Source organism: Schistocerca gregaria, chromosome 7, assembly GCF_023897955.1.
Source record: "Schistocerca gregaria isolate iqSchGreg1 chromosome 7, iqSchGreg1.2, whole genome shotgun sequence".
NCBI classification, from domain to species: domain Eukaryota; kingdom Metazoa; phylum Arthropoda; class Insecta; order Orthoptera; family Acrididae; genus Schistocerca; species Schistocerca gregaria.
In genome coordinates, this window is record NC_064926.1 from 348,933,903 (window position 1) to 349,078,081 (window position 144,179).

At 39.3% G+C, this 144,179-nt stretch overlaps 1 protein-coding gene across 2 annotated transcripts; it reads left to right on the forward strand.

Annotated features, from left to right (window-relative positions):
- Positions 1–36,269: 36,269 nt before the first annotated feature.
- On the forward strand, positions 36,270–101,552 carry LOC126281205 (ubiquitin-like protein 7). Of its 2 annotated transcripts, none has more exons than XM_049979943.1 (8): positions 36,270–36,930; positions 43,721–43,822; positions 58,512–58,615; positions 65,748–65,881; positions 71,961–72,129; positions 76,379–76,478; positions 86,687–86,787; positions 101,080–101,552. In XM_049979943.1, the coding sequence occupies exons 1-8, from the start codon at positions 36,789–36,791 to the stop codon at positions 101,284–101,286; spliced, it is 1,059 nt and encodes a 352-aa protein (XP_049835900.1). In that variant the 5' UTR covers positions 36,270–36,788; the 3' UTR covers positions 101,287–101,552. The 2 variants fall into 2 exon arrangements, with proteins under 2 accessions (XP_049835900.1, XP_049835899.1); XM_049979942.1 differs by having other exon boundaries at positions 36,597–36,930; positions 71,961–72,435.
- The last annotated feature ends 42,627 nt before the right edge of the window (positions 101,553–144,179 follow it).

Sequence of the window (144,179 nt, forward strand, 5' to 3'; positions counted from 1 at the left end):
GAGATCGCTCCCCACACCATGATGCCGGGTGTTGGCCCTGTGTGCCTTGGTCGTATGCAGTCCTGATTGTGGCGCTCACCTGCACGGCGCCAAACACGCATACGACCATCATGGCACCAAGGCAGAAGCGACTTTCATCGCTGAAGACGACACGTCTCCATTCGTCCCTCCATTCACGCCTGTCGCGACACCACTGGAGGCGGGCTGCACGATGTTGGGGCGTGAGCGGAAGACGGCCTAACGGTGTGCGGGACCGTAGCCCAGCTTCATGGAGACAGTTGCGAATGGTCCTCGCCGATACCCCAGGAGCAACAGTGTCCCTAATTTGCTGGGAAGTGGCTGTGCGGTCCCCTACGGCACTGCGTAGGATCCTACGGTCTTGGCGTGCATCCATGCGTCGCTGCGGTCCGGTCCCAGGTCGACGGGCACGTGCACCTTCCGCCGACCACTGGCGACAACATCGATGTACTGTGGAGACCTCACGCCCCACGTGTTGAGCAATTCGGTGGTACGTCCACCCGGCCTCCCGCATGCCCACTATACGCCCTCGCTCAAAGTCCGTCAACTGCACATACGGTTCACGTCCACGCAGCCGCGGCATGCTACCAGTGTTAATGACTGCGATGGAGCTCCGTATGCCACGGCAAACTGGCTGACACTGACGGCGGCGGTGCACAAATGCTGCGCAGCTAGCGCCATTCGACGGCCAACACAGCGGTTCCTGATGTGTCCGCTGTGCCGTGCGTGTGATCATTGCTTGTACAGCACTCTCGCAGTGTCTGGAGCAAGTATGGTGGGTCTGACACACCGGTGTCAATGTGTTCTTTTTTCCATTTCCAGGAGCTATAGCATGCCATTTAAAAAAAGAAAGTTGACCCTCACATTTCCTGAGCGATACCACCTAACAACAAAAAACCAACGTTATATTATGGCCCCTGTTGTCCCATGCAACTTTTGTCCCACAAACGTTTCAGCTCCTATCATACTTTTGGAGTTATTCTTGGTGAAAATAGTTAGTGACACCCTGTAGTTTACAAGCTTATCAGGAATGTTGATTTAACGCCTGGCTCTTTGAGAATAAACAATAAAGCTGTGAAGGGAACTGCCCAAACCCCTCTCCACTCTAATCCTTGTATTTTTGTTTCTTGCAGAATGTCACTCAGTATTGATGGCAATGGAACTTTTTCTCGTTGTAATGGCTGGATTACTGTGGCTGTGGTGAGATGTATTTCTGCTGCCTTAGCTGGACATGAGATTTTAATGAGAGAGGTACAGCTGCATCTACACATCACTGGTATAACATGATTTACCAAAGTCCTTATTAGCAATCGCCGACTTATGAAGTGTTTTATACATTGTAACATGTCTGTCATTAAAAGTCTCAAGTTCAGCTAAGGTAGCAGAAATATCTCTGTTACATAGCAATCCATAGCAATGATTTTGATTTTTTAAACTGTTAAAAGACCTCAAAATTTTTAAGTTGCATCACAAAACAAGATGGTTATATGGAGACAAACGTTAAATGGTTGGTGTTTGAATGTCTTTTATCAGTTCCCTCCACTTGCTGAGAGGTTATTTGTGATTGACTATACTTCTTCATTACAGACTATACCAGATGATTCACAAAGATGTTCAAATATTTTAATGTTATTCCCCAAGTAAAAAAGTTCATATAAACATATGTTTAGTTATGGAGTTATGGCTAATAAAACATTTTGCCTGAAATTTAGCAACTTCGCTAATATGAAGAAATTGGAAAACTGTACAAGGTTAAAGTAAAGCACGATTTCCATCTAATTTGTTATATTTTTCTGGTGAATCTAATAAAACAAATCCCAGACGTATAACTGCAGTAATTTTTTCAGAGCATCCAGACAAGCAAAGACGTAATTTCGTAACATTTTCAATTGATTAACTACTTGTCTCAATTTGATTTTTAAATCCCAGACAATTGTGCTAAGTTCTCATCAGAGGTAGTAGAGAATTTAATTTTGGGAAAATGATGTTAATAACGTTAACTGAAACTATATGAATGTGTCAAATAATCTGCTTCTATTAATACCATAGCACACGTGAATTAGTGTTAAACCAAAGCTCAGTGTTAATAAAGTTGTACATTGTACATACGATTTCACAATACATTCACAATAAATGTTGAAAACTGTCTCCACCGAGTTCAATGCATTTAGCTGCATGTGTTGGAAGAGATTTTGTTGCTCATTTCAGTTTTGCAGGATTTTTTTAAATTTCGTCTACTGCATTCATAATGTGAGCAAGTAATTCCTCATGTGTATTGACTTTGCCCTCATAAACTACATCTGGGACATGTTTTATTAGATTCACCAGACCAAAAACAAAAAATAAGTCGAACTCATGCTTTACTTTAACTTCGTACAATTTTGCGATGTTTTCATATTAGCAAAGTTGCATTATGTGAAGCATTATGTGGTGTAAGATTGCACTGTAAACTGATTAAAGGTCGATAAACAAGAATCCAGTGACCTCCTTTTCAAACCTATTCTCTATTATGTTAAATGAGTTATTTATGCTATACGGCTTATTTTTCGACTAAAATTGGTTTGTTCAGGTGTAAGTAATCCATCAATCTTTCCTGACAGATATTTCAAAATCATCATTTCAATTATATAATAACTGGATAGATTGTTAGCTCTGAGTGTTGGAAGCCTCATTTCCTGGTTTCTCGATAGCAATTATCTTGGTTTTGTTGTATATTTTTTAAATATTGTTCTGTTTTAAATAGTTATTGCAGAATTCCACAAGTAATTTTAGTACAATTTTCTATATAAACGAAAATAATGACAATATTAAATTAAATTTATATGGTGACTCAGTAAAATATGTAACTAACATATAGTTTAGGGATGGATGTAGATAACCAACTGAAGTGGAGAGAATATCTGAAAATGCAGGAAAAAAGAATTTCATCTATATGCTGTTCTCTAAGGGTCTGCTTGTAACATTAATTGTATGAAAGAAACTTACTATGCATATGATCACTCAGTCACTAGATGCAGTATATTTTGCTGGGGTCCGTAGACAGAAGATGAGAAGAAATTCAAATTTCAAAAGAGGACTCTAAGAATAATAAAAAAAAGAACAAATTGGCTCACTGCATGGATTTATTTAAAGAGCTAGGAATCTTGACTATTCCCTGTGAATATCTTTTCCAAACATTATAGTATGTTAGGAAAAAAGCACATCACAAATGCCATATGCTGCTGCATAAACAAACACAACACAAAAACTAATGAATTCCTGCACCTGAAAGGAAAACAAAAAGCAAGAACTCGAAACAGTACACCAGGGGTTAAAATTATATAATAAACTACTTCAATACATTACAGAAAAATCTTAATTAAACAGTTTCAAAGTAATCTATTAAAGTAGCCCCTCAAAAAAATTTACAATCTTAAAGATTATTTGAATGAAATGTAACTAAGCTAGTAATTAATAAAATTTGCAAGATTAATAAGTGACAACTTTTTAGCTAACTAACTTTTTTAATTAACTAAATGTAATATAGGTAATACATTGTTTCACATATATTTATTCCCTCGATTTCCCTACCTTGTTATTAATATTGTTGATTGTGTTATATATTTATACACATGTTGCTATATTAACTGATTAAAACCACATCATACACATGATCAGTGGTTGATAATAAATATGAATAATATGAAAATATGAAACGCTGTACACAAAATATGATATGTATTAACATTGTACATAAGATGATGATTGTAACTGTCTTTATTTGAAGACTAAACAAAAAGCTGTAAAAAGGGCTTATGTAGTGACCCTTTACAAAACCATGTAGCTTTGACTCACTTGGTCCCAAGGAATCTGATTAATTACAGTCAAAACACTGCACTGGAGACAACTAGCTATAATCTCATAATTCCCTTCTTCATACACTAGTCTACAACACTGCTAATAGTTGAAAATATTTGCTGGTGGTCAAATATAGATTAAAGCAGCTTCAAAGCATTTGGAATTTATACGTTCAACCTCTATCTTTTAGCATTAAGAATGCAGTCTATCTCTACATCTATATAACTATTCTGCAATTCCTCAATTCACATTTAAGTGCCTGGTAGAGGTTCATCAAACCATTTTCACACTGTCTTTCTACTGTTCCCTCTCAAACATTGTGATTTGAAAACAAACACTTTGACCTTTCTGTGCAAGCTCTAATTTCTCTTATTTTAGTTCAATGATGGTTTCTCCCTATGTAGGTGTGTGTCAAAAAAATATTTTTACAAATATAATAGAAAGAGACTAAAATTATGTGAAATGATTTCACTGCAACGAGGGATGCCATTGTTTTAATGATCACCAACCCAAGTCACATATCACATGACACTTTCTCCCCTATTTCAGATAATACAAAATGAGCAGCCCTTCTTTGAACTTTTTTGATATCTTCTCTCCATCTTATCTGGCAAGGATCCTGTAGCCCAAAGCAGTATTCTAGCAGAGAACAGACAGGTGTAGCGTAGCAGTCTCTTTAATAGACCTATTGTATCCTCTACGTGTTCTGATAATAAAATACAGTCTTTGGTTCACTTTCCCCCACTACATCATCTATCTAATCGTCACAATTTACGTTGTTCATAATTGTTATCCCTAGGTATGTTTTTGGCTTGACAGCTTTTAGAATGTATGATTTATCAAGTGATAGAAACTTTTAGATGAGTCTTACTTCTCATTCCTTAGAGTCAATTACCACTTTTTGCACCATACAAATATCTTGTCTAAATCATTCTGCAGTTGGTTTTGATCCTCTGATGATTTTACTAGATAGTAAATGACAGCAACAAATGCAAATAATCTATGATAACTGCTCAGATTATCTCTTAAATCTTTTAAATAGATTAGGAACAGACGAGGGCCTACAACACTTCCCTGGTGAACGCCAGATATCACATCTATTTTGACTGATAACTTCCCATCGATCACTATGAACTGTGCCAAAGTGACAGGACATTATGAATCCAGTCACACAACTGAGGTGGTATTACACAGGCAGGCAATTTGATTAGAAGCTGCTTATAAGGATCGGTTCAAAGTATGGAATCAGTTTGAGATCCCCAGTCGATAGCACTCATAACTTCATGTGAATAGAAAGCTAATTGAGTCGCACAAGAGTGATATATTTTGAATCTGTGCTGACTATCGCACTCATTACTTCATGAGACTAAACAGCTAATTGTGTTGCTCAAGAGTGATATACACAACTGGCTATTAAAATTGCTACACCGCGAAGATGATGTGCTACAGACGCGAAATTTAACCGGCAGGAAGAAGATGCTGTGATATGCAAATCATTAGATTTTCAGACCATCCACATAAGTTTGGCGCCGGTGGCGACACCTACAGCGTGCTGACATGAGGAAAGTTTCCAACCGATTTCTCATACACAAATAGAAGTTGACCGGCGTTGCCTGGTGAAACGTTGTTGTGATACCTCGTCTAAGTAGGAGAAATGCATACCATTACGTTTCCGACTTTGATAAAGATCGGATTGTAGCCTATCGCGATTGCGGTTTATCGCATCGCGACATTGCTGCTCGCGTTGGTCGAGCTCCAATGACTTTTAGCAGAATATGGAATCGGTGGGTTCAGGAGGGTAATACGGAACGCCGTGCTGGATACCAATGGCCTCGTATCACTAGCAGTCGAGATTACAGGCTTCTTATCTGCATGGCTGTAACGGATCGTGCAGCCACGTCTCGATCCCTGAGTCAACAGATGGGGTCGTTTGCAAGACAACAACCATCTGCACGAACAGTTCGATTACGTTTGCAGCAGGGTGGACTATCAGCTCGGAGACCTTGGCTGCAGTTACCCTTGATGCTGCATCACAGACAGGAGCACCTGAGATGGTGTACTCAACGACGAACTTGGGTGCACGAATGGCAAAACGTAATTTTTTTGGATGAATGCAGGTTCTGTATATAGCATTATGATAGTCGCATCCCTGTTTGGCGACATAGCGGTGAACGCACATTTGAAGCGTGTATTTGTCATCGCCATACTGGTGTATCACCTGGCGTGATGGTATGATGCGCCATTGGTTACACATCTTGGTCACCTCTTGTTCGCATTGACGGCACTTTGAACAGTGGACGTTACATTTCAGATGTGTTACGACCCATGGCTCTACCCTTCATTCGATCCCCACAAAACCCTACATTTCAGCAGGATAGTGCATGACCGCATGTTGTAGGTCTTGTACAGGCCTTACTGGATACAGAAAATGTTGGACTGCTGCCCTGGCCAACACATTCTCCAGACCTCTCAGCAATTGAAAACGTCTGGTCAATGGTGGCCGAGCAACTGGCTCATCTCAATACGCCAGTCACTACTCTTCATGAACTGTGGTATTGTGTTGAAGCTGCATGAGCAGCTGTACCTGTACACGCCATCCAAGCTTTGTTTGACTTAATTCCCAGGCGTATCACGGCCGTTATTACGGCCAGAGGTGGTTGTTCTGGGTACTGATTTCTCAGGATCTATGCACCCAAATTGCGTGAAAATGTAATCACAAGTCAGTTCTAGTATAATATATTTGTCCAATGGATACCCGTTTATCGTCTGCATTTCTTCTTGGTGTAGCAATTTTAATGGCCAGTTGTGTATGTTGAATCCATGGTGACTATGTTTCAAAAGATCGTTTTCTTCAAGGTAATTCATAATGTTTGAAGACAGTACAAGTTCCAAAATCCTGCTGCAAATCCACATCCATGATATGGATCTGTAGTTCAATATATTACTCCTATTTCCGTTCTTGAGCATTGATGTGACCTGTGCAACCTCCCAGTCTTTAGGTACAGATCTTTTATCAAGTGACCAGTTGCATATGACTGCTAAGTATAGAGATATTTTATCTGCATACTTTGATGGGATTCTATTTGATACACAATCTGAACTGGAAGGCTTTCTTTTATTAAGTTATTTGAGTTGCATTACTATGCTGGGGATATCTGCTCCTAAGTTACTCATTTTGGCAGCATTTCTTGATTCGAATTTTGGAATATGTACGTTGTCTTCTTTGGTGAAGGAATTTCAGAAACTAAATTTAGTAATTCCAATTCAGTGACACTGTTGTCAATAACATTATCATTGCTACTATGCAGTGAAGGTATTGATTGTGCCTTGCTGTTGGTATACTTTACATATGACCAGAATCTCTTTGGGTTTTCTGGCAGATTTTGGGACAGAATTTCGTTGTGGAAATTATTAAGAGCATCTAGAACAGAATTCCACATTAAATGTCAAGCTTTAGTTAAACTTTGCTAGGCTTGGAAATTTTGCATTCTTTTAAAAATTACAGCTCATTTTTCGTTGCAGTGTCGTGACCTGCCTTCTAGGCCATAGGGATCAGTATCCTCCTTTATTAATCTATTCGGTACAAAGCTCTCAATGTAGTTGATACTATTTCTTTGCATTCAAGCCACACATGATCTACGCTTAGATAATTGGTTTGAAAGGAACAGACTGTCTATTAGGAAGACGTCAAGCGAATTTCTATCTGCTTTTTTAAATATATATATTTTTTTATTTTTGGTTGTTAGACCTTTGCTAGGTTACAGTCTGCAGCTGTTAGATAATTTGAAAAAAGAAACTTATTTGTGCAATCAGCAGTACAATCCTATGTTTATTCTCTACTTGTTTCGACAATTACAAACATCTTCACAAGCGAAAAACAGTGTACATATTGATAATCACAAAGTTTGCAGTACTGTAATATTGCCAAAGCACAGCGCATTTATATGGTCTATGTTATGACAGAGTATGACAATTATACAGGGTGAACACTGATAAAACCGACAAATTGCAGGGATTCCTTACTGGAAATGGAGGAAAAAAGATCCTCTGACTATGTGTCCACAAATGCATCATTGCATGGTAGATGATGCTGACGAATGAAAGTTCCTCAATGTGCCATGTATTCCTCGTGTGTTGCAGGCTTTGTGATTGAAGCAGCCTACTTTAACCAGCAGAATTGGTGTAGCATTCATGTTAGGTTCTTAGGTTCGACAATATCCTGTAGAGGGTGGTCCTCCAAATATGGTGTAAGCATAGTCCGCTGCCTCCCTACATATTTTTTCTGTTTGAAAGAACCCACGATCACACAATCGTTCATAATGGCGTGAAATGTTGTATGATGTGATTGGTGTCTCTGATGGTAATTGTTTTTGTATAGCCATGTTGCCTCTTGACTGTTTTAATCGTGGACATACATAAACACCATATCGGCTTGTTCCTGACATGCATCCTGGACGAGTCTACTGCTTACAGCAGGTTGCTTCAATCATACAACCTGCAACGCTCAAGGAACACACGGCATATGGTCAGAGGAACTCTCAGTCGTCAGCGACATTCATCATGGCAATGATACATTTCTGGAAACATATTCATAGGACCCCTTTTCCTCCATTTCCAGTCAGGAATCCATCCCTGCAGTTCGTCTGTTTCATTAATGTTCAATTTGTATATGTTCTACGTTTTATTGGCTTATATATGACCAAAGTGTATCTTTGATCGATTGATATATTCTGTTTTTCTCCTGTGAAGATGATCCTATTAATCGAAACCGATAGAGAATAAACATACAGTTGTACAGTTGATTACCCAAATACGCTTTTTCAAAACATTTTTGGTTGGTTTGGATTTCATTGTATTTATTCTGGCTACAACGATCTTGCTGTCACTAATTCCTGTATCTGTCATGATGCTCCCCTTTTAGCTTGGACTTATTTGTTGCAATGAGGTCAAGTATACTTTTGCAACCATTTACACTTCAAGAGGCCCTTGAACTAATTATTCAAAGTAGCTTTAGGGGAAGGAATAATTTCAAGCAACATCTTATGCCTACCACAGGCTTTGAATATGTATTTTCGCCAACATATTGAGTGTAGATTGAAGTCACGACCAACTTTAACTCTGTGGATAGGGTACTTATTTGAAACGTTACTGATGTTTACTTTGGACATTTCAGCATCTCTACCATCTGTGTCAGAGTGTCGGTAAAAGGAACCAATAAGTAATTATCTTCTAGTTGTCAAGTATAACCTGTATCCATCATAATTCACAGGAACTATCTACTTCAATTTCGCTACAAGATGAACTACTTCTAATAGTAACAAAAATGCCACTAACAAATTATTTAATTTATCTTTTCTGAACACTAATAGGTCGTTTATAAAAATTTCATATGAACTTATCTCCACCTTTAGCCAGCTTCTGGTGTCTGTAATGATTTTAGCATCAGTGCTTCCTATTAGCGCTTAAAGTTATGGTTCTTTTCCAATGTACTATGGTTCCTAGTTCTACCCTCATCCTGAGTTTGAACAGCACCCTTTGAGACTGAATCCCTTTTTGTTTTTTCCCAAGACCGTTAACTTAAAAAACCGCCCAGTCCACTCCACACAGCCCCCACTACCCATGCAGCTACATCCTGGCCAATTAAGCAGAACCCGATATCCCATCAACCAATGTTGCAAGTCAATGAGTCTGCAGGATACCCAGTCGCAAGACCGTCTGAGCCTCTAATTCAGACCCTCCACTCAGCTCTGTACCGAAGGTCAGCAGTCGTTCCTGTCAATAATGCTACAGATGGCAAGCCTCCATCTCTCAAGCAAGACTGGTAGTCTTTACCACCTCAGTTAGTCACCTGAAGCCAGACAGAGTCTCTTCTGGTCCAAAACGACACACATCGCTAGTACAGACATGATCCGCCACCTGCAGTGGGATGCGTCCTCTTCTCGAACGACCTGTTCCACATCTACATCTACATCTACACTACGCAAGCCACCCAACGGTGTGTGGCGGAGGGCACTTTACATGCCACTGTCATTGCCTCCCTTTCCTGTTCCAGTCGCGTATGGTTCGCAGGAAGAACGACTGCCGAAAAGCCTCCGTGTGCGCTCGAATCTCTGTAATTTTACATTCGTGATCTCCTCGGGATGTAAAAGTAGGGGGAAGCAATATGTTCGATACCTCATCCAAAAACGCAACCTCTCGGAACCTAGACAGCAAGCTACACTGCGATTCAGAGCGCCTCTCTTGCAGAGTCTGCCACTTGAGCTTGTTAAACATCTCCATAACGCTATCACGCTTACCAATTAACCTGTGACGAAACGCACCGCTCTTCTTTGGATCTTCTCTATCTCCTCTGTCAACCCGACCAGGTACAGATCCCACATTGATGAGCAATACTCAAGTATAGGTCGAATGAGTGTTTTGTAAGCCACCTCCTTTGTTGATGGACTACATTTTCTAAGCACTCTCCCAATGAATCTCAATCTGGCATCCGCCTTACCAACAATTAATTTTATATGATCATTCCACTTCAAATCGTTCCATACGCATACTCCCAGATATTTTACAAATGTAACTGCTACCAGTGTTTGTTCCGCTATAGTGTAATCATACAATAAAGGATCCTTCTTTCTATGTATTGGCAGTACATTACATTTATCTATGTTAAGGGTCAGTTGCCACTCCCTGCACCAAGTGCCTATCCACTGCAGATCTTCCTGCATTTCCCAGCAATTTTCTAATGCTGCAACTTCTCTGTATACTACAGTATCATCCGCGAAAAGCCACATGGAACTTCCGACACTATCTACTAGGTCATCTATATATATTGTGAAGAGCAATGGTCCCATAACAATCCCCTGTGGCACGCCAGAGGTTACTTTAACGTCCGTAGACGTCTCTTCATTGAGAACAACATCTCAGATGACTCCTTCAGTATCACACAGAGTGCACACTGCTCTTCTTCTCCTTTTTCTGGGACCATATCACAAAGGCACCTAATATTGGAGCTCCCAATTACTAGTAATCCTACCCTCTGTGAATGCCCGTATCTTGTAGGCTGAAAGGCTTCCCAAGAAACATGAAAAGCAAGTGCATCTGGCTCAGAAGCTATATTAGCCACAGACAGCATCTGAAGCCTGTTTGTCAGACAAACCGGTTAGGCCTTTTGATCGACCCCCTAGAAAGCCTTGTGTTGCCTGCCATACCTTGAAACGAGCTCCCAATCGACCAAGGGTGAAGGGTGAACCTTTTTGTGGGCAGTAACTGGAGCAGCCACAGTAGTGGCCCTATCCATACTGAAGACAGCAGAACTCCACACAGCTACTAAGATGTGAGACTGTGTCTAGTAGGTACATAAACACACAATAAATTGAAGAATTAGTCTACTAACCATGTAGGTAAATGAAAATAATTTTCTTCTAGTTAGAAGTTTGAAAAACAGTTCACAAATAGAAGCCAACTCTCTTGTTGTGATGGTGGAGCAGGAACTGCCGTCTTATTGAGCTGTCTGACCAACACTGACAGTTCAAGCAAGGTACATTACTCTCAAACACATACATCATGTAAACAGGCGACAGAAGGCCAAATAATACTGACAGGCCACTGTGTCATCCTCAGCTGATAGGCGTCATTGGATGTGTATATGGAGAGGCATGTTTTCAGCAAACAACTTTCCCAGACATTATCAGTTTTCATTATTTGAACCACTACTTCTCCGTCAATTAATTCCTCTGGTGACCTCACAAGGGCTGAGTGCATCCTACTTGTCAACAGGGGACAGACCCGGACAGTCGCCCATCCAAATACCAGTCAAGCCTGAATGTGCTTAACTTCAGTGATAGATAGGGAGCGATGTTACTATTGCAACAAGGCCATTGGCAAATATGCACTACACAGCTATTAAAACGTGAGCCTGTGCCTAGTAAGCACATAAACATGTAAGAAATTTAAACATTAAAGCTACTAAGCACAAAAGTAGTACAAAATAAATCGCTTCTAGTTAGAAGCTCGTAAAATAATTCACAAAATAACGCTGATTGGCAACATTGTTTCCTCCAGTGTTCCGCCTATGTTTCTAACTTTGTCTTAGTTTTTGTCCACATTAGCAGCAAACGTTTCTCAACTTAAACTCCTGGAAATTGAAATAAGAACACCGTGAATTCATTGTCCCAGGAAGGGGAAACTTTATTGACACATTCCTGGGGTCAGATACATCACATGATCACACTGACAGAACCACAGGCACATAGGCACAGGCAACAGAGCATGCACATTGTCGGCACTAGTACAGTGTATATCCACCTTTCGCAGCAATGCAGGCTGCTATTCTTCCATGGAGACGATCGTAGAGATGCTGGATGTAGTCCTGTGGAACGGCTTGCATTGCCATTTCCACCTGGCGCCTCAGTTGGACCAGCGTTCGTGCTGGCCGTGCAGACCGCGTGAGACGACGCTTCATCCAGTCCCAAACATTCTCAATGGGGGACAGATCCGGAGATCTTGCTGGCCAGGGTAGTTGACTTACACCTTCTAGAGCACGTTGGGTGACACGGGATACATGCGGACGTGCATTCTCCTGTTGGAACAGCAAGTTCCCTTGCCGGTCTAGGAATGGTAGCACGATGGGTTCGATGACGGTTTGGATGTACCGTGCCCTATTCAGTGTCCCCTCGACGATCACCAGAGGTGTACGGCCAGTGTAGGAGAACGCTCCCCACACCATGATGCCAGGTGTTGGCCCTGTGTGCCTCGGTCGTATGCAGTCCTGATTGAGGCGCTCACCTGCACGGCGCCAAACACGCATACGACCATCATTGGCACCAAGGCAGAAGCGACTTTCATCGCTGAAGACGACACGTCTCCATTCGTCCTTCCATTCACGCCTGTCGCGACACCACTGGAGGCGGGCTGCACGATGTTGGGGCGTGAGCGGAAGACAGCCTAACGGTGTGCGGGACCGTAGCCCAGCTTCATGGAGACGATTGCGAATGGTCCTCGCTGATACCCCAGGAGCAACAGTGTCCCTAATTTGCTGGGAAGTGGCGGTGCGGTCCCCTACGGCACTGCGTAGGATCCTACGGTCTTGGCGTGCACCCGTGCGTCGCTGCGGTCCGGTCCCAGGTCGTAGGGCACGTGCACCTTCCGCCGACCACTGGCGACAACATCGATGTACTGTGGAGACCTCACGCCCCACGTGTTGAGCAATTCGGCGGTACGTCCACCCGGCCTCCCGCATGCCCACTATACGCCCTCGCTCAAAGTCCGTCAACTGCACATACGGTTCACGTCCACGCTGTCGCGGCATGCTACCAGTGTTAAAGACTGCGATGGAGCTCCGTATGCCACGGCAAACTGGCTGACACTGACGGCGGCGGTGCACAAATGCTGCACAGCTAGCGCCATTCGACGGCCAACACTGCGGTTCCTGGTGTGTCCGCTGTGCCGTGCGTGTGGTCATTGCTTGTACAGCCCTCTCGCAGTGTCCGGAGCAAGTATGGTGGGTCTGACACACTGGTGTCAATGTGTTCTTTTTTCCATTTCCTGGAGTGTATTTACATCGCCTACAACACTATTTTTTGTAATTTTTGGGAACATGCCTGTTGGAGACCACCGGTTTTTTTATTACTTAAGAATGAACATGAACAGTCACAACCGCAAAAAACTCATTTTTTATGAGGTTATCGGTTTTGGTCTGTTTTAGATCCTCTTCAGACCTACCACCATGATGTACAGTGGCGGTGAAACGAGCAGGCGCTATGCCTCCACTAACACTAACTGCTCTAGCGTTTGTGGAGACATAGCGCCTGATCCTTTCACCGCCAACATCTACCATCATGGTGGTAGGTCTGAAGATGGTCTAAAACAAACCGAAACAGGTAACCTCATAAAAGAAGAAGTTTCTCGCATTTGTGACTGTTCATGTTCATTCTTAAGCTACTTGTTGCATTGTTTTCTTATTGTATGCTATCTGTAATATGCACTGCAGCATTATTAATACTTGACGGTTCATGCAAACACAATGAAAAGCTCATCGTCGACGTTTTTTCTTTTCTTATTTATCGTGACTTTTGGCCTGAAGGCCATACAGTTACCACTCAGTGCTTTAGAGTTTTACAGAAGAAGGCTTTCTTCACTTGTTTTGAAACTACTGTATTATTTTGATGAAGTAGAGTTTGTATAGCAGTCGGTAATGGTTGATAAAATTGATTAGCTGTTTTGTGACTGATCTGCTGGTTTCCATACAGTCGTCGTCGTTGGTGAACGAAAACACTATAGAAGCACTGGTGTGAGTAACTTGCTATGAGAACTGAACTTGGAAGACAGCTCTAGTTTCTATAATTTCACTTGGATATCATGTAATGATACTGAGCTTCTAGCGAATACGAAACACCATTTACTAAAAAAAACAGAAATTTCTCTAAAGCAATTACAGTCAGTCATGTTATTAGACTTAGCTTTTTGGTAAAGGGAGATTCGTTCCAGAACCTTGACTATTTATTTCACGTTTCGAAGCAACCTACGACAAAAGACCTTAGTTTCTTTTCTATGCAGTCTTTGTCAGTATCCTACCAAATGCAGCCCCAGTTCACCGCAGAGCGTTTTGTTTTATTGCTATTCTTTTACTGTTTGCTTCAGATATTCCTCAAGCAGCCCTCTGGCTTGTGCAACCATAGCAACTCAACACTCTGCTTCCTCGACCACTGCATTTTTTCGGAAAAAAATGATATAGCAAGGGAAAACAAAATCCCTTATTCTACACAACAGATGACACAATGCGACATCTAAAACTACACCAGCGCCATGCATCAGTAACATGTGGTAGCTAGCCTGAAATATTGTTTCCTTTTATATGTACTAACACTTCTACCAACAGATGAATTGTGATTTATTCATCTCATAACATACAAATGCTAATCATTTGATCATAGTAGAGGATATAAATCAAAATATGGTTAATACAGTTTCACTATATAAAACTACACCACAATTAATAATGTGGAGCTGTATTAAAAAGTTAATGTAACTTTTTTATGAAACAATACCTTTACATATTTATATAACAAGACTTTTGAACAACTACATCCTGCTCAAATATTCAGTTCATCATTCATGAAATGTTCAATAGAGTAGTAGCATCGTTGAAGCAGAGTATCATTTAGGTTTATTTTCAGTGAATCTGCTTTCATACTCTGTATGTTCTTGGCTTTTAGTTTATTGTAAATTTTCATCCCCATAAACTGGGGAGTCTGAGCATTCAACTTTAAATGATGACAGTGATCGTAATTTTTTATTTTTTGTGTTATAACTGTGATCAAAGTGTTCTCCTTGCATTATTCTAAATTGCTACGCAAAAAATATCAAAGACATATAGGGAAGCTCCTGTTAATAATTTCAAGTTTTTCAATAACGAGCGATATAACATACTTTGATGCACAGCACACATCTTTCTAATAATTCTTTTACATAATTTCAGTATGCACATTAAGGTCCTCGAAATTTCCCAAAATGTAACTTGTAACTAATTTCAAGTAGCTATTTACGAATATTACCAATATTTGTAATGCAAACGAAAAGCTGTATAGTTTTTTGCTAGATATTCCACATATTTCCAGAATGAGATTTTCACTCTGCAGCAGAGTGTGCGCTGATATGAAACTTCCTGGCAGATTAAAACTGTGTGCCCGACCGAGACTCGAACTCGGGACCTTTGCCTTTCGCGGGCAAGTGCTCTACCAACTGAGCTACCGAAGCACGACTCACGTCCGGTACTCACAGCTTTACTTCTGCCAGTATCCGTCTCCTACCTTTCAAACTTTACAGAAGCTCTTCTGCGAACCTTGCAGAACTAGCACTCCTGAAAGAAAGGATACTACAGAGACATGGCTTAGCCACAGCCTGAGGGATGTTTCCAGAATGAGATTTTCACTCTGCAGCAGAGTGTGCGCTGATATGAAACTTCCTGGCAGATTAAAACTGTGTGCCCGACCGAGACTCGAACTCGGGACCTTTGCCTTTCGCAGGCAAGTGCTCTACCAACTGAGCTACCGAAGCACGACTCACGTTCGGTACTCACAGCTTTACTTCTGCCAGTATCCGTCTCCTACCTTTCAAACTTTACAGAAGCTCTTCTGCGAACCTTGCAGAACTAGCACTCCTGAAAGAAAGGATACTGCGGAGACATGGCTTAGCCACAGCCTGAGGGATGTTTCCAGAATGAGATTTTCACTCTGCAGCGTAGTGTGCGCTGATATGAAACTTCCTGGCCGATTAAAACTGTGTGCCCGACCGAGACTCGAACTCGGGACCTCTGCCTTTCGCGGGCAAGTGCTCTACCATCTGAGTTCGAGTCTCGGTCGGGCACACAGTTTTAATCTGCCAGGAAGTTTCATATCAGCGCACACTCCGCTGCAGAGTGAAAATCTCATTCTGGAAACATCCCTCAGGCTGTGGCTAAGCCATGTCTCCGCAGTATCCTTTCTTTCAGGAGTGCTAGTTCTGCAAGGTTCGCAGAAGAGCTTCTGTAAAGTTTGGAAGGTAGGAGACGGATACTGGCAGAAGTAAAGCTGTGAGTACTGGACGTGAGTCGTGCTTCGGCAGCTCAGTTGGTAGAGCACTTGCCCGCGAAAGGCAAAGGTCCCAAGTTCAAGTCTCGGTCAGGCACACAGTTTTAATCTGCCAGGAAGTTTCATTCCACATATTTATTCAAAAATAAATTCTTGTCTGGGTTTAATCCTAAAAATTTCATAGAATCTGCTCCTCTAGATTTTGATTTTTTGATTTACTTTAATTTCTTGGCATGTGGACTATTCTGTTCTCAACTGGATGACATGGTTTTTTTGGTACATTCAGGGGTAATCTATTGAGATGAAACTATGTTCCTAAATGATCTATTGTATTGATGATGCAAACAGGGATAGTTTCTGGCTCATGCTAAAAAATTAAAAGAGATATCTCATCTGTAAATGAAACAGATGGGACGTTTATGTTGATTGATAGGTCTTTAATGTAGAACAGAAACAAATAATGTCCTAGGATAGAAACTTGAGGGGCACCTTTTGTTATTGTCTTCCACCTGGAAGAATAATTTGCTGCATTTATAGAGACAACCACTCTTTATTTCCTATTGAACAGGTATGAAGTAAGTCAATGTAGAACATTAACCTTTAATTCCATATCTGTCAAGTTAGGATTTTGTGAGATCACAAAAGATCCCTGCAATTTTATTTTTATTGTCTAATGATGCACTAATCTTGTCAACAAACTTATTAATTAGATCTGTAGTACTTTTTCCACACTGGAAGCAAAAGTGATTTTTCAACATAATCTCATATTTTTCAATGAAATTTCGAATCTGGATGGCAGTGGCTTTTTCGGATACTTTAGAAAGGACTAGAAAAAGAAATGTCTTCTCTTGACCATGTTTTGAATAGCGGTTTTACTTTTACATACTTTAAAGCTCTAAGAAACATCCATGTTCAAAAGATTGGTTTGTTATTGTGGATAATGAGTGTCCTATTATTTTACCCACAAATTTGAGAACTTTCATGTGCATCCCATCCCAACCTACAGAAGTTTTGCTTTTCAGTGTAAATATAATATTTTATACTTCTGTTGCTGACACTATTTGAAATTTTGTGAGGTATTCAGGCATTTTATCTAGTCTGGAGGGACATACTTTGTTGTCATAATCTACAACACTGATATCTGACTATGCTACATTAATCAAGAATTCCTGGAAGTGCTCTGAAATTTGGGCTGGTTTAACAATAAATGTGTCTTCAAGCTGATTAACAAATTTCATGATTAGAGGCTTTATTACCTTATTCAGATTTCACAAATGACCACACCGCCTTTCATTTCTTCTCATGTCTTAAAATTAAACTATTATATACCATTTACTTTGCTGATTGACAATTTATTAAACGTAATTTTTTATTGTCTAAGATGTTCGACTAAGTCAGCATTTTTATTATTTCTTATTTGATTATGTAGCTATCTTCTCTTTGAGCTAGAGATTTTTATATCTTTAATGGCCCATTTCAGTTTTTTGTCATATTATTCAAATCAGTTTTAGGTGTGAAACGTTTCACTGACAACATTTTAAAAACTACTTAAGAATGCTCCAAAATTTACACTGCTTGAAATATTTTGGTCAAAGTGCTATTCAGCTTCATTCTTCTTATCATGCAATAAAATCATGTCTTCCTGACTGAAGTTCATTTTCATGTAGACATTTTTACAAAAGACTTTCTTACTTAATCTCAGATCAATAAATAATGCTGCATTATCAGGAACTCCTAAATCAAAATCAAATTTATGTGCATCATAAAAAATATAATTAGTTAAAATACTGTCAGTACATGCAGATGACTAATTATTTTCTCTCATTGATTCAGAAAAATTTAAATTGAAACCATATTTTTTCACTATCTGCACGAATTTTGATGCTTCACCCTTTTCTTTGAACACATTAATGTTGAAATCAAGGGGACTGATGACCTCAGAAGTCCCATAGTGCTCAGAGCCATTTGAACCATTTTGTTGAAATCAACAGCAATTACATTTTTCCTTTTTCTCTTCACTGAGGTGTTCTAGCAAAAATTGAAATTTATGTAGGTTATACTCAGTTGTGACCTTCCCTCGGATTCTATAAATTGACATTAAACCAGTATTTAGGTTCCTTAATTTCGCACAGCAACCCTTCAAAATACACTCTTCATTTAAACGATCAGTAGCTTCTTACATGGCAACTCTGGCGTTAGGGACTTGCTTATTCTGTATAAAATATAGTCGTAAATAATAATAGTGATGCAGTCACTGTTGGTTGGTAATATTTACTGGCAAAATGCAACCTAACCCTAGATTGCGTACTTACTACTACCCTGTGTGGCCGTTTTTCAGTACGACTTGAAAAGAGAGAGAGATTATTAATTGATCACCGATGCATCAGTTCTCGATTGTCCTCAGGAGGGGTACAGACTGATTAGACGAAGGCGTTTTCTTAAATAACCTTTTGACCCACATTTCCTTCACTGTAACAAAGCTCTTAGAAATTTGAAGATCTTTGTGGTTAGTAAAAGAAAAAAATAGGAAGAAAGTTATTGCATCCTAAAATATTAACATATTTTTAACAAACTGGCTTGAAACTTCTAGACATTGACAAATACATAATAAATATATGACTTACATCTGATATTTCTTTTGTACATGGCGCAGTCCAATAATCGCTGCTCTGTCAGTCCATTCCTTCTTAAAATTAAATGTCCTTGCGTGCACCCGAGTTACCGAAGCATTTGTTCACATAGTTTTACACAAAATAAAAATACAACTTGTAGCAATGCTACGTAGTACGTCTTTACACATCGGCGATCAAAAGTACAAGGGACAATGAAGTCTCTAGAATATTTCTTAACAAAAGATAGATTGTTCTTTCTTCTGTTTCGCAGCTTCTTGCTATCAAGCACTGCGGCAATGATTTTAAATATCTGAGCCCAGCAGATCATTGTGTTTATTTAAAGTATTTGAACGCTGGATGCACGTCTTGGTATAGGCTCACACACACACAAAAAAAAAAAACATTTCACCTCTTTACTCTCGAGCTGTGATGCTTAGCATCTTTACGAACTACAGCTCATTGGTTGTCCTTTCCTTTTATGGCAAATACCTCATATGCAAAGTATCTGAAATCCAGTAATATTACATTGCTTTCCGCATGAGGAGCACTGACTTCATCAGGATCATCGGGACTCACTCATAGTCGTAATATTACTGCTTTCGTGAATAAAGTTGGTGTTACTTGCTAAAATTCTTTACAATAGATATTCGTACAATTGAAATTGATGACATCTTGTTCATAGAGTAATTACATGACAATTGAGCCGTACTCTTTCTAATGTATTACACAAGGATAACAAATCTTCATTTCTCTGTAAGAGACATGACATAATAAATATTAAAAAATAATAAAGAAATATATTGATTCACAGGAAGTCCTGGTGCATTGTGCACACGTGGAAAAATATATTACAAAGAATGGACATTTTTGTTCTACAGTGACATTTACAGTAACATTTTTTCATGGTCTTGACGAAGATTTCTTGCGATAAACATGTAGCACTTAACCGATTTATAGCTTTCATGACCTACTAAAAAAAATGTATCACTATACATGCATAGGTATGACTTGCACTGAGAGTGGTGAAACTTTGGTTATAAATGATAGCACTGCACATGAGAGGGGAAATTGACTGCACTTTCACAAGTGGAGGAAAGTAAGGCATCACTTTCACTGTGAAAGTTGAAGTGGTTGTCTAGATGTGATGGCCCGTTGGAAACACGTCATGGATCAGGAAATGGAAGACTGGTTGTGTGACATGTTGAGCCATTTGGTGGCGGTCTCTGTCTCACTTGACACATGTTCGAGCTTCCATCCATGTTCTTATACATAAAAAATACAGAGAAAATCTGTATTAGAATGTACTTACTTACTAATAACTTAGTCTAAAAGAAAATTGGATTAGGTAAGGCTAACAGTTGTTTATGTACATAAGGTGTCATTCTCTTAGGAATGCTTAGTTCTGGTATTTATTTATTTTTCTGGTTTTATATGGGTCTACATGTTTTCGTCATTACTTGACCTGGTCTATAAATTTGGTAGCAATTCTCAAAGTCGAGTTTAAGAGTTTTCAGATTAGTGCCTTGGTGATTTTATAAGGTACATGGTTTTCTCAGATTTTATATTGAAAGTATTTCAAATACATTTTTCGCCTGCACTCGTTATGCAAAGGAAGCTAGATTGTTGAGCACACAGCATACTTTGTGTTACGTCCGTTTGTCATAGACAAGTGATAGTAACTTGACGGCTTCACAACGCTAGCAGCAGTGTTCTACGAGAGGCAGAACGTTTTGTGTCTACTAGCTGTGTTGTGAGTTTTTACAGTTTTTCATCGACTTGGAATTACGGAAGCAGCCAGACGCGGCGACTTCTGCAGCTGTGTCAAAGAATGTGTCCATGGAAAGGCGTACAGTATGGGTTGCGGTAAGTACAACAGTTATTCACTTGCACAGTTCGGCTTTATACAGCGTGGTTTCGTGGTACAAATACTTATAACATTAGTTCACACGTGGAATTTCGCACCTATCCATGGAGTTATCATGTCTTCAGTTCATATGTTATTATGATTTTGTGTCCACATATATTTGGTCGTCATGTTAAAGTTCACAAACAGCACTTTTATATGTGTCCATTTATTGCTTGTCTATAGTTGGTTCACATGTAGCAGCATATACGTGTCCATAAATTGATGACTGCATTATTACTACAAAGTACAGTTAACATTTCGTATATATATTGCGTCTCAAAATTGTTTACAAAGAAAAATTAGTCTCTGTGACTACAAGGCCTGACGAAAAATTGTGTCCCTTATTCATAGTTTGTGCTTCCAATGCACTTCAGATTTACACCTTGTTCAAAGTCTTGTTATTCTTTTCTTTTGACAATAATCACTCTTTTCTCAAGTTCAGCTCTTTTATCTTCTCTCTGTTAGTTATGTCATTAGTTTGAAGACATAGTCAATGTGGCTTCGTTTACTTGATGAACAGTTAATGTTAAAGTTTCCATTAGGGGAATTGGGAAGCTTGGCGTTCTCTGTCATGCAATTGCACATAACAAACGTTAATTGAATTCGCGGTTCGTGGATAATACGCATAGCCTGTCAACAACCAATGTGTCACGACCGTCCATATGCACAGTCTGTAGGTTTCAAACATGCAATCAGTCTGTAAAATTCACTTCTCTACTGGGTAAGGTAGGAAGGTAAGCATACTGATTAGAGGAAAACACAATACACTTTTATGGAGTGAAGAAATCTGAAGACACAATGTTAATGACATATGAAATGATGAGCCTAACATAAATTGTGCATTATTACCCTAGTTTTTCATGACAAGTAGTTAGCGTAATTAAATCGATACAGTAGTCTCAGTATTGTCTGATCCAGCTCTCCAAGCATTTCTCTATGCATATCTAAAATTACTTATACCATGCATTAGCAGTGAAGAGAGTCTGTTAGCTATCTTCTGTTCTGGGTATCGTAAAATTTGTTTTCTCAAAAAAAAAAAAAGAAAAGAAACAGTCATTGTATCTCGACGACCTGTAATAGATACTTCTGGTACTAAATTAGTTTACTTATAAATGATCTTTGTAAGTATTTCAGCTGCACTGTGCCATAGAATTCTTATGAACGCATACGGTTTTCTCCATGTTGTAATAAAAATAAATGAGTTTCACACATCTTTCCTGGTACCTGGATCATTATTGATTTACTTGATTCTTATGTGCTAAGCTGCTCCCTTTGTTTGCTGCTTTTCACAGGTGGTCTCATAAAAATTATTGTCAAACACTCCTTATACGTAACATTTACCTCACAATAGTAAGTGACCTTAATCAACTTTTATTTATGAGCAATCATTCTGGTCCAAATGATCATTTTAATTTAATTCATTCAAGAGGAGAGAGCTTTGCCATACTTGGTAGCAGGTGGCACTTAGCAAGCCCCTGATACATTATTTATTTCTCAGCTCTTTGGCTGTGGTCATTCATGGCTCAATTAACTTAAAACTAGCTTACATCTAAAGCAAATCTTGCTCTCCTATAATAAATGTACACTCCTGGAAATTGAAATAAGAACACCGTGAATTCATTGTCCCAGGAAGGGGAAACTTTATTGACACATTCCTGGGGTCAGATACATCACATGATCACACTGACAGAACCACAGTGACATAGACACAGGCAACAGAGCATGCACAATGTCGGCACTAGTACAGTGTATATCCACCTTTCGCAGCAATGCTGGCTGCTATTCTCCCATGGAGACGATCATAGAGAAGCTGGATGTAGTCCTGTGGAACGGCTTGCAATGCCATTTCCTCCTGGCGCCTCAGTTGGACCAGCGTTCGTGCTGGACGTGCAGACAGCGTGAGACGACGCTTCATCCAGTCCCAAACATGCTCAATGGGGGACAGATCCGGAGATCTTGCTGGCCAGGGTAGTTGACTTACACCTTCTAGAGCACGTTGGGTGGCACGGAATACATGCGGACGTGCATTGTCCTGTTGGAACAGCAAGTTCCCTTGCCGGTCTAGGAATGGTAGAACGATGGATTCGATGACGGTTTGGATGTACCATGCACTATTCAGTGTCCCCTCGACGATCACCAGAGGTGTACGGCCAGTGTAGGAGATCGCTCCCCACACCATGATGCCGGGTGTTGGCCCTGTGTGCCTCGGTCGTATGCAGTCCTGATTGTGGAGCTCACCTGCACAGCGCTAAACACGCATACGACCATCATTGGCACCAAGGCAGAAGCGGCTCTCATCGCTGAAGACGACACGTCTCCATTCGTCCCTCCATTCACGCCTGTCGCGACACCACTGGAGGCGGGCTGCACGATGTTGGGGCGTGAGCGGAAGACGGCCTAACGGTGTGCGGGACCGTAGCCCAGCTTCATGGAGACGGTTGCGAATGGTCCTCGCCGATACCCCAGGAGTAACAGTGTCCCTAATTTGCTGGAAGTGGCGGTGCGGTCCCCTACGGCACTGCGTAGGATCCTACGGTCTTGGCGTGCATCCGTGCGTCGCTGCGGTCCAGTCCCAGGTCGTAGGGCACGTGCACCTTCCGCCGACCACTGACGACAACATCGATGTACTGTGGAGACCTCACGCCCCACGTGTTGAGCAATTCGGCGGTACGTCCACCCGGCCTCCCGCATGCCCACTATACGCCCTCGCTCAAAGTCCGTCAACTGCACATACGGTTCACGTCCACGCTGTCGCGGCATGCTACCAGTGTTAAAGACTGCGATGGAGCTCCGTATGCCACGGCAAACTGGCTGACACTGACGGCGGCGGTGCACAAATGCTGCGCAGCTAGCGGCATTCGACGGCCAACACCGCGGTTCCTGGTGTGTCTGCTGTGCCGTGCGTGTGATCATTGCTTGTACAGCCCTCTCGCAGTGTCCGGAGCAAGTATGGTGGGTCTGACACACCGGTGTCAATGTGTTCTTTTTTCCATTTACAGGAGTGTATTTTATTTCAGTTGCTCACATAAATTACTTCTCTTGTTGAGGCAGGTCGACAGGGTGTTAGTCCTATGTACGCTTGTACATCACACATAGTATGACAACTTTATATATATATATATATATTAGCAGATATCTTCAATGGTTAACTCGGTATTTTGCTAATGTGTTTGTCATGTGTCTTTTTTCTTAGGTTGTCATGAATGGTTAAAGAAATGAGAGCTTGTCTTAATTTGTCGTTTAATGTTACTTCAGAGTGTTGTAATTTTGTTCTGCACTTTCCCTGTGGAGGTATAAAGAAGCTGCTAATGGTTTTCCGACTTGAGTGGAGTTGAAATGTCAGTTATTTTTACTTGATTAGAATTTTTTATCATACCAGGCTGAAAACTTGTGTTCGTATCCCATAAGAACTGTGCCTCACTTAACTGTGTGTTATTTGACACTGCATTTGACATGTAGTTTGCCTGTGTGTAAAAAATGTTTGGGTTTCCTTGGCTATTATGACTGGCAGTGTTAAGAAAACCATGCAACGTTTTATCCTGATTATTATTCCTGAACTGTTGGTTGAGTTGGTGAGAAAATGTCGAATTTTAAGGCTGTAAAGAATTCATTTGGTGTGAGGGAGTGAAGTGACTTGGCTGACTGTACTCTTGTGGCCCATTGTAATTGTTCCATTTCTTTCCCTTGTGACGATTTCCATTATATTTCCTGTTATTCGGATACTGGTAATTACTGTTGTGATTTATTGGTGAGTTTCCAATTATCGCTGTGTTTTGATAAATCAGGTTGTATCTATTCTGGCTTGGACATTTACCATATGGTTTTCCATTGTGGTTTTTGAAATAATTATGATTTCTGTAAGGTTGAGCATTTTGTTGTTCCATGTTATGTTGGTACGACATTCCGTTGACACAGTTTGCTATCTGCTGTTGCAAAGCAGGTCCTCCATTATTGTAATTACTCCGCGCACTCGCATGCACGTCCTCATAGATTATATCCAAATTGTCAAGAATGGAAAGAAAGGCTTCTTGGTCCTCTTCACACACATTAACTAATTTTTGTCTTACTGTCACAGGAAGGTTTGACTTTAAGATCATGATGGCAACTTTGGTTGAAATGGGCGTGTCCCAATTCTGAATTTTACGGAGATATTTTTCGAAATAACACCTCAAACCTCCTCCTTTGGTGTTGAGAGGTTCGACGTTGTAGACCTCCTTTCAGAGTCTTCCTTGTATACCAGAACTTCAGAATTTAGTCAAAAAATTCCTTTCGAAATCTGCATAGGTGTGACATTTGTATATTATTTATGTACCTCAAATAGATCTTTCACCGTGTACATATCCTAATATGAACTGCATTCGCTGCCTGTCGTTCCATGATACTGGAAAAGCACCTGTGAATGATTTTAGAAATACTGTGGGATGTATATTTCGTTTTTCAGGCATAAGAGGCTGGAAAACTCTGTGTTTCAACAGACTCTGATCGTGCATTATTTCAACGACTGTCAGTTGATCGGTATGACTACGTGACGTTGAGGCTTTGTCTCACGTTTTATTTACAGTTGATAAGAATTGTATGTGATACTCAGGAGATTGGTGAGTATCTTGTTCTGGCGGGTAGCGAATAATCGCTTTGATTGTCACCTTGCAATTCTATAACTTGCCTTTTCAGCTGTTCTATGTCATTGGTCAGCCATTGCTTCCATTCCGGAAGATCGTGGCTGAAGGCTCGTCTAATTTCGCCTAATTCACTGGTTAAAGTGTCACCCGAAGTAATGGGATCAGTTATAATTTCTACTGTGGCGGATTTAAGTGCACCTTTTAGATCACAGTTTAACTTACTCTCAATGTACTGTCCCTTAGATTGTATCCACTCTTCCCTGTTAAGCGTAGTGCTTATTCCTGCGGTGACATCTTCGATCCTTTTGTCAATATTGACATCGGATATTCACTGAGCAAGATTTTCTGCTCGCTCACCAATGTGGCTGACACCTTCTGTCAATTGGCCTACTCTTTTTGAAACATCATTGTAATGTTTCCAAGAGTCACTCACTGTTGATTTACACACATCGACTTGGGTCTGCAAATCTGTGAACTTCCTACCAATGTTGGCATTGGCGGATTCCACCATGGAAAGAACACTGCCTATTCTTGTATGTACGCTTGTAGTTAGCTCGTTTGCATAAGCAGTGGTAATAGCTTCAATTTTTTCCTCCATGGTGTCGTTCGAACTTCTGATTTGTGTTTGGATGTCGGTAATAACAGAATTTATATTGGTCATTCGCACTTGAGTGTCCTCTAGCCTCAGTTCTAAACTGTTGAACCTGCTGTGCTCAGCTTTGTTCTGTTATTATAATCTGGCATCAACATCATGTAATCTGGCATCAACATCCGCTATTTGGCTTCTAAGATTATCCATGTGAACTTCGATGTTGTCACTTTTGTTTGCTAACTGTCTCATGTGTGCTTCAAAACTGGTTTTCATATCAGCAAAAAATTGTAGTACATCTGACATCGAGCATTCACGCGGTTGCGACGCTGACTGCGGCGCCGACACCTTGCGTGTAGCTTCGTCGTCTGTTGTTCCTTCACTACGAGATTCAAGTTTGTTTACACCTGCGCACGGTCTACGTTGTCTGGGTTGCTCATCTGTCATCTTAAAATTAGCTTAGTTACACCAAATGAGTCAGAAAAGATAATTTATAATTCTGATTTTCACTTGTCAGGCGCGCCAATGATTTCGCGTCCTGATTTCTCAGATATTGCTTGCGCATTATGAACAATTGAAAATCTAGCTCACGAAGATGCCAATATGGCAACTGGAGAGATAAAATAAATGAAAAATACTTATACAGCATTGAAACTGGTGCAGATAGCGGTCATTTCGACTAATTAAAATTTACAAAAATGGAAAATTTGGCTAATTATTTATACTATTTTAAGCCAAATGATGAAAAAAGGCCGATCTAATAACACAAGGAAGCAGAAATTTGGAAATTAAATAGCGTGAGGAAAAGAAAGGAGCGTAGAGAGGAAAAGGAATGAAGCATATAGAGTGAATGTTCACTAGCCGATTGAATGCTAGGTGTGCGAAGCTCAAACGTAATGAAAAGTTGTATTCACTTTAGTTGTGTTGTCTGCTGCTACCTACTGTTGTTGTGGATTTGTACTGTGGTTTTCTGCACATACGTCCTTTTTTACTGATTCTTTTGCTGTGTGCTTCCAAATTTCTTCCAGATGGTAGCAGGAAAAATAAAAAGAACAGATTAGTTTTTAGTTCGGGCGCCACATCTGGCTTTAGGAACTTGCTTATTCTGTATAAGAAATAATAGTACATAATAATAGTGATGCTCTTACTGTTGGTTGGTAATATTTACTGGAAAAGTACAACCTAACACTAGATTCCATACTTACGGCTATCCTGTGTGGCTGTTTTTCAGTAGAGAGAGATTATTAATTGATCACCAAAGCATCAGTTCTCGATTGTGTTCAGAAGACATACGGATTGATTATATCTTCACCTGAGTTATCGAAACGTTTGTATGTCGTTTCAAACAATTTTTACACAAAGTAAAAAATACAAATTGTGGCAAAGCTATGTAATACGTCTTAACATGTCGGCGACCGAAAGTACAAGGGATAATAAAATCTCTTGCATATTTCTTAACAAATAATAGATTGTTCTTTCTACTGTTTCACAGCTTCTCGCTATCAAGCGCTGCGGCAATGATTTTAAACATCTGCGCCCAGCATGTTATAGTGTTTATTTAGAGTATTTAAAAGCTGCACGCGCGTCTTGAAATAGGCGCACTTTTAAAAAAAAAACTACGTCTCTTTACTCTCACTTTGTCATGCTTGGCATCTTTACGAACTACAGCTCGTTGGCTGTCCTTTTCTTTTCTGACAAATACCTCATATGCAAAGTATCTGAAATCCAATAATATTACACAACCTAAATCTGAAAGAATAAGTATGCATGAACCTCCTCAAGACTTGCATTTGCTACAGAACCTGGTAGCAAACTTAAAGAACCAATTTCGTTGAAGATATTTATTGTACCTTCACCAAGTCAACGTTCATGTAAACAAATTGCTTTTATATATTTAAAATCAGACAAGAAAGTTGAAGCTCGTCTCTTTTAGAGCTTTTGTCACATGAGTATTCAGCATTTAATCCATTTACATTCCAGTGTATGACATTCGTACTTTCAGTTTTATTTATAATTTTTTATGTACTATTAGGAATCATTTAGATTCTTTAACATCCCCTTAAGCACTTACGTGTTTCCCTCATTTCTTATGTATAACAAGTATCAGTGAATATTTTACTAAGTGTTTTGGAACCCAATCTATTAAAATATAAACCATCTTACTCCAGACATTTATCGTTTAAGACTTTATTAAGAACAATAAATACACCTAAGTTGTTGCAGTGCTGCTCGATAATAGATTTTATTCTCGTTTGTACATTTAGCTCACTGATCTTCCATGTATTATGCCTCGTATTACAATCCTAGAAGCTTTTTAGAGGTGTCTTGACATTCGAATTATGTTTCTTGTCTCACTGACGATTTCTTCCTTGCTGCTACTCTGAAGAGAATTTGTCCCCATCTCTAAGAATACAGCTTTGTAGTTCCTGCTGGATTCGTCTCTTGAAGTTTCTTTCGACCATAATACCTTATTGAGATGTTTACTCATTTGTCGAGAGTTGATTCCTGGGCATACATCTATTTTTACATTTGGTACTTCGATTTTTTCATTATACTGTAGCCAACAAAGAGGAAGTTGTCTTTGACAATATAATTTTACTACTGTGCTGCTTATTTACTCTTTTGTCACATGTAACTTTTGTCCAATTACATTTATTCGCGGATTTACAATCTTCAGTTGATTCCAAAACTGTTACACATTCTTCTGAGGAACGAAAAATTGTATCACTCCAGTGTTTTTCGCGTATTTACCCGATATTAATGTTTTTCTCATTTTCATGTTTATTGTCCTTAACAGCTGGTGTTTTCACACAACTACAGTTCTCTTGACGCTTCAGATCTTCATTTTCTTCCATCAATAATCATATCTCTGTTTTCAAAACGTCTTTATCACTTAACAGCTCTTCTATAATTTCGTCTTTCGACTTCACTGCTGATGCTAAACGAGCGTTTTCTTGTTAGAAACAGTCAGAACATGACCATTGTAACACACAGAGCGATGTGACGCTGCACTCTAAATCCAGCGCCATCTTGGAAAGGAATTCTATGTTTCGAAAACTATTTCCAAATGGCGTCCACATCAAGTACCTGCAAATATGTTTCGAAAACATGTTTCAAGCTCAGTGTGCGCCAGGCCCTATGAAGTTGCTGGAGCTGGAGGCGCCGTCATTCAGCTGTCTTATTGACACTGGCTGTTGAAACCAAATAACTGTTAAAAGGGAAAATATTATTAAAAGGGAAACAGGGCAAGTGAGAGAATAGGAAGAGTGTGTTTCTATCAGACTCAAGGAAAAGCTTGTTAACAAAAACTCAGAAGTAGGAAATATTTTTAATAATCATTTTTAAGTGTTGTAGGAAAATAGGAACCAGGTGTTCGTTAGAAAATACAAGGTTGTATATGGAATTGGCAAAAACTATGCAATTTGATAAAACTGAAGTTCAGCCCACATCTCCTACTGAAATTAGGAAAATAATAAATTCACTAACAAGTAAAATCTCACATGGAATTGTCAGTGTTTCCAACACATTACTGAAACCTTGTTCCCAATGGAAAAGTAAGATTCTCAGTCTCAAATGTAGTAGCTCACTGAAACAGTGCATTTTCTCAGATAGACTGAAATATGCCATTGTTAAACGACTGCATAAAAAAGGGGATAGGTCTAATGCTAACAACTACTGCCCAGTCTCAATTCTAACAGCTTTATCCAAAATTCTTGAAAAAGTAATACATTCAAGAATAGCGTCACATATTTGTAAAAAATTAAGCACTATCGAAATGTCAGTTAGGTATTCGGAGAGGCTTTTCAACAGAAAATGCTGTATATATTTTTACTAATCTAATGTTAAATGCTCTAAACAAGTGAACATCACCCATTGAGATATTTTGTGGTCTCTCAATGGCTTTTGACTGTGTGAGTCATGAAATTCTTCTAGATAAACTGAAGTATTTAGGTATGAGTGGGACAGTTCACGAATGGTTTAATTCATATTTAACTGAAAGAATGCATAAAGTTGAAATTAACAGTACAGATAGTCTGCAATAATCAGTGGAGTCCTCTGACTGGGGTGGTATGAAGAATTATGTCCCATAGGGTTCAGTCTTGGTTACTTATTCTTCTTAATATTAATGGCTTGCACTTTGTGACCATAAAGAAGCAAAGCTGATGATACAAGTGTAGTAACCACATCCAATAAACAAGAATAATCTGAGGAAATTGTAACTAATGCCTTTCAGGAATTTACTAAGTGGTTCTCTGCAAATGAACTCTCACTAAATTGTGAAAAAAAACACAGTATTTCTGTTCTGTATAGTAAATGGCATAACACCATAGACAAATATAGACTTCGAACAGAAGTCTGTTGTCAAGGCAGAATATCCAAAACTGCTGTGTGTGTGCTTTGATGAGAAATTGAATTGGAAGAAATGCACTGATGATCTGCTGAAATGGTTAGGTTTAGCTACTTATGCTATGAGGATTATTGCAAATTTTGATGATAAATATGTCAGTAAATTAGCCTACTCCGCCTATTTTCATTCACTGCTTTCATATGACATCACATTTTGGGGTAATTGATCATTCATAGAAAAAGTATTCATTGCACAAAAGCATGTAATCAGAATAATAACTGGAGCCCACCAAGGATCACTTTGCAGACATATATTTAAGATATTCGGGATATTCACAGTACCTTTACAATAAAAATATTTATTTATGAAATCTGTTATTAATAACCCATCCCAATTCAAATATAATAGCAAAGTGCATCGCTACAGCACTAGAAGAAATGATGATCCTCACTATTCCTGGTTAAATCTGACTTTGCCACAAAAAAGGGTGAATTATGTTCCTACAAGAATCTTTTGTCATTTGCCAATTAGCATTGCTAACTAACATTTTTAAAAATCTAAAAGAATTTCTGAACGACAGTTTATTCTACTCAGTAGATGAATTTTTAGGGATGAAGTAGTAACTGTAAAAAAAAGAAGAAATCACATAATTACCGACTCTTGTATTCTTGATGCATGGAATAAGTATTAATGTAATGTGTTTTTTTCTGTTTTTAGTAGGCACTGGTGTTTCCTCTTATCCGGTCATATGGTGGTCGCACTACAGCTCTATTTACGAACCATACGCATAGTTCTTGTGTTTCTAATATTTTCATTCGGACTTACCATTTTGTTTGCACGTTTTGTTTTGATGTATTCTCTGTCTTCGGCCACTAGTATGGACATCAAGTAGTTATGTCTATATTAGTGATATATCTGTACTTGTGGCAGAAGACTGAGAATGCATCAAAACAACAAGTGCAAACAATAAGTAAGAAGAAAAATGTTTGTAACACAAAAAACATGCTTTTGTTTCATAAACAAAGCGGTATTATGATGTCCACGTGAGCAACGATAGGAGACACCAATATCAACTGAAAACAGGATGAACTGTAAGTTATCACTAGATTAGAATAACTTTCATTCCAATTGATCCATAGTGAGGAGGACCTCCAGGATGTAGAACATGTCAGAAAAACAATAATACATCACAAATATTTACAACTGAAACAAATAAGCTAATGTACCTTCCACAGGTCCCAAGTGGAATGATCGTCATTGTTTTAACGAACACTATATGAAAGAATCATTTTACAAACACTAATGCAATGAATTTAAAATTAAAAAAGTTTTATTTATTTATAAGGTAATAAAATGCAATAGAACTACTATAATACTTATTTACAATGAACACATTACTGCACTGAAATGGTGCGGAAGTTAGATTGTACTTAAACACACACACACACACACACACACTTATTTACAATGAACACATTACTGTACTGAAATTGTGCAGAAGGTATATATATATATATATATATATATATATATATATATATATATATATATATATAGGGTGAGTCACCTAACATTACCGCTGGATATATTTCGTAAACCACATCAAATACTGACGAACCGATTACACAGACCGAACGTGAGGAGAGGGGCTAGTGTAATTGTTTAATACAAACCATACAAAAATGCACGGAAGTATGTTTTTTAACACAAACCTACTTTTTTAAAATGGAACCCTGTTAGTTTTGTTAGCACATCTGAACATATAAACAAATATGTAACCAGTACCGTTTGTTGCATTGTAAAATGTTAATTACATCCGGAAATATTGTAACCTAAATTTGACCCTTGAGACCTCCGACGTTCAGTTGCGTGTTGTAACAAACACGGGCCACGGTCTGCGAGCAGCATCTGCAGGGACATGTTTACGACGACGACCGTTTTTACAAGTGTGGCTGTAGTGCACTGTTGCGGTTTGGTCTAGATGTAGCAGTGTTCGCATGTAGCGCTTGTTACTATTGTTATTCTGCATTTGTCTCCGCACGCAGACTAACTGTAGTACACCATGTTACCAGACGTCTGTGATAGTGTAGTGTTGTAGGAACTGTGACCATGGTGTATTCGATCTCTGAAAAGGCGGAGATGATACTCATATATGGCGAGTGTCGACGAAATGCAGCTGAAGCCAGCAGGTTGTATGCAGAACGGTTTCCGGACAGAGAGCAACCAACGTGCTGCACATTGCAAAACATCTACCGCCAACTGTATGCAACAGGTATGGTCGTAGAACGTAAACGGGTCCGTAACAGGCCCGTCACAGGAGAAGCGGGTGCAGTTGGTGTGTTAGCTGCTGTTGCCATGAACCCGCACATGAGTACACGTGACACTGCTAGAGCACCGAGCGAGGTAGCGCAGTGGTTAGACACTGGACTCGCATTCGGGAGGACGACGGTTCAATCCCGCGTCCGGCCATCCTGGTTTAGGTTTTCTGTGATTTCCCTAAATCGCTCAAGGCAAATGCCGGGATGGTTCCTCTGAAAGGGCACGGCCGACTTCCTTCCCCATCCTTCCCTAATCCGATGAGACCGATGACCTCGCTGTCTGGTCTCCTTCCCCAAAAAAACAACAACAACATTGCGAGAGCCAGTGGACTGAGTCAAAGTAGTGTCATGCGCATACTGCATCGTCACCGCTTTCACCCGTTTCATGTGTCGCTACATCAGCAATTATATGGTGTGACTTTAATCATCGAGTGCAATTCTGTCAATGGGCATTAACAGAGAATGTGTTGCAGTTCTACCTGTTTCCGATGAAGCGGGTGTCACAAATCACAGGGCAGTGAATCTACGGAACATGCATTACTGGTCCGTGGACAATCCTTGCTGGCTCAGACAGGTAAAGCAACAGCGACCGTGGACTGTAAATGTATGGTGCGGAGTCATTGGCGACCACCTCATTGGTCCTCACTTCACTGCAGGGGCCCAACAGCTGCAACATACATCGCGTTTCTACAGAATGATTTGCCAACGTTGCTCGAAAATGTCCCACTGGAAACTCGTCGACGTATGTGGTATCAGCATGATGGTGCACCTGCACATTCCTCAATTAACACTAGGCTGACCCTTGACAGGATGTTCGACGGGCGTTTCATAGGACGTGGAGGACGCATAAATTTGCCAGTATGTTCTCCTGATCTTACACCTCTGGACTTCTTTCTGTGGGGTATGTTAAATGAGAATGTGTAGCGTGATGTGCCTACAACCCAGAGGATATGAAACAAAATATTGTGACAGCCGGCGGCGACATTACACCAGATGTACTGCGGCGTGTACGACATTCATTACGCCAGAGATTGCAGTTGTGTGCAGCAAATGATGGCCACCACATTGAACATCTATTGGCCTGACATGTCAGGACACACTCTATTCCACTCCGTAATTGAAAACGGAAACCACGAGTGCACAAGTACCTCACCCCTCATGGTAATGTACATGTGCGTCAGTGAAAAAGACCAATAAAAAGGTGTTAGCATGTGGACGTAATGTGCTGTTCCAGTCTCTTCTGTACCTAAGCCCCATCACCGTTCCCTTTGGATCCCTACGTAATTCGGTGCCCTCCAATATGCACGATCGAACAGCGGAGGAATGGTACTCAAGTGTCAACTTTAGGTTACAATACCTCCGGATGTAATTAACATTTTACAATGCAACAAACGGCACTGATTACGTATTTGTTTACATGTTCAGATATGCTAACAAAACTAACGGGGTTCCATTTTTAAAAAAAAACTAGGTTTGTGTTAAAAAAACATACTTCCGTGCATTTTTTTATGGTTTGTATTAACCAGTTACACTAGCCCCTCTCCTCAGGTTCGGTCTGTGGAATCGATTCGTCAGTATTTGATGTTGTTTACGAAATATATCCAGCGGTAATGTTAGGTGACTCACCCTGTAAATACGTTGGTTTTACTGAGAAATTCATCAATGGAGTGAAAGGAGTTGGCCACCAATAAATCCTTTAGGCTGCTCTTAACCTGAATTTCATTGGTTGTTAAGCTTTTTATGGCTGCTGGCAAGTTATTGAAAATGTGTGTTCCTGAATAACGCACACCTTTTTGTACAAGAGTAAGTAACTTTAAATCCTTGTGAAGATTATTCTTATTTCTAGTATTGATTCCATGAACTGAGCAGATGGTTTGAAAAAGTTAAATATTTTTAGGACAAATTTCATTAAGGAATAAATATATTGGGAAGCAGTAGTTAGTATCCCTACTTCCATAAACAGGTTTCTGCAGGATTTTCTTGAGTTCACACAACATATAACTCGTACTGCACGTTTTTGTGCCCAGAAAACTTTTGCTTGGCTAGATGAATCCCATGTGACATGTGACATTATGGAATAAAAGTAAGTATAGTATGCCAGCTTTTTCATTTTTATATCCCCTATGTCTGACCAATTCGCATTGCAAATAGAAATTTGTTAAGATGCTTCAGCAGTTCTGTAGTGTGCTCATCCCAGTAGAATTTATTATCAAGCTGTAATCCCAAGAATTTAACACTGTCCACTTCTTCTATCTGCTTGTCATTATATGTTAGGCATATACGCGTGGGACACCCCTTGCAAGTTCTGAACTGCATGTAGTGTGTTTTTTCAAAATTTAGTGACAAAGAATTGTCTAGGAAGCAGTGATTAATGTCCACAAATATTTTATTAGCCGATCTTTCTAAGATTACACTTGATTTGCTATTTATTGCAATGTTTGTATCATAGCCAAACAAAACGAACTTGGCATCTGGTAATGTTACTGATGAAAGATTGTTGATGTACAGAAGAAAAAGTTTATGCCCTAAAATGGAACCTTGTGGGACCCCATATGTAATTAGTTCCCAGTTGGATGAGGCCTGATAGCTTAATACACGTCTCTTTCCTAATAACGCCATTTGTTTCCTGCCAGAGATATAAGATTTGAATCATTTTGCAGCATTTCCTGTTACACTTTAATATTCTAATTTACTTAAAAGGATACTGTGATCCACACAGTCAAATGCCTTTGACAGATCACAAAATACACCGGTTGCCTGAAGTTTTTGGCTAATGAATTAAGTACATTTTGTGTAGGTAGCCTTTCTAATATCATAACCCTTTAGAAACCCGAACTGCGATTTTGACAATATTTTATTTGAGATAAGATGGTTACAAAGCGAATTGTACATTACTTTTTCTAAAATTTTTGAGAATGCTGGAAAAAGTGAAATTGGACAGAAATTTGATGCTATTTCTTTATCTCCCTTCTTAAACAGTGGCTTAGCTCAAACGTTCAGAAAATATTCCACTGATAAACCACTGGTTACACAGATAGCTTAATATGTTACTTACCTCATAAACACATTCTTTAATTAACTTTGTTGATATTTCATCATACCCGCTAGATGTTTTTGATTTTAAAGTTTTCATGGTGGAAATTATTTCTGTTGGGGTAGTGAGGGTCATAATGATATTATGGAAGTTATTTGAAATATCTGGTCTGAGGTATTCCATAGCAGCATCTACAGAACCTGACAACCCCATCTGTAACAGTTACAAAATGTTTGTTAAAATGTTCTGCAATACTATACACATCTGTCACCAATAATAAATCATTTACTCTTAATGCTATTTGTCCCTCTTCGTGTCTGATTCTACCATCTCCTCCTTCACTATATCCCATAATGTCTTTACTTTGTTATCTGATATGACTCTCTTTTCCTTGTAATATTTACATAAAAAGCAAGCAATGAGCTGTTTTATTATCCCGAATAACACATGTCACAGCAAAAGTGTATCATAACTGTAGCACTGATGATGCCCTAAAGTGAAAAAGGCGAAAGGCAGCTGGGAAATAAAACACTGTGCAACAAGAGAATGCGTTTTTATATACAAAACAAATATTTTTGCGCTTTTTGCGGAGGATGACCGCGCAGAGACTCTTGTTAATGCAGCGCGGTTTCTTGTGTCTTGCTGGATTCGCTACGAATTGGTCAACTGGAGTAACAAAAGAGTTTCCAAGTCGAATAAGTATCAAAATATTTTTTATTTTAAAATACAGGGAGGTTGACGCCAGTTTAGTGGCGTCAGTAATAAGATCTTTGGACATCGTCATAAACACAAACAGACTACATAACTTCAGATTCATACTTCATAGATTGGAAGATGACAGAAAATGTAGCAGTTTAATGTTTGTATATGAGAGGTTTAGATTGACTATCCAAATTGAGGTGCTACAACGATAGTTCTCGTACTGAATACAACAGCAATTTCTAGAAATGTCAAGAATAGTGTTTGGTATCAGACTTTCACCCAATACATATCAGCGCGTTAAAATTGAAGGGATTGATTTGGAGTGTACTGTGGACCACTTGAAACAAGAAGCTTCAAGAGTGACAAATTTACCGAAAAGCTTTCTAGGTAAGTGTTTGTATTGAGGCAGTAGAATATTTTAATATTAATTGTCAGTTATGGATAATGCCTTCGTAATGTAGTCATACTGGAGATGATGGTTCATTGTCTTTTATGTGAGAAACTTGTTAATTCGGTACTCAAAAACGGTACCCATAATTCAACCTGTCATCATCATGGAATGCAGAAATTTGTACTGGGCTGTTCAGCATTTTGTTAAGAGACTGTTAGAAATCACAACAAAGTCAGGATTGTTAAATTGGCACATTAGGGAGGGAATGTTTCTCATATCTCTCTGTTCTGATGTATGCCAGACGTCTAGTTATCAGAGGTGAGCTTCAGCGATATGGCCAAACAAACTACTGTAACTTATCATGACGTTGCAGCATCCATTGTTAAGGTAATTTAGATTTGCACGGAAAAAATGATTAAAAAGATGACTTTTCGTATCTATAAATAGGCCTACATATGCGATAACATAAACGTTGGGATATGGCGTGTATTGACACTGAATGTACTGTGTTACATCTGAAACAACAATCTTGAAGATTGTCAAATTTGTGTAGAAGCTGTGTAGGTTCCGGTAAGTGTTTTAGTTATGTAGCACGTCTTCCTTGGAGTTCACAACCATGTTTCGCCTGTTGATACTCAATAGCAAGTATTAATAAAATAGGCAGGCATTTCCCGTTTTAAGAAGGCGATTAAGTAATTTTTCTGCTATTGAGACATTCGTTAATTTTCTGATCTTTTTACATTAATGTCTTCCAGTATGTTACAAGCCTTGACGCCCCAAACCCCTATTTCTGTGGCTTGACTATTGGTCTTACTGTTAGCATAAGAGATCTACATTTTACTGCCAATGTGTGTCGTAGTTTAGTACATATTTTCGAAAACATTTTGTGAGAAATGGTAATCAGTTCTGCTTTTGTACTTAGGAAAGCAGTCTAGATTGCACAAATCACATAATTATTAGTGACCGGTTTCAGTCCAGTGGTGGACAAGCCTCACCTTTACTCCAAAGCCTGATTTGTGCGGAGGGGTCCACGGAGCAGGAGATGCAGAAGTCTCCAGGTGATGTCAACAGTTGACAGAATCTGGAGATGTTTGCGATTCCTGCTCCTTGGATCCATCTGCACTTTCCGAGCATTGTCTGAAGATTGTTTGCTTTTGGATTAAAACCAGTCACCAATACATATGATTTGGGTCTAGACTGTTTTTCTTAATACATTAGTTTAGTGCACTTGTGTGTGTGTGTGTGTGTGTGTGTGTGTGTATGTGTGTGTGTGTGTGTGTGTGTTGCAGTTCACATAATTAATATTTGCTATTAGTTCAAGGTAGAGGACATGCAAGCGTATTGTCTGGGATTACAAAGATGTTTCCTTTGGCTATGTTGTGTACTGTGTACTAGAGGAACAGCATTCTGGTCATACGCAAAGTGTAATATGTTACAAGTTTTCCGTTTTTGTATCTTAACAACCACTGGTAATACTATGTTTCATTAGGCTACATAGGTTAGTGTTACTAGATAATTTTTATTTATTTATTTATTTTAAGGCAACTTAAGTTAGTAAACCTCAGCGTGTGCTCCTTTGGTAGCTCAGAGAATGCCAAGCCAGTATTCCAGTCCCTGCCAGATGTTTCATAACGTGTTCTGTCACAGTAATCACAGCAGTTTGTATACCAGCCTTCAGTTTGTCGACGTCAGCAACTGGTGTGACAGAGACTCTGTCCTTGATATAGCCCCAGAAAAAGAAGTCAAGGGGCATAATGTCTGTAGAGGGGAGTAATATCCGGATCGGTGGATTGGAAGGAACAGTCCAACACCATGGCCACCCCACGCTCCAGACATTACGCCCCTTGACTTTTTTTTCTGGAGCTATATCAGAGACAGAATCTTCGTCACCCCAGTTGCTGACGTCGACGAACTGAAGGCTATGATACAAGCTGCTGTCGGTACTGTGACAGAACACGTGTTACAAAACACCTGGCAGGAACTGGAATACCAGCTTGACATTCTCAGAGTTACCAAGGGAGCACACATTGAGGTTTACTAGTCTAAGTGGTCTTAAAAAGAAAACTAGTAACACTAACCTATGTAATGGCATAACATGTAACTTATTATGTCAAATGGTTGTTCTGTTATAAATTTTTATAATCAGGGCAAGACTTTGTGCTCACCCTGTATTTCCTATGTACTGTAAAGAATTCAAAATTAATAATGACATGGCCCCACATTGAGAGGCAAAATGTCATAAACTTCAAATTAATAATAAGGCTTCATGCTGGACTCTAAAATATAATTAAATGGAATTTATTATTGGCATGCTTTCTTGTTGAGCACTAAAATGAAATAAATGAAGGAACTGAAATGAATTTGCCCCACATTGGGTGCCAAAAATGTAGTAAAAATTCCAATTAATTACAAAGTAAGGAAACATTTACATTTATTCTTATAATCTCTCTTAAGACATCAATACAATAATCGAAGTTGGCAGTTTATCAGGAAGTGGGTGTAACTCTGTAATTTTGCTTATTGGGGGGGGGGTGGGTGGAGAGAACTAACCACTTTCCACTTTATCTCAACACATTACAGACAGTGTTATATGCTTCTGCAGCCCATTTGTGTGATCTTGGCACCATGTGTCAGTCTCCTACTGTATTTCTTGCAGTGTCTTGTGACCATTGGTTGAGAGCCAGCAGCTTTCACCTTCATGTGCCACAACTTTGGTTGCACCACCCTAAGCATCTTAACTCCATCTGCACTTCTTGTGTAATGACTCGACAGGCAGAAGACCAATGTGGTGCTATTGTCCTTGAACAACTGAGAGGTCACTTGCTAGACCCATCATGCTTCTAGCATTTAATGCCAGCAGTAACTGGCTCACAGAGGCCGTAGCCATTTCATATATTAAAGCTTATTTAGGACAACAAAAACACAGATTTTAAGAATTCAAGTATTAGACCGCAAGAAAGACGGTCCAACATGGAGTGGAAAATAAGGATATCGCTAATTGCTATTAGATATTAGAATGAATGTTATGATCAGACACAGTCTAAAAGCGGAGTAGAAAATATTCTGACGCAAGGTAAAGTCCCTACTCTTTATGAGTAGCAGTGTGTGAGTCATCTTTGACGTTTTATTCAAAAGAGTCCCAGATAGATCTGATTGCTCTGCAACTGACTGATGGATCTGAGTGAATAATTGATCTCTAGGTTTCCACTCCTCGGTGGTTTTGTTCATTTTCCCCCACTCTGTCCTTCAGGTCACTGAGTTTTCCATCATGTTGTCTTTGTCATTAATAGGCTCAATTTGCAATGCCACATAAACAATTGCTGCTGGGTAACCTCTCCTGTTAGTCTCCATATAGGGTCCCAACTTCACAACATTGTAGTGGAAAGTCCTTGGGCAGCAGCTAGCTCGAAACCTTGAGAACTTCACCGTCCTTCCTATCCTGTGTCCTATTGTGGCACCTGGCTGCAGATTTCCTACCAGCTTACCTGCTTGATTTTGTTGTGAAGACTACTGAGAATTCCAGCAGGTATTTTTCTTTATTCCTGAGCATTGAGAAGGGAAACTTTTTGCTTTCAATGGAAATGATTTTAAGCCCTTAAGGGGATTACGTACATCCTATACCCACAGTGTTAAATTTGCAATATTGGTGACATATTATCTTGGAGCCTGTGACAGATAGAGATTTGAAGTTTTTGCGATATATAGTATCACTCCTTTTCTGATTACTGAACCAGAATCAAAATGTACAGAGAAATAATTAGCTAGTTATCATTTTTTTAAAAAAATATTGTTCAGTATTTTCTTTTAAAAGTCCACTTTTTCTTCTGTAAGTAAAAAACGGCTAGAGGTAGAGATGTTTTGGGAGGTTCAGTAGCTGCAGTATACTAAGTGGTAACATAATGTAAAATTAGAGATATGTACCTGTAATAGTTCCTGAGATAATGGGTCAAATAATTTTAAAAATGTCACTTCTGAAAAACCAAGTTCAAACATTTTATTTGAAATTAACTTACGCATGGAGGCATGCCAGCTTCTAGAAACAGCCAGGCCCATAATTAGCATTATCTGAATCCTGTTCTTGACTATCCTGCAAACCTAGAAGCTTGCTTCTTTTCCTGCCTCTTGTTTCTTTAGTCATTTCCTGTGCTGCACGCTGGGCTTTCATGATCCTAAGTCAATCCATTCGCTGAAAGGTTTGCTGTGTGTTGGCACCTGGAGTGATACCAAGTTCCTCTAGTACACCAATTCTTCCCTCTATACCATCATTAAATGTTATCCAGCATCACAAACACCCAAGCATAGAGTTTTCCTTCCTAAAAAGACAGTTTCTGGTATGTGGGTCCAAATAACATTATTGAAAGACTCATTCAGGTTTTGTGTTCGACCATGGAGACATTTGGAAAGGTCAGGATGAGCTAATTCTCTATATATTGGTTTAATAGCTTCCATCACTGCAGATGGTATGCTATTTTTGTGCCTAATTGTTCCTCGCTACCCACTGCCTGAGCTTTGCGGTACATGTACCATGAATCAGCACCAGTGGACAAAGACCATGTATAAGTGTATCATCAGTGGAAGAAAGTAGCCCACACTGCTCGTTTCATCCCTTGTAGGTCATGTGTATGGTTTCTTATTGCCATTCCATAATAATGCTGGAGTTCATCAATGTTGTGGTCTGTAAGTCTTCCTTTACCATTTAGAGTCTTTCCATCTGCTAACTTCTCTTTTCCTTTTGTCTGCTTCAGTTTTCAGAGACGTGTTCCCTTCTGTTTTTGAACGGGGCCCACACATTCAATCTTAACAATGTGCTTATTACCATAAGGTTGGCTTTCCACTACTGATTTGTAAGTATTTGAATCACCATTCCCCAAGTACTCGGTGTCACACACACCTCTCTCCTGTTGTGAACGGCTGAACATAGAAACAACTGCAATAGCTTCAACACCCCACTAGTTCCCTCATAATTATTAGCACAATTTGTTTTATAGTTTCACTTGTTTCATCAACTGGTTTACATTGATGACAGTATTTAGTTAGCACTTCAATGTCTAAAACTTTACCTGTGTCAACACTAGTTCTACAGTTGCAACTGCATTTTTTTTATATGTGACCTCTCTTCTGCCATGTGCCATCAACTGCCACAGATAAGTCTGTTGTGTTATTTAATTCTGCTGCTTCTTTAGCAGCAGCGTTCATAGAAGCAACAGCAACAGATTTGCCACATTCACCAATTACTTCTGTGTACTTACTTGATCTGGTTTGTGGGTTTGGCAAGTTCAGCGTTGCACATAATACTTCAGCTGCAGTCAATCCTTTCCCAATGCACCTCATTCCAAACAGGAATATAACATTGCTCTCAAACAAGTCATTCTTGCACTTTCCAGAAGTCCAAAATGATGTCGAGAGCCTGCAAACTTCGCACTGAATATCAAGTTTGTTAGCCAGTCCAGTCCTTGCAGATGAGCCCTCAGAGATGCTAATTTGCCCACCACAAACCCTACATTTCACAGCATCTTGCAAAACCTGTCCTAACACACTCAAATCTAAAAGAACATAACGTAAACTATTTTGATCTTTGCCAATAAATAAATCCTCATGGTCTCAAAGTTTCCTCTTCAAAGAACTAGTAGGCATGTCCTTAACACGGGTCTATGAAAAATGTATTTCAGGATCAACTCTGGATTCAGATTTCGTGATATGCTGATTTCTATGGAAACGTCACTTCTTAAAACAACCCTTTCTTTTCGTCATGTTGAAAAGAGGTATAAGAGCGTATAATAACACACCAAACCACTACGTTTTCAGTTCAAAACTTACGAAACACAACCACCACAAAGTAAATAAACAAAATGCATGTGCTACACCGCCATTTGTGTTTACACAATGCATCCAACCTCTTAACCTGAACGTTAACATGATTTCAAGGAATAAATAGCTGAAAACCACAGCCTTCTAGTTTGGATAGTTCAAGAGATAGAGATACGCATGCAAGTCAGTGCAGAACGACCGGATAATTTTACAAACACTCTATTAACTTTGAAATTATAAAAACTACACTTCCAATTGCATTTTTTGACAAATAATGCATCAAATTATTCAGCAGAGATCAAATATTAATAAGAGATAATAATCCAAAAATGTTACTTTTTGACCAATTCCGCCATACGTACTCCCCTTAATCAAGTGTCAGCTGTTCGGCAGTCAAATATCAGTCAGTCTTTAAGCCAGACACCCCTTTTAGAGCTGGCCTCCGGGTGGGTCTCACGGTGCAGTCCTGTGTGTCTGGCTGCATGGTATTATAGTACAGGATGAATAACAATGAGAACAGGCAACAACCTTATCTAAATCTTTGGTTAGTTATTATAGGTCTTAGAAATACACCATTGGAATTGTTGAAGAAATTAGTGGTGTATTTGTATAGGCTTTTAAACTTACACTAGGTTTTCCGGGAAGCTCAGGTACCTAAAATCAGCCTTTATCGTCAAGGAAGACCATCCACACAAAATCTTTAAGGTTTTGGATGCATTGAGAGGGCAATCCCATCACATTTGCAGGCTATCTAGTGGCTGATGACCACTAAAGAAATGTAAATAACTTGCCCTGATGAGGCTAAATGAAGCCTCAGATTTGGTGGGGGAAATTCAGTATCAGTGTTTGTGTGGAATAGGTATGAAAATATTAGTTATGTATTGATTTACTTAATTGCTTTCAAGAGATGATGATATGAGTTGTAATTTTGCAGTTTTATGTTAGAGTTTACTGTAATATAACTGCTTGCTGTTCCAGAACTTGTTTACTGTGGGAATATCCTTGAAGATGAAGCCACCCTTCGAGCTTCTGGACTTAAATCTGATAGTACAGTCCATGTTCTGAAGAAGAGAGAAAAAGGTATGTTGCTACTAGGTCTTCTCAGGAGTTTTATCTTTGTTTTTCAGTTGAACATGTATTATCATTAGTGAAAAAAGAGTCGCTATATTCAAGGTTCTGATGAGCGTGGGATTCGCAATACAGAAGGAATTCTTGTACAACTTTTGTGTGTGTCACACCACCTGTCGGTTGTGATCCATGATGTCATCAAGATGACACACATGCCTATTTCGGGTCATACAATATTGTGAGTATGTCACACATAAGGAATGCAAACAGGCACAAATAATATGAAAAACATTTGATTGGTGAAATAACAGGACACATGTGGAATTAAGAGTTTTTGGGTGGGGACAAACTATATATGTGACAATCCCAATAATGAACACATACCGAAAACAACACTTACACAAAAATCATATGAATGAATTCATCAACAAAAAAGGGGGGGGGTATGTTATTGGAAGTATTACTTAATCTAGATAGCTCATTGCCATAATACGAACCCATACATAGTTCCTAAAACTGGTACCAGAAATTTCAGTTGACCTATATAGCTCAAGTGAAATCTACAGCATCACAAAACCACACACAGCTCAACAAATCCAGTATTAAACACTTCACTTCACCTGTATAGCCAAACTGAAGTCCACAGTACTACAGCACCAAAACTTGCACACATGTCTAATGTTTAAAACCTAACCTCACCAATGTATGTGAAATAAGCTCCATGATACCAGCCAACCACAGCCCAACACAATTACCTACAGCTAACATCGCAACCTAAAAATTCATAAAAAAAACTGCATAAACACTAATTTCAAAATACAACTAACACACAGTGTCTGTCAGACCGTCAGCAAGAGCAAACCACTAGTTCCTGCTACTAATAAGGTGAGTACACCATTCGTTTGTTACATATTTTTATGAGCTTCAAACAGGAGTGACTGCAGTAATGGATAGAAACTGTGATTGTTGTGTACATATGCGAGCTGAGCTGGCGACCCTTCGCTCACAGCTTCAGGCTGCGTTGGATTCCGTCACACAGCTTGAGGCTGCTGCCAAGGGGCGTCACTGTGGGGGATCAGACGCGGGGATGCGAGGAACGTCGAACACGTCCCACGTGTCCTCCAATCGGTCCAGTGCTGTGACCTCCTTGTGTACTGCCTGCACTGAGGTTGACCCCTCACCTGTGGTCGAATGGGAGATCATTCCAAAGTCTGGCAGCCAGTGGAAAATTTTACGAGGGGCCGATTGTAGGGCTTCCCTGGTTCATTTGATGAACGGGTTTCGGGCATTATCTGTGGCTGACGATGTCTCTGAGCCAGATGCAGTCGTCCACCCTGTTCCAGAGGAAGCTTCTCGGCCCACAAGGTCTGGGCATTCCCAGAGGGTGGTTTTGCTGGTAGTTGTAAACTCCAGTGTTATGCACGTAATGGGGCCCGCCCCTTAGGAACATGGCTGCCAAGGAGGGGAAGGAAGCCAATGTGCATTCTGGGGGGAGTCATTCCGGATGTGGAAAGGGTGACTTCCGGATGCCATGAAGAGTACAGGGTGCAGCCAACTACAGGTGGTGGCTCATGTCGGTACCAATGGTGTGTGTCACTTTGGATTGGAGCAGATTTTGTCTGGTTTTGGGCAGCTAGCAGAAATGGTAAAGACTGCCAGTCTTGCTTCCGAGATTAAGGCGGTGTTCACCATCTGCAGCATCTGTGGTCCTTTGGTGCAGAGCCGAGTGGAAGGTCTGAATCAGAGGCTCAGGCGGTTCCCTCGGGTGGTGGGTTTCCAGGTTCAGCTTAATAGGTCAGGAGTCCACTGCAAATAGGAGGCCGCTACACGTGTAGCGGGGTCTGTGTGGAAGGACTGGGCAATTTTTTAGGTTAGAGGGTATCAGGGAACCACAGAACAGGCGTCTGTCAGAAAGTGGACAGGTAAAACACAGTAAGGTAGTTGTAGAAACGATTGGTATTGTAGTTGTAAATTGTCGTAGCTGTGTTGGGAAAGAACCAGAGCTCCAAGCCCTAATATAAATCACAGAAGCTAAAATAGTAGTAGGTACAGAGAGCTGGCTAAAGCTGGAAATAAGTTCAGCCGAAATTTTTTAAAACTTTCCTAGAGTGTTCAGAAAGGATAGATTAAATACAGTTGGTGGTGGAGTATTTATTGCTGTCAGTTTGCCTTGTAGCGAAATTGAAGTAGATAGTTCATGTGAAATAGTATGGGTAGAGGTTATACCTGACACCGGAGTAAACTATTAATTCGATCGTTTTACCGATCCCCGACTCAGAAGACATAGTTGCTGAACAGTTCAAAGAAAACTTGAGTCTCATTTCAAATAAGTACCCCACTCATACAATTATAGTCGGTGGTGACTTCAATCTACCATCGATATGCTGTAAAAATTATATGTTTAAAGCCAGTGGCAGGCATAAAACATCATCTGAAATGGTATTGAATGCTTCCTCAGAAAATTATTTTGAACAATTAGTTCATGAGCCCACTTGAAGCATAAATGGTTGCGGAAGCATACTTGACCTTTTAGCAACAAATAATCCTGGATAAATAGTGAGTGCTGTGACGAATACAAGGATTAACGACAACAAGGCAGTTGCTGCTAGGCTGAATATCGTAACACCTACAACCAACAAAAAGAAACACAAAGTATATCTATTTAAAAATGCTCTTAATGCCTTTTTAAGAGACAGTCTTCACTTCTTCCGATCTGATCATGTAAGTGTAGAAAAGTTATGGAATGTTTTCAAAGAGATAGTATCAACAGCAATTGAGAGATACATGCCACATAAATTAATAAGTAATGGTACTGATCCCCCCTGGTACACAAAACAAGTCAGATCGTTGTTGCAGAATCAAAGAAAAAAGCATGTCAAATTTAAAAGAATCCAAAATCCCCAAGAATGGCAAAGTTTTACAGAAGTTCGAAAGGGAAGTAGGAGTAATCCACAGAATTACAGGCCTATATCACTAACGTCGATTTGTAGTAGGGTTTTAGAACATATACTGTATTCAAACATTATGAAGTACCTCAAAGAAAACGATTTATTGACATATAGTCAGCATGGATTCAGAAAATATTGTTCTTGTGAAACACAACTAGCTCTTCATACTCATGAAGTAATAAGTGCTATCAACAGGGGATGTCAAATTGATTCCATATTTTTAGATTTCCAGAAGGCTTTCGACACCATTCCTCACAAGCGTCTTCTAACCAAACTGCTTGCCTACGGAATATCACCTCAGTTGTGCGACTGGATTCGTGATTTCTTGTCAGAAAAGTCACATTTGGTAGTAATAGATGGAAAGTCATAGAGTAAAACAGAAGAAATATCCGGCGTTCCCCAAGGAAGTGTTATAGGCCCCCCTACTGTTCCTGATCTATATTAACAACATAGAAGACAATCTGAGTAGCCGTCTTAGATTGTTTGCAGATGATGCTGTCATTTACCGTCTTGTAAAGTCATCAGATGATCAAAACGACTTGCAAAATGATTTAGATAAGATAATTGTATGGTGCGAAAAGTGGCAATTGACCCTGAATAAAGAAAAGTGTGAAGTTATTCACATGAGTACTAAAAAAATCGGCTAGATTTCGATTACGCGGTAAGTCACACAAATCTGAGGGCTGTAAATTCAACTAAATACTTAGGGATTACAAATAACCTAAATTGGAACGATCACATAGATAATATTGTGGGTAGAGCAAACCAAAGACTGCGATTCATTGGCAGAACACCTAGAAGGTGCAACAGGTCTACCAAAGAGACTGCTTACACTACGCTTGTCCACCCTATTCTGGAGTATTGCTGTGCAGTGTGGGATCCGCATCAGGTGGGACTGATGGATGACATTGAAAAAGTACAAAGAAGGGCAGCTTGTTTTGTATTAACACGAAATAGGGGAAATAGTGTCACAGACATGATACGCGAATTGGTGTGGCAATCATTAAAATAAAGGCATTTTTCGTTGTGACAGGATCTTCTCATGAAATTTCAATCACCAGTTTTCTGTTCCAATTGCGTAAATATTCTGTTGGCACCCACCTACATAGGGAGAAATGATCATCATGATAAAATAGAGAAATCAGGGCTCACACAGAAAAATTTAAGTGCTCGTTTTTCCCGTGTGCCGTTGGAGAGTGGAACAGTAGAGAAACAGCATGAAGTTGGTTCATTGGACCCTCTGCCAGGCACTTTATTGGGAATAGCAGAGTAATCACGTAGATGTAGATAGTAAATACTAGTCCTTGGCCAGAGATGAAACAAATATGACACTTCTCATACGTGACAATTACACTGAACAATTGAAGAAATTTAATCATAGTCAACATGTCATCCCCCACTTGTTACATGCAGCAGTCGTCTCATAAACTTTGTCGTCGTATCTATTATTAACAAAAAAATGAAACACAAAATTAAATCACCAACTATAAACTACAAACCACATTAGTAATATTGAAAGGGAAAGCAAATGTATTGCCCATTACTGACAACATCAAAATAACTCACTAACAGCCACAAACATTGCCAGTATTATTCTTAGAAGCAGCACTAAAGTGGTTCAGTAAATCACTAACAAACAATTTAGAAACATAAGCGTCCCTCACTAGAGACCATCATCGCATACTCCAACAAGCTCTCTGCAAAAATGATCTGTTTCAAATATGTTGTCACCATAATGTCACCTACCACCACAAAGTTGTTTCATGGGTCAAAGCAGACAGTTGGTACCACAAACTTTGGTTGAACCACTGTAGCAGTACGAGTTATTACTTCCTCTAATTTCTGAAATTTTTCTGGTATGCATTTCCTTATTTGGTATCTGGATAATAGTGTCTGACTGACACGATATTTCAGAAGCATATGTTTCCATCACAAAATGCTGTCAAAATTGCTGATTGTTACCTGGCACCCCTCTCACCACCCCCAGGGCTGTTTGTCTAATCCATTGCCCATCTATATCTACATGGATACTCTGCAAATTACATCAAACTACCTTCACAATAATTCTGTTATTCCAATCTCGTACAGCACCCAGAAAAAATGAACACCTACATCTTTTCATGTGAGTTCTGGTTTCTCTTATTTTATTATGATGATCATTTCTCCCTATGTAGGGTGGCGTCAACGAAATATTTTCACTTCTGGAGGAGAAAATTGCTGACTGAAATTTTCTGAAAAGATTCCACCACAGCAAAAAATGCCTTTGATTCAATGATGTCCCCCAAATTCTGTGTCATTTCAGTGATACTCTCTCCACTATTTTGCGATAATATAAAACATGCTGCCTTTCTTTGAACTTTTTTTGTATACTCTGTCAGTCCTATGTGGTAAAGATCCCATACCATGCAGCAGTATTCTAAAACAGCGGACGGACAAGTGTAGTGAACGCAGGCTCTTTAGTAGATCTGTTACAGTTTCTAAGTGTCCTGCCAATAAAATGCTGTCTTTGATTTGCCTCCCCCGCAACATTTTCTGTGTGTTTATTCCAATTTAAGTTGTTCATTGATTTTGATTCCATTGAACACTCGTGTGTATGACCTCACACTTTTCCTTATTTAGGTTCAGTTGCCAATTTTTGCACCATACAGGTATCTTTTCTAAATTGTTTTGCAATTTATTTTGATCATCTGATGACTTCATTAGTTGATAAATGACAGCATCATGTGCAAACAGTCTAAGACGGCTGCTCAGATTGTCTCCTAAATCGTTTATATGGATAAGGAACAGCAAAGGGCTAGTAACACTATCTTGGGGAACGCCAGAAATCACTTCTGTTTTACTCGATGGCTTTCTGTGAATTACTACGAGCTGTGACATAACTGAGACGATGTTCCATAAGCACACAATTTCACTACGAGCCACGTGTGTGGTACTGTGCCAAAATCCTTCTGGAAATCTAGAAATACAGAATCAGTTTGAAATCTCACGTCAGTATCACTTAAGTTAATGATGTTTTCTAAATCCGTGTTTGCTGTGTGCCAATAGACCGTTCTCTTTGAGGTAATTCATAATGTTCGAACACATTATATGTTCCAAAATCCTACTGCATATCAACATTAATGATACAGGCCTGTAATTTAGTGGATTACTCCTTCTACCTTTCTTGAATATATGTGTGACCTGTGCAGCTTTCTATTCTTTGGGTATGGAGCTTCCGTCAAATGAATGACTGTATATGATCGTGAAATATGGAGTTATTCAGCATACTCTGAAAGGATTGTTAAATATGGAGTTATTGCATCAGCATACTCTGAAAGGAACCTAATTGTGTACAGCCTGGACAGGAAGACTTGCTTTTGTTAAGTGATTTAAGTTAGTTCATTACTCAGAGTGTATGTACCACAACTGTACTCACGTTGGCAGTTGTTCTTGATTCAGATTCAGGAATATTTACTTTGTCTTCTTTAATGTAGGAATTTCAGAATTCTGTGTTTAGTACTTCTTCTTTGGCAGCACTGTCATCGATAGTATTTCCATTGCTGTCGTGCAGAGAAGGCATTGATTATGTCTTGCCGCTAGCATTCGTCACATGTGACGAGAATCTCTGTGGATTTTCTGCTAGGTTTTGGGACAAAGTTTCATCTTTGAATTCAAGCCGCATCTGGTCTACACTTACATTGTTAATCTGGAAGGAATGGAGATTGTCAGGAAGGTCTTAAGTGAATTTTTATCTGCTTTTTTGAATAGGTATATATTTAGAGGGTTTGGGGGTTACAGTATTCAATCTCACTATGACAACTTTGTGTTTCATAATCCCTGTATCTGATTTGATGCTTGTAATTAGCTCAGGATTATGTTTTGCTACAATGTCAAGTGTGTTTTCACAGACGTTTACTATTTGCATGTGTTCATGAATAAACTGCTTGAAATAATTTTCAGAGACTGCATTTAGCACAATTTTGAATGATATTTTGTGCATACCTCCATATTTAAACATGTATTTTTGTCGACATATCGAGGATACATTAAAGTCACCACCAACTAAATGAATCGGGTACGTGTTTGAAATTAAACTCAAGTTTTCTTTGAACCTTTCACCCACTGTATCATCTGAATTGGGAAGTTGGTAAAACGATGCAATTATTATTTTATTCCGGTTGCCAAGAATGACCTCTGCCCATACTAACTCACAGGAACTATCTGCTTCAATTTCGTGACAAGGTAAACTTCTTCTAACAGCAACAAACCTCCAATGCCAACTGTGTTTAGCCTGCCCTTTCGGAACACCGTTAACTTCTTCACAAAAATTTTGGTTGAACTTCTCCAGCTTTAGCCAGCTTTCAGTGCCTGTAACAATTTTAGCATCAGTGCTTTCTATTAGATCTTGGAGCTCTGGTACTTTCCCAACACAGCTACAGCAGTTTACAGCTATTATACCAGTTGTTTCTGTATCTGTGTTCTTCCTGTGTTCTGCATGCACCCGTTGAGACTTAAGCCCTTTTTGAATTTCCTCGAGAGCCTCTAACCTAAAAAAACTGCACATGCCACACCACACAGCACCTGCTATCCATGTAGCCACTTCCTGCATGTAGTGGACTCCTGACCCATTCAGCGGAATCCAATAACCGAGCACTCTATGGTTCAAGTCTAGGAATCTGCAGCCTACACTGTTGCAGACCCTCCACTCGGCTCTGTACTAGAGGTCTGCAATCGGCCCTGTCGACTGCTGCAAATGGTGAGCTCTGCTTTCATCCCACAAGGAAGACTTCCAGCCTTTACCACTTCTGTTAGCCACTCAAAACCAGAGAGAATCTCGTCCAATCCAAAGTGACACACATCATTGGTACTGACATGAACCACTGCTGTTGGCTGCACCCTGTGTTCTTCATAGCATCCAGAAGGACTCATTCCACATCTGGAATGACTCCTCACGGAGTGCACATTGGCTTTCTTCCCCTTCTTGGCAGCCATGTCCCTAAGGGGCCACAAAATGTGCCTAACGTTGGAGCTCCCAAGTGCCAATAATCCCACCCTTTGTGATTCCCTGGATCTTGCAGACTGAGAGGTTTCCTCTGAAACAGGGCAGGCTCTTGCATCTAGCTGAGCAACAGTGTCAGCCATAGATAGTGCCTGGAACATGTTTGTCAGACTAACTGGGGAGGTCTTACTTACGGCTCTCAGGGAAGTCTTTCACCGCCTGCCACATCCTGAGCAACCTCCCACTCGACCACAGATGAGGAGTCAAACTTAGTGCGAGCAGTAACTGAGCTGGGCACAGATGATGACTGACTGGAGGACTCAGACTTGCTGGACATTCATTGGATCCTCACAGCCGGCCCACAACAGTGATGGCCATCCACTGCAGCTTCAAGCTGTGTAACAGAAGCCATCACAGTCTGGAGCTGAGAGTGAAGTGTTACCAACTCTGCTCACATTCGCACGCAACAATCACAGTCTCTATCCATGCTAAGGATCACGGAAAACTGCTCTACTGAGATAGCTGGACTATTGGCATGTGCTGCAGAACTCTGTTGTAGACCCTGACAAAAATGGAAGGACTGTGTCTAATAAATTAGATTAATACACAGAGATTCGTAAACCAAACTACTGAAGCAAGGCTGAATAATTCGCTCCTGATTTGGAACTTGTAATATTTCACAGAATTGGTTTACTTTCCAAAGCAAATGAAAACCCAAGCACTGCGACGGTTAGATATTAAGTTAACATGCAGAAACTCAGGGACCTAAACTATCAAAGCTCACGGATGAAATTGTACAATTCGTTCCTGGTTAGGAACTTATAAGTCACAAAATCATTTACTTCCCTGAGGCTGCTCTGGTTCAGTCAGTTGCCGCTGCCCTTGTCAAAACACTAGTGTTGAGTATGTATTATTAATCCATGTTCTGTTACACTGCTAATGGTTCGTATGTGAATTTTATTCTGCTCCCATAGCATGTTGTTATAAATTGTGCTCTAATTTTTAAATTAACTCCTGTGTAGTTGTAGTGTCCCATTTGTGGTCCATATGACACACAGTGATCTTGCACTAAATCAGCTCATCCTACCGTAATATAAAACTCACCATGGAATTTGCAAAAGGTGGGAATATACAGTTTCAAGATACTGTTGTCAAGTGAGGGGTGGATGGGTGACTGCACACATCAGCAGCCAATGCTCTGTGACATATTTAGACATCTGTTGTCATACAACACAGAAGAATAGTGTATTGGAGATAATGGTCCAGTCAGATATGTACTGTATCAAAAGGAAAATTCACTTGAGAAGGCTCACATGTTTGGAGGAGACAAAGATGTAGGGGGAGGTGTCAGAGTTCAAAGATTGTAAATTGTTAAGCCCTCTTGACAGCTTTAGTGTAGAGAAGATAGGACAGTGTAAGAAGGATGTATGGATTAAGAGGCCCAGAAATGGCAAATGAAATGAACAATTGCGATTAAGATTTAGGAGTAAATGAGGAATAACCAAAAAGATGGGGAGGGGTGTCTGCAAGTAGTGGAATGAAGATAAAAAAAAACAAAGAATATAATTGAGTGAATAAATAAATGGGGCGGTTGTATAATAACAGAAGGTAAATCCAGGAGGTTTGTAGGCTGGGACAATATTTTGGAGAGCAAATCCCCATTCTGAATGCCACATTCAGAAAAACTAGTACTGACAAGGAGAGTTCCCCAGTGGTGCATTAGATATTTTTGAATCCCAATATATGGTGATGCAGGTTCAGATCCCACCTTGCAACCATGTGCCCTGATGGGGCCTTGTTTGCAAATAATTGACAAAAATAAATTTCGGAATTTTGCTTGATACTCAGTAATGTTAAAAAAAGTCGTACTACCAGATGGGTTGTATGGTGTAATGGATAAGATAATATAAGGTAATAGCTATGCATGCATGAGATTGTGAGTTTGAATCTCAGTAAATTTTTCATTATTTTTAAATCTTTGTCAAAATGACTTTTATTATTATTTTTATTCAAGCAATTGGTAAATGTAATTTTTTATTTCTATTCCTTTGTCACATCATTTTAATCACTGTATGAACTTTTTCTTTGTTTCAATTTTTCTTCATATTATTCTTTTTCCAAATGAAAGATGAAATGATCCATTCATATTGACTGTGCAATGCTGTGAAAAATGTTTACCAGATCTGCAATTTTTTTTGCCCACAGTAATTGTCATAAAAACATATCAAACTTAGCCTAAAAACCTATATCAGTATGGACAAAATAACGCAGGTGAAGATTTAAATGAGACTGGCTTATAAGTGAAATGAAATTAAAGCAGAATGAGAAAACCGCGGTAACGTGTGTGTGTGTGTGTGTGGGGGGGGGGGGGGGGGGGGATGAGATAAAGCAAAAGAAATTAAATTAAAATTAATACATAAACTTAATTAAAAACACATAAACAAAGATTTCAAGTGGAAAAAGAATGATAGGAAGAAAAATGAGAAAGTTATTGCCTTAAAATACAGAGGAATTGGACCAAAAAAATTACATTTAAACCAATTAATAGAATAAAAATAGTGATGAAAGTCATTTCAATAATAATTTAAAAGTAGAACAAAAAAATTACTGCCCCTGACGAGGTTTGAACCCACAACCTCTTGCATGTGAAGCTATTATCCTATATTATACCATGCAACACGACTGTCATCCAAATTTTTTAACACTATTGAGTGCCGCACAAGATTCTGAAATATTTTTTCATCACTTAATCGCAAACGAGGGCCCACCAGAGTGAATGGCTGCAGTGTGCGATACCTGGGCTCTTAACCTCCATAACCATATAGAGGGTTTCTTAAAGTTGATCCCACCGCTGGGGACCTCTCCTTGTGAGTGTGAGGATCCACATAGCTTTGGAGTGTAGCACACACCCAAGTCCTTAGAGACGTGCCTCAGAATGTGTTCAGAAACTGAATTCTTGTTGTCCCCAAGTTGGACAGTTCTGTTTACATTCATGAGCTCACCCAATATGGGTCATTAGTATAGAAATTGCTTTGCAGTTAACACATTTTATTTCACTGCATAGTCTGTGTGAAAATGGACAGAAGCCTACAGCATTGTAGGATCAGTGTATGGTTTGCCTGTTGCCCATGCTAGAGGCCCTTAAGGTACTGACAAAGACAGTCTTGAGTTTTTGCAGAATTCCATGTTAGCTTGGATTGTCACACAGCTAGCCAAATTATAAAGATGGTGGAGGTTCATTATATGGAACACCAGTACCAGACAATCTGGTTATTTCATTTCTGACCTCTGTGAATGGTGCAGATGTGTGATTCACTGCTTTAAAATGACAGTTCAGATGTTACTGTGAAATTAAAAGGGGTATTTTACCCATGTAAGAGTCAGTTCAAATGGAAGCAGTGGACAACGTAATATCTGTGTGTAGGCTACCATTTTAACACAGCTTGTAGTCTGGCCTTGAAGTTGTTGAAAGAGCATTTATGCCTCTACATGAGTACTGTTGACAGGAGAAATGGGGTTTGAAGAAGTACAGTGTTATAGGTAGTGTTAGAAATTCAATGCTGTAGGATCAAACAAACAACAAGAGGCCCAACTTTGTTGCCTCTCTTGAAGTTTTGGGCTGCAAATAGAATACTGGTAGGCTCCTAAAAAGCAAGATGAGATGTAATACAGTGTGCAAGATGCAGTGGTATACTCTGGGGACATGGAAAATAGGTAGAATACTGTGCATGAAGCCACATACTGCGACCTGAGCAAAAGGAAAATGTATTGAACATCTTCATCTTAGTATATAATAGAATGTTACTCTTGTCCAAACTATTATAAGGTAATGGAAATATACAGGATGTTACAAAAAGGTACGGCCAAAATTTCAGGAAACATTCCTCACGCACAAATAAAGAAAAGATGTTATGTGGACATTTGTCTGGAAACGCTTAATTTCCATGTTAGAGCCCATTTTAGTTTCATCAGTATGTACTGTACTTCCTCGATTCACCGCCAGTTGGCCAAATTGAAGGAAGGTAATGTTGACTTCGGTGCTTGTGTTGATGTGCGACTCATTGCTCTACAGTACTAGCATCAAGCACATCAGTACGTAGCATCAACAGGATAGTGTTCATCACGAACATGGTTTTGCAGTCAGTGCAATGTTTACAAATGCGGAGTTGGCAGATGCCCATTTGATGTATGGATTAGCACGGGGCAATAGCCGTGGTGCGGTACGTTCATATCGAGACAAATTTCCAGAACGAAGGTGTCCCGACAGGAAGATGTTCGAAGCAGTTGATTGGCGTCTTAGGGAGCACAGAAGAACATTCCAGCCTATGACTCGCGATTGGAAAAGACCTAGAATGATGAGGACACCTGCAATGGACAAGGCAATTCTTCGTGCAGTTGAGGATAACCCTAATGTCAGTGTCGGAAAAGTTGCTGCTGTTCAAGGGAACGTTGACCACATCACTGTATGGAGAACGCTATGGGAGAACCAGTTGTTTCCGTACCATGTACAGCGTGTTCAGGCACTATCAGCAGCTGATTGGCCTCCACGGGTAGACTTCTGCGAATGGTTCATCCAACAATGTGTCACTCCTCATTTCAGTGCAAATGTTCTCTTTACGGATGAGGCTTCATTCCAACATGATAAAATTGTAAATTTTTGCGATCAACATGTGTGGGCTGACGAGAATTCGCACACAATTGTGCCATCATGTCATCAACAGATTTTCTGTGAACGTTTGGGCAGGCATTGTTGATGATGTCTTGATTGGGCCCCATGGTCTTCCACCTACGCTCAATGGAGCACGTTATCATGATTTCATATGGGATACTCTACCTCTGCTGCTAGAACATGTGCCTTTACAAGTACGACACAATATGTGGTTCATGCATGATGGAGCTCCTGCACATTTCAGTCGAAGTGTTTGTACACTTCTCAACAGCAGATTCGGTGACTAATGGATTGGTAGAGGCGGACCAATTCCGTGGCCTCCATGCTCTCCTGACCTCAACCCTCTCAACTTTCATTTATGGGGGCATTTGAAAGCTCTTGCCTACGCAACCCCGGTACCAAATATAGAGACTCTTCGTGCTCGTATTGTTGAAGGCTGTGATACAATTCGCCATCCTCTGGGGCTGCACCAGCGCATCAGGGATTCCATGCGACGGAGGGTGGATGCATGTATCCTCGCTAACAGAGGACATTTTGATCATTTTCTGTAACAAAGTGTTTGAAGTTACACTGGTACATTCTGTTGCTGTGTGTTTCCATTCAATGATTAATGTGATTTGAAGAGAAGTAATAAAATAGCTCTAGCATGGAAAGTAAGTGTTTCCGGACACATGTCCACATACCATATTTTCCTTCTTTGTGTGTGAGGAATGTTTCCTGAAAGTTTGGCCATATCTTTTTGTAACACCCTGTATAGGTTCTAAAAGCCATGTGGCCTTGCAGTCAGTATGTCAAACACCAGTTTACTATATACACCGCCAAAATATAGTGATGACAAGATGCTATTCCCACTATGTGCGTCTGTAAAATCAGCAGTCTGGTTATTTGCTTATAGAAGACAAAATTATTTTCTTGTGCTCATATGCCAGTCAGTTGACTTCCACCTTTCTGGCTTCTGGCAAAACGAAAATCCAGTTTTTCAAAGTGAACTGTTGCTGTTCTGATGTACTTGATATACTGTGGTCCTTCTTTTGCGTAGCAGTAAACATGAAAATATCTGAATATATTTTCAGGATGTGGTGCACAGCTCTTCTATATTTGAAAAAATGTGGTGTTATTCCCTTGAGCTGCTGGTAAAGTACTTTATTTAGACAACCGGTTTGTCATTGACCCCAGGTTCACAAAAGTATTCACATCATCTTATGTGAATTATAAAATCTTTATCATCATGTGATGAAACCATGAGCTACACACTGTTATCATATGGTATATCGTAGTATAGTGAAATTATAGTTTAATGTGAATGGGCACACTACCTATCACACTTTTTATAGATTGTCAATGTAATTTAGATTTGTATCACCTGATGTCAGTGATTTTATGAACACTTAACTTGATTCTGTGAATACTTTTCTGAACCTGTTGATGATCAGATGATTGAAACTAGTTGTGTAAATAAAGTATTTTACCTGCAGTTCAAGTTGGTAGTATGACATTTTTCATGAAAATATATCTTTTTGTTTTTCTTCTTCGTGGTTTTGCACAAGATTTACCAATCTTTGTGCGTGCGTGCATGCGTGCGTGTGCGTGCGTGCGTGCGCGTGCGTGCGTGTGCGTGCGTGTGTGCGTGTGTGTGACTGTCTTATAAATAAAGATCTTTTATTGTGTTTTTCAACCTTGAAGTTACACAAACAATATCATAACCCTATTTGACTTCTTGGAAGTTGTACCCAGATGAATTGTTGAAACAAAGAAAAAAGAGAAACTGCTAGGGAACTAAATTACAAACTCAAACTATCTTGTGTACACAGCTACCTGCACTTAAATAAAATACCTACTCAATATAGTAAAACTTAACAGATGAAGGGAGGTGTTCACAGAATAAATATATGTCCCCTAGTTATTGGAACTGAAGGCCACAGTTAAATCTGCAATAATATAAAGCTTATAATTCTTAAATCTCAAGTATGAGATTGAAATTAGTCACAGTCTAAAATTGTTTGTAAGATGTATACCTCTCGGAGTAAAGTATGGTATTGTAACAACAGCCAATATATTTGAGTATTGAATAACAATCTTACAGTGTTAGGGCATTCTCTTCTACAGAAGCACCTGTTCCATCAAGACCCCTGTCTGAAATGGACATTCAAGAGTTGGTGATGGCGTTCAAGACATTTCTTAAGCATCCAAGTTACCGTAGTGCCCTACATGTACGTATATTTTAATTAGTTTTGTTTGTTTTTCCAGTATAGTTTTCTACATATACATACATAAATACTACACAAGCCACCATACAGTGCATGGTGGAGGTCATTCCCTTTCCTGCTCCTCCCATAATTGTAGCAAGGGAAAAATAACTGTCTAAAAGCTTCCATATGAGCCCTGATTTCTCTTAACTTGTCTTTGAAGTATATATGAAAGATTTATGTTGGCAGCAATAAGGTAGTTCTGCCATCTGTTGCAAACACCAGCTTTCTAAACTTTTCCCTCCAGGAATTTTCATTTCAATTCATGGAGCATTTCTGTGATAAGTGTTGATCGAACTTACTGGTAACACATCTAGCTACACGACTCTCAATTGCTCCAGTGTGTTTAGTATGTATTTGAGTAAACGGAATTTAATTGTGTTGTTTGTCAAGTGAGCTAGACCACCATTCACTGTGTAGTGATGTTTAATAAAATTTATAGAATGAAAGCAGGCATAATGTATGTCATGAAATATAAAACAAAATACAATGTCAATTATAACTCAGTAAATTTACACACATCAAAAAAGTTTTGCATCATCCCGTTTCCTGGAGCTCGTGAAGATAGACATTGGCTGTGGATATTGTATCACAGACACAGCCCCTTTGACTGTTCAGAGATGTCACTAAACCCACCCAAAGATGTAAACAACCATGCATGAGCAGCGCCTATTAGACAGGGGGTCTGACAGCCGATCAGTTGCAGTCATTCCACCAGGAAGGAGGTTCACGGCTCTTGTTGTCTGTAGTTCAACCGTGCCTAGACGATCAGTACTGCAGTTTGATCGCTTCCGCATTGTTACTTTGTGCCAGGAAGGGCTCTCAACAAGGGAAGTGCCCAGGCACCTCGGAGTGAACCAAAGCGATGTTGTTCGGACATGGAGGAGATTATGAGAGACAGGAACTGTTGATGGCATGCCTCGCTCAGACCGCCCAAGGGCTACTACTGCAGTGGATGACCCCTAACTATGGATTATGCCTTGGAGGAACCCTGACAGGAATGCCACCATGTTGAATAATGCTTTTCGTGCAACCACAGGACATTGTGTTACAACTCAAACTGTGCGCAACAGGCTGCATGATGCGCAACGTCACTTCCATTGTCGATGGCGAGGTCTATCTTTGCAACCATGACACCATGCAGTGCAGTACAGATGGGCCCAACAACATGCTGAATGGACCGCTCAGGATCGAAATCACATTCTCTTCACCAATGAGTGTCGCATATGCCTTCAACCAGACAATAGTTGGAGACGTGTTTGGAGGCAATGTGGTCAGGCTGAACGCCTTAGACACACTGTCCATCGAGTGCAGCAAGGTGGAGGTTTCTGCTGTTTTGGGGGTGACATTATGTGGGGCCGACATACGCCCTGGTGGTCTTGGAAGGTACCATAATGGCTGTATGATATGTGAATGCCATCCTCCAGCCGATAGTGCAACCATATCAGCAACATATTGCTGAGGCATTCGGCTTCATGGACAACAATTCGCGCCCCATTGTGCACATCTTGTGAATGACTTCCTTCAGGATGACGACATCGCTCGACTAGAGTGGCCAGCATGTTCTTCAGACATGAACCCTATCGAACATGCCTGGGATAGATTGAAAAGGGCTCTTTATGGATGACGTGGGGGATCTACTTTGAATTTCTGTTGAGGAGTGGGACAATCACTAACAGTGCCTTGATGAACTTGTGGATAGTATGCCACAACGAACATGGGCATGCGTCAATGCAAGAGGATGTGTTACTGGGTATTAGAGCTGCCGTGTGTACAGCAGTCTGGACCACCACCTCTGAAGGTCTTGCTGTATGGTCATACAACATACAATGTGTGGTTTTCATGAGCAATATAAAGGGCAGAAATGCTTACATTGATCTCTATTCCAATTTTCTGTACAGGTTCCACAACTTTTGGAACAGAGGTGATGCAAAACTTTTTTGGACTTTTGTATTTGTTTTAAGTATAGAAATATATACCTTTTTTATATGTGTAGTGCAATGGGAAGATATTTTATTTGTAACACTCAATGCCTCTATACTAGATCTCCCCTCCTCCAATTCTCATGTTCTTTGGTGTGTGTACTTTGTCTAAGAACACATTCCTAATCATGCATGTCATTTAAATTAATATATTATAGTTGTATAGATAGTGCCTAGTTCAGTGATAGGAATGAATTATCAATAGTTTATGCAGAATCAGTTGATATACTGTGTGTAGAAGAGTTCATCAGTGCTCTGGATTAGTGCATCAAATAAGGACAGCAGATGGTCCTATCATCAAAAACTGCACTCTGGCATTAATACAAAACTAATACTTCACTCAACAAATGTCATCTACATGCCATGTGTTACAATATGACTCTGAGTAGTTCAGAGTCAAATACCTGGTTTTCAAACTAAACAGAACTTTGAATGATAAGAATAACACAACTTTGAACCAGTGTGTCCTAGCATGACCTTTAAGAGCCTCTTCAGAAATCAAGAAGTCATCTTGAAACTGAATGTCATTATATCACATTTAAATCAATGTGTAGCTTGTTTGACCACAGTGTTGAGTCAGTGTTCAGTATGTTATTGGGCTCAAGATAGCAATTTCTACTTATCACCTGTCTGTAACCTTATGGTTCAAAATTGTTAGGGGTGCACTGAATACATGAAACAGAAGCATATCCATGAAGCCCAGATTTTTTTGTATTCACATTAGTCTAACCATGTCTCAAATTTATTTTAAGAGTGCCAGTACTGAATACTATTTATCAAAGCACAGCACATCCTAACTGCAGTTTTATGGGTCTTCTGTGTTTTTCTTATGTTATGTTACTTGATGCAACAGTATTTAGTGAAAACAAGAAATAATTGCATGTGTTGGAATTAACACCACACACACAATCTCATCATTAAAGCTTGACAAATATTTACAGCCAGTGTATGTTGTGCGAAATAAGAATTTCCTGTTGGTAGCATTACAGAAGACTGATTGTCACAGTGGACTGTTCATAAGCTTGTGGATAGTCTTTTCTCCTTGTTTTCAGTTATGTGGCTCTCAGTCTCTCACATTCAAATGAATTCTCCAAAAACGATACAGTAGATCAAAGTTCTTGAAATATGATTCGCTCTTTCAGCTGCATGAGAGCTGTGTCTCAGATTAGTCTTTATGTGAATTGATTTTATCAAATTAATACAGATAAATAACTGCACTGTCAGGATATTTGCCCCCCCCCCCCCCTCACCATATGGGTCCAGGGGTAAGAATAGGCCCAGGATATTCCTGACTGTCGTAAGAGGAGACTAAAAGGAGTCTCACACATTTCGGCCTTTGTGTAAGGGTCCTCCGTAGGATTTGACATCCATTTTTCAAAATTTTCCCAAAGAGCGAGCCAATTAGGGAAGGGCGCCTTACATGTCAATCGTGCATTGAGATCTTTAGCCCACTTTCTCTTCGCTGCATTGCAGTCCTGCCCATTTCCATCTCTTTGGCGAGAACACCTTCCTGGGTGCATTTTCCACCATGCACTATGCAGTGTCACTTTCTGTGCCGACGATGACCATGGACTTCTTTGTACCTCATATCCGAAATATGACCCCAAGTCATTCCCCTCCCTGGTCGTACCACGGGAGGAACGCCAGGCTAAGGATGGCAGTGAAGCTTATTCGCCTGGTACCTTGTATGTACGAGACTTGATGGGGTATCTTTCATGTACATAAAGCCTCAGTTTTTTGTGTAGCATTTGGAGGACAAGTTTGGGGAGGTGGAGGGCTTGTCCAAAATGCACTCTGGGTCAGTCTTGATAAAAACAGCATCCTCTGCCCAGTCACGGGCATTACTCGCTTGTATCAAGTTGGGGGATGTTTCTGTTACCACCATGACTCATAAGATCTTAAATATGGTCCAGGGTATTATATTCCACAGGGACCTTCTTTTGCAGACTGATGACGAGCTGTGCTCCAGTTTAGAGTGCCGAGGTGTTCATTCGTCTGGCACATCCATTGGGGTCCAAGGGATAACAAGGTCGCCACCTTTGCCTTCATCTTGGCCTTCGAGGGTAACCCATTGCCCGAGAAGGTCTACCTCTGTGACGTCAAGCCATGTATCCCTCCCCATATGCACTACTCTACTTCCAGCCCCACCTGTCAAGATTGTGGATGTCCATCGCATCCCAATACTCCACGTATTGGAGAGAACCATTCACCTTGCTTGACAGACCGCAGGATTTTACAGAAAGAGAGGAAAATCATGGAATATAAGACCCTGGAGCGACTGACCTACACTGAGACTAAGAGGAAATTTGAGCACCTGCACCCTGTGGCTATGACCTCCTTGTAAGCCACCACTATGAGAACAGTTCTCGCCCCCATCAGTTTCTTGAATTACTGTCACCTCTCAGAACCGGGAGACTACACCTGCCCCCTTGATGGTGGGGGCACTTCCCTCCCTGTTGCTCCTACACCACCTACTTTGGGAGCAATATCCCCCCCCCCCCCCCAACCATTGGGGATTTCAGTCCCCACTTCTGAGCCAGAGAAGTGTAAAGCTTCAACCATATTTGAAGTGGTGGGGAATTCCCATCGCAGTGGCAGGAAAGTGTCATCATTCAAATGCTAAAGCCCGGGAAGCACCTACTAGATGTTGACAGCTATCGTCCCATAAGCCTCACCAAAGTTCTGTGTAAGTTGCTGGAATATATGGTGAGCCGGTGGTTGTCAGGTTGTCTTGACTCCTGGAGTCTTGGGACCTTCTGGCTCCGTCCCAGAGCGGTTTTTGCCAAGGATCCTCCACCATTGACGACTTGGTGTACCTGGAATCTGCCATTCGATCGGCCTTTAGCCGGCGTCAACACCTCATTGTCATCTTTTTCGATCTCACGAAAACCTATGATACCACTTGGCCCACATCCTTGCCACTCTACATGAGTGGGGTCTCCGGGGCCCACTCCCGATTTTTATACAGAACGTTTTCTCACACTGCACTTTCCGAGTTGGCATTGGTGCTTGCTGTAGTGCACCCCATATAAAAGAGAATGGGGTCCCACAGGGCTCTATCCTGAGTGTCCTACTCTTTTTTAATTGCTATCAATGGTCTTGCATTAGCAGTAGGATCGTCAGTCTCTCCCCTGCTATACGCTGACAATTTTTGTATTTCATTCTGCTCCTCTTCTACTGTTGCAGTGAACACCAGCTGCAGGGGCAAAAAAATTGAGGTGAATCCTTGAGCAATTTCACATGTAATTGGATTTTCTATGGAAAAGTCGAAGTACTCAGTAGAACCTACAAAATATTTGAGGCACAGGACTGAAATTTAAAATCCTGCTAGTCCACAATTTTTAACTGCTGCAATTTAAGCTGTGTCCATAGGATCCTGACTAACCACATGTAGCACTGCTGAGTGTATATTAACCTAAACCATTAACTTTTTCTAATTGTGTTCTCATGCTACTTAACGATGATGATGCTATTGGCTGATCACACACTTGGCCCCTGAGCAGAGAATGCTGGGAGCAGAACCTCTGGATTGGCTTTTAGCACATTGGATGATGTACTTTTGTTTTCCCAAAGCAGCAAGTTTATAGCATATATAAGAAACGAACATATAATGGATTATTGTGTTGCAAAACTGACACAGACGTGTATGGTGAGTCATTTGAAGGACCAGGTACAGCCTCTTCGCTGATTTCTGTCAATCACTACACCCAACAGTGCACATAGATCAACACAGTATTCACAGCAGTTGCTTATTGTAATGGCACACAGTACTGTTGCATACAGTAGCTAGCACTAGCAATGGGCGTAAGTATTTCGGAGTGGCACAAACACATCTGACTTTCACCAATCACAGAGAGGAACAAGTAAAAATGTGCAGGCTATTACATAACATGTCCTATGCTCTGAATATTTGCTGTCATTGGCTGATGAGATCACGCGACATAATTTATGATTGACTGACACTCCAATCTCGATTCAGTACTTCAGAAGCTAGAATGTTGCACTTGATGGAATTTGTATTTCAACTTTCGTAATACAAAACTATACAGTGCACTTTGTTCTCTGTGGGATTTCTCTACCCTTTCCCGGCGGCTTCCCCGATCCCACCCTATCCCAGCGGCTCCCTCAATCCTACACTCTTCCAGCAGCACCCCCCAACCCATTTTTTCTGAGTACCACCTCCCAACCCATTTTTTCCGCAGCTCCAGCCCCCCCCCCCCCCCCCCCCCCCCCAGCCATCCTTCCATGGTGGCTCCCCTTCAACCAGTTCTCCTCCCTCACTCCCCCCACTTCCCCAGTACCTACTCTGAACCTATACTTCCCTACTTTCCTGGTAGCTCCTCTTACCCCACAATTCCACAGTAGCTCCCCCTCACACCACACTTCCACAGTAGCTCCCCCCGATCCACTTTCCTCAGGTAGCTCCACCACTAAACTACTCCCCCCAACTCGCTCTTCCTTTCCCCTCCCCATTCATCTCACTCTCATTATTTCCCACCCTCTCCCCACAAACTGTGCTCGCTCTCATTTCTTCTCACCCCCTACAAACTGTGCTCACTGCTGATACAAACTTTGCTTAGTCTTGTTTCTTCTCACCCTCTAGTAACTACTCCCACTCTCGTTTCTTCTCTCCATCTACAAATTCTGCCCACTTTCCTTATATCTGCCGTCCCTCCCCCCCTCCATCCTCTTTCCACTCATTTTTCCCCCCCCCTCCCCTACACTCGGCCCATGCTCATTTTTTTCCCCTCCCCACTCCTCTACACTCTCGTTTCTCCCCACACTGTACCCACTCTCATTTCATCTTGGCCCTCAATTGCCCATTCTCGTTTCACCTCCCTCCTACTGCCACTCACTCTGTCTACTCTCTTTCTCCCACCCTCTCTGTCTCTGGCCATTCTTGTTCTTTTCTCCTACCACAAACTCTCTATTCTCCATTTGCCTTCTCGACCCTCCCTCCCTCCCCCCCCTCTCTCTCTCTCTCTCTCTCTCTCTCTCTCTCTCTCTCTCTCTCTCTCTCTCTCTCTCTCTCTTTTTCTTTCGTGTGTGTGTGTGTGTGTGTGTGTGTGTGTTTTGCACAAAATCATGATCTGATATTGTGTATTTTGTCACAGAGGCTGAATCGAGCAGAAGTAGTAGAGAATATCATACAGGCCACACCTGGATTGCTGGATGATCCTATAGCAATTTCCATTCTACAGGAACCAGAGTTGCTTGTGCATCTTGAGAATGCTGACACTGTTAGGAGGTGAGACGAAGCTTAGTGCTCAAATTTGAATACATTGTATGTAATATTTTAAGAGAGACTGCTGCCTTAATTTACTCCAGTTGTATGACGTATTTTGTCATATTCAATGGATTAATTTTTGTGCTGAGTGCTTATCAACAAAAATGGGATGTGAAGGATATAAATAGCTTATGTAAAGAAGCAGCTTCTTGTTATAATGTGTATTTTGCGTTGTTCGACAGGTTTTTTGAAAGAGACTGATTTTGAAAACTGGTTGCTATGTCTGTGGAGCAGATATTAGTAAAATGTATGGAACATTTGTGTCAGGAGTGTGTAAATGGTAAATGACAAAACAAACATAAAACATGGCTGATAGATGGGTACACTTCAACACTTACAGTGAAACCCCGAACTAAAGAATTATCTTTTAAGAAAATCGTGCTTTAACAAATACATCTGTCGGTTCAGCCAAAACTCCCATAAGAACAGTGTTGTTCCTCACCACTTGTAGTAAGCCCCCTTTCTAGGAAAGGTGAGCTTTTAAGGAATAAACTGGAAATGCCATGCAAATTGAAAAATCCAGTTTTTACACAATTTGTAACAAGTCTTAGTGAGTTTAAGATTTCTTTCAGCTTCACACAGGCCGTTCTTTGTATCATGTGATGCAGTAAATGATAAGCAATTCAATCAGTCAACATATTCCTAGGGTGTAGTCAATAACTCGACTTCCCTTTTATGGATGTCAGAAGATGTGTTGAATGAATTTGAAATAGATTTCTGCCCTGCCTAATATGTGACTTAGGTCACATAATCTAAAGTCACTGAGTCTACAAAGTGAGAATAGGATAGTTGTCTGTTAATTGAAATCTGAAAGTTATAAATTTTACTTTTGTGGGATTATGGCCTGCGAATGTAGAAAGCTTACGAGGACTAGACTAAACTGTGACCTCTTGATATCAATGATTTCTGTGAAGGCTACTTTTTGGTGACTGCCGTTTTTGGTTGCAGTTTGTCACAATTATAATCACAGTTTACAAACTCACAACAACATTTATAGCAGTTTCTGTGATTTAACTCCCTAATCATTACACTTCTGATTCATCGCAAGTAGCAACTAATAGATATTGGCAAGTAAGTTTGCTGAGTGTTATTTCTGGTTTGGTGCATTGTGTCAGTGCAATGGGAATGATATTTTCTTGCCTGTAAGGTGTGCAAACTGAGTATTTCAAAGATGTGTTGGTGAAGCATTATGCAGTTTGAGAGGGATGATAAATATACATGAAATACATTTCAGTGAATAATGAACATTTCATTCTCCATTTTTTTTTAAAAGCTCATATTCCTAAATTTTCTGCCAAGCAGTAGTTGATGGAGACTTGTTTATGTATGTAACATTGATGGTATGGAAGTGTAAAGAGAGGCAAGTACAGATCTTTTGCTTAAAAGTTGATACTAGGAATCGTTTAAGTGCAATACTTGAAGATAATCACAGAAGTTTACATGTGTTGAAAATGAGATCAGTCTTTTGAATAAACTATCGTTAAACATTTGGTATAAAAGTTACATACTGGACCTGCTCCCCCCCCCCCCCCCCCTTGTGTTTTCAATTATCTAAAATACAATTTGAACTTACCTTGCAGTTTTAGCTTTTATTGGAAAAGTGTGTTTAAATATGACACGAACATAAACATTAGGCCACACTATAGGTTAGTCAGTTAACTACAGCCTCTATTTGGCATTCACATCCATTTGCTTCTCCAACTCTCAAACAAATTATCATCATTCAACCTAACCTAGACCTCGGGCTATGCTACACAACCAATATTCCGGAGGGGGAGGGGGGGGGGGATGAAGCATCCAGTATCACACTGTAGCCAAACATATGAGTGTATGCTACCAGGTAAAACACCAAATGTTACCCTTTTCCCATAGCATATTAGCTTCTTAGTTAATTGCTTTGGCTCTAGTTAAGTGACACATCCATTCATGAGATGCATGGTTCTTGTAATGAAGTACAAAAATCAGTCAACAGGAGTCACATGGCTTTGAATTTTAAATGCTGTTTTTAATTGCTACTTGCGACTGGTCGGTGAAAACACAGCCAGACTTGATAGTGTGGCGCTAGGCTCTCAAAAAGAAGTATTAACTACAGCCAACATCCAGCACATAGTATTAATGTTAAATGCTATGTTTAGTTGTGACAGTAATCGCAGTCAAATACTGTAAAGCTGCTATTGTGAAAACTGTGACTTCTCATTCACTGTGATTAATAACAGATAGGTATTTCCTTACCCAACGTTAAAGCTTATAGTTGAACCAAAGCTGATCATCTCACTGAAATGAATTATGTGAAAGACACATTCTTAAAATAACTAAAACATCTTATAATTCTTGTTATGTATTTGGTGTAACAAATAAGTGTTAGCACTTTGTCATTTCTCATAAACATATTTTCAATGAAAAACTTTTATTACAATATATTTAAAACCTAGATCATAGCTCTCCTATTTGCTAGTAATGTTCACTAGTCTCGTTTCATCTCTCTACTTTTATGATTGGTGCTATAGAATGTGTATTGGTTGTTAACTTCATTTTAACTTCTACTAATTTACTGGTTTTTTTTTCTCTCAGTGCTCCTTTTATAAGTTTTATTTATAAGTTATTGATTATCTGCAGAACATCTCCACTTCACAGCGTATAGTAAGATGAATAGTTTGCTGCCATGTATTTAAACAGTCAGTTGGTACCACTTTGAATTGTTAATTGTTACATCACTAACATTGTAATACATGAGTACCTGTATAGGAAAAATTAAATTATATTTGTTTTGGTTTTCCATATTATATTAAAATTTATTACCTCTTTAGGTTTAATGAGGTAATCACTGACTAGTTGCCGTGATTTGCCCTACCTTGTACATAGACCATTTATAGTTTATTTAAATGAACATTGTTTCATCATATCTGCAGAGCTACATGCTGCGAGGTAATCACAACCCTATATCTTCAGTCACAAAGTTGTAACATCTGCTTTTACATTTGTACATGTATTGACAGGTCTCTATCAGTATCCAGCACAATCAAAGTGAGTCACCCTGTAGTTTAGTAGATTGGAGAATTTTTCACAAATGGGAAACAAAATTCACTACTGCTCCTGTTCAAACACCTTCTTTGGTAGGAAGATACTCCTCAGTCCCTTGTGAACCTGACAATGCTATTGTGCCTCTCAAAATCAACCCCCATAATGCAGTATAGGTCATCCCTTGTGTGTTCTTCATCGCTACAGCCCTGGGTGAGGCTTGGCTTCTTCAGTGATCTTCCTTCACATTTCTCGGTTGTTTGCTGCTCTTTTCTACCCCTGGACTCTGATACTGGGGAGATCCAATATTACGTCATCAATCCATCTTCTTCTAGGTTTCCCTTTTTGCCTAGCTGAGTGGATCACATCTTTCATCACTTTTTCTTTGCTGTTCTATCTTCTGCCACACTCCCCATGTGTCCTAGACATTGTATTCACTGTGATTTCACAAATTTGGAGGAGGAAAGAGCATGACTAAAATCCAGTGACCTGCCTTACCTCATGCACATACCCATCATCTCCCCCCTTCCCCTCTTTCAGCCCATCACATCCCCATAATGCAGTTTATATAGCTTTAAAATAATATTTTTAGTATCTGGCAATTTTGCCAACACCTCCAACGCACAAACTGTTAGTCCACGAGAGGATAAAAAATTAATGGGCACTTACTCGTCAGAAATTGAAGTAATTTAATTTTGTACTGGGAACCATTTTCACTAGAGGTCACAGCTTTTGATGTTACTTAGAGGGTGGGGGGGGGGGGGTTGGGGGAGGGGGGAGGGAGAGAGAGAGAGAGAGAGAGAGAGAGAGAGAGAGAGAGAGAGAGAGAGAGAGAGAGAGAGAGAGAGAGTGCAGGGGGGAGCACTAGCTTTAAATTTCCCCCACTCCACCTTCCTCACTCCCCATCCAGTTACAATTTTTAGTACATTGTTCATGGGACCACTGTACAAAAATTTGTGACTACATGAATTTTTCCCCCTAATTTTCTTTGTTGACTGGACTACACCCATAAGCTGGAAAGCAAGGGAGTGAAGAATGTCGAAAAATTGGAAGAAGACGACCAGATAAAGAAATGGAAGCACTTGGAAGAGTCTGTATGGAAACAAATGTTGATTTCGTGTGCCAACACATTTGCATGTATTATAACAAGTGTAGTGTGTTCTTTGTTTCAGTAATATTATGCATTTGTTGATATAACAAGGGGAGTGCCTGAAGAAATTGGCAATATACCGTTTTTACCCGATTATAAGATGACCCTTATTGTAAGACAACTACCACCGCACCCCACCCCCCTTTCTTTCTTTCTTTTTTTTTTCCTCCTTAGAAAAATTTATTTTTAAAGTATTCTGAATAATCAAAATTACAAACTGTCTATTGACGTAAAGTATACACTTCAAACGTTAAAATTATGCCTATTCTAAATTTGTCATTTATTGATTGTCTACATTTTGATAGTACAAGGAGAAATAAAAGAAATGAAAAGAAGTAGTTTACATTAATTTGTGGGCCATTTTCTTTTTTACTTTCTTCACTTACTTACTGTGTTGTCTATGGTATCATTATTTTTAATCATCATCATCCTAATAGCACACCTGTGAAATTTATATCTCCGTTGTTACAAATATTTGGCTGTTTCTGTTGAATATTTTGTAATTTCTGAGGTTGTAGGTACCATGAGACCTGAGAGCACAGCTGCTTTTATCCAAATACATATCAGATTTCACTTCTATCTGAATGTTACAGTGTCTTTTGCTTCCAAACGTTATCTGCCTGCCACCCTCTCACTGGCTGCATTAAACCAACAGCTGACGTACCCCGTTTTGTTCCCATCAGTATCATGTTGAGCATCAACAAGATTGCAGCATGAAACAGACAAGTATGCTACTGACCGCATCCTGACTTTTACCATCTCCTGCAGAAATGAATTCCAACAACAGCAACTAAAACCTAAATAAAATATGGCATTCACAATTCACTCTGATTTCCAAACTTTTGCTCATCCCATGATTTACCAACATCTGTTAGTATTATTTCCACGGTGGTCTCACCACTTTAATGTAGTCTCACAGCAACAATTACAGTCAGTTTAATACATTTTACTTCATTTGTTAGACATTTCATTCTGAATTAATTTTCCTTTGTATTTCATCTGAATGTCACCATCATATTCTAAAGCTGATTAAAAGTTGGTTACATTTTTACCTGGTATTCCAGTTCATGAAGAGGACCAAATTTATCAATTGTGACCAAGTTAGTAGTTCATTACAGTCTCTCATAATCAAATAAAATATTGATCTGGCTTCATAATCAAGTAATGTTTTTTGAAGGACAACCTTTCCACTTTTGAATGTTTGCACACTGTATTTATACATTTGTGAGAACTTCTACTGCAAACTTGTTCAGATATAACAAGACTTTGTAAGAAGTAAGAAGTTAGTGCTGTTTCCTTCTGTGTTTCGAAAAATTTTCAAATTTTAAGTACAGCAACAGATTGTTGTATTGACTTGTTTATAGTCTCTCACATTCACTTGCTCTAGTACCACGTGAGTGAAATGTCAAGTGACTGTTCAAGCAGCAACGACACTGTATCGAGTACTTTAGAGTATCAGGAAATTTTGAGCATGTCCGAACGTGAGTATTGTTTGCTTGGTCCTACCCTCCCAAAATTTTCAAAATAACACTGCACATAACCTCAATATCAGAAGCTTCATCTGCAAGACGACCTCTTACAAATGTTAAACTCAGCACCAACAGTTTAAGCTGTGAATGTAAGATGACCCTGTATTTTTTGAATGACAAATTTAGGGAAAAAACTTATGCTTGTAATCGGGTAAATATGGTAAATTATTATTATTATTATTATTATTATTATTATTATTTAATGGGGCCGGATGTGTGAGATGGATGTAGAGTTGTTATTGCAGTTGAACTGTAATAGTAGTAATTATAGTAGAATGTTTTTTATTGAGTGTACATGAAAAAAAGCTTTTAAGATGTAATAATTTGTCTCTTGTTTCATCAGAATTGCAGAAGCTCATCCGGCACTTGCAGAAGCAGCTGGCCATATTGCAGCTGCTGTGCAGGAGGAAGCGGCGACCAGTTCTCATCCTACAGATCTACCTGGCTCGAGCTCTGGGTATTCGTACTCTCTCGACGGGCTCAGCGATGATGACGAAATGGATTCTTCTCAGGTACTGAGTACTTCGGAGTACTCATACTACTCACTCGACGAGCTCAGCGAAGATGAGGATGTGGACTCCTCCCATTTATTGAATTCTTCGGATTACTACTACTGGCTTCAGCATGGAAGCAGTGATAGTGAAGATGGTGATGATGTTGGTCAGGAACTAGGTGCCTCTCAGGTACAGGGCACAAATACTCGTCATTTCTCTGACTCAGGCGTCACACCAGACTCATCAGTTCCGAGCTCAGGCAGCTCAGAGTCACTCCATCGAGTCAGTGATGGCTGTGATACACATGGGACACACGACTCGCAGGTACTACTTTCATCTGTGGTGCGTTATTAATATTATGCCACTGGGAATTTCTTGTCTATCTGCACTTCATCAATTCCCAGAGCTTCACTTTTTCTAATTGCGAGTGTGTGCATGGGACAGGAGCATATGTGAAATGTGCTTGTGATATCTCAAAGCAGTTCTGTGCTTAAAATATCAACAGTAATTTTGAAAAACAAATTAATCTCTAAACAATTGTGTAACCAGCATAGACATTTTCCGAGTATGCTGCAGCAGTCTTGAAAGCACTGGTATGGGTAATACCAAATAGAATACCCAAGAGCACACTTTCTTAATGAAGTTGTGAGGATAGCTTGATGTGCACAAAGGAGTGTTAGATACCTTGACATAAAGAAGGAAGAATGTCTTTTTGTCAGTATCAGTTTGACACACACTAATTGAAAGTGTGTAAATGTTTTCACGTAGACGTGACTCAGCTTTGCTTTTATTGTTATCTGCCGGAATAATTCAAACTTAATATTTCATCTGCTGTTTTTGTCCATAATGTAGTCATTGTTCTTAGTTTCTTACAGTGTTGGACATTTTTGCAGTGTTTGGCATTTTGTGGAACATGGCATTATTTTAAGCAACTGATAGATCAAAACAATTGGAGGGAGAAAAACGTTTTTTGGTGTATTCTGAAACCTCTTCTACACTTGAATAAACTAAAAATGTGTTAGCACAATGTTCTTTTCTAAACTTCTGATTATTTTAATTTGTTAAGCTGGTATTTGATGATATCTAACTACTTCTGAAAATTCTTTGCTGTTTCAATTTCAAGGCAGCTTTTTAAAATTATTTTGTAAAGTAAAATTCTGTAGATCACATGAGCCCTCATCCAGAGAGTTGTCAGATTACAGTTCAGTCCACTGCTTCACTGAATCCATTAAGGCAAAGGCAAATGGCAGGATGATTTCTTGGAAAAATGAATACTTTTCCAATCACAGGATGGAAAGTCCTGTATAGAATAAAAATGATATGGGAAGGATAGATTGCTACTCGCCACATAGAGGAGGCATTGAGTTGGAGATAGGCATAATGAAAAATACTGCTAAAATATTAAGCTGTTGGACAAAGCCTTCTTCTGAAACAGAAAACACACACACACACACACACACACACACACACACACACACACACACTCTTTCCTAAAAACACAACTCACTCACACATGGCCACTGTCTCCCATGCAGTAGTGCCAAGAGTCTCTCTCTCTCTCTCTCTCTCTCTCTCTCTCTCTCTCTCTCTCTCTCTCTCTCTCTCTCTCTCTCTCTTTGTGTGTGTGTGTGTGTGTGTGTGTGTGTGTGTGTGATATTTCAAAAGGAGGGCTTTTTTGCTTGGAAACTTAAATGTTTAGAAGACTTTTTTATTGTTCCTGTCCGCAACTCAGCGCCGCCTGTATGTGCTGAGTAGCAGTCTATCCTTTTCATATTTTTGCTTTTCCAAATCATAGGCATCGACAATGGGGGTGGGGAAGGGGGGTGGGGAGGGGGGGGGGGACAGTTGACACCACCTGGAATCATAGGCACAGATTTTTTTTATTCTTTACAGAATTCTCGCAGAGTTCTAGATATGGTTCTCTGTCATTGTATTACACTGTAGATGAGTGTGATGTAAAATTGTGGCTTTAGTAATCGCTGTGTAACTTAGGTTTATTTGGTTGTTAGGCTGGTGAAGGGGAATTATGTCTCTTGCTTCATGCAGAGTAGTTTTGGCACTGTACTGCAGTCGAGGTAAATGTAAAGGTTTATGAAACATATGCCAGAATACTCCCCGAAACATTCTCTACCTCATACTCTTCTTATACAGAAATAGCCATGCTGAGAAGTGTATTCTGGCGAATATTCCCAGAACAAAATAAAAATGGCTGCAATATTCCTGGCCAACATGTCCCCAATTTCCATAAGAACATTCCTTCTGTTGTCACACAACTTGAACACAAAAGTGGTTTACTGTATACCTGGTCAAAGAAGACCTGTTACAGATTGCCAATACCATACTATTGTTTTATAATAGCAGAGTGATCATAATGGACTCTAAGAAGCATAGTTCTGCAATACTGTAGATGTGTTCAACACAAAGAGAAAATGCCATTTTCTCCACATGGAGGGAGGAAAATAATGAGAGTTTCAAGGCAGAAAAGTTTCTCATCACAATAGCATATCATACTGGGAAAATAAGAACTACCATATTTAAGTCCTAACTGCTAGGAATTGGTTGTACCGGCCAGTTTGAGGTGGTTATACTTCACCCAGACAACCAAAACCTGTTTATTAAACTTTAATTATGCTGATCAATTTTAAAAAAATATAGTATTTGTGAAAATAACTCAATAAACACATTAACATGATTTAATGTGAAATTTTGTAAACAAATAGTGTTAACAGATGGCATCATAGTTGAACAGCTATTTTTAACATGTCTCCGTTTTGAACATTATTAATCAGTGACATGTATACTGATTGTTTCTGTCAACAGGATTGTTCTCAAGTTTCCAGGCATTTTATGTATATCAGATTTTTTTTATTTTCTTGGGTCAGTCTCTTGTTATTGGTATATAAATAAAACTATGTTTTCTAAATATTTCTTTATTTTCTAACTCATTGGGTGCACCAGATTTAATCATATGTGAGATGTAGTTTCATATTGTCAAATCTATTTTGGGATATTGATATTGATATGAAAGACGGGGCACATCATCTGTCAAGAGTTGCCTCGCACTCTCTCTCATCACCTTGTGCCTCTTTCCCTATCCTCTTCTCACCTCCATTTCCCAGGCAACTGCTCTCACTAATTGATAATCAGCAGCCCCACTACAGCTATGTATGCGTGCATTTCTGTGTATGCATAGCTGTGCGTTTCTCCTGCCACCAAACTTCACTAATTCCCTCTATATCTAACTTCAAATGTTTCCATTTCCCTGTCTAAATTTTCTAACCTATCTCCCAATTAATGGATCATACATTCCATGCATGGACACACAACTTTTAAGTCACAATTTCTAAAGATATCTATGGACAAATTACAAAACACTGGGGCATTTTTAATAATAGTTGACAGGACACAACTAGGTGACATTTTTCTCTGTAACTGAAATCATTAATTCCAGTAAAAACAGCAAGCAAATTCTGTTTCTGGAAGGTTATATTTTTATAGTCCTACACAACCTTCTGTTGGGAAACATGAAAGTGGAATTTTTTTTGGACAGATGATCAATTAATATAGGTGTATTTCCTTACAGATTTGTAATCATGTCTCACATCTGCTTTCTAACTTATACAAATTCTGCTTAAGAGGCTTGGATATCACCTTAAATCTGCCCACAATCAGTTTAATATCTTTCATTTATTACACAGTGTTACCAGAAAAGTCTGCATTTCTGCAAACAGATTTTTAGTTGTGATTTGAAGTATTTTGGTGTGATACACTACACACTGAACAACTGTTCAGTTCTCCTGATGATTATGATGATAAAAATGTATTTCATTGAAATGTTGGTTATCCTGGTCATTATCAAAGCACCTGTTCCTTTGTAGTTAACTGTAATCGAGATCTGAAATGATTTTAGGTAATACATCTCTGCCATTAAGAATACCAGTAGACTTACATTTAGTACCTACACCTCCAACAGGTTGAAATTGAGTTGAAATTATCAGTCACATAACATCATTAAATCTGTATAGCTTTTTTTTTTTAAAAAGGGGGATATATTTTAGTAATAGTTCGAATATCTATATTCTTTGTGCAATGGTTTTTGCATGTTTCCTTCAGCAACCATTCCATCCTTAGGCCTTGTGTTACAATAACAAGTTGCAACTTACAAAATAGGTCTTGTTTTTAAATTTTCAGTAATTTTATGTGACTACGGCATGTTGTTTGTGTGTTTCATGAAATTATTTCAATTTCATTTCCTTATCTGTTTCAGTCCTCTGATTCTCAACCTCGAGGTAGCGACTTATCGAGGCAACAATCTTATTCAGCAATTACTTCAGCACAGTTAGCTGCTGCCCTAGCATCAGCAACAGGTAGAAAAATACAAATTATTTATCACTGTACTAATTTTGTTTCATTAGCAGTTTACGCTGTTTTGTGCTTTTTTTCCGTGACCCAATACATTGTAATAACATGGTTCCTCTTAATGTTGTAACTAATAGTTATAATTTCGTTTCTCATGTTGTGTTTTCCCATTTTATCAAATATGCTTATACAGTCTATCAAATGATGGAAAATCCAGGATGGATTGTAACAATATATGAAAAGGATAGTTGCTACTCACTATATAGCGGATACACTGAGTTGCAGAAAGGCACAACAAAAAGACTGTCGTAAAGTTTGTCCAACAAGGCCTTTGTCAAAAGTAGACAACATACACAGGCACACATTCACGCAAATGCAACTTGCACACATATGACCACAGTCTTTGGCGATTAGAGCTAGAGCTAGCAGGCTCCAGCTGTCAGAGACTGTGAAATTAGAGAATATTAGGCATGGACAATTTCATTGTTATTGGATGCAGAGGGCACTTCATTCAAATATCATGTTCATCCACTGACAAATTTTGAATGATTTAATTTTCACATTACAGAGAAACGGAACAGCTGGCCATTGTTTATCTTCAGGAGACAAAATTCTTGTGTTACCAGTAGAGAAATTTAACAGTGAAAAAGCTATTCCTAGCTTTCAGAATTATCCATTACTTCCTCAAGCATGAAAGAGGGTTAAGTTGAGAAAGATTAGAAACGAGGGACAGATAAGATGTTACAAGAACAAGGGTTTCATTTTTCTCATAAAATGTTTATAGCAACAGTGAGAGGAGAATTTTGCTTCCTAAAGCAGGGTTTATGCACCCCAGTACAAACAGGAATTCGGGGAAAAACCAGGAATGTTTTCATCTGGGAGAAAACCGGGAAAAACTCGAGGATTTTTTAGAGTTCCGTGAATTTTTCATTGTTTTAGTTTTCAGTTAAATTTTTGTAGTTTTGACTGGTAAAAACTGATACTCCTACAAAGAATTTTACTTTAGCCCATGACTGCAGAACAATTCTGCAACAATAAAACATAAACAAGGGGAAAAAACAACAAAATAAAACTTAAGTTGCAAAGGAAATGCACCATTTACAACAATGTCAAGGGCTTTGGGATGAAGACTATGCAATACTTCATAACAACAAACTGTTTCTGATGAGCATGACACCAAGATTTACATTAGGTTCATTTGAGCAGTTGCCCGTGGCCTCATGTGCATGCACAGTTGAGTCTCATATGAGCAATACCTTCTCCCACTTTAGGCTACTTGAAATGCAGCTACTAGCTAGCTACCTGGAACAATTTTTCTGGTGTGCTCAAGAGGCCAAATTCGCGCTTCTGCATAGCAGTTTGAGTTGTGGGGAGGGGGAAGTCACCACATGACCCATGTTTACATTTAGTGATTTTGCTGTTTTCTCTTTGCTTACAGCTCTTATGTCAAATCAAAACAAAATGAGTTTCTGTGGCCAGGAGCTACCAAGTGAATTAAAATACATTCACATAATTATGGAAGTGTAAACTGTGTTATTAGTTATAGTTTTCTGTTTTTATTTTATTTCCAGGTTTTTGGCAGTCAGGTATTAATTGCCTTGCACATCAATGAAGTTATTTTTGTCAATTTGCTAAAGAAATATGGCTTTTATTGATCATTTCCACAGCGGCAGTTAATCTATTTGAAACACTATTGTGTAGTGTCAACTGTTTGCTGAATTTAAAGTACATGTTTTTACCTTATCACATGCATGGCATTATGCTGTAATAAAGAACCAAACATAAGATAATATAATACTGGTACTCCAAGCAAATTTACAACCCACAAACCGTACTGAAAAGCTTAATACCATGTTGGAGCCTACTTCTTTGTGAATATGGACATAACAGAGCTGCATTTTAAGCAGAATTGTCTTCTAATGTCTTGTTTTGTTTGTGACAACGTAAGATCTCTTAATGCTATGTACGTAGGAACAGATGGGCTTCCTATGTCATCGTAGCTACACATGCACAGTAATGCCATTTTCTGCTGTGACAACTGCTGAAACAAATTCTAACAGGTCACAGGAAAATATTAGCAATGTTGGTTTGAAAAGCGTTACTTTCAGAGCAAATTTCATTTTAAAGAAGATGAATTATGTTATTTGTGCAAACATGCTTTGAATTTCTTAAGTCACAGTGTGTTTGATTCCCATTTAAAGCTTAACATTTTGAGGGCCAGCCACTTAGAAAAATTCCAAGGCCAGAAGACTAAACATTTATGTCACTATTTGAAATCTTACGAGCACATTTGTCTGAAGTATTTTAAGGTGGAACACACCAAAAAGACCAATATTTTATAACAAAGCTTAGTTTTTCTTGCAGCTGTACTATTTATATTAATTTAAACGTTTAACTTTTTTATCTGTGTGTCAAGTTACTGAACAATGATGGTGCTATTGGCTGACTACATCATGGGTCTTATGCTCTGAGTATCTGCTGTCATTGGCTGGCAAGATCATGTGACATGATCTATGATTTGCTTACAAAAGCGCATCACAATCTCTATTTCAATGCTTACCTCATAACTTTTGACCAAAGCATTCTTGAGCGAAGAAAACATACATTTACACAAGCAAGCCCTGATCTTACACACATGACAACTACAACCAGCAGCTCTGACCAGAATGTGACTGTCAAGTGAATAGCAATCTGGAGTGGGGTGGGGAAGTAGGAGTAATAGTATGGCACAGGCGAGGGCAGTGAGGAGCACTGTGTGGCAGGACATGCAGGGGCTTGATGACGGTCTGACGAGAGTGCCAGGTGCAGTGTCAGGGTGTGGGCTGAGGGGGGAAGGATTGGGGAGCAGAAAAAGATAGTCGCAGGAAAGGGGAAAGAATGGTCAGGTGCATTGGCAGAGGGGGCACACAATGTGGTGGGGAATGTAAAAATTTGAAGGTGATAGAACAGAGGGGGTGGAAACTTTTTGGTGAGGGGTGTAGGAACTGTGGATTGAGCCTGGGATAGTTTCGGAAGTGGAGAATATGTTGTAATGGTAAGGTAAACCTTTGACAGGAGGGGATTGGGAAGTGCTGGGTGCAGGTCCTGCTCGGGTCTTCCACAGGGATATGATCGGTATAGTGATGGACAAATACGTTGTGGAGGTTGAGTGGATGGTGGAATACTGCTTTCGGATCCCTAGTAGGATGTCCCTCATTTCACGGCAGATGGTAGATAATCAAAGCCCTGGCGAAGGATGTGGTTCAGCTGTTTCAGTCCAGAGTGATACAGGGTGACGAAGGGGGCATTCTTTTGTAGCTGGCTCTTGGGGTTGTTGGGACAATTGGAGGTGTTGTGACTGTGAAGGAATGAAGATAGGGTGTCATGGCCCTAAGTCCAGATCATGAAGATATCAGTGAACCTGACACAGACTAGGGGCGTGGGTTTTTGGGAGGCTAGGAAGGTTTCCTCTAGATGCCACTTAAACAGGTTGGCATAGGAGAGTGCCTTGCTGGTGCCCTGGGCTGTGCTGTGGATTTGTTTGTGCAATATCCCTTCAAAGGAGCTACATGTTAGAATAAAGGTAGCAATTTGTATGAGGAATGTGGGGGGTGAATTTGGAGTCTGAAGAACATCGGAAAGGTAATGAATAATTGCAGCAAGATGGGGGTATGAGTGATGTTGGTTTATAGTGAAGTGGTGTCAGCAGTGACCCTTAGGGAACCATGAAGTAAAGGGTTCGGGATGGCCGGTGAAGGAAGTGGTTGGTATCTTTGACGTGGGGGGTAAGAAGGCTTGCAGTTTGTTGGAGGTGTTCATTAGTGAAGGCCAAAATGCTTTCAGAGGAGCCACAATAACCAGCTACAATGGAGAATCCAGGATTGATGGGTTTGTGCATTTTGAGGAGCATTTAGGTGGGTGTGCAGGGTGTCATAGGGGTGAGGATTCAGGGGAAGGGCCCAAGGCTTTAAGCAGGGATTGGAGGTTATTTAGAAACCTGCCTCTCCCAGTCCATCACCTGTGGTGTTTCCCCCCTCCCACCTAACCATATTTCTCCGGTCCCTTCCTAAGAACACTAACCTTTCAGCGGAAGAAAGGATAGCTAAACACGGTCTCAAAACAGATCCTCCTTGCAGACAAAGCCACCACTGTCGTGATCAGTCATAGTGACTGTGTGACAGAAGGCCTCTGCCAGTTGTCTAAGTCGCCCACCTGTAAGCTCTGCCAGAGTGATTTCATTCCAGATGTCCAACATAATCTCCATAAGGTAGCATTTGGCATTGTGAGACTGCTGTGTGCAGTGTGATTACTGTTGAGTGTAAGAAGTCTGAATGTACTTTGTAGTGTAATTTTAATCCTCTAACTCACTGACCTACTTTATTGATTTATTATTCATCTGTTGTGAGAAAGGAATGTGGCTACAAGTCCTTCTTTTTCAAAAATGAAATTGCTTAAGATTTTTGTAAAATAATATTACTTGTTTTGATGCAAATAACCATTGCTACCTATTGGTTAAGGAATTTTCTTTTGGTTACTGCCAAATGGTTGATACTGTACCATATTTCATTAAAATATGTAATAGATGATAAAAGGAAACTAAGACTAAAATGTGATCACTACAATAATGCAAGAAATTTAAATGTGTATAGAGATAAGTTTATGATAAACTGCAAAATGTGGAAAACATAAAAACTTTGGTCATTTCCTCTAACTACAGCTATACAGTAGGATTTTTGCGTGGCAAACTACTTTATGTCTATGTAATTGTCTTGTGTGGATATAATTCACAGAAGTGATGGTAACAGATAATGTTTTGTAGATGGTTACTGTACATTTTAGTGGGGATTTGTTATCCTGTGGAAGGTCTCCAACTATTCAGTAAATGTTTCTTGCAACATGAATCCAGTTTGTGAGCACTCCAGCAACTGAGTCATTTGATAATGATTTTTCCTGAGTGATTGAATTCATCAGTTGACTTGGATCGTGTTTCACCTGTTTCACCATAACTTACTTTGTGCCATAATTTGGTGAATAACGCAAATTAAATTTTCATCCCAATGTTTTGGATTTCTTACTTTCATCTGCAACATTTGTTTCTATCAATAATCTGTTATTCCTTTTCGTAGAGGCCTCATGATTATATCTATGAGGGGAACAAACATTATTGATAAATCTTGGATTTCAAATCGTGGAACAAGTAAAACTAAACACTCATCTTGGGCAGTCTATCAGTACATAGAGGAGAACACGTGACACAATAATCAAATCAATGAGTGTGGAGACTGGTGACCCTTCACCAAAACAAGCAAAGTTTATTTCAGCTGCTGGAACTCAATAAAAAGATACAAATGCGTCTTTGAATTTAAAAGAAGAAAAATAATCAAGATAATGCATCTGTATATATGCGTGGGTCTTGGAGTTTAGGCAGAGATGGTACCATCAGTTCTGCCTAATCTCACTTACAAATAAATTTGTGCCAGGAAAACATCCTGAGTCCATTGTACAGGTGATGTTATCCATAGATGCGTATTTTGCAGAACTTGCAGACTTCCTCTTTATGGACAGAATTGATTCCCTGGATAAACTTTCAAAGTGCATCGATCTAAAGAGTATATTTTTCTCCCATGAAACACAGTCTTTCACTGCCGTGTTAGGAATGTTTTATGTTGGTGTAGTTTATATTCCCAGGTCTACTTTGTCATGTTGTTGGAGAGTGAAAATGTTATGGGAGTGGTGAACCCAGTTAGTGCTATGGTAAACCTAAGAAACTGATTGGTAGGGACCACCAAACTGTAAAGTGAACACTACAAATAACTCCTTAGTTACTGAAACTTCCTGGCAGATTAAGTGTGTACTGGACTGGGACTCACACTGTGAACATTGTCTTTAGTGGACAGGTGCTCAATTGACTGAGTTATGTAAGCACAACTCATGATCTGCCCTCACCTTCATGTCTTCCAATAACACTCTTCTACATTCCAAACGTCACAGAAGTTCTCCTGCATACCTAGTGACACTAGTGCGATTGTTTCCAGAATGAATTCTTTCAGGAGGCCTTAGATATTGTTGGCATTCATCCCAAGGACTTATGCTGTGCCGCAAAACAGTCGAAGAGGAGAGAGAGATGTGACTAAAGATGAGTGTTTGAGCTGAAATGAGATAACTCTTTTATCTTGTGAGCTGTTAAAGTTGGTGAGAAGTTTAATAGCTAGAAAGTTAATCAGTCAAAATCTTGAAATAAATATGAAATTATGTTTCAAGAAAGGCAGCTATCCCAATCAGTGCCAAGTCAGGGGCCATCAAATAAACATTATAATGTTTTCATGACAAGTTTACTGTCTACACACTAGGTATAAAATGAACAAGTTACTGTACAATGATCCATCCAGCTCCAGAAAATATTGAAAGGTTGAGAACAATAGTGCAGATAAGAATTATTAAGGAAAACATATCTTCATAACATTTGTGGAACTGCAAAACCTTCACTGTTTGAAGGCCTAAAAACTGAAGAGAATAGTGACGAAACAGGTAAAAATTACGGGACTTATTTGTTGTAATGGTTGTAAGTGAAAAGTTAAAACTTCGAGCTGGACTGGAATTTGAACCCATGTCTCTCCCTTCTGTAAGCAGTGCACTACCAATAGTGCCACCTTAACACATTGCCAACACTAACTCAAAGCATGAATTTGTCACAAGCTCTTCCTCTTATGACATAAATGGTAGCACATTGCTCACAAAAAGGAGGTAACTGGGTTCAAATCCCCATTCAGTGCCTAGTTTTATCTTGTCACATAAATTGTCACAGATAAAGTAAAGTAATTAATTCTCTGGAATGACCCAGAGGCTGTGGGTAAACAAAAAATCCGATTAAGTCTTGTCTTGTAACAGTTATTAGAGCATCTCTGCAGAACTTGGAAGTAAAAGGAGGGAGGCTTGTGATACATTGAAGCTTTGAGTTGGTGTGGGAAAAGATATTATATAGCTTAACTGCTCATCCACTACATATGAAAGGCAAACATCATTTGTCAAATATAGGTCTGCTGAATAAATAGTTTTAACTTGTCACATACAGTTTAGTTCAGTTTAGTTTCATTCTTTGCATGTTCCGTATGTCATAACTGCAACCTCTCACTGTAATGCGGAACATTTGTACTGAATTAAAATAGATTTTTTTCAGTGAATTATATATTTGGCACAAAACCGGGTGCGTGCGCACGCCCCCACACACACACACACACACACACACACACACACACACACACACACACACACACACGTGCGCAAAATAATAATAATAATAATAATAATAATAATAAGACACATTCAGAAATTATTCTGTGGAACAGCAGGAGTAGTGAAGCAGGTATTATTTCAGTTTGTGTTTGAAATTAATTAAAATATCTATTGAATTGTCTACAACATTGTATAGGGGGTCCAAGGTTTTTGTGTCCCAGTTCTGCATTTCTTCTTGTTCCACACTAAGATCAAGAGAGGGATAGTGTAAGTCATTTCTTCTTCTAATATTTGTAAATGTTATTGTTATTTTTGAACTATTTGATTGTTGACAGAAAACTCCATACTGAAGTTAGTGTACTGTTGTCAGTAGAAACAATTGTTTAAACAGCAGATTAAAAATATGTTTCATTGACAGAGAGAAAAACAAAGGCAATTAAAATCGTTAGAGAACAGGGATTGGAACACATGGCAAATTGTTGTCATACAATAATGTTCCCATGTCACTCTCTTTATAGTTGAAGGTAAAAAAGATTTTTAATTGTTTATCCGTGTAATGGAGATGCTGCTTACTACAGAATTAGAATTGGTTGTAAAGAAAATAAAGGAGATTCACAAAATTAAACAATGAAAAATCCAGGACTGAAGGTAACAATATTATGAAAACGAGATGCTGAGTTACAGGTAGGCACAACAAAAAGACTGTCACAAAATAAGCTTTAGGCCAAGAAGGCCTTTGTCAAGAATAGACCACCCCCTCCTCCTTCACACACACACACACACACACACACACACACACACAAGTGACTGCAGTCTCCAGCAGCTGAAGCCACACTGCGAGCAGCAGTGCATGATGGGAGAGGCAACTGGATGGGGATAGGAGGCGGCTGTGGTGAGGAGGGGGACAGATAGCAGGGTTGGGGGTGGGGGATAGTGAACTGAACTGCTGCTACGGAGTGCGCAGGGAGGAGGTGGAAAGAGGGTAGGGCAACTAGGTGCAATTGGGATGTTAGACAGAGGGCTGGGGAGAGGTGAGGGGAGAGGGAGGGAGAGTGAAAAGGACAGAAGTAAAAAAGACTGTGTATGTCGGTGGAATAGATGGCTGTATAGTGCAGGAAAGGGAACAGTGAAAGGGCTGAAAAGGGGGGGGGGGGCAAGAGTGATGACACCCTATCCACATTCCTCCAGAACCTCAACAACTTCTCTCCCATTTGCTTCACCTGGTCCTACTCAACCCAACAAGCCACCTCCTGGATGTTGATATTCACCTCAAAGATGGTTACATCAGTACCACTGTCCATGTCAAACCTACTAACCACCAGCAATACCTCCAATTTGATAGCTGCCACCCGTTTTGTACCAAGAAGTTCCTTCCATGCAGCGTAGCCACCCATGGGTGCCACATATGCTGTGACAAGTGGTTCCTCTTAAAATGTACCAAGGGTATCACAGACTGTAATTATCCTCCGAACCTTGTACAAAAACAAATCTCCCGTGCCTTATCTTTCCAGTCTCTCACCATCTTCCAAAGTCTCACTGTTCGGCCTCTGATGAGAATTCCCCTCATAACTCAGTACCACCCAGAACAGGAGCAACTGTATTACATTCTCCGAAGGGGTTTCACCTACCTCTCGTTGTGGCCCGAAATGAGAAATGTCCTGCCCACTATCCTCCCCACTCTTCCCACAGTGGTATTCCACTGTCCACCAAACCTACACAGTATACTAGTCCATTCCTACACAACCCCTGCTCATAACCCTTACCTCATGGCTCATAACCCTGTAATAGACATGGATGTAAGACGTGTCCCATACATCCTCCCACCACCACCTACTCCAGTCCAGTCACAAACATCAACTATCCCATCAAAGACAAGGCTACATGTGAAACCAGTCATGTGACCCACAAGCTAAGCTGCAACCACTGTGCTGCATTCTATGTGGTCTTGAAAACCAACAAGCCGTCTGTTCCTGTGAATGGCCACCGATAAACTGTAGCAAAGAAACAACTGGACCATCCTGTTGCTGAGGGTACCACCCATCACAACATTCTTCATTTCAGTGACTGCTTTACAACCGGTGCCATATTGATTCGTACCACCAACGCCAGCTTTTCTGAATTGCGCAGGTGGGAACTCTCTGTGCAATATATACCCTATGTTCTCATAACCCTCCTGGCCTCAACCTTCATTAGTCATTGTCCTCACTCATCCAGCCCCTTCCCTGTTCCCTTTCTCACCTTACACAGCCCTCTATTCCACCAACACACCCAGTCTTTTTACTTCTGTCCTTTTCACTACCTCCCCCCACCTCTCCCATGCCCTCCGTCTAACCTCTCGATTGCACCTAGCTGCCCTACCATCTCTCTCTCCACTTCCTCCCTGCACGCTCCCCAATAGCACATCACTGTCCTTCACTCCCACTCCTACCTTGATATCCCTTCCTCACGCTGTCCCAGTCTCCTCCTACCCACACCCAGTTATCTCTCCCATCATGCACGGCTGCTGCTGCTCGCAGTGTAGCTTTAGCTGCCTGATACTGCAGTTGTGTGTGTGTGTGTGTGTGTGTGTGTGTGTGTGTGTGTGTGAGGGGTAGGGAAATGTCTGTCTATTTTTGACAAAGGCTGTGTTGGCCGAGAGTTTTTTTTTTTTTTTTGAGACTCGTGAAATTGAGTGACTATCAGAACTGTGGAAGATAATGCGTACTCATTTATTATCTGTTATGTCCAAAGCAAGGTAAATATTCAGATCAAATTGGCATAGAGGAAAAAGCAGGACAGATAAAAGGAGTGGATTATGTTGTGGAGGGTGGAGAGAAAGTAAGAAGTCACTCACACCAGTAGGCTAATATATTAGAATAAATAAAATCCTTGCAGGAGTTAAACCAGCATACATCAGCTGTGTCATTAAGCAAACTGAGGAACTGCACCAAAAGCATTTCATAAGAAGTCTGTAAAACATCTTTGTATTTTGTAATAATGTTTTTTTCCACTTCTTTCCCTTCAGGATTTATGTCAAGTTCACCGCAACCTTCAGGTTCTGGCTCAACAAGTGGACTCATTACACCAGAGCTGTTCAATCAAGCCATGCAACAAGCGATAGCGAGTGTAAGTAGATAAATATTGTTGCAGTTATGTATTACATGTAGTTCAGTATTAATATGAGTTGCATGTGTTGTATTGATGACTCACAAGTAGACACTAAATGTCTCGATCTTAATTAAAATCAACAGCAATAATCAAACATAACAGATAAAAATAGGGAAAAAAAAACAGTGTGATGTAACAAAATAAGTGATGGGTGTGACGAGAGCTTGCGAAACATTACTAAATGCTGCCCTTGAAAACTACTTAGAACAGATATTTCAGAACCCCACCCATGATGGAAATATATTACAGCATCATGTGCCTACATACTCCACAAGGCACCAGATGGCGTGTGGTAGAGCACTACTAGTCATTTTCTTTTCTGTTTCACTCGAAAATAGAGCAAAGAAAAAAGGCTATCTATATGCCCCTCTAATGGCAACAGTTACACTTGACCTTTTTGAGGAAGTCCACTTCGAAACTGGTATCAGTGACCATGAGGCAGTTACAGAAACTGTAAATACCAAAACACAAAGAACATCTAAAACAAGAATAAATATTTATATGTTCAGAACACTAGACAAAGAAACAATATGTGTCATACCTCAATGAGGAACTTGAAACCCCTAAGTCAGGACAGGTACTTATGGCTAAAGATTAAAAGAATAGTTGACCATGCACTGGATAGAAATGTACCCAGTAGGACAGTTCATAATGGGAGAGAGAGAAGGGCGTGAAGCCTTTAATGACGAATATTGCCAAATGATCTTTCATAAATTCTAAAGAAATTGTGGTGACACATTAAGGCTGTTAGTGGCACACTCATGGCAGAGACTGGAGCTGAAGTTGAGAGTAGTAAAGTAAAATCTGAAATGCTTAACCCTGTTATCAAATGTTGCTTTACAAAGGAAAATCCAGGATAATTGCCCCAATATAATCCTCATGACACTAAAAAGATTAATGAAGTAAGTATCAGTATCAGCGGCGTTAAGACAACTGAAATAATTAAAACTGAATGAAGCCCTTGGGCCCAGTGGAATCCATACAGTGTACACCAAATTTCTGGCTGAGTTTGCTTCTCTGTTAGCTATAAGCTGTTATAGAACCCTTGAACAAAAAGCTGTACCTAATGACAAGAAGGAAGCTCAAGAACACCTGTGTACAAAGAAAGTAGTAGAAGTGAGCCACAAAACTACCGTTCAGTACCCTTGACATCTGTTTGTTACAGATCTTAGAACATACTCTTAGCTCAAAAACAGTGGGGTATCTCAAACAGATTGACCTCTGCTACACCAACCAGCATGGATTTCAAAAACAAATCATGTTAAACCCAACTTGACTTTTCTCACTTGACATCCTGATAGTCATAGATCAAGACAGTCAGGTAGATGCTGTATACTTTGATTTCCAAAAAGCATTTAACTCAGTACCACACCTATGCTTCTTATCAAAGTATTATCATATGGGATATCAGATGAAATATATGGCTTGATTGAGGATTTCATGGTAGGGAGAACACAGCATCTTATCTGAACTGGCTCAGAGTCATCAACAGATGTAGAAGTAATTTCGCGTGTACCTTAAGGAAGCATTTTGGATCCCTTGCTGGTTCATGTTATATATTAATGATCTTGTGGGCAATATTAATACTAACCTCAGACTTTTTGCACATGAAAAGCAGTCTGAGTGAGGCTGTACAAATATTGTCAAATCTTGATAAGATTTCAGAGGTGCAGTGATTGGCACCTTGCTTTAAATTTTCAAAAACATAAAATTGTGCACTTCACAAAACAAGAAACATAGTACCCTATGAATATAGTATTAGGGAGTCGCAACTGGAATCTTTAGACTCTACTTCTACATATGTACTCAGCAAACTAATGTGAACTGCATGGTTAAGGGTACGTCCCATTGCACCAGTTATTAGGGTTTCTTCCCATTACATTCATGTATGGAGTGCAGGAAGAATGATTGTCTGAATCCCAAAATTATTCTGATCTTTATCTCACGGTCCCTATGTGACCAATAGGCAGGGGGTTGTAGTAGATTCCTAGAGTCGTCATTTAAAGCCAGTTCTTGATCTCTTTTGTGTACTGATTGCAATTCCCAGCATTCTACCAATAAACTGAAGTCCACCACCTGCTTCACCCACAACTGAGCCTATGCAATCATTCCATTTCATCCCTACGAAGTGATACACCCAGGTATTTGCATGTGCCCCGCAGGGGGTCCACAACTCTTTTATGGATACATGCGTGGTGAGCAAGGGGCCCCGAGCTATTGCAGCCTTCTTTCTCTCCAGGGCTGCATTTCCTTCCCCTTCCCCTCCTTTCCCCTTTCCCGTCACCTTCTTCTCTCCCTCTCTTGGTGTCCTTGCTTATGTTGGCCCCCGCTATCCTCCTGGTTCTGTTGGTTTCACAATTTGGCTTTGTTGCGTAATCATCTCCTCCTTTGGCTCCTTGATCCCCCTCTGGGGTTTCACCTCCATTGCAAAATTTCTCCTCCGTAATGTGAGCCATTTGGGAAAGAGCACCTTACCTAGTGTCTCCGACGTGCGCCCTCCTAGTACATAACACCTTTTCTTTCACATCGTTGTCTGATGCTAGGGTCCATAGCCAGCACTGTAGCAAGCCCGTGTGGTGGGGTCGCTATGTACCCTTTTGGTTGAGCCCCCTGAACACACAGGGATCACACTTCTGATACCTGAGCTGTGACCCCCTCATGCATGCCTTGTAGTGGTTGCTCATCATCCTGGAGCATCGGAACTCCCGGCAATGACCGCCGTGCCAGACGGCCCTTGCTGTGGCTGGGTGGCACCCGTGAGGAGAGCCCCTGATCGGAGTGGGTGGTATCAGGGCGGACGCTATGCAAATGAAACGCATATGGGTTCAGAACTCTGGCCATTCTTCTGCGGCCGTCTCTCTGCGTGGAACTGATTTTTCAAGTGCTGCTTCTCGTGCCCCTTCGGCCTTCCCTTCCATGGCTACCCCCTGGGAAGAGGGTCAGGGCTGTCGGCTAGGGGCGAAATCTTTCCCCCGTTATCTAGTTTGCTCCAGGACTAATGGAGATACTTTCACCAATACCAAACCATTATTCTTTGTGGAACACATTGAAGACAAGTTTGGCGAAGTGGACTCCCTGAGCAAGATGCAATCTGGTTCGTTGCTGATCAAAACTGCTTCAGCTGCCCAATCTGCCGCCCTTCGTGCCTGTACCCATCTTGGCACAATTCCTGTGTCTATTACCCCCCACCAGTCTCTAAATATGGTACAATGTGTGATTTTTCACAGGGACCTCAACCTTCAAACTGATGAGGAACTTCGGGACAATCTCGGACGCCGGGGTGTTCACTTTGTTCGGCGTGTTCAGAGGGGTCCTAAAGACAATCGCATTGATACTGGTGCCTTTATCCTGGCCTTTGACGGGGATACTTTCCCTGAGAAAGTTAAGATTATGGTTTATCGATGTGATGTGAAGCCGTACATCCCACCTCCTATGAGGTGTTGTAAGTGCTTGCGTTTTGGACATATGTCTTCCCGCTGTTCACAGGCCCCTCTCTGTGGTGACTGTGGACCTCCACTCCATGCGGGGAGTCCCTGTGTTCCCCCTCCTGTGTGTCTAAATTGTCATGGTAGTCATTCTCCACGTTCACCAGATTGCCCAGTATATAAGAAGGAAAAGAAGATACAGGAGTATAAGTCCCTCGATCGTTTAACCTACACAGAGGCCTGTAAGAAATATACACGTCTTCACCCTGTGTCAATGACATCTAGTTACGCCTTGGTTACATCTTCACCCCTTCCTCCCCCTTCCTTATCCCCATCCCGGACCCCTCTCCTCCGCCCCCCCCTCCCCTGCGGCTCCCACACCTTCTCCTCTGGGCGGTGCTCCCCCTCCCCAGCTGGAGAAGTGTCCCACTCCTTCGGCGTCTGCCGGTCAAGGGCATCTGTCCCGGGATGCCCCTTCCCGGCACCCTCCAGGCCAAAGGTCTGCTGCCACACGACAACCGTGGTCTGTCGGCCCCCAGGTCGCCCAGTCTCTTTCTGTTCCTGATCTTGCTGCAGCTGGCTCCTTTATGCCACACAGCCCTCCTCGATCTCAGCCTGAAAAGAAGAAGAAACGTAAGTCCCGGGACAAAGAGACTCTGGTGTCACCAGAGGTCCCTTCCCCGACTTCACAACCGGATTCTGACCTGTCGTTCATGGATGTCGCCCCCTCCTCGTCGGTGACGGGTGGGGACCTGGCGGTATGACTGGCTTTAGCGTGTCCAGCCCCCATTTAAATCATCGTTCTGTGGTTCTCCAATGAAATTGCAATGGATACTATCATCACCTTCCGGAATTGAAATCCCTTCTTTCGTCTTACTCTGCAGCTTGTGTGGTTCTCCAGGAATCTCATTTTACTGATACTCACTCACCAACCCTCCGTGGGTTCCGTGTTTTCTGTCGAAATCAGGTCGGACCCCTGTGGGCTTCAGGTGGCATTTGTATGTTGGTCCGTACAGACATTTCTAGCACGTGGATACCTCTTCAAACTACATTGGAAGCAGTTGCTGTTAGGGTTCACCTAGACTCTGCGGTCACAGTTTGCAATCTTTATCTCCCTCCTGACAGGACTCTTACACCTGCTGCCTTAACTGCCCTTCTTCAGTAACTTCCTCCTCCCTTCCTCCTCCTTGGGGATTTTAATGCTCATCATCCCTTGTGGGGCAGTGCCTTTCCATCTAGACGAGGTCTTCTTATAGACCAGTTTATTGCAGAGCATGACTTGCGCCTTCTTAATGATGGCTCCCATACTCATTTCAGTGCCGGTCATGATACCTTTTCTGCCATTGTTCTTTCTCTTTCTTCTCCCTCTCTCCTCCCTTCATTACACTGGTCGCCATATGACGACCTTTGTGATAGCGACCATTTCCCGTTGATTATCTCGCTCCCTTCCCGCTCTCCGATGGACAGGTTACCTCGTTGGTCTTTCCAATGCGCCAATTGGCCTCTATACACTGCACAGGTCGTGCTTTCTCCCTCTTTGTCGGGTTGTATTGATGACGTCCTACATGACTTGTCTGATGTGATTGTTCGCACTGCTAACCTTGCTGTCCCACGCTCATCTGGACCATTTCATCGCCGGCAAGTCCCATGGTGGAGTACGGCCATTGCCATTGCCATTGCCATCCGTGATCGCCGTCGAGCTTTGCAACACTTTAAGAGGCACCCATCCGTAGCCAGCCTTACTACCTTTAAACACCTCCGCACTAAAGCCTGTTATTTAATCAAACAGAGCAAGCGGATATGTTGGGAACGATTCGTTTCTTCCCTTGGTTCTACTGTCCCTCTGTCACGGGTATGGGCTACACTTCGCTCTCTCCTAGGTTGCCATCGGCAGGCCACCCTCCCAGGCCTTCACCTCCCAGATGGCCTTTGTACGGACTGATTAGTTCTTGCAGAACATCTTGCGACCCATTCTGCAGTGGCATCAGCATCAGCATCAACCTCCTATCCAGCTGCTTTCCTTCACCAGAAACAGCGGGCTGAAGCTTCCACCTTATGTTTTACCCCTTGTGAGTCAGAATCTTACAACGAATCGTTTACTGAATGAGAATTTATTTCTGCTCTATCTTCTTCTCATGATACGGCCCCTGGCTCAGATTCCATTCATAACCAACTGCTTCAACATCTCAGTGCTCCACAACGGCAACATCTTCTTCAGGTGTTTAACCGTATCTGGCTCCAGGGTGACTTCCCTTCTCAGTGGAGGGATAGCACTGTGGTTCCTGTCCTTAAGCCTGGTAAGAACCCCCTATCTGTTGACAGCTATCGGCCAATTAGTTTGACCAATGTTGTTTGTAAGTTACTTGAACGGATGGTAGCCCATCGGCTCAATTGGTTCATTGAATCTCGGGATCTATTGTCCCTTTACCAGTGTGGCTTTCGAGAGGGACGGTCTCCAATCGATCATTTACTTCGCTTGGAATCTGCAGTTTGGCAGGCTTTTTCCCAGTGCCGCCATTTGGTTGCAGTGTTTTTTTACCTTCTCAAGGCCTATGACACGGCCTGGCGCCATCTCATCTTACTTACCTGTCGTCAGTGGGGTCTTCAGGGCCCACTCCCGATTTTTGTCCGCCAGTTCCTGTTCCATCGGTCATTCAGAGTTTGAGTTGGTACCATTTTTAGTTCTCCACAGAACCAGGAGACGGGCATCCCACAGGGTTCTGTCTTGAGTGTCCTTCTTTTCCTCATTGCTATCGATGGACTTGTGGCCTCTGTCGGCCCTTTGGTCGCCTCTGCCCTGTATGTGGATGATTTCTGCATTTGGGTTAGTTGCTCTTCAATGGCATCTGCAGAACGGCAGGTCCAGGGCGCTATATGGCGTGCCTCTGCATGGACCCTCTCACATGGGTTTCAATTCTCTCCTTTAAAATCGTGGGTGGTCCATTTCTGTCGCTGTACTACGATCCACTCTGATCCAGAGCTCTTCTCAATGCCCAACGATTGCCTGTGGTCCCACAGTTTCGTTTCCTGGGTCTTCTTTTTGACAACAAGCTCACTTGCCTGCCCCAGATCAGACATTTGAAGGTAAGATGTTTCCGTAAACTCAATGTCTTTCACTTCCTTGCCCACTCCTCTTGGGGTGCGGACCGTTCCCTCCTTCTCCGTCTTTATCATGCTCTAGTTCTATCTCGGTTGGACTATGGTTGTCACGTTCATGGTTCAGCTGCTCCTTCCACACTGCACGTGCTGGATCCAGTCCACCATCGTGGTATCCGTTTGGCCACCGGTGCGTTCCCTACTAGCCCTGTTGATAGTCTCCTGGTTGAAGCTGGGATCTCCCCCCCCCCCCCCCCCATTTCTGTTCTGTGGTCCCAGCTTCTTGTGTCTTATGCACTTGCTATCCGTTCCTTACCCACTCATCCTTCCTATTCTATCCTGTTCCCAGACCATGGACATCGCCCACCCGACCCCCACCCTCGGGCAGGTTTACCAGTTGGGCTCCGCCTTGCGTCTCTTTGCCGTGATTTTCAGCTTCCTTCTTTGTACTGCCTTCCTCACTCCCTCCCCTCCACCCCCCCCCCCCCCCTCCCTTGATTAGTTCCTCGGCCTCGAATTCGGATGGATCTTTGCCGAGGTCCAAAAGATTCCGTCCCCTCGGTGATGTTCCATTCCTTTTTGCGCCAAATTTTATGGGAGTTTTGGGATGCTGTTGTTTTTTACACTGATGGCTCTAAATCTGCTCATCATGTGGGGTATGCCTTCACGTCCTCTGTCGGAACGGAAAATCATCTGCTGCCACCTACATGTGCAGTGTTTACTGCGGAATTGATGGTAATTTCCCAGGCCCTTACCTTTATTAAACAGTCCCAACACAACCGCGTTTTGTTATGTACGGACTCGATGAGTGGCCTTCTTGCTATTTACCAGTGTTTTTGGCACCATCCCTTGGTCTCTGCCATCCATGACCATCTTGCTGATATTCAGCGTGCTGCTTGTTCCATTGACTTCCTTTGGGTCCCTGACCATGTGGGTATCCCGGGCAATGAGCTCGCTGATCGTTTGGCTGGGGGAGCAGTCACTTACCCCCCCCCCCTCCCCCATTTTCTGTAACCCCTTCTGCAGCGGATTTACAGCTTCACATCAAATCCCATTTCGCACAGTCATGGCCCAATTCTTGGGAGGCTACTCCCCTGTCTAATAAACTTCGTGCAATTAAGGTGACACCAGGCCGTGGCGTTCTTCCTTTGCCTCTCCCGAAAGGACTCGGCCACACTGTGTTGTCTCCACATTGGTCATACCAGGCCGACCCATGGTTTTCTTTTGCGTGATGAGCCACCCCCACTTTGTGGTTGTGGAACCTTCCAGTCAGTAGCTCACAATTTGGTTGAATGCCCCCTTCTTTTGGCTCTAAGTGCTAAGTACAGACTCTCTCACACTTTACCTTTGATGTTGGCTGACGATTCCCGGATGGTCTCTCTGGTTCTCGGTTTCCTCCGGGAAAATGGTTTTTATTCTCAGTTTTAAGGTTTTTAATCTCTCTCTGGTATTGGGGCAGGGTGGTGAGTGTTTGGGTGTCTCCCACTGTAAGCAGTAGCAGTGTTCGGAGATTCCCGATTCACCTCCCTGACCGAAATCCTCTTTTCTTCCCCTTTTACTCTGTTTTTACCCCCCCCCCCCCCCACTTAAAAAAAAAAAAATGGTTAGTCTCCTTTTCCCATACGTACTTCTACATTCTAGCGGTTGTACCTTTTAAGTCACTGGTGGTCTTGCCTATGCTGCTTCAGCATAGTGTTGGGTTCGTTCTCTTGCCGACTTCCCTCATTTTGTTTTTACCATTGACAACATGACTGCCACTTTCCATTTTTAGCCTTTTCCCTTTTACTGTTCTGACTTTCCTGAGATGTCACATTAGCGGAATGGACCACATTTGAAACAAGGGACTGATTACCTTGCCGTTTGCTCTCTTAAACCTCAAACAACCAACCAACCTATTTGCATGTGTTGGCCGATTCCAACAGTGATTCATTGATATTAGTCATAGTATACTACATTTTTTCATTTTGTGAAGTGCACTATTTTGTATTTCTGAACATTTAAACCAAGTTGCCAGTATCTGCACCACTTTAAAACCTTATCAAGATCTGACTGAATATTTGTGTACTAAAATGTAATTGGATAGATAAAAAAAATATCTTCTCACCAAGCAGCAGCAGGAGCACGCGCACACACAGATTTAACTTATGCAAGGCTGTGGAGCCAGTAGTTCCTCCTTCCAGCAGAAGAGTTGAAGGGTAAGGAAGAGGGGTGAAGGAAAAGGACTGGAGAGATTTAGGAAAAAGCATACAGTTCAGAAAAGTCAGCCAGAACCCCGAGTCAGGGAGACTTACTGGACAGGATGAGAAGGAAAGATTGATTGTTGGAGACTGCACCAGACAAGATTTGAAAACCTGAGATTTTAAAGATGGAAGACAGGGTAATATATGAGACAGAGATTATTGCTAAAACACTGTGCACGAGTTAATAAGAGTGAAAAGCTAAGTGCTTTGTTCATAACAGGTGGGAGAGGAACAGCAAAAAATAGAAAAGTCAGAAAATGAAAGATGTAGAAAAGTAAAATGGAATGAGGAAAGGAGTAGTTACTGTGAAGAAATAACGAGACAGAAGGAATTAACATAATTTAAGACAGAGTGGGTGGTGAGAACCAAGGACATGTTGCTTTTCACTCTTATTAACCCATGCACAATGTTTTAGCAGTAATCTTTGTCTTCCATATTACTCTTTCTTCCACCTTTAAGCTCTCAGGCTTTCAAATCTTTTCTGATGTAGTCCCCCAACAGTCAGTGTTTCCTCATTTCATCTGGTAAGCCTCCCATGACCTGGGGTTCTGGATGGTGTTTCTAAACTGTACCTGTTTCCCTAAATCTCTCCAGTCCTTTTCGTTAACCCCCTTTTCCTCCTCCTCCACCTGCTCTGCCAAAAAGAAGGATCCTCTGGCTCTGAAAGCTTGTATAAATTAAACCTTTTGTGTGTGTGTGTGTGTGTGTGTGTGTGTGTGTGTGTTTCCTTTGCCACTTTTCCTCTTCCTCCTCCTCCTCCTCCTCCTCCTCCACCTGCTCTGCCAAAAGAAGGATCCTCTGGCTCTGAAAGCTTGCATAAAATAAACCTTGTGTGTGTGGGGAAAGGGGGGGGGGGGGGGGGGGCAGGTGGGTAGGTGGACGTGCGTGCGGGGCACTTGGTGAGCAAATTTTTTTTATCTACCCAATGATATTATATTGTCAGGAATTGATTATTTTCGTTGAATATTTATGTAGCTTGTTTCACACAGTACTTCATCATAGATAGCTACATCTGCAAAGAGTTTGAGGTTACTGTTAATACTGCCCACAAGATCATTAATATACAACATGAACCAGCAAGGGATACAAAACGCTTCCCTAAGGTACACGCGGAATTACTTCTACATCTGTTGATGGCTCTCCAGCCAAGATGACATGCTGTGTCCTCCATACCAAGAAATCCTCAATCCAGTCATATATTTCATCTGATACTCCATTTGATCATACTTTGATAATAGACATAGGTGTGGTACTAAATTAAATGTTATTTTTGGAAATTGAGGTATACTGCATCTACGTGACTGCCGTGATCTTTGACTATCAGGATGTCAAGTGAGAAAAGTCAAGTTATGTTTCACATGGTCTATTTTTGAAATCCATGCTGGTTGGCATAGCAGAGGTCAATCTGTTCGAGATACCTCATTGTTTTTGAGCTAAGAATATGTTCTAAGATCTGTAACAAACAAATGTCAAGGATATTGGATGGTTGTTTTATGGCCAATCTTTGCTACCTTCCTTGCAGACAGGTGTTCTTGTGCTTCCTTCCAGTTACTGGGCACAGTTTTTTGTTCAAGGGTTCTAAAATAGCTTATAGCTAACAGCGAAGCAAACTCAGCTGGAATTAGGTGTAGGCTGATAGAGATTCCATTGGACCCTAGGGCTTCGTTCAGTTTTAATTATTTCAGTTTTTTATACCACTGATAATAATACTTACTTTATTCATCTTTTTTTGTGGTTTGGGAATTAAATTGGGGCAATTCTCTTGGATTTTTCTTTGTAAAGGAGCATTTGAAAATGGAGTTAAGCATTTCAGCTTTTGCTTTGTTACCCTCAATTTCAGTTCCTGTCTCATTTGCTGGGGACTGGACATTATCTTTGGTACCACTGACGTCCTTTGCATACGACGGGAATTTCTTTGAATTTTGTGAAATGTTATTTGAAAATATTCTGCTATGGTAGTCATTAAAGGCGTTACTCTCTTGACAGCTAGATGCATTTCATTCAACATCTCCCTATCTGTAGCCATACACTCTGTTTTACACATATTAGGCAATAATCTCAGTTTCTTTAGAAGTACATTTACAGTGACTGTATACCACGGAGGTTCCCTCCCATTATGAACTGTTCTATTGTGTACATAGTTGCCCAGTGCATGCTCAACTATTGTTTTATAATTGAGCCATAGTTTGGCTACATGCTCCTGTCTTGTGCTGAAAGTTCCAAGTTCCTCATTTAGGTATGACAATACCAGATTTTTTATCTGGTTTACTGATCATGTAATTATATGTTTCCATTTGTTTCAGTTGTCCTTGTACTTTGTTGATACAACCGCATCATGGCATTTCGATGTAGACATCCTCAAAGAAGTCAGGTTTATTTGTTGCTCATTACGAGTTGGGTTTCTATCTGTTCCAGGCAGTTCTCAAAGAAGGCATTTAATAATGTTTTGCAGGATGTCTTATCATGCCCACCCCTAACAAAGCTATAATTTTCATAATTAATTGTTGATGATTAAAGTTGCCACTGATGATTATGTACAGTTAGGGAGCTTACGTACAAGTGAACTGATGTTTCTCTGAAGTTTTCGGTTACATCAGAAAATGAGTCTGGTGAGTGACAGAAGGTTCCAATTATCATTTTATGCGCAGCCCTGATACTGTGTCTTGCCAAGACAATCTCATATGCATCTACAGTTTCTTTCTGGTGGATTTGAGTTTCTTGTCTACTGTGACAAATACACCACCTCCATTTCACATTTGCCTATTCTTTCTATATATCTCTGTGGGTATCAGCATGGAATTGACCTAAATAGTCCTGCGAAACTACCTATGAGCATGAGAAGGAAGTAGATAATGACCAGGTTGATACTGTGTACTTTGACTTCAGAGAGGCACTCGATGCAGCTAATGGACAAACTAAGGGATTATGAAATATCAGACCAGTATTGTAATTAAATTGGGGACTTACCCGTAAACAGAACTTAGACCATCAAGAGTGTCACAAAGATGGTCATTTCACTCTAGTGAGAAGTGTTATAGAAAATGAGTTGCATGTCACACAAATGTTTCTTGTAAAACTTCAAGAGCCTGTATGTTCCAGTAAGAGTAAAGCAACTGATCACTTCCTCCCACACCTATCACTTGAAATGACCAGACCATCTCCATCTATTCTAAGTGGTCTCCTCTATCCATTTACATTGTTCATTGACACTTTTTGTGCTATCACAACTCTCAGTGCAAAGATATTCTCTTTTTTTGTCAACAGTTCCTGTAAAATATACCAAAATAATATACAGAGTGATAGTTTGCACAACTCAAATCAACACACACACAAATGTGAATACTGTTCACAGAAAACAACAGGACATACCTCAATGTCTTCCTGACAATTTGATACATGTCATTGGCTGTTTCAACACACTTTAACGTGGTATTGGTAATTTATTTTTTTAAGGATAGTTTCACAATAATACAGGAAGTGTCAACATAAAAAAAAGAAAACATTACCCATTTATATACAGACATTCGAATTTGCACATGTGTTTAATGAGGAGAATGGAGGACGTGTGGTCAGCTGTAGCCATGTTAGAGGAGCCATCCCAGCAGCTTTCTGAAATTATTAGGAAAACTATGAAAAACCTAAATCAGGATGGATGGACAGATACTATGGCTTCATCCTCCTGAGTATGTGGACAGTGTCTTAAGAAATGCAGCCTTTCATTATATTAAACCTGACATATAGTTCTCTTATGTTGTACATACTTTGAACAAGTTAAATTAATAATGTAAACAATAATTATACACTGTTCATTTACTTTCCTAGTATATCTCACTAAAAAACATTTGTCAGAGAAAAATGAGCGAAACAAAGAACTTAATACTTTCATGGAATAACTTGAATTAGACATGCTGTTTTCAGAATGTTGTATACAGATGAGTGAAAAGTTGCTTGTGTTGCTTTAAGTATTTCTGTTGTTTCATTGCAATAAATGGAAAAATTAATAAGAGAAAGGCATCCTCTCACCTGTAGCAGACTGATGTGTTGTCTATAGACACACATAACAGAAAATGGTATTTACTAGCTTTTGAGCATCGGCTCTTTTTCTAGTAGAAAGGACACACACAACCATACAGAGACCCAAACTCACACTGCTGCAGCCATGGCAACACTTATTTCACAATTGCGAAACTGATTGACAAGTGTGTCCCATCAGATTCCTTGATGTAACAGCCCCAGATGATATTCTGGATGTCTGATAATTTTTGCTGATGGGATGAATGGAACCAAAACATGGGATAAGACTTTCCATTGTTTGTTTTGTGCACAATGCTCTGGGTCACATACTTAAAGGCAGATGATTGTATTCTCTCCAATTTTCACAGTGAACATGCAGTGCTCAGTGCTGCATATTGCCATGCCTCCAGTTTATTCAGATGCTCAAGGGCTTGTCCACGTATACTGAGCAACAAGTAAGTTGTCAAAGTATTACTTCTGGGTTATCAACATGGTGTAAAAAGATGGCAAGTTGCCATCAGAACATGGGTGGTGCACAAAAGGTTTAGAATTACTTAAATGCTTATGTGAACATGGGGCTTCAAAAAGTTTTGCCTAGTCAGTTACAAAATAACTGACTTTTGGGACCAGGCTCTAAAAATCTTGTTTACAACAGTTACTGACCACAAAGCTCACATCAGTGAGCTTAAAACTTTTTATACAACTGAAGAATGTTGTTGTTGCACCCAGTATTACCATTTATTAGATTTTTCACTGCAGACAGACAGAACAAAGTGGAAATGCAGACATATGCTACATTGTAAAAATAAAAATAAAAACCGTATTCAAATATTGAAGGAGTCTCAGATAGACTACCACTAGTTTTAAAATAAACAAAGGTATTGTAATCGGATTCTGTTCTTTCTTCCAAATAATAAAACACACACTAAAGCTTTTATTGAAGAATATGTGCTGTGATAGTTCATTATAATTACATATACTAAGTTGTCAACCAACTACATCTACATGGATACTCTGCAGATTACACTTAAGGGGACTGCTCAGTGAACACAAGTGGGGGAAGCTTGAAAAAACTGTCAGTTTTCTAAATAGTGCAGCTGAAGGAGTAAAGTGTTGTAGGTCCATATAATGCTTACCAATATTAACAAGTCTCTTTAAAGTAGTTTTGCTGGGAGTGTCTGCTTATTAATCTAACTTCCATACATGCTTAGACAACCTCACTCATTTACACCTTTCTGTGGAAACACTTTTTATCTCCTGTTTGTCTGATCTGACTTCAGTACCCCCATAATAGATGACACTTTTTTTCAAAAGTCTGTGTGCATTACTACCATATTTAATGTTGTTTAAATATGGCTAATTTATTTACCTAGTTTTTTTTGAAAAGATAAAATACTTCACTTAATCAGAATGAGATTTAGAGTATATATTTATGGATTTTTACCCAGTAAATCATATATCAACTTCCCTTACAGGCCGGTGGAGGAGAAGATCAATCATCTGACACTGAGGGTCAGTCAAGTCCTTCACGTCGAAGGTTGTCAAGACAGCTGCAGCAGATGCAGGAGATGGGACTCTCAGATGAAGCACTGAATCGCCAAGCTCTGGTAGCCACAGGTGGTGACGTGCAGGCAGCAATAAATTTAGTCTTCAGCTGGGGACTATCTTCATCTCCCCCCTGAGACTAAGACAGTTTAATTTTGTACATCATTCCTGCTTGGTCTAAATCTCTTGTCCTTTGTTTACAATGTTATTGTCTGCCACATGAAAACAAAGCAAGTTTTAGAATACTTAGGTATTTTGTTGCACATAGGTTCCCACGAGTTTAATATTGTTGCTGAGATATTCAGTAATTTGGTGGTCTAATGAGGTGAACCTGATATCACTTACTGTTGTAAGAACTATTCTGAATAAAACATTTGTCCAGATTTACCGTTAAGGTTAAGAACTCCCACAATGTAATTCAATAAGCCACCCATGTATCACTAATTTGAAAAAATAATATCCAGGTTTTAGTCAGCAATTACGATATTAATTGTGTTATATAAGAGGCATTCACATGAAACTCAGTCGCTGGTGTAAAGTAACGGTAACTATTTTACTAACTCAAAACTGTAGTTATACACAGTACACATACTCAAAAATTGTTGCCAAAACTGTTGGTACATTTATCTGATTGTGATATTATCCAGTTGATTGCATCCTTGAAGAAGTTAGTAGGCTGCTGTCGGTTCCAAGCCAAGACCCAGTCACACACTTTATCATCCGTTGCGAATTGATGTCCGTGAATAGCTTGTTTTAGAGGTTCAAACACGTGAAAGCCACACGGGAAAGGATGAGACTGTATGGCTGACGCTCCAGTGCTTCCCACCGAACCTGCTGCAATGTCATCTTCACTGCATTGGCCATGTGTGAGCGGGCATTATCATGCACGAGGATAAAATACTTAGGCGTTTCGATATGACAGCTCGTCTAAGGTTCGGTAAAGTGGCTTGATAATGCTGGGCATTGATGGTGGTTCCCCATTCCAGGAACTCAACAAGCAGTGGGCCCTTGTGGTCAAAAAAGGACATCATGACCTTAACAGGACAGGTGTGCATGGCCTTCGATTTCTTTGGAGGTGGTGAAGTCGCATGTTTTCTCTACCTGCCCTGCCGCTTGCTTTCCGATTCAAAATGGTAACACCATGTTTCATCACCTGTGACAATTCACGACAGAAAGACCTATCACTCCTCAGATAACACTGCAAATGACTCAAAGACAGCGCCATTTGAGTATTGCGCTCAGTTGGTGAGGAACCCACTGCACAAAGATTTTTCAAAAGTTCAAGTGTTGATGCATTATCTTGTGGGTGGTGCCCATGCTAAACCCAGTAACTGATGTGGATCTCGTCCACGGTGGTTCTGTGGTTGTACAAGACTTCACTTCTGCAACCATTTCCAGTGTGACGACACGATGAGCCTGTCCAGGATGAGCATCATTTTCCAGTGACACGCCCCTCAAGGAATAGATTGCACCGTTCCTCAGCACTTGAACAACTCACTGTACTCATCATACACAGCCTTCATCCATAGATACATTTTACGGCCTCCAACTCCCCTCCACCACCAAAAATCAAATCACTACTCATTGTTCCTGCTTACTCGCCTGCAAGTTTGGTAGTAGACAATAACTTGTGTGAACCTCTTCTCTTTGGCGTGAAACCACGCGGATGCTGTGCAACATCAAATGGACCTCATATATTGATTGGTGTTGTTATACAATAGTTAATACAGTGGCAAACAGATCATTTGAAGCTGGCATAGTAAATTTTGAGTCAAGGGGCTGTAAACACACACTACTAGTCTCTCATCAGGGAAGACTTTGAAATCATTCTTAAAAATGATCTGCTTTGTATGAGTATGTACACAATGCTGGATCTTTTTTTTTTTTTTTTTTTTTTTTTTTTTTTTTTTTTTTTTTTTTTGTGTGTGTGTGTGTGTGTGTGTGTGTGTGTGTGTGTGTGTGTGTGTGTGTGTGTGTGTGTGATGGATACGTGTTGTAATTAGTTAAAAAGTTAGGATTTTGAAGTTAAATGTCTTAAAGTGAAGGGAAATTGACTTTAAGATTATCTCACATTATTGTAATAGCTTAATGTTTGTACAGTTAGACACCAGTCGTCCCTTTTAAAGTGGAAATACTTGGTAGCTGCCACATCTGCTTTCTCAGAAACAATGTGTGTGAAGGTGATTGTTTTGTCCTATCATTATTTTACCAACAAATTACTTGCATACTGAGACCTGGAAATTGAGATGAAGGAACTGCTAGAGTAGCCTTAAATTTCTTGAAGTCAAGTCTGTAGTGTAGCAAGTGAAGAACCTGAAAAAGTCTGCAGCACAAATTTTCACTTAACGTGACAGTATTGATCAATATATCTATATTACATCCTTCCATTTGAAAGACTGCTCTTACGTACGAAATCCTTTGAACTGTTTCCAGTTCTAGCAGATTGAATATACTATGTAATCTTTAAGCAGAAAGTGATATGGAATTTGTGGTATGGAGGCTTCAACATGGTTTTCACTGCAATATGTGAACTGCGTAGCAACCAACCAGTCTGGTACAAAGATTTGTCATTACAGTGAGGAGAGAAACTTGCAAGAGCCAAAGTTTATTAACTGAATCTTCTGCTGACTATCAACAGAAGCATTTGAAGCATTACAACCTGTGATATTTGCAGCTCTGCTTCGTCACTGTCCAAGAACTTTGCTTTGACACAAATGACAAATTGAAACTGGCAAAAAGCTTTAGCTTGCAGCTATACTGCTTACATAAATAATAAAGTGGCACCGAACATTCATTGAATAAGGAATTAAAGCCCAGGACTGCTAACCTGAATACCAAGTACTCCACTAATTGGTAACCTTCTGCACTCGCACACCTTCACGACAGAAAGTAATATCAGGAAGTCTAACTTTATGGAAAAAGGCCCAGTCTTCATTGACCTCTAATTTACCTCATTGCAGAATTGAAATGGAGCTAAATCTATTTGAAGCTGAGGGTGATATAATACTGGATGACCTTCCCAACTGATGTTCAATCACCATCCAGGAGGAAAAATAATGTGTAGTACAATAAAAGTACCACTAGGATAGATTCCGTTCTTCGGTGTAATATTAATGAATGTAGTGTGAATGTGAAACAATTAAAGCTCCTAACACAGGAAAAGTAGCTCATTTGAAGCCATCTTTCTCCTTCATACTCAGAGATTAATTTCCCACAAAGCAGGCATCATAGTAAACATGTCCAGAATGTGTTAATTTTGGCTGTAAACTGCAGTATGTTCATATAAACTTTAAAAAGTTAAATAATTAAAGTAATAATTTACTAAGAAATAATTACAGAGCATAGGTGCTGTGGACTTCAGTTTATAGTGGTAAAACTATCCCAATTTTCAGTACACCAACATGTAATATACAAGTATTATTTTATCCTATGGTGGTGATCCACATTAGCTCTCAAAGTTGAAATGAGATTAGTGTACTAACACTGATTCTTGCACTGATTTTGGTAAATGAACAGTTTCTGTCATCTTTACGTACTCTTTCTTCTGTGTTCCATCTTTGTTTCCTGTCATCCACACAACATTTGGGTCCCTCTCAACGTGCTTCTCCTTTCCAACCTTCCCCATCAAACTTCTGAAGAAGAAACATAGAAGTTCAAATAATTAGGAGTAGTTTTTCTACTTCTGTGTGTTTCCATTGACGCTCGGAATTTCACCTTGTGAAGATTGTCCACCCATTCTGTCCCCTTGTAACCTAACAGTTCTCTGTTGAATTTCTCTTTTAATATTTATTTTTGAATTTTTTTGAATATTCATAACAAAATTTAATATTTTTTTGAGTAACCCTACAGGTGATTTAAATGTGCACATTTATTGATGTTCTAAAAGCTCAGTCGCAAGTTGCTATATCCCTCAGTCTCAGTATTTATGAATCTCAGTATAAAGTAACTGATTGTGAAATAGTATCAAGCTACATAACTCTCTCTTGGTGCAGGTGATGTTCCCTGTGTATGGGAAACTCTGTTATGTGTATGTCTTGTGCCTGAATGTTTGTCAACTAAAGCCACTAAGTTGAAATCTCACAAGAACGAAAGTATGTAAGGACATTTTTAAAAAAAAGAATGTGCTGTGTTTAATAACGGTTTCTAGTGTATGCCATCTTGCACCAGTTTGCAAGCTGTTGGTGCTATTATTCACACATTGATAAATTAGGGAATGCACATATTAAATAAGCTTGTTTGTTGTTGCAAGTTAAACAACATTATATCTCCGAATTTTTGGCATCACATGACCCTCTTGATGATAAGTACTCACCAGCTTAATTAAACTGTTCACCTGGCCTTCACTCCTATGTGGACGCTCCAATGCAGATAATGTCATGATGTCGTGTACAGAACAATTCACTTGCCACAAAGTTCTGGCAATTGAGAACTTAATTTTAATTGAGGACATGTGACACTCAGTTATCATATACTACTGACCTCTTACCATCATTAATAGACCCTGCCAAATGGGTAGCATCCAGCACTCGTTAGTCTATCAATTACTCGTATGACTTTGAAACGTGTTCCTGTCGGTTTTTGAACATTGTTGAACACATTCTAAGTAGATTTGTGAATGTGTGCATAGTGTACGTGATGTCTCTGTCAGTGGAATCCTTGTCACATCTAGAAATAAACTCTCCTGCAGACAAAAGGGGCTATACCAACTGAGCAGAGTATAGCCAAACGAAAGAAAGCCAACCACTGTCTGATTATGTGGTTGTTGGGTTTGCGAATGGTGAGCGTTGTTATGATTACCAGTGAAATCCATAGATTCAGACTACCAGAGTGCGAATAAATGCCTAACAGGAATAACAAGTAAGAAAGATTACGTATTATCTTCTCGGTGAACCCTGAAAATAAAATTTTGACAGAAAATTTTTGGACAGATCGCTATACTACCAAGGGCCAGTTGTACAGTCTCCGTCTAGCAGCCTCTTTAAGGTCTGTTCTGGAAGTAAGGCAGAAAACGCATTGTACGAACACGTAATGATGCCTAACCGGATAACTAAACTGGTGATTCTGGCAGAGTTAGTGAAGTTAACCGGCGAATAAGCTTTGACATTGGCAGGAATATATACAGAATTAGCGATGACAACATGGTTTGTTAGAACGTGGAAGGAGAAGAAACAGGGACGTCACACAAATTATGGAAGAATAAGACTGTTCCAAATTTATATAAAACTTCGCACTAATACTTTTTGATCTCATGCTTGAGAAACTGGAGCATATGAATTTTGTTTGTGGTAGGCCTATTAGGCATTTGATATTTGTACTTTGTGAATTATATTCCGTCGTGTTATAAAAATGACTATTTCTGCCAAAACAGTCTCGTTTATTTGGCGTGTGTTACAATGCTGCAGTATTATAAAGGCCTGTTTAATTTTATCTTGCAGACAGTGACAAAATATAGGTAATCAGGTCGAGAAACCACACCAGTCTTGGGCCTATTTGTAATTACAGCTTTTTCAGTATTAGACAACGACATTTCAATTTTTCATGTAACAAAACGTGTGACAAACTTTGAGGTAACAGATCCTTTCACAGAAAGGAAAGCACATCATGTAAAGCTGTAGAAAGATTAGAGAGAGAAAAATTCTAGGAACTAAGGATTGAAGAAATGTGTACTGTCTTGCTTGTCTCTTCATGTATCCTATACTTAATTTTATGTTACACAAAGCAGCAAGTTGTATGTCAAACCGGCCAACTGGAAGCAGGAGAGGCACCATAGGATATTTTAATTTCCGCTGTCGTGAATATAATTTGATGGCATCCAGTACAAAATATACATGTTTCAATTCCACAGACCGAAATACAGTGACGTGCGATAGAAGAATGCTGTGTGAAGAGGTGTGGCGCTGCACTTTGGCACACGTAAGATCATATAACATGTCTTAAAATTCCTCGGACACGTATGTTTTATGTATCAGAGTCTTCAGAAAGATGTGTGCTACAAAATGAACGTATTTTTGAAAATTCGAGGGATACCACTGTCTACTGTTGCCCCAGTTTGGAAATATCGTAGATACAGGTCTGATGCGCAGAGCAGTCTTGAGTTATAACAGGGAAGTGGGTGGTCTCCATGTGACCCATGTTAACATTTAGTGATTTTGCTGTTTCCTCTTTGTCTACTGCATTCACGTCAAATGAATACAAAATTGATTTCTTTGGCCGGAAGCTATCATGTGAATTAAAATACATTCACATAATTATGGAAGGCTAAAATACGTTATTATTTTCAGATTTTATTTTATTTCCACCTTTCTGACAGTCAAGCATTAATTGCCATGCAGAACAATGAAGTTATTTTAATCGGTTTGCTGGAGAAATTTTCTTTTATTAATCTTTTCTGCTGAGGTAGTCAGTATATTTGAAAAAAAAAGGTTTAATTTCAAACTATTGGCTAGTTTCAACTGTTCGGTGCATTTCAAGTGCACGTTTTCATCTTCTGGCACGTATGGCATTATGCCATTACAAAGAACCAGACATGAGATAACAAAGTACTGCTACCCAAGGAAATTTACATCCCGAAATCACATTGAAAAACTTAATATCAGGTCGATGCCTACTTCACTTGGAATCTGGGACGCATTTAAAAATTAGCTCTTTGATGACGAGCCACTTGGAAGAATTTATAGCCCAGAAGATCACACTTTTATGTCGTTATTAAAAAATTGACTGGCACATTTGTGTGATATATCTTAAAATGTAATATGAGCTTAAGATCAACATTATATGTGAAAGCTTAGCTTCTCTTGCAGCGTATTGGCCTTAGAGACCTATATTATATGTGAAATCTTTGTTTTTCTTGTAGCAACATTATATATATTAATTTAAACCATTAACTTTTCCTGTTCGTGTGTTCGCGCTACTGAACAGTGATGTTGCTGCTGGCTGACTACACCACGTGCCCGAAGCTCTGAATGTCTGCTGTCATTGGCTAGCGAGATCACGTGACATGAGCTGTGACTGGATTACAAATACGTATCGCAATCTCGATTTCAATGCTTTGGAAAGTAACATGCGGTGTTTGGTGGAATCCGAATTTATACTTTCATAATATGAAAATGTGCAGCGTACATGTTACTGCACATCAAACATCTTTCCAAAAGGTGTTTCGTCTTCTAAAGTGCCAGGAAATTCTAAGTTCATGTACAAAACCATAACCATTCAAAGGATTGATAAGTTATACTGTTCCGAGAGAAAATATACCGTATCTACTTGAATCTAAGCCGCACCTAAAAAATGACTCGAAACAAAGGAAAAAAATTTCCCGAATCGAAGCCGCACCTGAAATTTGAGACGCGAAATTCAAGGAGATAGAAACGTTTTAGGCCGCACCTCCAAATCGAAACGAAGTAGGTCCATTGTAATATGAGACACAATTTAGGTCGAATGAATGACGATACACCTACAGTAGTTTGGTTCGAGTCTTTAGCTTAACAGTTAAGCTTTACCAGGTAACCCTTGCTATGCGTCAGGCACTCCGTCCGTATTTATACGGGTACCCTTCCTTTTTCACGTGCTTCGTCTGGTTTGAATCGATTGCTTATTTTGCTTTGATCTGATAAGTGCCGTTTTCTTTGTTATAGGTGTTTCCGTCACTCTAAGCTGAAAAAGCATTACTGTACTGTCATGCATTGTTTATTGCATTCTTATAGTGTGTGTTTACGGCCTGTCGCCGCTCGCGGCATGGCTTGCGTTTGTGCGCGCTACCGCCGCTTACAATAAAAAGAGGAATCGTCTCATTAGAGATACAACGGCAAGAGACTGCTATTTATTGTTACTTACACTGCTGCTTTCTTTGATAATGATCAATAAGAACCAAATAGTAGACTGCGTATGGTAGAACATGTTCTGAACGAGAATTAGGCGAAAATTTTTCTCCGTTTGAAAATCTTTGCAGCCGCTTCTTTAGTACATCAAGTTCTGCACAGAAATTAGTCATCTTAGATTTAAAAATCTAGTCAGTTGCCGTGCTTCATTTCTGACTGTATCAATATTAGGCATAAGAATAATACGAATATAAACATGACACAATACGTATATTCTTCCTTGTTTGCTGTTGTCTCACTCTAGTTTCGTAGTTTATTAGGCAGACAGGATTTAAATGAGATAGTAGCAAACACGAAAGAATACATGGCAAAATGTTTATGTTCATATTATTCTTATGGCGAAGAGAATACTGTATGTGATTCACATTTCATCACGTTCCTATTAGCAACCATCTCTTCTCACAGGTAGGAAAAAATTCAGAACGTAGATTTGGCCATATTGACAAACATCCCAAACAGTCTTGTCTTTTCATAGTACATTGAAATTCTGTTACATTCGAAGATGAACAATACGGAATTTGCATTTACTTCGTTGGATAATGTATGAAAATGTAGTGGTTGAAACTCGGGGCGGAAAAAAAAAGCTCGTCTTCCACCTTTTTTAAAATTTATTTACTGACGCAGAGGTTTTGGCCCCAGTATTTATCTTTGTGCCTACAAAGCATGCCTGTGTAGCACTACATATATTCGTCAGCAGAAGTTAGTTGTGGCGGCACCTACCAACATTTTTCAGAACTTCCGCTTGCTTTTCACTCGATTCTAAGCCGCAGGCGCTTTTTTAGATTGCAAAAACCGGAAAAAAAATCCTGTAAATAAGGTTTAACACTCCTGAATATTGAAAATAGAAACAAGTATGTAACATGAAACAATCTTTTTATAAATCAGTCTAAAACACGCAAGCAGCGTTGCAAATCAGAATGAAAAGTTTAATGTTAATATTAACATAAATGGGAGCAATGAAAGAAGTATACAGCACTATAGAGGGAGTTCCTGGAGGATTGGTCAATACTCAGGGATATGATAGGAACAACCATTCAAAGCAAAAAAGTCTAGTAAACATGGCCTCTAAAATCCTTACCTTAGGAGCTATGAGCACTTCATCTTCGACTCTGTGAAACAAATCTCTTCTACTGGAAGCTCTTTGCTTCCCATATTTTGAAAGATGGTGGTACGGGCCAAAACAAGGAAAAAAGTCTACTAAACATTGACTCTGAAGTGCACAGCGTAAGAGCTATGAGCACTTGTTTATCTTTGCTTCTATGAAACAAATGTCTTCTACTGAACATGTGCTCATAGCTTTTAAGGAATTCATTTTAGAGACCGTTTTGCTTTTTTGGCTTCAAATGATGGTTCCTATTGTATCCCTGAATACTGACCGTTTTTCCAGTGACACCCTGTACATTTAGTAAAATAAACATAAACATAAACATTTAGTTTAATTTAAGTGATAATTTTTTTGTGAGTTGGCAGAGCCAATGAACGTGAAGGCCAAATAGTGGTTGCAGTAATAGACTGATCTGTGGTGTAATGTAATGTTCATGTCCATGTCCATGCCATATTTGATGCAGTTTTCATCATGAAAACTAAAAGTACAAGGTAAATTCAGAAAACAAACATTAGATAATGGAAAAATCTGCCACAAGTTTTTGACATGCATTACATACATACACTACGAAAAATGCAGGAGTTGTCTGTCCATTATGTAGCTTTTACAGAGTTTTGAACACCATAATAATATTACTCTCTTCCTCTCACTCACTCACTCTATGTTCCTCAGATGTTTCGACAGATATTTGCAATTATGTTTTTGCAGTGTGTACCTGAGGTCACTCTAAACAAATACCATTCATCAGGTCTTCCATGCTAAGCCCAGCATCGACAGAATGTGGAAGTTTGTTTTTAAAGGTGGAATTTTACACATCCATGTGATGGAACAGTCCCAGATTGGTCCAGTACAGTATTTGTTTTATCGATATGTATTAACAAACTCCAGAAGGGACACCTGGTGTATATCTCAAACTTTTGTGGCAGTGAGACAAATGGTAGAGTCGGAACAAATGTTACACTGTCTTAGTCAGTCTGCCTATTAAATTGTAAAAAGGACACATCTGTACTGTCAGCTGAAAATTATCAGCTACTATAAATGTTGAATTATATATTTTTTTCACTCTAATGGTCATTTGTAATTTTAGGTAACACTTCTAACATCAGGATAATTCATTTTTCATGTTTGTAAAACAGAGTGTGAGTGTTTCTCTCTAGAGAATGATTTTTAGAAGTGGCGGAATTTTATGCATTGTGTTGGTTGCATTGTTGCTAAACAGGTAGTGATTGTTCCTCAAGCTGGACATAGTTCTTTTTATTTAAATTATAAACATGCACATGGTTCCTGAAGCTGGAAGTACTTCATTTTGTGTAAGCTATAAATAGGTGCACACATTATTGTTCTACTTACCATACCTCATACAAATTATAGACTTATTATGTTCGATTTCAGCATAAATGGTAGAATATTGGATGGAGGTTCTTCAGAACGCAGAATATATTAGGGTATTACAAAGCAAGTCATTAAATATTCTGTGGTAGTAACGTATTTTGTGATTGTGTGTTGCGAATTACCTCTCTGACAAACCTTTTTTACCTATACCGTGACCCGTAAATTCAGTCTTTTCACTATCTTCTTTACCATATGTTCTTGCTTTCATTGGCAAATAAGTCAATTTTGTATGTTTAAAAGATGTGTACCATAACTTATTTGGCTTACCTTTGTAACCTGGATCATTGGTTACCCCAATCAAGAATTTTTTGCGTTGCTGTGACCAGTATTCTTGACAAATGGATAAATCCATACTGGGACAATGGACAACAACAGCATGCTATTCCATGCCATTGTCAGCAAGATCAACAAACACTGCATTGACATCCAGGTTTTGAAACTTGGTCTCCTGTCAACACAGAATATGAATCGCATACCAAGTCTGTACCAGAGGGATCTCTGTTCGTATTATTGGGTTCGTGCAGGAGTTTGTTGCATTTTTCCATAAGTTCAATGTACACAACAGATACGCAAAACAGAAATATTAGTTACCAATAATACATTCTTCTTCACTTTTTACAACAGTCTACTGATGCTGGGGTAACTTTTCAATTCTGGGACTGAAGAAATGGTGTGGTTTCAGAGCGAGGAACTCGCCGAGCCATGTTCGGAGTGCATTTGCATCCAGAAGGGAAGTTTCTTGCAGGTTGTAAAATAGAGAGGCAAGGGTGAAAATCTAAGAGTGCAGGATCACGTGAAGAAGGTGCATGCAGAATGACTTTGCAACTCATCTCCTGTATAGTGTTTTTTTCTCAGTCTATCGGAAAGCAGGGGGCTTCATGGAGAAGCATCACTTCATGCAGTCTTCCTGGTCATTGTACTTGGACTGTGTATGAAAAGACATCGCAGTTGTTTACAATAAATGTCAGCATCGATAATTACACCTTGAGGAAGCAATTTGTAGAACACCACACCTTTGTTGTTCCACCAGATACATAACATTATCTTTTGTGGATGCAGACAAGTCTTCGTATAGGGAGTTGCTTTGTTTTCAGCCAACCATTCCTTTATTTTTCTGGTGTTAGCATAAAGGCACAATCTCTCGTCACGAGTAATGATGCAAGATAGGAATGGTTGGTGCTTTTCAAGGCCAGCTGATGATGAGCAAGCAGAGATGCACATATGGCCATCAGCTGATTTTTGTGATTTTGGCTTAGAGCATGCGGTACCCATACATGTGATTTTTTTTTAACTTTCTCCTCTGCATGCAAATTTCGCAAGATAGTGGAGTGAATGCTATGTGTGTGTGTTGTTGTTGTTGTTGTTGTTGTTGTTGTTGTTGTGGCTTTTTTTTATGTGTCTTCTTTACAGTAAGAAACATTCCATCTTTTCCTATATTGCTGATGTTCTTGCCAGGCATTTCCATTGTTTAACAATCAAAGTTCATCACATTTGCCGGTTTTTAAGTACACTGATGTGGATCCTTTAAACAATCTTCGTCAAATCCCAATGGTCTTGCTGAATGTGGAGGGGTGCTAATGTTAAAATTATCTTTCTTAACACAAGAAAACCTTGGCGTGTTCTGGTCAATGGCATTAACCTCATAAACAGCAGGGATGTCTCTGGCTGCCTCTGCTGCTGTCACCCCGCCACCAAACTCGAGCAGAAGATTATGTCAGATATATTCAGATTTCTCGACTTGGCATTCCATTTTCTAGCAACCAAAATACCAGCATACGATAAAAAAAAACACTATAAACGTATGTATCATCATAGTAAATTTTCCATTTAACGCATTCTCTGATTCCATTCATTTTTAATCAATGTTTTTTTGAAAATTGCATTTTATGTTCTTATAGGGAGCTTTCGGGATCGATATGTTTTTCGAAACCTTTGCTTGAAATCTCTTTCCACTTTTTTATATTTTTTCTATATTTTGGAAATCCATTTCTGTAATTTTTTTAACTTTTAAGAATATTAATTTATCTTATAATATTCCAAATATTTCAGTAACTGGCAGTTAGTTATGCATTTACCATTATTCCATAACCAAATCTTCATTACAAAACTATGTTTAAGGACATAAAACTGTTTTATGTCTGTAAAAATTGTTAATATCTTGACTATCACATTTTTGATAAATGTTAATGTAGAATTATTGTAAAACTACAGATTGCTGATTCTCCTCATCGTTGAACTGTGAGATATTTGTTGATTTGGTAGCATGAGTCTTTGTAGAGTATTAGTTATGAACAGTTGGGGGAAGGAAGAAGTGGGACATGCTTTTATGTAAGAAAAGTGAAATCTTAGGACTGTGATAATATTCTAGAATGATTTATTTTGTACACATTAATATATTTTCAGAAGCATGACAAGCCTGGGTCTCATCAAGAATCATATAGCAAAATGTATTGGGCAATGAGCTGGGTCATGAATTTCATTGAAGATTCCAGATGAGTATTTTCACTGTTTTTTAAGCTATTCATCAATCAGCTTCAGAATGTATTCTTTGACAATCATACATGTGTACTGAATATCATTTACATGTCTGATTGTTCAGAGAAGAAATGTTACTTTAAAACTTAAATTTCATCAGTTTATTACCTTTGTATTGTACGAACAGTGGGGATGGGGCTGGTTAGATTTGGGGTCTCGTGCTGGGCTCCTTCATTGTTGAAAAGATATTAATTTTGTTTTGTATTCCAGATCAGTGATGTTAATGAGAAATATTCTATTCTGAAACTTATAAAAAATAAATAAATAAGAGAAATCTGCAACAAAAAGATTCTGTGAAAGATTTGAAACCGGATGTAAAAATTGTAGACAATGCTGGTCTCAAGAATAAAGTCACTGAATGAAAATTGAAAAGGTAACAGAGGACTTAGAAACAACTAGAGCAGTTCATGTTGAAAGCATTGTTTCTGGAAAGAAATTTCAAATAAAAATAAAAGATGTTACTATAGTGTCACGTTTACTAAATAATAACTATAGATGGTAGGATACTACATTGCTTTTTTAAAATCCAGTGGGTTCAATTTGAAACAGTGGTAAAGTTAAAGCTGTAACTCACAGAAAAGATTTGGGTATTTGTAATCCTGTAACTACCAATTTTGTGAGTGTACCACTTCATTCTTTGCAAATGAAGTTTGTGCTTGATTCAGCCACTAGAGGCAACCTGACCTGCTAATATGACAGCAGTTGCGTACGCAGCCTACCAGTTGCACCCCCGTTTGGAACTGCTCAATATATAGGCCAGAGAGCAGGACTCTGCAACCACTTGTAAAATGATAATCGTATTGTACCTTTGTGTGTGTGTGTGTGTGTGTGTGTGTGTGTGTGTGTGTGTGTGCTGTTTGAACAATAAATTATGGTGTTCCTGTGTTAAAACATATCCCCTTTTGTTCAAATGTGTGAAGGGTTTTGTGTGCAGTACTTGTGCTTCATACAGTGGTGTACAGTTGTGGCATAAACACTTTAGGACATTTGAACATTGAATATGAAACTTCATTATCTAGTAGAGGTAATTGACAAAGTAAAGTTTTCTAAACCTCTAAATAAATGTTTGACCTCCACAGGGGGTAAACAAAAACAAGTACCACGTATTCAGTCTAGTGTTGGAGCCAAATGATCACTTGAACTTACCCATAGTGATGTGCTCAGCTCTATAATGCCTGTTTCTTTTGGAGGAAAGAAATATATGGTATCTGTCAATGATTATTATACTCACGTTACAGCAGCTTATATCTTCAGTCAGTCTAAAGTATTTCATTATTTTAAAGTATGCTATGGAATGGCTACTGCTCATTTTAACATGAAAACAGCAAATTTAGAGGTGATGGTTGTTGTTAATACATTTAAAATGAAATGGTAAAATTCTCTGGACAATGGGGGTGCAGTTCTAGTTTACTATAAGGCACATATCTCGGCAAGATGGAGTGGCAAAACAACTAAATTGTACTATCACTGAAAAAGTTCATTGTATGATTCTTGTATGCAAACCTGGAAAGCAATTTTAGTCAGAAATGGCACTGGCAGTTGTTTTTATCATTAATTGTAGTACCACTTTACCTTTAGAAGAAATTGCAGCAACACTATAGTATACAAAGTAGCCAAATTTGAAGAAGCTGTTCTTGTTTGGGTGTGATGCATACTTACCGTCCAAAGGAACTACTGGCAAGTAAGTTTGACACCACGCCATCAAAATGTTTCATTACTGGATATAGTCAAAATAATTACTGATCTCCCAAACAACACAAGATTGTATTTGTAAGATATATAATTTTTGAAGAAGAAAAGTTTCTGGTCGAAGGTGGAAGCAGTGATGATAGGATCTTGGAGGAGATTGTTCAAATGGACAACACAACACAGAACATAGCATAAGACTAAGAAACCTTACTGAAACTAATGTTGAGGAAACTGAACAAAATATTGAAGATACCGTAACTCAGGGAGAAGTGGAGAAAGCAGATCCTCTGCGAAAAAGCAATGCAATAACAAGAAAACCTAGATTCTTTGACGATTATGCAGTGTTCACCTTGAATGCAGATGTGTTTGTGGAAAATACATCCCAGAATTTTGAAGATGTGAAGAGTCAACATGATAAAGAAGGCTGTACAAAAACAATTAAGGAAGAATCTGACTCTGTCATCTAATGGAACTTAGACTTGCACACCACTTCCAACAAATAGATGAGCCATTGACAGTAAGAGGATGTTCGAAGTAAAAAAGAGATGGATCTGGAAATACTACACGGTATGAGGCACTTTCACTTATTAAAAATCATGCTCAGGAAAAAGGATACGGCTATGAGTAGACACATGCTCCAGCTGCTAGACTCACAATACAGAACTTTTTTGGTGAGGTGAATGAACATGGTTTGCTTATAGAACAAATGGATGTACAAAATAAGCTCCTGGATGGAGATATGACAGAAGAAATTAAAATGTTAGTTCCTCAATGTGTAAAGATTAAGGAAGGTTTTGTATACAAAACTCAGTAGAGCTTTATACAGACTGGACCAGGCACGAAGAACTTAGAACTTTACATTTCACAATTTTATGAAAAAAATCTGATTTTCACAATTCAAAGTTAATAGAGTTCTCTACGCTGAACAGGGCCATCAACCATAGAACTTTTTCCTTGTACATAAACAACTAAAAATTTTGTACTTTGGCTTTCAAGCCTCGTATATTTGTTGTTGTTGTGGACTTCAGTCCTGAGACTGGTTTGATGCAACTCTCCATGCTCCTGTGTCCTGTGCAAGTTCTTCATATCCCAGTACCTACTGCAGCCTACATCCTTCTAAATCTGCTTAGTGTATTCATCTATTGGTCTTCTCCCTCTACGATTTTTACTCTCCACGCTGCCCTTCAATACTAAATTGGTGAGCCGGCCGCGGTGGTCTCGCGGTTCTAGGCGCGCAGTCCGGAACTGTGTGACTGCTACGGTCGCAGGTTCGAATCCTGCCTCGGGCATGGATGTGTGTGATGTCCTTAGGTTAGTTAGGTTTAAGTAGTTCTAAGTTCTAGGGGACTAATGACCACAGCAGTTGAGTCTCATAGTGCTCAGAGCCATTTGAACTAAATTGGTGATCCCTTGATTCCTCAGAACATGTCCTACCAACCGATCCCTTCTTTTAGTCAAGTTGTGCCACAAACTCCTCTTCTCCCCAATTCTATTCAATACCACTTCATTAGTTATGTGATCTACCCATCGAATATCCAGCATTCTTCTGTAGCACCACATTTCAAAAGCTTCTATTCTCTTCTTGTCCTAATTATTCATCGTCCATGTTTCACTTCCATACATGGCTACACTCCATACAAATACTTTCAGAAACGACTTCCTGACACTTAAATCTATACTTGATGTTAACTAATTTCTCTTCTTCAGAAATGCTTTCCTTGCCATTGCCAGTCTACATTTTATATCCTCTCTACTTCCGACCATCATCAGTTATTTTGCTCCCCAAATAGCGAAATACTTTTACTACTTTTAAGTGTCTCATTTCCTAATCTAATTCCCTCAGCATACCCAATTTAATTCAACTACATTCCATTATCCTCGTTTTGCATTTGTTGATGTTCATCTTATACCCTCCTTTCAAGACACTGTCCATTCTGTTCAACTGCTCTTCCAAGTCCTTTGCTGTCTCTGACAGAATTACAATGTCATCGGTGAACCTCAAAGTTTTTATTTCTTCTCCATGGATTTAAATACCTACTCCGAACTTTTCTTTTGTTTCCTTTGCTGCTTGCTCAATATACAGATTGAATAGCGTCGGGGAGAGGCTACAACCATGTCTCACTTCCTTCCCAACCACTGCTTCCCTTTCATGCCATTTGCTCTTATAACTGCCACCTGGTTTCTGTACAAATTGTAAATAGCTTTTCGCTTCCTGTGTTTTACCCCTTCCACCATCAGAATTTGAAAGGGAGTATTTCGGTCAACATTGTGAAAAGCTTTCTCTAAGTCTGCAAATGCTTGAAATGTAGGTTTGCCTTTCCTTAATCTTTCTTCTAAGATATGTCATAGGGTCAGTATTGCCTCAAGTGTGCCAACATTTCTAGGAAATCCAAACTGATCTTCCCCGAAATAGACTTCTACCAGTTTTTCCATTCGTCTGCAAAGAATTCATGTTAGTATTTTGCAGCTGGGACTTATTAAACTGATAGGTCAGTAATTTTCACATCTGTCAGCACCTGCTTTCTTTGGAATTGGAATTATTATATTCTTCTTGAGTATGAGGGAATTTCACCTGTCTCATCTGTCTTGCTCACCAGATGCTAGAGTTTTGTCAGGACTGGCTCTCCCTAGGCTGTCAGTAGTTCTAATGGAATGTTGTCCTCTCCCTGGGCCTTGTTTCAACTCAGGTCTTTCAGTGCTCTGTCAAACTCTCCACGCAGTATCATATCTCCCATTTCATCTTCATCCTCTTCCATTTCCATAATATTGTCCTCAAGTACATCGCCCTTGTATAGACCCTCTATATACTCCTTCCACCTTTCTGCTTTCCCTTCTTTGCTTAGAACTGGGTTTCCATCTGAGCTCTTCATATTCATACAAGTGGTTCTCTTTTCTCCAAAGGTATCTTTAATTTTCCTGTGGGCAGTATCTATCTTACCCCTAGTGAGATAAGCCTCTACATCCTTACATTTATCAAGCATTTAAAATGTTATAAAACCAAAAATAAGACATATTAAATGGGTTTGAATTTAGCAGGCATTTGTTAATTTAAAAATTCTGAATTAAACAAGGGGAAGAGTCAATGAGATGAGACGTACTGGAATGTGTGAATGGTTAATATCGATGAACCACTATGAGATATTTTTATTTCACTCTCGGAAGTAAGGAGGATTCGCAAAAGCACATTATACATTGGGGGGCCATTCCGTGCCAAGTGGTCAAATATCAAGAAATGTTCCTACATGACCATCATGGATTTTGATGACATTTTGTATGAACATTCACACGTGTTCTCAATGAACACTGGTAAAGTTTCAGTTTCAGAAATTCAATACTTTCAGAGATACAGTCACTTGTTGAAGACCGTAGCACAGCTTTCTATAGTGCGTCCTTGAATTTTCAGCAACTTTGAGATAGAGATATCTCTGTAAGTATTTGCATGAAAGAAACAAAACTTGGCCATCTTATACAACTTTTAGAGCTCTTTAAAGTAAAATATTAAGAAAAGGATTTCTGAGCAATTTTCATACAGATAATTTGAAGCAAAGTTGGGCGAAAAAATAACTGTTTAAAAAAATGCGAGCTTTAGTTTTTTATATCTCCAAAAGTAATTGTGGGATGTACATGAAACTTTGCACACCATAACTCACAAACACAAGGTCTTAGAATATAAGATTTCATTCTCCTATTGCTTTCCATTATTTCACAAATCTAGGGTAAAGTTGACAATTTTTCAAAAAGTGCTAAAAATGAGTATTTTTAGTCCAATTTTTCAAGAAAGTGTTTTCTCCAAATTCTTCTAAACTATGGTCATTAGAAAGAGCATATTCTAAACTATATAGAAAAGTGGATTTGGTTTCTCAATGCAAACATACAAGGCCCTAAAAAGTAGCATCATCAAATAGGGGCCACGCCCGATAGCTTAGCAACAACAGTCACAGGTGGGTTTCCTTACCACAGGATCCCAAGCCTGATAAGGGTTTCTTTACACAGATTTCCAAGCCTGATAGTAAAATTATTTAAGTGCCCTGTGTAAAATTAGAAGGCACTCTTGGGTTTCTTAGATTGTTTCCTCTAACCTATTTCACTTCTTGAAAAAATCGTCAACTTTATCCTAGATTTTTGAAATAATGGAAAGCAATAGGAGAATGAAATTTTATATTCTAAGACCTTGTGTTAGTGAGTTATGGTGTGCAAAGTTTCATGTACATCCCATAATTACTTTTAGAGATATAAAAAACCTAAAGCTCGCATTTTTTTAACAGCTATTTTTTCGCCCAACGTTGCTTCAAATTATCTATATGAAAATTGCTCAGAAATCCTTTTCTTAATATTTTACTGTAAAGAGCTTTAAAAGTTGTATAAGATGGCCAAGTTTTGTTTCTTTCATGCAAATACTTAGAGATATCTCATCTCAAAGTTGCTGAAAATTCAAGGACGCACTATAGAAAGCTGTGCTATGGTCTCAAACAAGTGACTGTATCTCTGAAAGTATTGAATTTCTGAAACTGAAACTTAACCAGTGTTCATTGAGAACACATGTGAATGTTCATACAAAATTTCATCAAAATCCATGAGGGTCATGTGGGAGCCTCTAGACCACTTGGCATGAAATGACCCTGAGGTTAAATGAGAATGCAATTCAATAAATAATTTAACCATGATATGTAACAATCAGGTGATAATTTATTCATTAATAAAATTACACTGGTACATGATTTATTATTATTATTATTATTATTATTATTTAGACTATGTCACTTTAGTTAACTGTGTTGTTAGCTGAATGGAATATGTTCCCCTCTCATTGACGGGGGAAAAAAACTTCGTTGCTATGGCAAATGTTTGGTGACGTTGAAGCATTTTTCATTCCTGGTCTTCCATTAGAGGTACTACTTACGTCTCAACAACGAGTCACAGACCACTCAACTGCGGCAACATCTAACCTACATTTCCATACAACTGTGAATTTTTTTGTTTTATTTTCCAGTCTTAGTTTGTCTCCAAATATAATATCAGGTACATCCTCAGCCTCAATGCCATCATTTCTATTTATGTTGCCGTATAATTTTGACCTAGTTGTAAGGCTATACATGTCTTTTGTCAGTTCAAAATTGACACAATTTCCAGTATGTGTTGGTTCTTTTACACTCTCTACTGCAAGAAGTGGCCCATTCACATTTTCCACAGTTAGCCGGTTTCTTGTGTATGTCTTTATCAAATTAACCTTACAACTCGCTCACAGTCAGCATTTATATCAGGTAGGGACTGCAGTTAGAGCAAAATGAGCCAGCTCAGTAAAATCTTCAGTTTTCAGTAAAGGATCCAAAAACTTATCTGGCTCACTAATTTCATTCAATCCTTCAGGATATTGAACTTGAGCATTTGGCAGCCAAGGCAGTGGTGTTGGGGAAACTGCTCCTGAAATTGTGAGAGTGCGCTGATTCTGGTTTGAAAACAGGTAACTTTGACGAGACGGGGTCCCAACATGAGAAGAATTGTTCAATATCTGCAGGATGTCTGACCACATCTGCATGTTTTAAGAGCTTGTACACTTTGACACCAAATTACAGTTCACTGTTATTGAATTGATGTCGCTGACTTTCAGGGTCTATTTCACCTAGGTTTGTCCTGATGACATTCGCGTTGTAAATAAAGCAACAGAATTTCCTGGTATAGTTCACGTATTTCTCGTATAGATAGTGAATAACTACTTTCTCACTTTGAAATTCCAGACTGAATTTATTAAATAAAGGGAGCGACCATTCAAGTAAACAAAACTAAAGTTTGTAAAATGGGTTCAAATGGCTCTGAGCACTATGGGACTCAACTGCTGTGGTCATTAGCCCCCTAGAACATAGAACTACTTAAACCTAACTAACCTAAGGACATTACACACATCCATGCCCGAGGCAGGATTCGAACCTGCGACCGAAGCAGTCGCACGGTTCCGGACTGCGCGCCTAGAACCGCGAGACCACCGCAGCCGGCTGTAAAATGTGTTGCTGAGTTTTTCAGAAATAAATACTGCCAGATTGGCTTTGGCTTTATTTACACGATTTATCGAGACATCGATAAAAAATAGAACTTGGGCATCCCATGGCTTTAATATTCTGTCAGCCACTGCCGACAATGACATGTTTGTTTATGGGTAGCTTGGACTACACTTTCAGTATACAATTGCAAGTGCAATCATGAAAGGAAAATTACTCGTATTAAGAGGAAGGTAAATTAAAATTTTGAAGGCGAGAGCTTTGAGAACAAAAATTATTTCTTGGAATAAATATACGTGTAAAGACCCGTCCACACGCAGCGATCTGTCTGCGCAGACAGATCGTTGCGTGTGGACAGGAGCTTTGCACCAACCTGAGGTGTGTGCTAGAGGTGGGCAAACGGCTATTCTGGAGTAACCATTATCAGTTCCTGTTATTCTTTGATAACCGTTATTGCTAACGGTTATTAATAACTTCCAAGTTATTTTTCGCTAGCGAATACTCCGAGGGGCTACAGTTAAATAACGACATTGTTGGAATCCATCAGTTTAGTTATGAGTATAACAGCGAGTAGTGTGAAATGCCTGTGTGCAAACCTGGAGGTTTGAGCGAAACCTCTCAAATCTGTGGGTTCAAACCACATCTGCGCAGACAAGTTGGAGCGTGTAGACAGGAGGTCTCAGCAAATCTGGCGCGAAACAGCTGTTTGCTCAGTCTAGTGTTTGTATTTGTGCGCACAGGGCATTAAAATGGCTGATACTCGTCAGTGTTCTCGAGAGTTTGTAAGTGAATTCATTGAAATATATAGAAATCACCCATGTTTGTGGAAGATAGAAAGTAAAGAATATAGTGACCGAGACAAAAAGACAGCAGCATACAATGCTCTAATTGAAAAAATTGCGGGCAGTTGACGCCTCGGCAAACAGAGAAACAGTAATAAAAAAAATCGTTGCGAATTGTTTACCGAAAAGTGTTATCCAAAGTTAAAAAAATGTAGCCGATCTTGTGTAGGAGTAGATCACGTATGCCAGACAACCTTATGGTATTTTAATCTGCTTGGCTTTGGCCGGTATTACACTAACAAATTTCTTTGTCAAAGATATTTGATGGTGTAATAGGAACTTTGTCAAATGTCGTCCGATATTTGACCAAATCTAAGGCCTCGCCGTAGATTTGATCAAAGAAATCGCTTGTCTTCTGTTCACTGCAATGTGACGTGTTAAATGTTACCACATGGAGCGCTAGCATCGCTGCAGCGTTCTGTCGTCTGTAGTGTTTTTATAAACATTGCCGGTAAATACAATTGGTGTGTGTCGACAACTACAAAATTAATAGAGATGTATGAAGCTGATGAGGCGCTTTACAACATCAGGCACCCTGAATACAAAATTAGGTTAAGAAGATTGGAGACCTGACCTAACCTAACATAACCCTCTCCTGTAGCAAGGAATCGGAGTGTTACAGTGAGCCTATCTTCTGAAGATGCAGCAGTTCTTAATTGAATATTGTGCTTTGTGATATGAGGATACACTTCACTGAGCACATACAGAAATGTATGCTCATCCATTCTTGAGTAATTGTTATACGACTTGACGTCTTCCACTGTAAGCGTACGTAACAAGTTTTGTTGACACGCAGATTAGATTAGTTTTTCGTTCCATAGATCCGTGCTGAGGAGATCCTCGTGGATGTGTAACATGTCAATTTTTTTTAAACTTAAATAACAATACTAAGAGTATGAATAAATACATCATTTGTTTCTATTAAAAATTTCAATGGAGCCTTTCAGGCTCCTTTTAAATTGATCTTTATTTGAAACTAAATTTTTATGTTTGCTGGAAAATTATTGAAGATTAGTACTCCTGAGTGGTGGATCCCTTTTTGAACTAAAGTGCTTTTAAGTCCTTGTGCAGATCAGTTTTGTTCCTGGGTATTGTATGTATGAACTGAGTTGTTTGTTGGAAAAAGAGATATATTATTTAGGACAAATTTCATTAAGGAGTAAATATATAGAGCGACAGTAGTTAGTATACCCAGTTCTTTGAAGAGGTTTCTGCAGGACGTCCCGTTAATTTACTCCACAAAAATACGTATTACACGCTTTTGGACTCTGAAAACTTTTGTTTGACTTTAAGAGTTGCCCAAAATATTATGCCATATGACATAATGGAATGAAAGTAGGCGAAGTATGCAAGCTTTATCATTTTTATGTTGCCAATGTCTGCTAACACTCGAATTGCAAATACAGATTTGTTAAGGCGTTTCTGCCGTTCTGTGGTGTGCTCCCCCCAACTGAATTTATTGTGAAGTTATAATCCCAGGAATTTAAGACTGTCAACCTCGTATGTATGGTTCCCTTTTTTTCCCCACTTCTTTTCCGCATGTGCACACAATGCAATTGCGGTACGTGCAACTGCTGCTATTAATAACAAGCTGATGTCAGCCATCTTGAACTTCGACGAAAAATTTGATGACAGTGTAATACCCCTTCTAGCGCTACGTGAAAGCTCTTTGTCAATTATATTTGACGGAATATTTGACCAAATCTTCGACAAAGAAATTTGATAGTGTAATACCGGCCTAACGTTTCCTCCCCCCAATAATTCCCGGTTTCCCGCAAACGTGACATCATTCTCACCTCACACACAGTATCGACGACAGCAGGATGTCACATAATAATACATCAATGATGCAAGCCTTCAAGAGAGAATATGATAACCAAAGCTGGAGTTAAACATCACCTGGTTAAGAGCTAGCATAATAGATAACGTCGTATTTTTTTGAAGCCAAAAGTTTTTAGTTCGCATTTCCTTGCATGTAATTTTCTTCACGTCAGCATTGTTCAATCGTTCTGTTGCTTTCTTGTTGTTGTTGTGGTCTTCAGTCCTGAGACTGGTTTGATGCAGCTCTCCATGCTACTCTATCCTGTACAAGCTTCTTCATCTCCCAGTACTTACTGCAACCTACATCCTTCTGAATCTGCTTAGTGTATTTATCTCTACGATTTTTACCCTCCACGCTGCCCTCCAATGCTAAATTTGTGATCCCTTGATGCCTCAAAACATGTCCTACCAACAGGTCCCTTCTTTTTGTCAAGTTGTGCCACAAACTCCTCTTCTCCCCAATTCTATTCAATACCTCCTCATTAGTTATGTGATCTACCCATCTAATCTTCAGCATTCTTCTGTAGCACCACATTTCGAAAGCTTCTATTCTCTTCTTGTCCAGACTAGTTATCATCCATGTTTCACTTCCATACATGGCTACACTCCATGCAAGCACTTTCAGACATGACTTCCTGACACTTAAATCTATACTCGATGTTAACAAATTTCTCTTCTTCAGAAACGCTTTCCTTGCCATTGCCAGTTTACATTTTATACCCTCTCTACTTCGACCATCATCAGTTATTTTGCTCCCCAAATAGCAAAACTCCTTTACTACTTTAAGAGTCTCATTTCCTAATCTAATTCCCTCAGCATCACCCGATTTAATTTGACTACATTCCATTATACTCGTTTTGCTTTTGTTGATGTTCATCTTATATCCTCCTTTCAATACACTGTCCATTCCATTCAACTGCTCTTCCAAGTCCTTTGCTGTCTCTGACAGAATTACAATGTCATCGGTGAACCTCAAAGTTTTTATTTCTTCTCCATGAATTTTAATACCTACTCCGAATTTTTCTTTTGTTTCCTTTACTGCTTGTTCAACATACAGATTGAATAACTTCGGGGAGAGACTACAACCCTGTCTCAGTCCCTTCCCAACCACTGCTTCCCTTTCATGCCCCTCGACTTTTATAACTGCCATCTGGTTTCTGTACAAATTGTAAATAGCCTTACGCTCCCTGTATTTTACCCCTGCCACCTTCAGAATTTGAAAGAGAGTATTCCAGTTAACATTGTCAAAAGCTTTCTCTAAGTCTACAAGTGCTAGAAACGTAGGTTTGCCTTTTCTTAATCTTTCTTCTAAGATAAGTCGTAAGGTTAGTATTGCGTCACGGGTTCCAACATTTCTACGGAATCCAAACTTATCTTCCCAGAGGTCCACTTCTACCAGTTTTTCCATTCGTCTGTAAAGAATTCGAGTTAGTATTTTGCAGCTTTGGCTTATTAAACTAATTGTTCAGTAATTTTCACATCTGTCAACACCTGCTTTCTTTGGGATTGGTATTATTATATTCTTCCTGAAGTCAGAGTATTTCGCCCGTCTCATACATCTTACTTACCGGATGGTAGAGTTTTGTCATGACTGGCTCTCCCAAGGCCATCAGTAGTTCTAATGGAATGTTGTCTATTTCCGGGGCCTTGTTTCAACTCAGGTCTTTCAGTGCCCGGTCAAACTCTTCACGCAGTATTGTATCTCCCATTTCATCTTCATCCACTTCCTCTTCCATTTCCATAATATTGTCCTCAAGTACATCGCCCATGTATAAACCCTCTATATACTCCTTCCACCTTTCCGCCTTCTCTTCTTTGCTTAGAACTGGGTTTCTATCTCAGCTCTTGATATTCATACAAGTGTTTCTCTTTTCTCCAAAGGTCTCTTTAATTTTCCTGTAAGCAGTATCTATCTTACCCCTAGTGAGATAAGCCTCTACATCCTTACATTTGTCCTCTAGCCATCCCTGCTTAGCCATTTTGCACTTCCACAAGTATGCCCTGCAATATTGGCTGATATTTTCATTCGCTTTTATCTAAGAAGGAAGCATGAAATAAATGTGTAGTGATTTCCGAGAATGTGGTTCGGCAGCAATCTAAGAGGACAACTTAAATTTCTTCGACTGAAGCGCGCAGCAATAAAATTCATATTCTGCCTTTCACTGATATTTAGCTCTTTATTTCCGAATATGTAGCGACTGCCGAGTGTGTGGTCAGGCGGTAACCTAGGAGGTCAGTTCAAATTGCTGCAAGTGAATCAAGGAGCAGTAGTCTTCATATTCTTCCTTGTCAGAAAGTCGATAGGGGTAACACTCGTTTCACAGCACTTCCCGCAAACTACCAGCGAAGGTGACATCATTTTGATGACGCGCGAAATGTGGACGACCACACGATCGGCTGTTGACTTTATGACAAGGATGAATATGAATGTTAAGTCAAATTCCCACTGTCTGTCACATCACGACCCATCCCGTCAAAACATCCTGAAATGCATTTCAAATGGCATCATCCACACTGGCTGTTCCACCCCGTCACGTCACGTCACGTCACGTCACGTCACGTCACGTCACGTCACGTCACGTCACGTCACGTCACGTCACGTCACGTCACGTCACGTCACGTCACGTCACGTCACGTCACTGTCCAGGTTTCTTGGGAAGAAAGTTTTGACAGCTGATGTCATTGCTCGTTTCCACACAATACACAGCCATGCACACATCTCCATATTTCGTTTCGTTGTGGTTTTCGTGGTTGATATGTCGTTTGCTATAAATTGTTTCATTTCCTTATTTCTTTTGTTAAAAGATATAATTTAATAATAAATGATGAAAGATTAATTGAAGCCATGAGGCAGCAGTGTGGCTTTACAACATGAACATATAAATTACTTGCCCTCTACTACATTTATAAAGTTCATTTTTGTATGTACCAGTACTTTATTTGATATTTTACAATGAGATGGATTCCATTATGGCTGCAACTTGAAGTGAAAAAAGTACTGTGGGTAGAATCTGATTGATTAGTAAGTGGAATTTACCTGTATATTGTCAGGTATTGGTGATATTTCATAAAGGAATGGATTGAAACCTTCAGGCACTGCAACTGTTAAGTAATGATTTTCTTGTGAAAATGCATCAAGTAATAGATAGAGTTGCTTGTTTAAATATATATTTGTTGCAGGCTTCTTTATTGTTAAGTTTTGCAAGCATCTGTGGTCAATATTTATGTGGTTTAACTAACTAATCCCAGCAAATATAATGTATTTTAACTACTAAAAGTCAAATACAAGATCTATAAAACCGGATAAATTCAAGTGTCCGATTCCACTCGACAACTTTGAGCAATGATGTCATACCAAAGGCAAAGACGCTATCTAATGGCAATCGATGAAAGCAGCGGATCATACTCGTAAACAAACGAATTTAGCATACAATAAAATTACAATCACATTCACACAGTTACTTACTTATTCATGAATTACATCGAAATGAAAGAAGATAACGAAAATGATTAAGAAGAAGAATTAAAAACAAATTTTCATGTCTGTTAAGTAGTACTCTCACAATTTATGCGACTATAAAAGCACAGAGAATCTTTAATTTGCGTTACAGTAAAGCACATTGTCAAGGCATACTATTATAAAATTGTGTTAATTTTATATTAATCTAAGGGGAGAAGCACAGGAAACTGGGCGTACTGGGCAGGGAGAAACTAAAATGTGTGAGAAAAACGGGAAAATTAATTGAATGACAACAAATACGAAATAATATCATAAAATGAGGAGAAACCAATGCACTGAATTATAAAAGAAAAGCCAGTACACGACAGACAAATATCTACAAAAAATAAAGAATATTTGAATTGATAACTAGAATTAAACTATGTAGTAAATTCTAGTTACAGATTCTAACCGCTCCATGAGTTACATGTAAATTATTTTTGCAGTTTTATGCACTGAAAAGTAATACAATTTCTACATTTGTAACCGCTGTGGTGTGTAACAAAAATTGGAATCAGTAACTAGGACTGACGTTCTATATAGAACAGTTCTAGTTACCGACTCCTATATTAGTACCTTTTTTGCAGTAGTTCAGAGAGCAATTAGAAATGCAGAACTCATATTAGTCTACATTTTAGTACACACACGCGCTAAAAATACAATTTAATTAATGACTCACCGAATGGCTGGCATCAGTCACTAGAATTGACATATGTTGTTGTTTTGATTTTCAGTCCTGAGACTGGTTTGATGCAGCTCTCGATCCTACAGTAAAGCTGCATGCCCTTGGGAAAAATTACATACATAGTTTCCCCTTGGTTTCAGCCATTCGCAGTACCAGAAGAGCAAGGCCATTTTGGTTAATGTTACAAGGGCAGATCAGTCAATCATCCAGACAGTTGCCCCTGCAACTACTGAAAAGGCTGCTGTCCCTCTTCAGGAACCACACGTTTGTTTGGCCTCTCAACAGATACCCCTCCGTTGTGGTTGCACCTATGGTATGGCTATTTGTATCATTGAGGCACGCAAGCCTCCCCACCAATGGCAAGGTCCAAGGTTCATGGGGGGGGGGGGAGAATTGACATACATAGGAAGTCAATTCTAGTTACCGATTCCAGCTTTTCGATGGTTCATAATTTTGCACATTTCTGCAGTAAATCTCTGGATTACGTTTTTGTAGGATTTCTGGATTTCTTACTGATCTCAGAACTACTACGAAAAACTAATAAATATTGTTGGTACAGCTTACATTTTTTCTTTTTTTAATAGTAATGAAGATAGTAATACAATATGTAGAAATCCTGTAACACTTTTGTGTGCATACTTGTTGTTAAAATTATCTAAATAGCTAAATGTGGAATGGTTGGAATCGGTAATTAGAATTAACCTTTACAGGTCAGTTCCAGTTACTGATTACAATATTTGTTAGACCGTAGTTTTTGTCAAATTTCGTTACTTGTGAACTCATCCCATTAGATTTCACAATTACTATTAAAAGTTATGCTGATTCATAATATTAAGACTTCGCCATGTTCTACACTGTACTAGGTCTAAAGGTTCTCTGTGCTTTTCTTCCATAAATTACAATAATACTTTATTTCAGACATGCATACTTCTCTCTTTCTGTTCTTATTTATTTTCGTTGCCTGTAATTCTTTTCAGTATCATTTGTGGCTAAGTAATTAATCAGGTGAACTGTATTTGTAATTTTATCATATGCTATATTCGTTTGTTTATGAATATGACAAGTTGCTTTCAAAGACTGAGCCTATGTAGTGTCTCTGCCTTAGGTATGACATCATTGCTCAAAGCCAACAAGTGGAATTGGACACTATAATTGACCCAAAAACCTATAAATCTTAAAGGGAAAGATATTTTGGGATACAAATACTGCACAAAAATTTGCACTGAACTGGCAGCTAAACTTAAACTTACACAACCCAACTTTTCACAGGATGTGATCGCAGCTCGTAACACTGTGTTCTTTATAATAATTCTGGGTATTATTTAATGTAAAAAAAGAAAGAACTAGTGCATCAAGTTCCTAAAATACTTATAAAATGCAGATTCCTTTTCCTTTGAGATCCTTGTATAGTATGTAAAATTCCCATACTGTACCACGTAATGACCTTTTTTATCTACATTTTTTGTGTTGTTTTGCACTTCTGTGTTCCTTCTCTAATATACTAGCTGTTCCTGTAAGCTGCACTTCACACACAAGAACAGCTGGAAATAGTCATGTGAACATCGCAATTCCCGCGACAAAACTGTTGAGACAGCAACACGAGTTGAGATCACGTGACTGGAATTGGCTTGACGGGCAGTGTGGATACACCTCGATATGAAGGTGCCATGACGTGACTGTGCCGTGTCGGCCAGTGTGAATTGGCTTTTATTGCGCCGTGATTCACTCACAGCAATTTAAGCAGTCCTCTTAGGTTCCTGCATAGCCACATGCTCAGAAACCGCTAAATATGTATTTCAGCCTTTGTTGTAAATCAGACTGGTTGTAAAGAACATCGAATATTGCTGAACATACTTTCATCACTTTCATAATAAAGTCTCAGAATTTGTTAACAACGCTAACATGACAAAAATTTACATGTAACGGGGTGTGAGCCCACAACTTTCGACTGCAGAAACCACCACCTTATTAATTACAATAAATCGCGTGCTATTTGGTCCTGGTTTGGTTATCATATGCCCTCTTCAAGGCTTATATCGTTGCTGTGTTATTAAGTGACATTTAATAATGGCGATGTGTTTGTGATAAATTCTTAGTGCTCCATTACCTTGAAACAGCATACTGCAAATTGTTAAACAAGCGTCTTTCCAGGCCAATTCACACTTGCAGTCATGTCACATTCTATCCTGTCAAAACATTCTGAAATACATTTCAAATGCCAGCATCCACACCACCCATACCATCCCATTGTGTCATTTCATGGCATTCGTCAAGTTTTCAGAGGAAGAAAGTTCTGATAGTCGACGCCATCTGTCCATTATTGATCACGTGACACACACAAGCTTATTTCCACCTGATACACAGCCAAGCACAAGCTCCATATATCGTTTTGTCGTGTTTTCGTGGTTGATATCAGTTATTTGTTGTTTGCTGTTTGTTATACATTATTTCATTTCGTTATTTCTTTTGTTAAAATTTATAATAAATGATGAAAGCTTAATTGAAGCAGTGAGGTTAGTCTGAATTGTACGACATGAATGCACTAAATTACTTGCACTCTGCTACATTTATATGAAGTCAGCTCTAAGTTTCTGGAACATTTGTAATTTTGCGCCAGTGGTGTGTTGCAGTGAAATGCGGCTGGCATCCCTGCAGATGCCTGTGATTAATTTGTAATTGCCAGAAGTGTCGTCGTTGTATGTCTGTTAGTTATTGTGCCAGTGCTGCACTGATTGGAACAGTGTGTCGCATAGTTTGCGAATTTCGAGATGGCAGAGTTAGAGAAACAACATGTGTGAATTAAATTTTGCATGAACTCAAGAAAATCTTTACAGAGACACACAAAATGGAGCAGGAAGCCCACAGCGATGAGTGCTTAAGCTGTACTCCTTCCTACAAATGGTTCACATGATTTAAAATTGACCAGGTGGAAGTTAAAGATGGCCGCCGTTCAGGACGCCCTTCGATATCTTTTGACCACTCTTATGTTAGGAACGAGACTGCAGAAGAATGTAACATTTCAGTTGGATCGTCTCATGAAATCCTGACACACCATTTTAGAGTGCATCGTGTTGCAGCCAAGATCGTCCCACGGCTAGTGACTCAAGACCAGAAAGCACTTCGCCCCACTCTGCTCTGTGAAGAGCTTTTGGATCTCACAAATGAGAACGAGATGTTCCTTAAGAGAGTCATAACTGGTGATGAGATGTTGGTCTATGCTTAGATGTTGAGATCAAGGTTCAATCTTCACTGTAGGTCAGAAAATGTTGTCCAAGACTAAAAAAAAAAAAAATCTTGTCAGGTCAAATGTCAAAACCATGTTTTGACAGTTTTCTTTGGCTGTGTGACGGATTAGTTCATCATGAATTCGTGCCACAGGGATGAATTGCTAATCAATACTACTAATACTACTATCGGGGAGTGTTGCAAAGCCTGTTAGTAAAATATGAGAAGGAAATGGCCTGAAATGTGGTGAGGCAGTTCATAGCTCTTGCATCACGATAATGCACCCACACATTCATCCCAATTGTTGCTTCACTGTTGTACAAAAAAAAATCACTATGCTGCCTCATACTCCATACTCTCCAGATTGGTCCATGTTACTTTTTTTTTAAATATAATTAAAAGTTGAGAGGTCGAAAATTTGCGACTATAGATGAAATAAGTGAAATTTCGCATATGCCGTTTTGTGTGGTCCAGCATGAGGTGTACCAAGACTGCTTCTGGAAGTGGAAATGGCGTTTGGAACGGTGCAATTGTGATGGAAGAAAGTACTTCGAACGAGCACAGTAAGTAAAAGGTAAGTGTAGAAAAATTTTGTGGACGAAGTTCCAGAATTTTTTGAACAGACCTCATAAAGTGAATTTTTATACATGCGAGTGCCGTATTTAAAATTTTACAGTGAAATGGATTGCAATATGGTTGTAGCTTGAAGTGAGAAAAATACTTACTGTGGGTAGAATCAGATTGATTAGTAGACTTAATTTATTTTAATGTCAGGCATTTGTAGTCTTTCATAAAGATGTGGAATGGAACCTTCAAACACTGCAAGTTGCTTATTTACATATATCTTTGTGGCAGGCTTATTTAGTATTAAGCAGTTCTCTGGATAGTGTGTGAAACTGTTTTGCAAGCGTTAGTGCTCAATATTTATGTGGTTTCACTAGGTAACCCCAGAACAAGTAAGGCACTCGAACTATTAAAAGCCAAATACAAAATATATTGTTGTTGTGGTCTTCAGTTCTGAGACTGGTTTGATGCAGCTCTCCATGCTAATCTATCCTGTGCAAGCCTCTTCATCTCCCAGTACCTACTGCAACCTACATCCTTCTGAATCTGCTTAGTGTATTCATCTCTTGGTCTCCCTCTCTGATTTTTACCCTCTACGCTGCCCTCCAATGCTAAATTGGTGATCCCTTGATGCCTCAGAACATGCCCTATCAACCGATCTCTTCTTCTAGTCACGTTGTGCCACAAACTCCTCTTCTCCCCAATTCTATTCAATACCTCCTCATTGGTTATGTGATCTACCAATCTAATCTTCAGCATTCTTCTCTAGCACCACATTTCGAAAGCGTCAAAGAAAATCTATAAATCCTGTAGGGACAGGTATCGAGGGACATGTGACTAACTTTAAGCAAACCAAAATTCATGAGATGTGATGGCACCCCGTAAAATCGTGTTTCTTTTAGTAATTATGGGTGGAATTTGACGTAAAAATGAAAATAAACTTGACGCTTCGACTTTCTAAAACATAAAACGCAGAGTCCTCTTCCTAAAGCTCCTTGCATACTGTGTGAAATTCCCCTTCTGTACCATGTAATGACATTCCTTGGACCCACACATTTTATGTTGCTTTGCACTTTTGTTTTACTTGTGTAATATACAAGCTATCCCTGCTTGCTAGAAAACGTGTCCAATAAATGTCATTTTTTGTACGAATGTGCACTCCTGCATACACATAAATAAGCTACTGCATTATGTATGTACACTTCCACGTGTAAAAACAGTTGGAAAATCATCTTACAAAGATCATAATTTCGGCGAAAAATTCATTTGAGAAAACCTTGCGAACTGAGATCATGTGACTTGAACTTACTTCATGATCTGTGACTTGATGGATACTGAGTACACATTGACGTGATGGTGCCATGGTGGCCAGTGAGAATTGGCCATCATGCTTAAATTGTAAATTATTGATGATTCTAACTGACTCCTATGAGAGCACTCTAATATAAAGGCATTAACAGTTGGTAAAGTTTTTACAGCATTAATTGTAATAAATCATTGCAAGAATGATGTGTTTTTGTAATTGAAGTATCAATCCACGATTTTTTTGTCATTAGCTTTTTAGGATATTCACTAATGCCATCAAAAGCTGTTGCAACAGTTAAACAAAAAAACATGCTCTGTATTGCAGCCACTCTTTATTCAAGGTTTTATTGACTTCCAGAATACAAAATCAAATTAGGCCAACATAGGTGGAATTTTTTCTTGGATTCGTGGGGGTATGAATACTCGTATTGTTTTCCATTGATGCACAATGTTTATGATGCATGAGCTGTTAATTTTCACGTGGCATCTTGTTCATATTCACAGATTTAATTAATTTCACCTTACAACATCAACAAGCAAATACAAAACATTAAATATCTTGCAATATGATGGTTTGCTGAACTGGCACGAGTTGTAGCTTTTGAAACTCTCAGCCATTTATTAACGAATATTTATTTTACTTCTTGATCACTTATTGGCACACAAACATTTTTTAAACATCAGATTTTAATTTCCAGGCGCCGAACATTTTAATTGGTTGAGCGCACTGTTGATACTTATCTTTAGAATGGAATGTATTTTTGGTCGAGGAAATAAGAGTGGCCACTTTGGACTTTACACAAGCTGGAACCTGCAATGTGACATCACACAGCTGTCAAATATATAACTGGCTTTCCAAACCAGACATCCTGTCGCACATTGTATTATTATAGGAAACAGACAACAACAAATCACTTATATTCTTCATATTTAAAAAGCGACAAATGCAGTTTCAAAAAGTGTCATAATATGTAATACACAAAAAACAGAAACTAGTACATAAATAAATTCTACTATATGATGTGTAGTATGCACATTAACCACCACAATTCTACGATTGGCAGAAGTGTGCACAAAGAAATTACTATAACTCTTCCCATTCAAATATCTGGAGTCGAATTTTAATGTGAGAGAGCTTATTAAATTCCCGAAAACAAAATACTGAGAGCTTTATAGAGCTGCATGAGTAATATGTACTTGCATGTTTAAAAAAGTTTCCCTCATAATAGAAGATATTAACTTGCTATTGTGTATTAAATTAAATGTGCATCAATTGGTTTGTAACATTACTACACAGTCGCTTAATTCATTAGAATTTTAATGAAATTTGCCACAGTGTTCACTGTAGGGAGCAGTTAACATTTCTATTTTGATGATAGAAAGTGGCATATTTTCCATGAGCTATTTTGACAGATTTCTTCTTGTCTATAAATCAATTTTCAATTACTCACAACAAAGTTCACAGATTTGGGAATTCAAGGAAAAGTTGCAATGTGAAAATAACTATCCTTTAAGTAACTGCCTGTAAACTTCTGCTAGGAAAAATTTCATATAGTGTAGCTTAATATTAACATAAACTTTCTGCTTTCCTTATACAACACTTTGTAAATCAGGATACTCAACAAGCAAAAACTAGACTCCAATATGTAAGAACAAAACGTGAAATTACTTGGATAAAGGGTTGTCGCACAAATAAAACGATATCACTACGTAACTAAATCTTTATTTTCTTGAAATGCATCAAGCTTCATTGAATTTTTGTTTGCTATTTTTTTGACTGTATGTTGTCTTTTTTTCTATGGTATGATTATTCAACACAATATTGCACAATATATTGGCTATATGTTCATATGTCACTTAGAGCACCACCACAGAAACATGTATAATGAAGAACGAAGTTTAAATTGGTGTCTGACAAAAGTACTTTTTTTCAAAACTGACTTTAGAACTTGCTTTTGGTTACACATTTTTTAAATGTGAGTCAGAGGAATCTAATATCAAAATACAAACAATACTTTAACCCAGGTGGCATACTTTCATAACTGTAAAGGATGGCAAAGTAAGCTGTCATTGTTGAAAATGTGAAAATACAGGCTACAGCATTCACTTGACTACAACAACGGTTTCACAAGACCTTTTTTCTAAAGCCTTCTGCACTGCATACCCACTAAGATAAACAAACAAAGGAGGATTATTATTAGTTGTATCATTTTTATTCATTATTTTGATAAATGAATCTTCAGATTTTGGGTTTGCTAGAAAAATGCAGTCATCCACATCACCACACTCAGACTGGTCCATTCCAAAATCACCATTCAAAATCTGGTTGTTGAAAGAAATGCTTCCTTATCATGAAGACCATAGCCCAAATAAAGTCTTGACATGAAATTTTTCTCTTCTTTTTCAGATTGTGAAATCGGAGTGTATGAGATGTGATAATTTGCTGTGTACAATTGTCTGTACAATCCAAATCTTGGTTCTAAATTATCAGTCTCAAACTTTCCAGTCAGAAAATGTTGTATTTTAAAATTATTAAAACAACTGAATAATGCTCAGAATAACTTTATCATTGGGTTTCTCTTGAAAGTGATGAACCCTTTATATTTAATGGCTGCCACCTGCTTAACCAACATTTAAAAGATTTCAAAAACTGTAGCCTAGAATCATTATTAACAAAACTGTGAGCTAGGTTTCTCATGTCGACTGCCTTCCTACAACCTGTAATTATTTGTACAAACTAAATAAGAAATCAAAACACATTAGTTACAAAGTTGTATCTTGGTACACATTCTTTTAAATTTGTATGATTTTAAAGGCTTTGTAAACATATCATCAAGTTGATTTTAAGAACAAATATATTCCACATTGACTCCCCAATTTGACAGAGTTCTCACACAAAATAATGTTGTACTTCGATGTGCTTAGCGCATTTGCCAAACTTTGCAATTTTCAATTATTTAATGGCACTCGCATTGTCAATGAAATATATGGGCATGTTTTCTTTTCCTCTGATCTCCAACAGCAGCTTATTAATTCATATTAATTCCTTGGCACCTTCACTTGCAACAACGAACTTCGCTTCAGTAGTGGATTTCTGTAGTTGACATCTCAATGATACACCTGTATCGCTATCATTGAAACAGAACCATTTCTTGATCGTCTTGTTTTAGTGTTGCCAGAAAAGTAAGCATTAGCATAAGCACGAAGTTTACCGGTAGATGAAGTACAGAAGAGACCTATATCTTAAGTACCACAAAGATTTACAGCGTTCCATTCAGAAGAAGTTGGTTTAGCCATAGATCAAACAACTTTTGAAACGGCATAAGTGAGATCTGTACAAGTAGAGCATGCCAGTTACATTAACAACCCCACAGCCAAACAATAAGAAACGTTGTTGTCAAGAACATTGCTATATTCATTGTCTAATTGTTCATTATCACAGGGAGTTTTTAATGTTTCGAATCAGCCATGTTTAAACTATTTAGAATTTTCTCTGTGTATGCTCACTGTGAAATAGACAAGCCTGACTTCCGTTGCTCTTTTTGGATGCCTAAAAATGAGTCTAAAGATCCCACTGTTAATTTGAATTCTGATTTTAATATATCTAATAATGAATTCACTGTACTTTTAGTTGTCCCTGCGATAAGTCCATCATCGACATAAATAACAGTCACCAATTGTTCTGTTTCGATTTCTCGAAACTAAACGCAAGGATCTCATGTCAAACTAATAAAGCTATTTTTCTTATGAATGAATGAAACTTATTATTCCAGCAACAAGGTGATTGCTTAAGTCCATGCAATGATTTCTTGAAACGACAGATATGACCTGACGTGTCATCGAAACCTTCTGACTGAGTCATGTACATTTCTGTAACCAAGTCACCATATAAAATGCAGTTCCAACGTCAAATTGACCAAGTTTCAAATTTTCATCTGTTGCAATCGCTCTTACAGCACGAATAATGTCATAACGTCCAACTGGACTGAAAGGCTCATCATAATGAAGTCCGCCACGTTGAAACATATTGCACACAAGGAAGTGAGCACAGTCTCGATGAATCGATCGATATTATATGTAATACAAAGTAACTGTCGATTATCGATAACACGTTTCTCTTTAGGAAATTCTACCAAATCCCATAAATCATCTTCTTCAAATACCTTCATTTCTTCTTTCATTGCATTAAACCATTTATTGTAACTACTATTTTCCATAGCTTCATTTTAGTTTGTTGGTGCAAGATCTTTATAGAGAGCTTTTGTTGGGCAGACTAATGCATTTGCTTCTTGAGAGTGGTGGGGCTGGTATCCCAATTCCTAGTCACTATACTTTACTGGGAAACATATTTCACGAACTGGATACGATTTGGTACTTCATTCGAATATTCTTTTACACTACTTCCAATCTGATTAACAGGAGATTAACTTTTATCTCCTGTTTCTTAAGGTAGGCAATTACATTCCAAATCAATCGAATTTCCAGTTGTACGTAGCTTTTCTGGTTGAAAATCAACACTGTGTAATTTCATCACGCGATGTTCTAATAGAATTCACAGTTTATAACCATTTTTATCATTGACATAGCCAAAGAAAAGGCCAGGTATAGCCTTGCCATCGAATGTAGAACGAAATTTCTTTGACAAATAAACATAGCATTTTGACCCAAAAATGTGTAGATAGCTAAAACTGTTAAACATTTTGCCAGTCCACAGTTCTAAAGGTGTTTTACCTTTAACACTTGACTTCCCAGTACGATTGAGTAGAAAATCGGTTGTGTCACATGCATGACCCCAAAATGATCTAGTTAACGTGCTAGATGTTAACATTCAGTGAGCTAATTCAACTATTTATTGATTTGCCTGTTCAGTAACAACCACTGTCTCATAGCACTGCAGCTACCATGTTACTATTAAACTATCCTCCACTGTCAGACTGAAATACTTTTACCTAATAACAAACATCATCATACTCCTTCAAAAATGTTACCATTTTGTTAGCCGCTCCAGATTTATTTCGCATGAAATATATCCACACTAAACGAGAATAATCATCTTTGAAAATCACATAGTAAAAAAAAGAAACATTTGTAGAGTCAACAGACATGGTTCCATTAACGTCCTCATTGATCAACTTGCCAACAGTTTTGGATAATATCTGTTATGGGTAAATGGTTTGCAATGCGCTTTGCCAAGAACACATCCATCACAAAATGAAGTAGTATCAGGGCACTTAACTGATATACCGAAATGAGAGAGGACATCTTGCACATGACGTTTATCTTGATGACCGAATCTCACATGCATACATTGTAGTTGTTCTTCTGAAGTTGCTAAAGTTAATAATTACTTGTGAACACGGTGGACAAACTCGCATGTTTATGATGTGTACTGAAACAACTAGTCTTCCTGTTGTGACTATATCACTACGTCTGCAAATGATAACACATTTGTCAGCATAAGTCACATTATATCTACACTGTGCTCCTTGACGGACAGAGAAAAGTTGGTGTCTGACATTAGGTACATACCAGAAATTTTCAAGCAAAGCAGGTGTCCACCTTTTGTTTATGAATATTTCACTTTGAATACTGCCAGTCCCATGTGCAAAAATAACTTCTTTGCCTGCTGTCATTACACATCGTGGAATCGCAAACTTTTCGAATATAGTGAAATGCAATTTATTTGATGAAATATGATGTGTCGTGCCAGAGTATACAAAATACAAGAATCTGTACTATCAAAATTAACATGAAACAACAAGCTAGTGGCTAGAAATAAGTTGGTTTGTTGCTCACTTTTAAGCTTGAACTCGAATTATTATTGTTGTTAGTTGTCGCTTTTGCTTCTTCTGCGTCCATGCGCTTTCTGTAGTTTGCAATAATATGTCCAGCTTTCTTGCAATAAAGACATGTATGACTTTCTTTAGTCTTTCACTTACTCCTCTGTTTTGCATAGAAAGCACCCACTGCCTGTGTATCTAGCGAATTCTCAATTGAATGCAAATTTTCAATAAGTAGCTTCTGCTCAGATTCAGGAACACGATACCAGGTAGGCCTGTAAAACTGATATTGGGATCCTAATGTTTTCAAAATACGTTGATGGAGCAGCGAAAGGGGCAAAACTGCATTTAGATTAATTTTGTTCAGTTCACTGCAATAGCTCGTGGAAAATGTTCACAAGTAGAGAGACATGTGTTTTGTTATGACATGATGTCATCTTTTGACCATTCAAAGAAACAATCGAACAACGTTTAGAGTCACTGCTATGAAGATCGTTCATATGCTGACGAAAGGGTATTCCAAATTTCTTTTTGATCAATTTCCGTTCTGACATGAAAAACAGGTTCCTCATCAAGCACCGTTCTAATGATACGACCTGCCAGAGCATTGTCCCGTTGCCATCGCCGATATGCGTTGGACGGTTCATCTTCAATTGATGACGGACACTGACCTGGTCCATCTATAATCGAATAAAGAGATTGTTGCTTTACACAAAGGAATTTCCATGTTTCCCATTGATATCCACTTGACAACTAGAGAATGTTTGTATGATTATCGTCGTCATTCAGCTGAAGCATTGTGTCTGCCATTCTAAAAATCATGCAGTCTCACGAGTATCCTAGTAAATGGAAAAATACCCTGGTGAACTGTAGTTATCACAACCTGAATCGCTCAAACGTGGGACCATAACCTGTTGTGGTGAACTTAGGATATAATTTTATAGCAAGAACACAACACTCTTAGGAATAGTGATGTTCTTTCTTTAATATCTGAAAAGATGACACATAACAACAACAAACTTCATATAGTAAAAGCATGAAAAAAAGAAACTCTTTGGAGCAAAGAAATTCATGCCACACGAAACCAAACACCACTGTAGGAGAATACAGAAAAAACACAGTTCCTATTTATTTATTTATTTTAACAGTTCTCTAGCTGTGACCACTGAGTTATTTTCAAGTTTAGAGGCACTATCCGTTTCAGATTGCCTGCGTTTACAATATTGTTGCCAACACACACTTGAACACACATATAAACTTTTATTCTTTACAGTGAATTTAAGTTCCACTGACATCCTGAAGAAACACATAGAATCGTTGATCACAGCGTGGCACCACTATCTGACTTCGCTCGATACTATCTAATTTCCGCACGAGTCACGGAACGATGTGGCGCAGTGGCTAGCACACTAGACTCCCATTCGGGAGGATGACAGTTCAATCCCACGTCCAGCCATCCTGATTTAGGTCTTCTGTGATTTTCCTAAATCGCTCCGGGTAAATGCCGGGATGGTTCCTCTGAAAGTGCACTACCAACTTCCTTTCCCATCCATCCCTAATCTGATGAGACCGATGACCTCGCTGTCTGGTCTCCTCCCCCAAAACAACCCAACAAACACACGAGTCTGTAAAATGTTTAATTTTACAACCATCTTCCTCTTACTTTCCGTTTCTGTCATCTGGATCTTTTCTAGAATCCGATTTAGACATTTACTTAAATAACGTGGTACATCAGCAAAAATTCTTGATACAGGGCCCTCTCTTAATGTGGTCGAGCTATTGGTATTTTTTCTCGTTTTCTATCATTTTTTAAATGTATCAAAATTTAACAAATTCCCTCTTGGAAACGTTTAGCAAAGACTACAAATCTCTTGGAAAGTATACAGTCTTTTTTTGGAATAGCTTTCAACCATTGAGAGTGCATGTCCATATCTGTTAGAAACAGAACGCCATGAAGTAGCTTTTACCACCTTTGTTTACTAATAGTCTATTTCCCTATACAAAAACATGATTTGGAGCGATTAAGATTCTAATCGCATTTACAGGCAATATTCTCACAAAGTATCTCTTATTTTATATAATTACAGCTTAAAAAATATTAAATATTCGCATTTGGCCCTGTTCGTAAACACTCCATTATTCGCTGACACTTTAGTAACGTTACAGTCTAGGTGTAAGACAAACCATGTGTGTGTTACACGAGTGTCAGTCAATGTTACTAGCTTTTTATGTACTTTTTCTGAATATTACTTAGCTGTTTAGTGATTGAAAACGCAATTGCAATTTTTAAGTAACAATGGAAAAGAATAGTGGGAACCTTATGAAAATTGAAGTGTTTCTGCTCTACTCATTTATAGCGGCAATGAGTGCAAGGACAGACATTCTTTTCCCTGCTCCCGCTAAAAGCTAAGGAATTGTGGAACTTTTGCAAATGGGTCTGTATACTTTATCTAGATTTTCAGTCATGAAAACACAAAAAAATATTCTTGGCAAATCTTAGTGCTGATTTCCGCTATAAAAGATACTCATCAGAAGTCTGACTAGAAACACAAACTCCATGGGGCAACGAGTAGCGCATGTAATTACCAATAAGAAGAGTACAAGTTCGAAAGGTATTAGATTTTTAAAAGTTTTACATGTAATGTAAAAATTCCCTTAGCAAAATATGTTTGTAGCTGTTGTTTCGTTTGTGGGTTGTATTGTATACAGTTTCACGTTTATGTTAGTCTGAGAAATGGACAACTGAGAATGTACTTTGAGGATGTACTTTGCCAACAAACAATTACCTTTTTTGGAAAGCACTGCTAGTATTGAAGATATCACCATACTGCTACAGTACAATGAGGTGTAGGATGACGAGGTTTTGTATGCAGAGAGGTATAAAGCATGCACAACATTCAGGTAACCCAAACGTGAAGGCTGTGTTGTTTTTGAAGGAGTGTCTGAAATAGACTTAACTTCATCTTGTGTAAGATGATGAAACTTAAAAAGTTTCAACAATAAGGATCCTAGCTGTACAGTACAAAGTTAAAAAAACGTTGTTTCTAATAATATAAAAAGTGTGTAGTATATTTTTGAACACAATGTATGTGAACAGTTATTGCAAATGTATGCGCATGTGAATGCCAACGAAAGCACAATAATATTCTGTTTCTTACTGGTGCAGTGAAGTTTTGTACATGTAATTTTGTTTTCATATAAAAGTACTGTCGATTTGTTTTATAAATAAGTTAATATACTGCCGCAGTCTTGATTCGAACCTGTGGGTATTATTTTAAACATTCGACAGTCCACTGCTCTACCAACCTAGCTGCCACTGATGTACAGAGAAGTAGCTATAACGATAATTTTTGCTAAGAGTTTAATTTCATTGACTGATTTATCTTTCATTGAAACAGTATATCTCAGAGATAAATTAATGTTATCTTCAGAGTGCAAAACATTTTTAATTAAGTAAGGGGACTTGGACATTGACATGGTGCAACTAATTTTTACTCAGCTACTCCCTCTGAAACCCTGAAGAACAATTTTTCAAGAGTTTTTATGGATGTATTTGTACAGTATGGAACTACATACCATGCACTGAAATGTGTGTGCCTAATTTTTAGATAAGTCTTTTTTAAGTTGAATGTAAACATCAATTTAACACTCCAATTGTTTGTGGAAATATGTAAAGATTTCTTTCCTACAATTACATGTTGTCTGTCAACAGTCATTCCCTCACTTTCGCGAACTTCTTCATGCTTACTTCAATACACTGCAATAGATGTTATACAACAGTATTGGTACATCTTCAAATAATTAGATTTTTAAAATATTGATTTTTAATCAGTTATTCTTTTTGTAATCCCTATAATATTTTGCATTAGTCAAATTCATTTTTTGGTTAAATTTTTGAATAAAGTGAAAACAGAACTGGCTATAAATATTACTACTATGGTATTCACATGAACAAAAAGGGAAGATCCAAACTATCATGCATCTCACACTCAGCCAAAGTACTAGGGCAGTACAAAAGTATTAATATGCCATTTACAGTAAACAACGTTTTTTTGCAAGAGCCAGGTTTGTCTGAACAATTCATTAATGTATGAGGCAGGAAACAATTACTGAACCTGATGCACATAACTATTTAGTACTTCAGCAATAAACTACACTTTCTACAAGTATTTGGGACTGAACATGCCTCCCATGTCATTGTGGTTACCGAGAATGGTCTTAGAGCTGAGGAATTAAAATTTTGTCAATTAGAAGTTTATTTTCTAGCTATCAGCTACTGTAGGCAGCAAAATAAATGTGGTGGGGTGGTTATTTTTGTACAGGAGACACTAATCACTATGGATATGTCATATCTGGATAAATACACGAATGAAAAATCTAGAAATTACTGGAATAACTCTTGAACTGAAGGGAGAGGGTTGTAGTTATACAAAGCACAAAGTAACAGCAATTTATCACCCAAGAAATGCAGATGTATCACACTACTTTAAATAGCCTCAGCTCAAAAGTCAGTGTTAGTGGTCCCTGGAATTTTACTATGCTTGGGGATCTGAATATTAATGCGTACCCCAACAATATGACTAACTTAAGATTGACAGATAAATTGAATTCATACCATCTTGAACACATAGTGGACACTGATACAAGAGTAACAGGTTACACCTACAACAGGATAGATTACGCCATAATCAGTGAACGTGCTATAAAACAATGTTAAGCAC

Excerpts from the sequence above, each read along its gene's own strand:
- LOC126281205 (XM_049979942.1), top strand. The coding sequence starts at position 36,789 with ATGTCAAGAATAGTGTTTGGTATCAGACTTTCACCCAATACATATCAG. Across the intron at positions 36,931-43,720 it reads TTTACCGAAAAGCTTTCTAG|AACTTGTTTACTGTGGGAAT; the intron begins GTAAGTGTTTGT and ends TTGCTGTTCCAG. Across the intron at positions 72,436-76,378 it reads ATGGGACACACGACTCGCAG|TCCTCTGATTCTCAACCTCG; the intron begins GTACTACTTTCA and ends TATCTGTTTCAG.